The 121,896-nt window shown below is 34.4% G+C and overlaps 1 protein-coding gene across 1 annotated transcript; it reads right to left on the bottom strand.

The window, feature by feature from the left end:
- Nucleotides 1-213: 213 nt before the first annotated feature.
- On the bottom strand, nucleotides 214-107,186 carry LOC143230016 (uncharacterized). Its single transcript, XM_076462960.1, has 19 exons — nucleotides 106,893-107,186; nucleotides 70,562-72,796; nucleotides 53,255-53,324; nucleotides 52,007-52,047; nucleotides 49,471-49,498; nucleotides 47,554-47,616; nucleotides 45,191-45,285; nucleotides 41,432-41,669; nucleotides 36,653-36,814; nucleotides 34,508-35,335; nucleotides 30,257-30,385; nucleotides 29,892-29,960; nucleotides 29,001-29,144; nucleotides 26,340-26,402; nucleotides 24,516-24,608; nucleotides 18,562-18,707; nucleotides 13,638-13,780; nucleotides 9,079-9,320; nucleotides 214-6,725 (listed from the first exon to the last, which is right to left on the bottom strand). Exons 2-19 carry the CDS (start codon nucleotides 72,261-72,263, stop codon nucleotides 6,695-6,697), a joined length of 4,287 nt encoding a protein of 1,428 aa, XP_076319075.1. The 5' UTR covers nucleotides 72,264-72,796; nucleotides 106,893-107,186; the 3' UTR covers nucleotides 214-6,694.
- Between the last annotated feature and the right edge of the window lie 14,710 nt (nucleotides 107,187-121,896).

The following is a 121,896-nucleotide window of genomic DNA, read 5'->3' as shown; positions in this document are numbered from 1 at the left end:
GTAATAAATTTGTGGTTAACAAAAATCTTATTAATGTGAGAATCCTATAAATAATTGTTTATTTGATTCAAGATTTCAATTTGAAAATAAAATGTAACTTCTAATGAAAGGTAAGACAACTGAAAATGAAAATAAATGAAACAATAGACATTTCTTTCTCTTACATGTAATGCAAAATGATATTCACATTTTTATTAACCAAGAAATGTGGATTTGTACAGTTTATGAGCATATTTTCTTTAGAAGCTGAAACACTCACTTGACAAACACAACAAATAGTTGAGTAGAAATAAAACGTAACCGAATATTCAAAGTACAGTAATCTATTTCTTAAGCTATAAACTATAGAACAATTGTCATATAGGTTAGGAAATTGGTTTCAATATTTCACTGGGTTCACTCCTACAAATATATGAATATTTTTCACTTTAAAAAGAAAACTCGTATAGAATGGCACTTCACATCTTTACACAGAAAACAATTTACTCACGTATTCACGTGCTGCACGGTTAAAGAGGTCAAGCAGAATTTATGAGGAAGTGTGAAAGTTATGAATACTTCTCGTCATTTTTAGATAAATACTTTATATATATATATAAAGAACAATTTATAAAATGTAAATAAAACACGTGAATAAAAAGTTAGTTTCAACAATTACCTGAAACTAGAGTAATATTGGAAAAAATAAAACAAACGTACTTGCGTTTTTGTTTACTAACCCCTTCACACAAGTACATATACACATGAACTGATATTAACACACGGGGTGTCTAATCTTATATATTATAAGTAAAACATTTAGATATCATATAGTTTTTTATAATAAAAAAATTTTTGAAACTACTAACCCACAGTTTAAAATAAATAACAATAAGAAAAAACTAAACCATTTAGATGCAATGTAACTACGCCTCCAAATACAAATGATACAGATTCATACAATAAAACATCATGTATTTTTTTTTATCACAGAATTCACTTTAAAGTAGTCGTTACAATTAACGTAACGCTACACAGAAAACTGAATACATTATATGCTTGAATATATAAGTTATTCGATTACAGTGACGTTTTAGAGAGTCTAAGTATTACATCTTTATTGTCTAGGTCTTGACTAGATTATAGTTCAGCGTATTTTATCCCAAATCTATTCCTGTATAAAATGCTCTACTATCACTTCAGTGTATTCAACGTATATATATATATATATATATATACTCACACATTATATTAACTTATGTCGTACTTCTGAAACTAAGATATTTCACACTATCTCTCAGAGTTCCTTGACTTAATCCATTTGTTAGTCAAATATCCAAGCTTTACATGCCTTATGCCTTTTAAATACAGAAAGCGTAAAATTCTATATATATATTTTTTCTATTCTAATGAAAACATATCGAAATGGAAGCGCAAAGCGCTGCAGTGGAAGTAATCTTATTTCATCTTGTGCGAACTATATATAAAATCTGTAAGTTACAACTGCTGCCAGTCAGTGTTAGGTATAACGGTTCATATTTACATGTATATTGCGAACCGTGACGTTTGTCTGAGTGTTCATTTGTCTTCCGTTTGAAAAGCTGTGCGCGCAGACAAACCTCAACATTCGCTTTTGAAATGACGACAGAACAGGCATGAGTAACGTTGATGCTAAATTTTATTCGAAAGCAGGATATTCTACACTAAATTGTTAGGATTTAATAACGCTATTATTTACATTTCAAAACGTGACATTACTTCAAAAAATAAAATAAAAATGGATATTTATCGTATATTATTGTTCAGCGGCTTTTAGAATGACTAAGATATTCAACAAATTACCTTTCTTGGTGAACTGTATAAGTGTGTGTGTTTTTTTTTTATAGCAAAGCCACATCGGCCTATCTGCTAAGACCACCGAGGGGAATCGAACCCCTGATTTTAGTGTTGTACACCCTCAGACTTACCGCTGTACTAGCGGGGAACAACCGAATAAGTCGTTCGATTAATTGGTTTCTAGTCCTTGAAATAATTTAAATTGATAGATCATCTTAAACGTTTTTGTCGTTGGGGAGGGGAACTTTGGCTTGTTTGAGGTGTGTTATGGCCCGGCTTGGCCAAGCGTGTTAAGGCGTGCGACTCGTAATCTGAGGGTCGCGGGTTCGCATCCCCGTCGCGCCAAACATGCTCACCCTTTCAGCCGTAGAGGCATTATAATGTGACGGTCAATCCCACTATTCGTTGGTAAAAGAGTAGCCCAAGAGTTGGCGGTGGGTGGTAATGACTAGCTGCCTTCCCTCTAGTCTTACACTGCTAAATTAGGGACGGCTAGCACAGATAGCCCTCGAGTAGCTTTGTGCGAAATTCAAAACAAACAAACAAACAATTTGAGATGTGTTAAAATTAGTTAAATGACAGATCATAGCCACAAAATGGATTGTCGTCTCGAACAATTTCGGTAGGCTATTCGTATATGTTAAAATGAGGAGACCCTGTTCTCACTCCCAAACAGCATTATACGAAGGAACATTTTTATTACAGATTTATGGTTTAGTCCTCCGCTGATACAGCGATAACTATACGGATTTACAACGCTAAAATCCGGGGTTCGATTCACCTCGGTGGGCTCAGCAGATAGCCTGATGTTGCTTTGCTATAAGAAAACATACACACACACATACATTTCAGTTTTAAGTAAATTAAACTCTCAATTGCTTATTGACTCAATTTGTTGTTTTCCTGGAAGTTCAGAATTTTTTTCTTTGAAACAATTCATTGCCAAGTTGCATCTTTGTATTGTTACTTGGTTTCTAAGTCACCTTAAAAAGTTATAGCAATCGTAAAGAAGATTGCTTGTTTTTAATTTCGTGCAAGTAGCCCTCGTGTACTTTATACTGCGTTTGATTGAAACATAAGCGTAGTGCTCTATTCAGTCATCAGGGCCTGGCATGGCCAAGTGGGTTAAGACGTTCGACTCGTAATCCGATGGGCGCTGGTTCGAATCGCGGTCGCACCAAACATGCTCGCTCTTTCAGGCGTGGGGGCGTTATAATTTAATCCCACTATTCGTTGGTAAAAAAGTAGCCCAAGAGTTGGCGGTGGATGGTGATGACTAGTTGCCTTTCCTCTAGTCTTACACTGGTAAATTAGGGACGGCATTATTTATACCTGTTCTCCCGTTATTTCAAAAGTGAATGTTGAGTTTTGTCTGAGGGGACAGTTTTTCTTAAACTTGAGACAGACGAACGTTCACACAGACGCTATGATTCTCAATATATGTAAAGTGTTGAAAAACATATTCTCAGAATTCCTTCAAAGTTAAAGCAAATCAACATTAGAACTTTTATTTCATAAGACGTAGTTTTTCGGCATACAAGGAGACTGACTGTCTGACAATGAAAAGTGTGATAAGCAGAACAGGACATAATCATATATATATATCAAAACAAACAACAGCTGTACTCTCACTTTTTGCAAATGTTTTAGAAAACTAATAAATTTTTATGAATTAAAATTACCTCTTATTTCAGAGATTCTTCAAGTTTTCGTGTCAATAATGAAATTCTTTGTTTCTTCATACTTACTATTATAAATGTCAGTTGATATCAGGTAAACAAAGCAAATCCTTTTAATCCTAACTTATTCTTCTAAAAGTTAAATGAGTAATTAAAACTTATAGCTTTTAAAGAAGTTTCTAATTTGCAGTTGTGTCAAAAAGTTAATGAATGTCTGGGTAATTAACCTCACAACTTACACTGTATCTATGCAATTACACAATTCCAAGAGATAGCTTGAAGGTTCAATAACAGTATGGGTTATAACAACACACTATTTTAATACCAGTAATAACTTTAACTGAGAAAAGTTAAGCTGGCCTTAATATGTGAAGTAAATTGATAAAAAGCGGATATGTAAGCTTGATAAAATGGACTTTTGTGTTACCACGGTGACGAACATATTCATTTGTTATTGCCTTCGACTAATATATTAATTTATAATCACAAAAATTGCTTCGCATTATAATTTTAAGTTATAAATCTGTAACATTGCTTTACGGTATCAAAATGTTCACAATAGACTCTCAATTTATTTGTTAGAAATCCTCTTTAAAAACAGTGGTGCGAGGCTTAGCATTAAAAGCATAAGCGCCGTGAGGACCTCTTGAGTAAGTCATTCATGTCACAATTTCCCGACTCTAAAGTTAAGCCTTTGTGAGGAGTAACTATTTAATATTTGTGAGATTATCTTATATAGCAACAACGGACTGTAACAAACAGTTAGTAATTTTACAGCATTGATTTTTACTATAAGAATCATGGGCATACGAAATCTTGTGTGTCTGAGAAAATGCACTTGTACTTGGTTAAACAAAGATGAGGGCAAGACCAGTTACTCAGCGTTCGAGTACTCTTGCACACTTTTGGAGTTTCTCAGTGGTTCTGGGAGTTTATGTGAAAACTAACAAGAAACAAACCAAACATTATATTTCAAACATTGCTAGACCTTATAAAATATTTAATTTCTCGTGTAAATAAATGTTAAGAAATGTGATTTACTACTTATTTTTGAAACTTTATCTAAAATAGCCAAAGGAAGCTTTAAGGTATAAGTACTTACGTTATATAGTTATAAGAATTTTGTGTTTTTCTGATACAGTTGATTAAAGACTTTAAATAAACAAAACAGTTCGATGCATCCAAATTAGACAAATATGTAAAATAAATTACCCATATACATACCTTTCTCACGCCTTTTAAAAACATATTTATCTTAGGTTGAAAAATTGTGAAACCAGATAACTTTTAAAAGAATTTTTTTTAATGAGTTTCATAAATGAAACCTAACTATTATTTTAAAATATTAATCCATTGAAGTTACTTTGGATCAGCTAACACCACTCACGATAGTCAAAAACATCGAAGACAAAAACATTTCTGAAACTTCATATATGTTGCGTTTTCGAGAGATATACTTTTCTTGTATATTAAGTAATCAGTTGGCAATGTGAAATTAGAGTTTATTTTTGCGACATTTATAGATGGCGATGCAAGGATGTACTTGTGTTCGTTTCACGTGATTCTACGGATGTGTGTGGATACAAAGATACACCGCGCTGCATGAGGTTTATTTGCATTTTTTCAACTTACACTTATAGGTATGAGGTTTAAAGAAAAAAATGTCTTACTTAATGTTTAGTTGAGAGTTGTGAAAAGTTTTCAATGCGATTAATTATTATTCAGTTGGATAACATTTTTAACTATAAATTTGAGTCTCCCTAAAAAACAACAGACCTACTTCGTTCTATGCCTTTTTACAGTATTTTGGTTATAAAGCACTATTCCATTTTGTAGTAGAGAAAGGGGTGGAGAAATAGAAATGAGGAAGGTGAAAAAGTTTTGTAAATATTTAACGATTTTATATACATTTATAAATTGCAAACATATTAGATGCTTCAAACATAAGTGTGTATAAACAACCCTAATAAATACATCTAACAGTAATAGTGTTGTAGCATACACTACTTAACGTACTTTATGTTCAGTTTCTAACTATTTTTTATATTTCTTTATGCTAAAACTTTGAGAATTTTATACTTTTATTACCTGGAAAAGATTAAATCACTAATGGTAGACACAGTTTAAAACAATAACACAACACTAATTAATATATGTGGCGTAGTATGCAGAAAATGTTGAAAAGATAAAAACTTTAACTATTTTATAAAAAAAAACATTGTCTGTCAAATAATTATAGTTTTTAGAACAGATGGTAAATGTACGTCAACGAATGATCTATAAAAGATGCACGCTTCAGATTGCACTGAAAAATTAGGCTTTCAAATATGTTACCAGTTGTTGAGTAGTTAAATAACCTACCACACCTTTCTTTGTTAACACGGAGCAAGCTTTCCAGAAAGACATTGAAACACATTAGGTCACATTCGCTGCTACTATAAACGAAATTAACCGATAATTCCTTATATACATACATAAGACATGTATAATACAAGTGTATCACTTAAATACATAAAAATGATTATTTTACATCTTAAGCCTAACGCTTTATTTAATTGCTCTTCGCTACGGTGGATTATCAGTTGATCTGAACTACGTGTTATATGGTTTGCAGGCACAAACTTAGAGCGTAAAACTAACATTTTTCACACTTAGACAAACATACAGCAAGGTAAACTATTATGTTTGTGTAATAATACTAAGCCTGAAAATACCATACAATTCTATACAACTACAAACATAAGAAAGGCATCAGTTGTTACACTTTCTTACAATATTCTCCAGTAACGTTAACAATACTGTGGAGAATCGTTTGGTAACTCTGACGTGCTTGCCACGCAGCTGCCCTCTGCTGTTTTCAGCTGGCACAAAACAGGAGAAATATGTTTATAGTTTCTATGACAATAAAAAAAAGTTAATTTTCTGTGGTATTCAGTATCACAAATTGGCGCTGAAAAACAAACGCATTTTCGTTTTATCTTTTAATATAAAACAGCCTCAACACTCAGACCTTTTCCGCCATATTCTTTAAAATATAAAATACTAGCTCCAATAAAAATGAAGGATTAATATGCAGTGCACACGGAGAGAAATGTATCTCTTTAACAAACAAATTAGATTTCCTGTTATTGAGTTCACATTTTGCGAGAATATTGTCAGGTGTAATGGTTTCCATAGAGATGTAAATAATGCCCATATCTTCAAGATCTTATCCACTCGGCAGAATGCTGCCTAAAAAAACAAAACAGGTAAGTAAATACATATAAACAATTTAGTATCATAAACCTTTGTATACTAGTATTTACACTTAAGAGTAGAGATGCTCGAAGTTTATTTAGAAATTGTTACTGCAAAAGAAAATTAATCAAAAATTCAGCTAAGCCTCGTAAGGAAGAAATTTCAAGTTAAAAATCGCATCACGAGTAGCGTAAATATTTTTGAATCTTTCTCGCTATTACAGACACATACATAAAATAAGTTTGTAATTTTTTTGTCGTGAACTTGTTAAATTATGCTAGTCCTAGGTAAAAATGTTTTGTTTACAAAGCGGTTCATTCGGTTCGAAATTTATGATAAGATTAACCACAACACTCCCAGTGGAATGTGTTACAAAAACAAATATTCTTCTGCTAAAGTAGGCTAATGTATACATTTTTTGTTTTTTTTTCGATGTTCAATATAATGCTACAGAATGGTGTATTTGTTTGTGTTTACACAGTCGTATTGAAACCCATTTACATCGTTATAAGTTTAAACATATACCACTGAGCCACCAGGGGGCGATGTATAAAGACAGTTTGCATTTATACACGTATATTACTCTCACAATTTATATGACGAACACCTAGTAAATTGTATGTGTGTGTTTTGTAGCAAAGCCACATCAGGCTATTTGCTGTGTCCACCAAGGGGAAATCGGACCCCTTATTTTAGCGATGTAAATATGTAGATTTACCACTGCCCCACAGAGGGACTCTATCAAAGTGCGTGACAACATTTCCAGGATTGTTTTGTGTGTTTAAAAAAATGCTTTATTAATATATAACGTTCTCTGTTTTGTACAGCCAGACACAGTTCTATCTGCATTAGTCGTCCTTAATATAGCAGTGTAAGACTAGAGGAAAGGCAGCTAGTCATCACCACCCACCGCCAAGTCTTTGTCTAATCTTTTACCAACGAATAGTGGGATTGATTGAAACATTACAACGCCCCTACGTTAATTTAGCAGTGTAAGACTAGAGGAAAGGCAGCTAGTTATCACCATCCACCGACAAGTCTTTGGCTAACCTTTCACCAACGAATAGTGAGATTGATTGTACATTACAATGCCCCTACGGCTGAAAGGACGAGCATGTTTGGTGTGACGGGGATTTCAATCTGTGACCCTAAGATTACGTGTTAGAGTGGATAGCCAGATGTCACTGTAAAAGATATGAACTCAGAAGAATACATTGGCCTTTATAATAGAACCTAACTAAAGAGCGTTGATTACGGGATTTGTTTGCAATTAAGCACAAAGCTAAACAATGGGCTATCTGTGCTCTGCCCACAATTAAGAACAAAGCTACACAACGGGCTAACTGTGCTCTGCCCACAATTAAGCACAAAGCTACACACTGGGCTATCTGTGCTATGCCCACAATTAAGCACAAAGTTACACAATGTTCAGGTACTGAAAGCCGGTTTCTAGAGTTGGAAGTCCGCAGAGATACTGCTGTGCCAATGAGGGTGCTGACTAAAAGCGTAGATAGAAAGGACATTTAATTAAAAAAGAATTAAGTAGACAGTGTTGATACGTGTAGACACGTTAAGCAAGATAGAGTGATGGGTAAACAGAGGAACTAGGTAGACGAAGTAGCACAATTAATGGAATAAAACGACGTTAAATTTGGTTCATGTCCTATATTTCATGTGTTAACCTCTTCAAGTAAGTTCTGAAATGGACTGTATGTTTCAGCAGTGCCCACGGTTCGATTCCATATTTTCTTATTACGAAAGAAGTTGGGCTGTCCATTCGGCTCAGTTTTCAGTCTACTACATACTATTCTTTTTTAACAGATTAGAAGTCGAAATGAAGAAACGAAACTGGTTAGTAATTAGCACCTAGTAACATCTAAAATAACTAGTAATTATACTTAGATGGTCTAACCATGACAACGATTGATATAAATATGAAAATACCACTGTACAGTAAATGTTGGAGTAAATAAATAAAGACCGTAGGAAGGCGCGTATGGATAGATCAGTATACGAAGAGAAAACGAGTTGATAGTAAGAAAGTTAGGTAGAGAAAGAGCACTAGGACCGAGAACCTAAGAATGGTGTATATCAATGTAGGGTTAGGCAAGTTTACAAATATTAGAAAGTCTTGTAACTAAACAGATGCCAAAGTAAAAATATTATAGCAGACTGTTAACGATTTTGTAAGAATGTAAGATAATATACGAATAAAATTCTAGGTAGATTAAAAAAAAAATGTAAGTAGTATAAATAAGAAAACAAGGCTTAGCTTACAAAATTAGGGACTCGAACCTGGAGATGATATTATAAGCGTACATATTTGAAACTGCGATATAATACTCACAATGGCAGTGCGAAGTTTTGAAGAGCTTGTTTTACCGACGAAAACAGAGCTTTGTTGTCTTCACGGTAGGTGTCGCTACACAACGTCTGTAGCTTCAACAAGTACGTGTCGAAATTGTCCGGCGTTGGCTTCTCATTAAAGTTTGGGAGTCGTACATGATCCAGAAGAGAAATAAAATTGTTCTGGAGTGATTCATAATATCCAGACAGGTTAGTTGTCTTCTGAGATAGTTCATTGTTTTCCTCGTGAAAGAAAAATTGAGACAGAGTATTAACACAAATGCTTGAACATTTTATAATTTCTCGAAATAATTTTATATTTGAAATCCAGCTGATCAATCCGGCTATTTTTTTCTAATGATCTGGAGTTAATGACGTCACAGATTTATTCTATACTTTTTGTTTTTACTGAGTAAATAATGCCTCAGTTATTTATCACTTTTATTAAGTGTAAATATGAAATTACTGCTACTAATTTTGGACGAAAAACCAACATGGTTCAATAGTAAAACCAACAAATCATTTGTAATTTATATCACGAAAAGAATAAAGTTAAAGATATGAAAGAAATACATAAAGTAATGAACACATGATTTAGGGCCCAAAATTAGAATTAAGTGATCAGTATAAACTCTAACTAAAAAAATCACACCTTAAAATTAACGATAGCTAGAAACTAAGTTACAAGTAAAAGTAATAATAATCATAAAGTTAAGTATCAAGCTTTAAGACTTTTACAGATTCTATTGTTACTCATATCAGGTTCGGGCATGGCATGGCCTGGTGGTTAAGGCGCTCGACTCTCAATCTATAATGTTACGGTCAATCCCACTATTTGCCGGTTTTAAGAGTATTCTAAGCGTTGGCGGTGGGTGTTGTTGACTAACTGCCTTTTCTCGTAGTCTCTCTGTCACTGCTAAATTGGGGACAGGTGCTGCAGATAACTACCGTGTAGCTTTAAGCAAAATTAAAACCCTATCATGACAGTGTCAGCGAAAGTACCAAGTAATCTCTTCATTTCTTCTGTCTTTGTTGCAAAGATTTTTACGTAAGTAACTTCCCAATTCTGAAATCTAATTGGTTTAAATTTTTCGTTCAGTAATGGTTACTGGTTGAATTCTAAATTTGAAATATTTCGAACACTATCAACAACCTAGTTGAAAGCTGTGAGAAATTTGTAACATAATTCTTTTCTTCTTCTTCTGGTCGGATTTTTTTCCCCTAGATTTTGACAAACGATTATTTTCTAATTGTTTTCAAGATAATCTAATGTTCATTTCCAAAGTTTTCACTCTTTTCTTTCCTCTTCTGCAATACAACTACTTTCAATTTGTTCTTGTTGGCTTTCCAGTACCCGTTCGTTTTTAGTATACACTTTAAAAGTTTTCTGTGATTTTCTAGACGAATTTTAAACTACCTCCGTTTTTCTCTAAATTGCAAATTCCTGTATCTAATTTTTTCGTTTTAAATATTTTGTTTTCTGTTGTAGTTTCACTGGGATGCTTTCAATTTCCAACCGATGAAAGTGTAAAAGTTTTTGTAATTCTTTCTACAGATTACTTTGTTCATTTCTTACATGTTGTGCTTATATTGTTATTGTAAACGACTTTCGGTTTACTTAAGTTCTATGTTAAATTTTTTCATAATGGGTTTATTTCCAAACTTTCATCACATTTTACGTTACGTAACATGCACAAAAAATAATAAATGTACAACTCCTAAAACTTCTCTATGCGCACTTTTCTAAACTATAGTCATGTTTTGCCAGTTACTTGTTCTAATAATTTTTTTTTACCTTTTTGCTAAAGGTTCCATTATGGGCTTCAGTTTTGACTCAAATAATTCGAAGTTTCTATAACACATTTTTCTGTCTGTCTCTAGTTCAATTGCATCAGCGAAGTTATACTGAAAAGCCAACTGGTTTAAGCTAAATAACTTGTTTCCTTTTAGCAAATGTTTTATAGAAGTACATTGTATCAGATGGTCTCTTTTAGAATCACACACACACACACATACATGTTATATTTGATAGCTCAGTTCTGATTTTTTTTTAATTATGATAAATAACTTGATTTTTGTCATTTTGCTTCAAGTAATCGTAATTTTTTGTAACTACCATTTCTTGAGTAATTTAAATATTCCTTGAACTTTCTGTTTTTTCCTAAGAATTAATATTCTACGTAATGAGTTTTTGCTGCGAAATAAGTCTTTGGAAGATTAAAAGACACACGCACACACACACAGGCCCGGCATGGTCAGATAAGTTAAGGCGTTCGACTCGTATTCCGAGGGTCGCGGGTTCGAATCCCCGTCGCACTAACATGCTCGCCCTTTCAGCCGTGGGAGCGTTAAAATGTCACGATCAATCCCACTATTCGTTGGTAAAAGAGTAGCCCAAGAGTAGGCAGGGGTGGTGATGACTAACTGCCTTCCTTATGGTCTCGCACTGTAAAATTAGTGATGGCTAACGCAGATAGCCTACGTGTGGTTTTGCGCGAAATTCGAAAAAAACAAAACAGTAACACACACACACATATAATGCATGGATGAATTGAAAAATAAATATTAGGCCCTAAAGCTTCCAGTTTCTCTTGGACATTCCTTCCCAGGTGGCTCATTGTACAACGATTAAAGACAGGTTTCGATTCCACGATGGGCAGAATACAGACCATTATATAAGTTTTGTGCTGAACAACAAATAGACAAATGAATGTTCTTGAAGTCTCCACGAATGAAATTGCTGACACTCTTTGGAATTAATCTACTTTATTACGGAAATTTCAAGTTAAGATAATCCGACTATAACCAGTGTGTGAGTACACGTTCTATTATTTAGTTTGTTTGTTTGTTTTTTGAATTTCGCACAAAGCTACTCGAGGGCTATCTGTGCTAGCCGTCCCTAATTTAGCAGTGTAAGACTAGAGGGAAGTCAGCTAGTCATCACCACCAACCGCCAACTCTTGGCCTACTCTTTTACCAACGAATAGTGGGATTGACCGTCACATTGTAACGCCCCCACGGCTGAAAGGGCGAGCATGTTTGGCGCGGCCGGAATGCGAACCTGCGACCCTCAAATTACGAGTCGCACGCCTTAACACGCTTGGCCATGCCGGGCCTGCTATTATTTAAAGATGTCCTTATTACAATACTACATCATAACACCGCTACATGTTCATAGCATTAAAAAAAAAGTTGAAGTCTCTTTGTATTTGCATTAATATTACTATAATTGTTAATTAAAAATACACGTAATATATTTATTTATAACCTGATGTTAATGTTTAAAAATGAAATGCAAACAAAGAATTTCACCCTATTTTATTGTTCTAATTCACGTAGATATATATAAGGGGTCAAGTCAAGCGAGTCCTATGACCATCGAAATGAATAATAAATAAGTGACGCTCCGCTATTTGGTTTGTTTTTGGTTTTGGAATTTCGCACAAAGCGACTCGAGGGCTATCTGTGCTAGCCGTCCCTAATTTAGCAGTGTAAGACTAGAGGGAAGGCAGCTAGTCATCACCACCCACCGCCAACTCTTGGGCTACTCTTTTACCAACGAATAGTGGGATTGACCGTCACATTATACACCCACACGGCTGGGAGGGTGAGCATGTTTAGCGCGACGCGGGCGCGAACCCGCGAATTACGAGTCGCACGCCTTACGCGCTTGGCCATGCCAGGCCTATCCGCTATTTGGAACAATAGGTAAGTTATAAGTGTGACGACCAAATATCACTGTCCGGTTTGACAGTCACCGATTGAGTGCTGTCAATTAGATGCGTTTCCTCTGGTTTATCACTTCAAAATTGTGGTTGGCTCGCGTCGGAAGCTCTCGTGTAGTTTGCACGAAATCCGAAAACTCCAAGTAGACAAAGAAAGCAAAAAAACAAAAAACAGTTAAATACGTGATATACTCCAAATTATCATTACTTTTGGTTCTGGAAAGAAACGAATCATCTTCACTTTAACATTGTCTGAGAAAGTTGTGATTTTAAAACAATTATTCGCTTTTAAGACCGACTAAAACATTACAGTTGTATACTCGTTTTCTATTTATTTGTTTGTAGTTACGCACAATTCTACACAATGGGTTATCTGTACTATGCCAACCACGGGTATCGAAAACCAGTTTTTAGCGTTACAAGCCTTCAGATTTACTGTGGTGCCGCTAGTGGGAGCATCTTTGCGAAAAATGATCGAAATTTCAGTTCTTGTAAATCTGTAAACTTATAGCCTGACCCACCAAGGACAATACTAATACTATACAGAAAAACATTCTTGAATATGGACATTAGAGTATTTGTCAATCCATAAAAGAACTAGTAAAGAAGAACGTGTTTGATGTTATTGATTTATCATGTAAATTACCAGACAGTTGCTGTTTCAGTACGAACAGCGCCGCCGCTTTAACTGTTTCGGCTGGGTTTATCTTTGAAACAATAATTATTTGTACAATAACCAACGTTCAGTTTATATATTTCTTATGTAATTTGCGTTAAAGATTTAGTCATAACGTACTGTATACTATTTTTTGATCAATGTTCATAAGAAACGTACTTGTTCCGTAGTTCGAATCTGTTCTTCCATGAGGCTTATGTCTGTTCTAAGTTTTATCATTTCCGACTCGACTTTAGCGTTGTATCCTTGCATGCCTAGAATTTCTTCCTCCAAAGTCAAGATGTCTGAGCTGTTCTTGTTTCCTGGATGAAAAATTGTGAAGTAAAATAAAAAAAAAATTCCACATATTTTAAATTAACTCGATTTAAAGGACATTAGTGCGATGAAATTTAAAAACAAAATGGATTTCAATACTCACTTTACGTTGTCTTCTGTAAGATTCAGGTTTTACAAAGCTCATTGGATTTTAAACGCTAGCTTTATTGAAAACATAAATCAACTTTCGTTGTCGAATAGGAAAAGTAGGGTTAACAGATCAGAATGGATTCATAGAAATAATACTCTTGCGAATTAATTTAGTTACCAAAATTGCTGTAGGCGTATAATAAACGCCATTTGTTACGTCTTTCCTTTGTTTATGACGTCTACTGCGGGTAGCCACTGGAAAATTGGTGGCACAGCAAACCTTTTTCCTATGTTTGTAGGAAATGCACGAATTAAAAACACTCCAAAGATATGTTTCTAAATAATTCTAAAAGACTCGTTGGTATATAAGAGAATCACGAGCTTGATAGGTTGCATTTTTTTTTTTTTTTATAAAAGGTACAAAATAAAAATATTTTAGACTTAATTTTCTGAATTCATATCAGTTTGTAAAAAAGTAAAAGATAGCTAAAAATTAGAACAAGAAATAAAGGGTTAAATTTAATTGATACAAAATACTGTATTTTTGGAGTTTAATATCGAAAAAGTAAAATAGAAAAGAGGCAGAGTTGGAAAACAAAACAATGCTTTTCACACATATTTTGTTTTCTTCTGATGATACAAATAACAAATGAAGACTTTAACATTATAAAAAATGATTGATACTAGAGTTGTATTCTAATAGTTGTAAAATTTGAACTTGATTAAGAAGATCACTGTTAACTGCAGCATCATGCCTGTCTCTCTATTTGTTTGTTTAATCGAAAAGTTGTATAATAGGCTATGTGGGATGTGTCCACCACATGGGTCAAATCCAGATAGTTAACTTAATTAGCCTTCAGAATTACCTGGGAACTTCCTTATGGTTTATTTAAAATATCAAAAATTAATTTAATTATATTTTAGTTCTATGGTTTTACTGAACAACTGAAAAAACGTTGAAGAGGGTGTGAAAATTAACTAGGATAGCGAAAGGTTTGGTGTTGGACTTTCAAAAAATAGTTATAAACTACATAAAATGAAAACAAACAAAGAAACAGCCATCAGTGGAATATTAGAAAATTAGGCAGTCATTGAGTACATGGATGAACATAAATAGAAGAGAGAAACTTACTATATAGTTGAGATCAAACAGTGAAACCAATGAGACAATGTACAAAAAAATACTAGTGTCCTTTAACAAATTAGTCATCTTTATTTAGTGATGTGTTAGTTTTATATGGGAAAAACTTTCAAAAGATTTCACACAAAAACCTGTAAGATACACTGCTGGCCAAAAGCTTAAGGCCAATGAACATAAAAAAATATGCATTCTGCATTGTTAGCTTCAACCACTTATTTGAGTAGGGCTTCGAAAGATGAAAATAAGAAAAATAATATAAAAATGAAAAACTTTTTTAGCATTTAATACGAAAAGTGTGAATACTATGAAATTAGGCTAAATACTAGCTGGTCAAAAGTTTAAGACCATACTGAAACGAAGCGTTTATCGGAAAACACGTAACGAAATTTAGTCATTTGTGTTCAAGCATTAGCGTTGTCAACATCTTCCACTGGCATCTCCTGTGTTACATTGGATAAAAACATGGCAAAGGCTAAAAGGTTGATAGATTTTGAACGTGACAGAATTATCGAGCTGTAAAAGCAAGGTCTCTCTCAACATGCCATCGCTGGTGAGATTGGGCGTAGTAAAACTGCTGTTACAAATGTCTTAAAAGACCCTCAGGGATGCGGAACTAGAAGTTCAAGTGGTCGGCCCAAAAAAATTTCGCCGGCGTTGAGCAGGAATATTCGACAGGTTGTCTGGCAAGACACCAGCCGATCGTCGAACCAGATTAAGGCCCTTACGGACGCAGAATGCAGCTCAAGAACAATAATACGGTATCTACGAGAGAAAGGCTTTAAAAAACGTAAACGTCTTCAAAGGCCACGCCTCCTTCCACACCACGAAACAGCTCAGTTAAACTTTGCTGAGAAGCACCAAACATGTAGAAAAGTGGAAGAAGGTTTTGTTCTTTGATGAGAAAAATTTAACCTGGATGCTCCAGATGGCTTCCAATGTTACTGGCACGATAAGAGTATTCCACCAGAGACATACAGAGGCGTCAAACAGCAGCTGGCTACATTGGCATGTTGGAGAGAGAATCCTTATTGACTGAAGGCTTTTGCTTGTGTGGAAATGACTGGATCTTTCAGCAGGACAACGCTGCAATCCACAATGCTCGCAGGACAAAGGAATTTTTTATGGCGAATAACGTGATCCTTTTGGACCATCCAGCGTATTCACCCGAACTGAACCTCATTGAAAATGTTTGAGGGTGGAAGGCAAGGGACGTCTATAGAAATGGACGTCAATTCCAAACAGTGCATGATCTTCGTGAAGCCATCTTCACCGCTTGGAATAACATTCCAGACAGTCTTCTACAAACGCTTATATCAACCATGCAAAAGTGAATGTTTGCAGTTATTCGTAATGACGGCCGTGCAATTCACTACTGAGACCTCTTGTTGGGCATTTCCTACCCTGTTTAGGACTTCTTTTTGGTGTGGTCTTAAACTTTTGACCAGCTAATATTTAGGCTATTTTTATAGTGTTCACATTTTTCCTATTAAATGCTAAAAAAGGTTTTTATTTTTATTTTCCCTCTTTTTATTTTTATCTTTCAAAGCTCTACTCAAATAAGTGGTTGAGTCTAACAACGCAAAATGCATATTTTTTTCTTTATGTTCATTGGCCTTAAGATTGTGGCCAGCAGTGTATGAGAGTAATTCGTTGCTTATCCAGTCTAAACACGTGTAATAAGACTGATACTAGTCTAGCCAGTATAAATACGTGTAATAAGGCTGGCTAAATTAGCATCAGTTTTATTACACGTGTTTCGAAGGGTCGTTGTACTACATGCAAGTAATATTGCTATATAATCTTGGATTGGATAGGCAAGTACTAGTCATATTACACGTGTGTAGACTAGCCTATCCAATCCAAGAGTGTATAGCAATATTAATTACAAGTAGCACAACGATCCTTTGAATTTCTTTATATAAGGACGTCAACAAAACCCGAAAATATTTTTGTCTTCCTCTGCTTTATCCATTATTCTCTAATTAGTCTAGTAAACTAATATATATATAAATATCTATTTCAGCATATTCAATGTTTAAAGACATTAAGGGATGGTGAGAGCTTACCGAGATTCTACCTATAGTTATACGACAAAGCACAACAATGGTCATTAAATAACGTCAATGGTCACGAGTAAATCGTAACGTAAAAGAAATGTCATATGGTTGGTCACTTAATATGTCCATTTCAGTTGTATAGGAAAGTAAAAGGAACACAGTGAGACCTCTGTTGGTAGTTTGAAAAACAGCAGAGTGTGTCTAGAATTCCAAAACGACAGACAAACGTCCCAGGAACTCAACGGGCATACTTGGACGTTTTCACTAGGTATAAAGCAACAGTGGCAGCTAGAATTATGTCAGTGATAATCGGCGTTGAGTATTGGCAAGCCTTCTAAAGTACACTTAGTTTGTTTGTTTGTTTGTTTTTGAATTTCGCGCAAAGCTACTCGAGGGCTATCTGCGCTAGCCGTCTCTAATTTAGCAGTGTAAGACTAGAGGGAAGGCAGCTAGTCATCACTACCCACCGCCAACTCTTAGGCTACTCTTTTACCAATCAATAGTGGGATTGACCGTCACATTATAACACCCCCATGGCTGGGAGGGCGAGCATGTTTGGTGCGACCGGGATTTGAACCCGCGACCCTCGGATTACGAGTCGAACGCCTTAACACGCTTGGCCATGCCGGACCAGTACAATTAGTAACAAGTGGACTCGTTATCAGACCATTAATACATTTTACCTTTTGTCAGAACCTGAAAATCACAACTGTTCAAAAATCATACCCCCCGGTGGTTTAGAAGTAAGCCTCAATGTTTAAAATTAAGTTTTGATACCCGTGATGAGCAGAAAACAGATAGCGTTTGGTAGCTTTGCGCTTAACAACAAATAAATAAAAGAAAAATGTAAAGTAGATTGGCCTCACATTTCTAGCTAAATCAGTGTAGGAACCGAACAGCAAAACAACGTGCAAACATGTTTAATAAAGTCAGTTCTTGTGTCGAACGACCAATTATTATGTGCTCTTGTAATCCATCTTCAACAAAACACAGCCTCCACTGATGTTCTGATGGATCAAACAATAAACAAACGAATATCTTCGTGATGACAAGAAACCCACTTGAAGTAAAAATGTATTCTAAAGACGGCTAATATGGATATTAAAACTAATTAAAAGTAATTACAGAACAACGTCTCAACCTTATTAGGTTATATTCAGGTTAACGTGAATCGTATTGATTAATTTCTCTGATAATCTTGGAAGTAAAATTTGGGTACACCATGCCATTAATTTAGCAACATGTGCATCTTTAACTACTGCGAGACTAATCTATGTATTAGGTGTGTACAAATATTTTAGTCACTTGTCACATTCTTGTAGAATAAAATTACAATGGAATACCCAGTCAAATGTAATGCAACCTTTCTTTGTAATTATTGCTAACTATAGTAACAGATAAATTACATATAACTTTGGAGTTTCTAGCTTGTCTGATTTAATTACAACAATAAATCAATACAATATTTTACATGGATGACCTTTGATTGCTAATGAGAGCACATCATCAGCAGACAACTTGGTCTTCATCATAAGTGAAGAAGCTTTAGGACATCCGGAGATGCTACGGTGTGACAAGAAACTTCCGTTGGCGTGTCCACTTCCATCACATCCCGGAGTAGGACATCTGTTGGCAGATGTGAAAAGTAAAACAAACACAACAATATATTAAATGCGTTTCATTTCAACTATTAAGGAGAAGAGTTTAATCATTCTGATGTGATTCACTTTCAGTTAAAGTCAGTTCTCAATAAATTCTACCGAAATTTTCCTGTTAATAGGAAATCTAGTTCAAATTTCTTCATATCAGCAAGATATGGACATTACATGATATTTATCAAAATAGCTTTGAGACAATTTGAACATTGAATAACATTTTACTTCTGAATAAACCGTTCTTCTTACTGACTAGACAGCTTAATTATTTGCTCAGAAGTTTAGCACTCAATCATCCTTAGTTTAAACTAATAAACTATAGGAAAGGTAACTAGCAAAATAAACTGAGCATTAACTACTCATTGGCTACTCTCGTCTGACCGAACAGTTAGATTTGACCATCACCCTTAAAGTGCACCTACGGTCTCAAACTACTGTGAGCATGTTTTTTTTTTTTTTTAGCCAGTTTAAAGCAAACCATGAATCTTCTGATTCTCCGACCAAGCATTTACCATCGGCCACGCTTGATCCGTATTAGATGACATTGGATTTTATTTTACTCATCTGGACATGAAATATTATATCATAAACATTTTAAAAATATTAATAAAATTTTTTTAATATTCACCAAAACCTTTAAGATATGTATATACATATGATTTTGTTTTAATGATACATATGATTTTGTTTTACTTTACTGTTTAGTATTAATATTCTATGAGTATATATACACATAGAATATTGATACTGAACGGTCAAGTAAAATAAAACAAAATCAAAAGGAATCCTTCGAAAGCAGAAAACCCAAACCTCTGACTAATGACAAAAACAAGCTCAAACAAAAATATAAAACGCTGCACTAATCAAAGGGATTCCCAGGATGCAGGCTATAATGTGTGATATAAAATGCATCTCAGGTTTTGGAGGTGACTGCTGAAGTAGGACTTACATTGCGTCTATCAGTCTTAACTTAGTTCGCCAGTCCTACATGAAGAATAATTAAATTATAAAATAATCAAAGGAATAGAAATAGAAATTAGGAGAGTGAGATGTGGGAGCTGAAGTTCACAACGTCCCACGTCTATATCACCCTCCACTGCCTGCAGATAGTTGTTGTAAGGAGACTGCTATCCAAAGTAAAGAAAAAATAAGAAAAATAATAACAAAGAAAATAGGGTATTGCCACTTGGGGTCAAGTAAGTTAAATATACTTACCTCATTAAGACAGCATTCCATCCCTCATTATGGTTGTAAGATACTAATTAGTAGCCCAGTACACAAGTTATACTGGTATAAAGGGTCCCAACAAGTTATTTAAACTATCTAGTATAACTTCCAACTTATACCCATTAAGTTTACTGTAACTACCAATTTCCAGCCATTAAACAAGCCTACATTTGCGATGAGGCGTTCATCCGCATAAAGTAGCGCCAACTTGTTTAAATGACCTTATTAACAACTGAAAATAGTTATCAGAAACTTTCAGTAAAATTAATTAATCTGTACCTCTTAATATTTATTTAACACATTCTTATAATTATCACATAATATTTAAATAATTTTATTTAGAGTGTGTTTTATTAAATCCATCAAATATTAATTTTTGTATCAATATTTCAACATTAATAATAAAATATTGTAATTTATTACAAATTTTACAAAATCTGAAGTCGCGCCAAACATGCTCGCCCTTTCAGCCGTGGGGGCGTTATAATGTGACGATCAATCCCACTATTCGTTGGTAAAAGAGTAGCCCAAGAGTTGGCGGTGGGTGGTGATGACTAGCTGCCTTCCCTCTAGTCTTACACTGCTAGATTAGGGACGGCTAGCACAAAGAGCCCTGGAGTAGCTTTGTGCGAATTTCAAAAAACAAACAAACAAAATCTGAATAATTCTACTGGATAATTTCTAATTCTACTGGATAAATAAGTTTAATAATATTATTTATTTCACAATTATTTATACTAATTAAATCATCTATATATCTATAAGTTGAAACAGAAATATCTGGGTTTTCGTAATTTTCATTAAACCTATTTTCATAAAAATAAAGAAATAAATTTACAATACAAGTAGAATGGTTATCTCCCATTGGAACTCCTATTACCTGTTTAGAATTTTAGCTTGTTATTGAAAAATATATAATTATTATAAATGCAGAAAATTAACATATATTTTATGTTTTTGGATCTAAATTTTCTTTCTTCCAGTATTATGAAAGGATAACAGAACTGCTCCATTAATGAACCTATAATGAAAATTAAATCTTTTTATGGAATTGGGGTGTAGAGTGTGGCGAATTTAAATGTTTGAATATTCTAAGTTGTTCACAATTTCTTAGGTATTCTAAAATGGGTTTATTATTTTTATTAGAAATAGCATATAAAAAAGATAAACTAAAGGTAAATTTATATAATAATTTTATTTAGGACAAAGTTTTTATAAGCTTTAAAGAAATTATTAATTACTTTAGATGGATAATGAGTTTAATTGTTTGTGTGTTACTGATTTTTTATCATAATTAATGTATAAACCTTTTACAGATGAAACAAATATTACAGTTAGTTTTATCAATGGGAACTACAACATATCTTTCTTGTAATTATTGATTATTATTTTTAACTGACGAAACGATTAATCTATATGGTATTTCTTTAATTTTATAAGGGATAATTTGAATTTTATTTTTCAAGTACATGAAACTTCCATTTCAAAAATCTAGATGGATAACATGTAATATAGTTAAGTTTCAAAATATATTCATCAATATTGTTTTCAATAGATTTTAGAATATTTTGCTCATTACATTTTCTGGCTATTATGTATTTATATCCTTTCTTAAGTATTTCCAATAATAGTTTATATTTTATAATTTCCAAGTTACCAGTAATAATATGTTTATAAAAAATATCAATGAATAAACTGTTTTCACACACATAGGGCATATTATTAACTTTATCTACATTTAAAGTAGTTAAAAATTTTATAATTGTATAATAGTGGACCAACTGAAACTTTGTATTTATACTAATGATATACTTTAAGATTTTACAAAAGCTATATTATTTTTTATATACTGATAAATAATTTCAGAAATCTGCCAGTCATTGAATACTTTATGTTTAAATTATTTATCAAATATAAAGGTTTAATTTGCAGTTTTTCTTTCATTTTCTTCATAATTCATTGACTTTTAATCGATATTTTATAACATGTACAAGTAAATGCTTTGCATGATCGTTTCGAAAAAAAAAAAAAAATATTATATTAATTAATGCTCTAATTTTAGGAAGATTAAGCTGATTTTTCAAAACTAATTTATGTACACTAATATCGGAATAAACATTTTATCTAAATTATAACAAAATTTTGAAAAACCAACCCATTTTAATTTATTATTTTTTTACCACTGGTTTTCTTCCTTTTACGAAAAACTTATCTAGAAAGAAAACAATGACTTATAAAGTAATTATTACTTAAATTCAAAGCAGTAGAGTTATTTAAAAATGTAGAAGTTCTCTCGTTGAAATCTATTGGTATATTTATAAACAATCTTTAATGTTCCCCCTTGTACAACGGTAAGTCTACGAATTTATAACACTAATATCAGAGGTTTGATTTACCTCTGTAGACTCTGCAGATGGTACAACGGTAAGTCTACGAATTTATAACACTAATATCAGAGGTTTGATTTACCTCCGTAGATTCTGCAGATGGTACAACGGTAAGTCTACGAATTTATAACACTAATATCAGAGGTTTGATTTACCTCCGTAGACTCTGCAGATGGTACAACGGTAAGTCTACGAATTTATAACACTAATATCAAAGGTTTGATTTACCTCCGTAGACTCTGCAGATGGTACAACGGTAAGTCTACGAATTTATAACACTAATATCAGAGGTTTGATTTACCTCCGTAGATTCTGCAGATGGTACAACGGTAAGTCTACGAATTTATAACACTAATATCAGAGGTTTGATTTACCTCCGTAGATTCTGCAGATGGTACAACGGTAAGTCTACGAATTTATAACACTAATATCAGAGGTTTGATTTACCTCCGTAGAATATGCAGATAACCCGATGTGTCTTTTCTAAGAAAGGGTCAAATCTCTAATTCGTTAAATTGTTTTTAACTTGAGATATGCATATGTATACGTATACATAATGGATTTAAAGTTTGACCTACATATTACATTTAAAACAAATTAATATGTCAATTACATTTTTATTTTAAATAATGCGTTTGTTTAAGTAATAGGATGACAATGCTTAGAACAAGACACGTGATTTTATAACATTAGTAACAAATATAATGACTATAATCACCTTGCTAGGCTAAATTATTGTTTACATAACATGTATTTTGGTTAAAACAATGACACTCAGCTGCAGGAAGATAAAACAGTATGTTTATATTTGTATATATATAGTTTATTTATTAGAAGGGCCCGGCATAGCCAAGCGTGTTAAGGCGTGGGACTCGTAATCTGAGGGTCACGGGTTCGCATCCCAGTCGCGCCAAACATGCTCGCCCTTTCAGCCGTGGGGACGTTATAATGTAACGATCAATCCCACTATTCGTTGGTAAAATAGTAGCCCAAGAGTTGGCGGTGGGTGGTGATGACTAGCTGCCTTCCCTCTTGTCATACACTGCTAAATTAGGGACGGCTAGCACAGATAGCCCTCGAGTAGCTTTGTGCAAAATTCCAAAACAAACAAACAAAAATTTATTAGAAATAGTCGATGAATTTCATCTCCACATGGTGGGCCAATATTCTGGCAAGATTATTAATATTACTATGCCTGGTTTGTATAATCCCTCTTATGTTATCACGTCTGACTTAAGTTATATCATATTTGTATCCTTTGAATGAACTAAGCGAAGACAGTTCCGAAACAAACGTTTAATAGGTATATTTTTTATCATCTCGGTTTGGTTTGGTTTGAATTTCGCACAAAGCTACTCAAGGGCTATCTGTGCTAGCCGTCTCTAATTTAGCAGTGTAAGACTGGAAGGAAGGCAGCTAGTCATCACCACCCACCGCCATCTCTTGGGTTACTCTTTTACCAACGAATAGTGGGATTGACTGTAACTTTATAACGCACCCACGGCTGAAAGGATGAGTCTGTTTGTGTGACGGGGATTCGAACCTACGATCCTCGGATTACGAGTCGAGTGTCCTAACCACCTGGCCATGCTGGGCTAAATATCTCGGTGGTACTGTTATTTCTTATTACTTTATATCGGAAATATCGTTATGGTTACCAAAAAAGTGGTTATTTATATTCAATCGAGATATATTTAGTCTTTTTCTCTTCTGAGAAGTCAGTGTTGGCCTCGTGATAAAATTAAGATATTTATGATATACTTTTTGATGTTCAATGGAAAAGTAATAATAAAATTCGTGCGTTATATGATACGGACTGGGCGTGGCTATGTGGTAAGAGTGTCAGAATTGTAAGTCTTGTTATCGCAAAAATGCGCTTCGTACTTTGAGGTGAGTGCGTTATAAGAGTGATTGTCAGATATTACTTTTCAATCAAATAAGAGTAGCTCAAAATTGTTGGAGAATTCTGTTAATTACGTGCATTCTATCTGGTCAATGAGTTCACAGTTAGGGACGTGCATTCTATCTGGTCAATGAGTTCATAGTTAGAGACAGTTATGCAACATAGATAGTCCTTGTATACGTTTGTGTACCAGTTCAGATTTAAAAAATCGTGATTTTTTGTTTGTTTGTTTTCAAAAGGATTTTGAATGGAGTATACTTACCCTGATCCCTCTGTTTTTACAACCTTGCCATCAATAGAAAGCGCCTCCTGTCGGTGAAGCCTGTTCTTGTTAACCAAAGGGCACCCGGATACACTTGGAAAAATATCATAAAACATGAGTTTTACTTGAGCCTCTTAAGTAATTTCATTTTCTTCCAGAAGTCTTTTAGTTTCTAAATAACAAATTGTTCGTTATAATATATGTATTTAGTACACGTTAAGGGCTTTAACTTACAATATATATTCAATCACACAAGGTATATTATATATTACTTACGGCGTTAATGTTTGCAACTTAAATTATAAATTATAAATGGTACACAAAATGGCATTATAAATACACATTATAAATGGTACACAAAATGGCATTATAAATACACATTATAAATGGTACACAAAATGGTATTATAAATACACATTATAAATGGTACACAAAATGGTATTATAAATAAACATTATAAATGGTACACAAAATGGTATTATAAATAAACATTATAAATGGTACACAAAATGGTATTATAAATAAACATTATAAATGGTACACAAAATGGTATTATAAATAAACATTATAAATGGTACACAAAATGGTATTATAAATAAACATTATAAATGGTACACAAAATGGTATTATAAATAAACATTATAAATGGTACACAAAATGGTATTATAAATACACATTATAAATGGTACACAAAATGGTATTATAAATACACATTATAAATGGTACACAAAATGGTATTATAAATACACATTATAAATGGTACACAAAATGGTATTATAAATACACATTATAAATGGTAATCTGTATAATATATTAGATTTTTTGATGACAAGGTAGAACTAAAGTTTTTATTTCCAAGTGCCTAAAAATATAGAATTCCAAACGTAGCGCAGATAAACATACATCTATTAGAGTCTACTCAATATATGCATAACAGAAGAGAGGAAGCTTGCTAAATACTAGATACACAATTGGAAGAATGTGCTGATAGAGAGGAAGATATTAATTTTTCTTTGAAAAAATAAATATTATGAATGTTAATGGATAGATATAGAATTGGTAAGAATACCAAATTCTACAGAAATATGTTAAATGTTTAACTAGCCAATTTCAAAAATTGATTACGTGAACAAACTTAAGGGATCTTTAAATAGAGGGTTCAGACAGAATATTCATGACGAACAAAGGTGAAATGGACAGCAAACTAGGTAATTCAGAGTGACACTTGTAAGACAGTGGTTCTCAAATGTTTTCGTCCGGTGACCACTTCAGCGGGGCAAAAGACCGCGCGAAACACCTAACGCTCCTACCTCACCTATTTTGAACTCTCGAATGGCCATGGCTGTGGCTGTGGCGTATCAATGACTTGCATTCTACACCAGACTCCAAGCCTGGAGGACATTCGCGAACCACCTCTAGGCTTAGGACCGATGACACTTTGAGAACCACTTTCGTAAGAGAAAGTCTTTGAAGACTACTTCATAAAATAAGGTCTGGTAGAAAGGTGACGTTTCGAAAGTTTTCCATCTTTCGACTTGTAGAGATTACCGTTGCTGCCTTGTTTGTTGAACATTAATATTTGTAACAAAAAAGATAACAACTAATTATTTTAAGATATTTCATCATTCACATCAGTCAAAAACGATGAAATACCATCGTGAAAGAAAATATAAAAGAAAAGGAATTGATTTAAACGAATTTATTGAACTTTCAAATAAAACAAGACCAATGAGAAAGTAAAGAGAGTAGTGTCTAGGTGACATCTTAAAACAAGTTCAGGAAAAAGAACATAGAAAATATACAAATTAGTAAAAACATACATACCTGCGATGTGATTGGAACTTTCCAGTCACATGACCACCGCCATCGCAGCCTGGTATTGGACAACTAAACGTACATTAAGATACAGTTAGTGGATGCATACAGAGGAAGTACTAAAATGTTAATAATCACTTTGTCTACAATAAAAGTAAAACGTGAAACAGCAGTTTAAAAGTCATCGTGCTAATATTTTTAATTACAATATTTTAAGATTGTAACGGAAAACACACTGAAATACACTAATATTCGATAAAAAAACAAACGTGACAAAAGTGTAATAGAAATCTGACAAACAACCTATCTCATTCTTAATATAATGTGATGAAACTTTTCTACATGCAAGGATTTTTATAAAGTGTTACGTAATGAACAGACAGGAATACCAGAGACTCTGTTATTTGGACAAAGACAATATATATATATATAAACAAAAAAGCCCTTTATTGGTCTCACTTATGACTGGAAATAAGCATTTATTGTAATAATGACCATGTTTTGTAGTTGGATATCTTATGAATCTTTTATTCTGTGAAGGGGAGTATGTCATATTTACAATACTTGTTTATTATCAAGTATTTAACAGTCCAAATAAACCAACGTTTGAAGGAATGGAAAAAAAATTGTTGTGTTCAATTACATTTTCTAAATTTGGGTTATTTAATTATTCGATATAAAATGCGATGCTTTTGAATCTTTAAAGAATATTCTAGCAATAATGTTATAATAAAGAAACCCAGCAAACAAGAAAGGCCCACCTGCTACTGTTTCAGGCAATTAATTTTTCAGTTAATGTTTCAACCACATGATTTTTCTCTGATACCTACTAACAACGAGAAGAACTGAAATGTTAAACATGAGAGTACCTTACACACATTGGGATACGCGGCCAGTTACAGATCCTAGAGACTCGGGTATAGCCGTGTACCGAATATTTATTAACCACTGAAAGAAGGGAAAACAACAGCACCTACTGCCGAATGTGGCCGAAAGAACGTAACTTATAAAGCAGCGTCGCGTCTAAAACCACGGACGTTTCGATATTCAGTCCGAAATGTTAATCACTTGACTACAATTGACAAAGGACAGCATGAGAATAGCCTGTCTGTAAAATTACCAGGGGTACATTGTTTTTCTGAACTTTAGAGTGATGACCAATGGTTGTGGTAAATAAAAAAAGAAGTAATCATTAATAATTTTAATAGGGATTCCGCAAAATAGTATAATTAATTTGATTATAAATATTTACTTCGAAGCCTATAAGTAATTATAAAAATTAAGCACAGTTCAACTCGACGATTTCATCCTAAAATTCAACAGGTCTCTCACGAGCCAGTGGAGGACATTTTGTTGAAAGAAAAAAACTACCCAATCCCGTTTTATCCTTAATTCGAAATGAAATTTTTGGACCTTTTCAATGGCTAAAAAGAAAGCATTTCCTACAGTCTTTTAGCTGCTAAAAGTGACTTGAAGTGGTAAGGTGATTGAAATATATCAGTGCGTCGCAAACTTAATGACCTAGCACAAGAAACATGGAAGATTCCAAATGACACACAGATGTATTCTGGAACCTTTCAGAAGCACCTCGATAGATTTTATGTAGCAAGCTGAGTACATTATTATGTCCGTAGCTACTTTCAAAGCGTTCCTGTTTGCTTATCCTACTGCTGACTATAGTGATGCTTCGACCTTCCCTACCACCGAATAACAGATGAAATCGTTCATATCTCATTTGAAAGCTAAAGATAAAAAGTTGATAGCAGAAAAATAAAAGGTTGGCAGCTGTTTAATTAATAATGTTAAGAATGTAGCTTTATTGATATATACTGAATTTAATCCTAGTGGGTAGACCTTAATACTAGCAAGTATGGAGACTTGAGGATGCTGTATTTGATTTAAAGATTTATCAACTAATAAATGGAAACTTGTTTCGTAAAGATACGTCCAGAACCACCCTCTTTGGGAGTTTTCTAATTAAACTCACTTTTAACATTCAACATAAACATGTTCCCCGCTGGTACAGGGGTAAACCTACAGATTTACAACGCTAAAATCAGGGGTTTGACTATCCTCGGTGGATTCAGTAGATAGCCCGATGTGGCTTTGCTATAAGAAAACACACACAGCATAAATATAGCGTAAAGATACCCCTCAGTTTCTGATGTACTTGTTAAATTTTGCACACGTCTCTATAATGTGCACTCCAAAAGAGTTATGTTTTTATTCTAATGCGTTTCTTTGTAATATAATGTTCTTCAATACAATCGGATTCAAATCCCCGTTACACTAAACATGCTTGCCATTTCACCCGTTGGGGGTGTTATAATGTGACGGTCAATCCCACTATTATTTGGTAAAAGAGTAGCCCAAGAGTTGGCGGTGGGTGTTGATGATTAGCTGTCTTCCCTCTAGTCTTACACTGCAAAATTAGGACGGATAGCGCAGATAGCCCTCTTGTAGCTTTGCGCGAAATTGAAAACAAAAAACAATTGAATGTAATTGTGAGTTTTTGGAGTGAAAAGCGATAAGTCCATTGAAAAGAAAATAATCAACAACAAGGGAACACTTTATTGGAACTCATAAAAACAACTTTTCTTTGCTTCATGGCCAAAATACTAACTCATTACAATTCTTGCGTCTATTTAAAATTTACCATCGGAAACCTACCGAAGAGGTTCGGAATCGTTTTTGTCTTCTCTTAATCTTAAAATATTTTTGGGTTTATTTGCACGCGGACACCCGGACAAGCTGCGGTGTGAGGAATAGTTTCCTGTCAGATGACCTGATCCGTCACATCCGGGAGTAGGACATCTATCGGAGTAAATATTGCCAAAGATCAACAAATATCACAAGATAACTGATATAACAATTCCAGAATGTAACGTGATTTTTGAAGCAACAGATTTAAAACATGTACGCTTCAATAACGTTTATATTTTGATTAAAGCAGCAATAAACTTTTGTTATTGAATTTGTGCATCAAAACAGTTCACTAAAACCACAAGATGAATCTAAATGTAGCATAACATACTTGGTAATATTACGCAGTCTTACATTTTTATGCCTAAAACAATACACGCTAGAAGATTCACACCGTATATCATGATGGTAGAATGTTTTTATAGACGTACTTGATAATCTGCCTTTTCTCACGCACAAATCATAATAAGTTAACTGATTTTATTACCCATTTTTATTTTTATAAATGTATCAAACTAGCCGTACAGTACGGATAACAGGACCAGTTACAAATGTATCAAAGACGTTAACACCATCAGATTACACTTTTCACTCTAGCCGTGCAGTACGGATAACAGGACCAGTTACAAATGTATCAAAGACTTTAACACTATCAGATTACACTTTTCACACTAGCCGTACAGTACGGATAACAGGACCAGTTCTACATCCTTTCTATTCACTTGTGTTCAAGGTATAAAGCATATCAATATAACACGTTTATTATTGTACGTAATACATTACAAATAGCTCTAAAAACTATGCATTTTCGATGGCTTTGGTTTCCTTATCATAATAATAATAACTTAATTTTCTCACTTGACTTCTCGTTGTTGAAGTTGTACACGGTCAGCTTGAGGAGAGCTAGCCACACTAACGAGTTGAGAACTGGACAGTAAGAAATAAACACAAAACCATAAAGCGTTTATACAGTAAACCATTCAGTATATTAGTTTAAAGAAAATACTGCAGTACCTTAATTGTTGTACTCAAATATTTTATATGAAATATATTTTTTTATTTTAAAAAAGTCACCTGTTTTGTTTTTAGCTACCATTACTCATCCAAAGAAAACATGTGCTAATTGTTTATCACTTACTTCAATGGACTCATATTCCTTTAAACACTGTTGTTATAGAATATAAACAAGTAAACATTGATTCTTTCACTTTTGACTGTCGTACCTTCTATGCGTTAAAAAACTTCCAGACACGTGACCCATGCTGTCACACCCAGAAGTTTGACTCTGCACAAATTCTTTGTTTTCTCGACCTTTCAAAGATGTCTTCATCATCTTAAGGGGTGGCAAGTTGCTAGAAATGTGATAATTAGTTTGGAAAGTTATACACTAATGACACTAAGTTTGCCAAAAAACACAGGAACACTACGGCCAAGTTAATATTAAAGTAACTTGCAAAATTCATTTAACTCGAAATAATGGAGAGTATGACAGGATTAAATTTAACCTTTTACAATGATTAAGATAAGACTTTGATCTAGAAAAAAGATCATCCACATAATTGAGCTTATCCTAAAACAAGGGTTAAACTCTAACCTATCTGAATTGTAACACGATGCCTGTCTTATTATAAGGGGTTTATGGCACGATCACGTGGTTAGAGTGCTCTACTTGTAATCTGAGAGTCACAGGTTTGAATCCCCATCACACCAAACATGCTTGCAATGGGGGCGTTATAATCTTTATGTCAATTCCACTATTCGTTATTAAAAGAATAGTTCAAGAGTTGGCGGTAGGTAGTGATGACTAACTGCCGTCTTTCTAGTCTTTCGTTGCTAAACTAGGGACGGTTAGCACAGAGAGTGCTCGTATAGACTTTCGCGGAATTCCAAAAACAAACAAACAAACTTATTACAAAGATTACGTCAGTGAATCATGTCAATTTGAAAAAAAGGTATATTTCAAGCTTTTAAGCCTAACTTAACACATCATTGTACAACTAACGTATTGCTCTAACATGTCACAGGCATCCTAGTTAAAGGGTTAGTTTTTTGAATAACACACAACTCATTGGACGCACGTGGAAACTAGAGAAATCAGAGAAATAACACATCCTTGTCCCGCCTTTCTTTTTTTGAGATACAGACATACATACACAGACCCAGTTGCAGTACTCTCTTACCCATTCTGAGGGCGAGAGTAATAAACAATGGTTATTGACTTTACTGAATACGGAACAGTAACAACAGTTAATCCCACGGTGGCAACACGTAATGCTAAGCCCAACCTAACTTAATATATGGTATAGTCATCAATGCAGCATGTAGATAGTGGCACCTAGTTTCTGTAAAACTAACTAAAGTTATCCAGTTATACCCATGGCGCGTTCGATAAACTTTCCCTTATATATAAAGCTTCTGCCATAAATCATACATCAAGGGTATAAGTTCCAACATTATAACAAACTACTTGGTTTTCTATTAAAAAATCATTATTTAACTCAAGGAAAAATTCTTAAAAAAACATTAAAGCATTAACAGCGGCGTTGCCATCTGCCATTTGGTGTTGAAAGACTACTAACAATGTAATAATTTTAACCTCGGGTGTTTTCGAAATATGTTCGCGTACGTAAAATAATTACGTATTTAAAAGCGAAAAGCACAAAAGACCAGGTCGCTTTCCTATAAATTCACACCTATATCTGTCTACATAGGTATATATAAATGTTCGCTCCACGAACTAAAATATAAGAAGATTTTGGTTCTTGTACATGTGTTTCTGAAAATATTCCTAAGGATATACAAATGTTTTTAGTGGTTCATATATACATATATACTAGTATGTATATAGTCCATCAAAAATTACGGGGCGAGTATTATCAGCCCGTCATGGTTTGTTGGTCAGGGCGATCGACTCGTAATCTGAGGTTCGGGAATTCGAATCCCTGTCACACCAAACATGCTCGCCCTTTCAGCCGTGGGAACGTTATAAGGTCAATCCCACTATTCGTTGGCAAAAGTGTAGCCAAAGAGTTGGCGGTGGGTGGTGATGACTAGCTGCCTTCCCTCTAGTCTCACACTGTTAAATTAAAGATGACTGGCGCAGGTAGTTTTGCGCGAAGTTTAAAAACAAACAAACAAACAAACAAGCAAGTACTACCACTAGACCCCCCTCCATAGTATACCCTAACCTAACATTTCATAGCTGACGGAAGGAAATAGACAAAGAGATATAAAAATAAAGTGGAGGTAATCAAAAGTCGGCCAGTTCTTTTGCGAACCAATCAAAATTAAGATTATTCATAAGGTTTTACAGCACTTCCTTCCTTACGACCTACTTTCATCCACCTAACTAAAATCTTAATGGTCAGACAGTAATCTAACTATTCTGTATGGATAAATGCATTTTGGCTTTTATGACGCCTCGTATTTTGAGAAATCAAGCGTGAGTGCGTGGCACACACTGCTTTTTATGTAGGTTAGGTAACGAGTCGCGTGTATGTACACACACTGCTCTTTATGTAGGTTAGGTAACCAGTTCGCGTGTATGTACACACACTGCTCTTTATGTAGGTTAGGTAACCAGTTCGCGTGTATGTGCACACACTGCTCTTTATGTAGGTTAGGTAACCAGTTCGCGTGTATGTACATACACTGCTCTTTATGTAGGTTAGGTAACCAGTTCGCGTGTATGTACACGCACTGCTCTTTATGTAGGTTAGGTAACCAGTTCGCGTGTATGTACACACACTGCTCTTTATGTAGGTTAGGTAACCAGTTCGCGTGTATGTATAGCTGAGACTTAACTGGAACAGTTTGAAACTGTCAATAGACTTGGACAATAAAATTATAAAATCATTATTGTTTAAGAAGATAATTACATATATTTTCTCATTATAAAGTATTGTTAGTATACTTACAAGAAAAGCTGAGCTACGTCACATCAACCGTCAAGAAAATTGTGGATAAATATTCCCTTTATTATATGTATATATACACTGCTGGCCATAATCTTAAGGCCATTGAACATAAAGAAAAAATATGCATTTTGCGTTGTTAGATTAAACCACTTTTTTGAGTAAAGCTTCGAAAGATGAAAATAAGAACAGGTAAAATAAGAAAAAAAAACCTTTTTAGCGTTTAATAGGAAAAATGTGAACACTATGAAATTAGGCAAATACTAGCTGGTCAAAAGTTTAAGATCATACTGAAACGAAGCGTTAATCGGTAAACACAAAAGCAAGGTCTCTCTCAACGTGCTATCGCTGGTGAGACTGAGCGTAGTAAAACTGCTGTTGCAAATTTTTTAAAAGACTCTGAGGGATACGGAACTAGAATTTCAAGTGGTCGGACCAAAAAAATTTCGCCAGCGTTGAGCAGGAGGATTCGACAGGTTGTCTGGCAAGACACCAAGGGATCGTCGAACCAGATTAAGGCCCTTACGGACGCAGAATGCAGCTCAAGAACAATAAGACGGCATCTACGAGAGAAAGGCTTTAAAACCGTAAACGTCTTCAAAGGCCACGCCTCCTTCCGCACCATGAAACAGCTCGGTTAAGCTTTGCTGAGAAGCACCAAACATGGGTCCAGATGACTTCCAACGTTACTGGCACGATAAGGGTATCTCACCGGAGACATTTTCTACACGACACAGTGCAGGGGGTTCCATCATGATCTGCTTTCTCCTTCCATGGAACAATGGAGCTTCAGGCTATACAGAGGCGTCAAATATCAGTTGGCTACATTGGCATGTTGGAGAGAGAATCCTTATTGACTGAAGACCCTCGCTTGTATGGAAATGACTGGATCTATCAGCAGGACAACGCTGCAATCCACAATGCCTGCAGGAAAAAGGACTTTTTCATGACGAATAGCGCGATTCTTTTGGACCATCCAGCGTGTTCTCCCGAACTGAACCCCATTGAAAATGTTTGAGGGTGGATGGCAAGGGAAGTCTATAGAAATGGACGTCAAACAGTGCATGTTCTTCGTGAAGCTATTTTCACCACTTGGAATAACATTGCAGCCAGCCTTCTGCAGACGCTTATATCGACCATTCCAAAGCAAATGTTTGCAGTTATTCGCAATGACGGCCGTCAGACTCACTACTGAGACCTCTTGTTGGGCATTTCCTACCCTGTTTAGGACTTCTTTTTGGTATGATCTTAAACTTTTGACGAGCCAGTATTTAGTCTAATTTCATAGTGTTCACATTTTCCGTATTAAATACTAAAAACGTGTTGTTGTTTTATTTTCCCTTTTCTTATTTTCATCTTTCGAAGCTCTATTCAAATAAGTGGTTGAGTCTAACAACGCAAAATGCATATTTTTTCTTAAGATTTTGGCCAGCAGTGTGTGTATATATATATATACAATTATTTTCATCAGCAAATCGTCGAATAAATTTTAATACTTTAAAATTATGAATTTCTGAAAATATCGGAATTAAACGTAAGTTTATGAATCCCTGTCATCACCTGTCTGTGTCACATTCATGCTCAGCATGTCTGGTCAGGGACACTGGGAGGTCTGAATTAAACGAATTGTTGCTCATATAACTTGGAGACCGTAGAGGGCGCTGTGAGGAGTTGAGAGAAGTAGTGAGGGACTGGGAAGAAAATGTTCCATTTCCAATGGACGATCTGTCTGCTTGTGAACCCTCATCTTTGTTAATGGGAGGGGTAGAGAGTGAATGGGACTGCAAGTCTACGCTAGGAGAGCTCGGACTTGAAGTGATGGAAGCTTCTTGTCCGTGTGAAAATGGTTGAGCAAGGTTTGTCCAGAGCGGTGTTCTAGGAGACGACGAGCCATCTGGTTGTGTGCTTGATGACTGTCCAGTTCCATATGACGAGCGAGGACGAAGAATTGGTATACCTGGTGGCTGCAAAGGTATTAAGTGACCTCCACGATTCCTAACAGAACATGAGACCATAGATGACTGAGGGGCTAAGATGGCCCCAAGTTCTTCTCCTCTGCTAGTCTTCACTGCATGACCCCCACAGCTATGTGCAGCAGTTAAGTGAACTTTCTGCTCACTGTATTCGGAAGATGAGAAGGTGGGAAGTGAAAAGGCAGAATGATGATTGGGAGTATTTGCAGTGGACAAGGAGTGGGGCGAGGGTCTTGCAGCTGTCTGAGAAAAGGGAACATGTGGTGGAAACACTTTATTAGGCAATTCCGTTCTAGGACTAAAGTCTACTGGTTCTGTCTGCTCCATTGTTGAGGAATGGTGTGAATACATTGGGCGCTGAGGGACTAACAATGGTGCCTTTTGAGGCTGTACAGGAACAACGGCTGTTGATAAACTGCAGAGAAAAGTTAATATTGAATTTTGTAAAGGAACGTAGTTACACTCTGTTAATACAACACACGTTAGGATATGGTTATATGGATCTGGCTATTCTGAGAACAAAACTACTTCTTACGTAAAGTTGATTATTGGTTTGTGTCGACCAAAGTTACAGTTGCTTTATACTTAGCTAATAAACATAAAATGTTCATAAGTAACACATACAATCGGAAATACCAGATAATATATCACTTTCATTTGTACATGAGAAACGAAAATGGATATTTTCTGAAATTATTTAAACTTCATTTTAGTACAAGCGAACGTGGTAATCAGTGATGACGCGAACGTGGTAATTTTACTATGATTTTAGAACACAATATGAAACATTATATAATAGCATTTTATGAACACTCTTTTAACAAAAGAAATGTAATAATTTATATATGTATATTTGGTAATATTTAAAGACTATTCCATAAATAACAATAATATTGCTATGTCTACAGAAATTACAGCAGTGAAATATTCGTAGTATGTAATGGTTTTGGAATAGTCAATTTTAGCACAAATTTAAGATCGCTTAAAGCATTATAAAAATTATTTTGGAAAAATCCAAGGCTTTATGTAAAATCAATAACATCCTATTAGGAATATTTATAAATCACTACAAGACCCCTGGTAATATAAGAACCATAAAAATATAAAGAGTGGTGTTTCATATAAAGTAAAACAAACCTATGTGACACTAGGTGTGTGTGTGTTTTCTTATAACAAAGCCAAATCGGGCTATCCGCTGTGTCTACAGAGGGGAATCGAACCTCTGATTTTAGCGTTATAAATCCGTAGACTTACCGCTGTACCAACTGGAGACATACATAGTAGGTGTAAAGATATGTTGGCGGTTTTTAATGTTCTACCCAAAACACCAGAATTGGTAACAATTTTTTTTTATAAAATATTAAGTTCCAAATTCGTTGCTTTTATACAAATAAAAAATATCAAGTTATAGTTAGGTCTTTTTGAATTAAACATTTCTACCTTAATCTCAAATAACTCCACCGCTGGTACAGCGTTAAGTCTACAGATTTACTAACACTAAAATCAGGGGATCGATTTCCCTCAGTGGATTCAACAGAGAGCCCGATGTCGCTTTGCTATAAGAAAACACACCCGCCTTAAAGTAACAAAAACGTTTATTTATTGAAAGAACGGAAAATTTTAAAGTAGTGAAATATTCAAGTCCTTTGAAAATTGTACGAGAATATATCTCTTATTAGAATTAATATTCTGACTGGTCAAAACAATTTACAGAAAAAAAAGAAACAATTACTTTTGTTGCGACAGCGGTGAAGGTTGTGATGACATGGCCATCTCGTATGATTGTTGGACTGTGCCACGTGAAGGAGTAGAAGAAAGGTCCATCACTGTGTCTGGACATTTAGTAGACAAGTTTATGGCTCTGGGAATAGCATCGTCAAAATGATATTGAGCCCTGAAAATGTCCAAATATCTGAGCGAAAATATTAAAATCTCAGTAATTTTAAAGACAAATAAGAAACATATATGAGCAGGCAAATCCTTTGAACTCTCGAAAACATGGTAGTGACAGTCTTTAGTTTCATTTTCTATGTATATCGGCAAATAAATATTCCATGGCCATTATATAGTTGGTTAGGAAATATATAGAACATATAACCATGGCAACCATGAAGAAATTTCAGTTAAAAATTTTAATGTTGACATATTTGTATGAGGATTCGATACTTCACCAATCTGTACAATAACTATCAATAATCGAAGACTACAATTTATAATAATTAAAAAAATGATACGTCACATTGAATATATTCTTTTCTGGTGTAACCGAAAGAGGGAGTCCCAAAAACTCAAATTATTTTTTAATAATTACTTTCTTCCCAGAATTTTAGTTGTACAAGGTTTGAGGTTTAGGTTTCATTATATATTTTTCGAAACTGCCATCTTTCGATAACTTTGACAATGCTGACACCTGGTTGTAAAATGTAATTGTATTGAAACCACTTAAAATATACACATGAATAAAGGAAGTGTTACCATATTTACTTTTCACTACTTTTGCATTAGGTATATAACCTTTTGGTTTATAAATTTTAAAAAGTCCTAAATCCTTCTCTGGTGTAACTTAAACTACATAGGATTTATTTAATAGCTCTACAAAGTTAAGGCTGTGTAATTCATAACCAAGATACTTAGATAGCGATTTATTTATATTGTAATATGGAAGTTTTCTGTGGGCCTAGTGCAAAGACTAATATATCATCTGATCTTACATTACTGTAAGCCTCATCACTATAGAACGTTTCTATCGCAAATATAAATCTCCATTTACGTCATACGGTTTTCCAATATCATGTGATAAAAGAGTTAATAATTAACAGTAGATATTAACGTTAAATACAAACAACTAATTTCCGTCGCGAACTGCTTCACAATGTTTTAGGCTAAACTTCTAACTAAAAATAAAGGTCATGGATATTTAATTTCCGACCGAATCCTCTCGTGATTTGTTTCACAGCTTTCTAGTCTTAACGTTTAACCTAGAATAAAGATTTTAATGTAAAGTAAAAAAACCAACAACAAAAAACATTTGAAACTAACTAAAACTTTTTAGTGAATAGTGTAATATAAGAATTTTTCGAAATAATTATCTGGAGCTAGTTGCCAATGTATTACTTTGGAAAAAGGAACTAAAGTTTTTTGGGTGAGTATTACAATAACCGCTTCGAGAGAGCGCTAGTACCACATAACTATATGAAAAACACGGTTATTAACGGTTTATTTTCAATACATGAGATACTAAGAGCCGCTTCAGTAAAACAACAGGTAGAATGATTAAAAATTACTGCCTTCCATAATTTATGTGGAATACGTTTTGGTATTAAATACATTATAAAAATTGTGATTTCTAAAATGACATTCAACTATACTAACATTTACTGTACAGTAAGTATAGTTCCGAGTGCAAAGCTAAAGGGGTTTTAAAACGACTTCTGTTCAAATGTTTCTCAACCCCTCTAGAATGCAAATATGTATTTGTTGTCATTAGATATCTTCCAGTGAAACATAATTTAAGTAATAAAACCTCAAGGACATTTTCGGTTTAATTTTTAATGGAGAACAAACAGTACAATTCTGACGGATAATTTCACTTTATAATAATGGTGTTCCTCTGTTGTACTTGGAATTACTTCCTCCACCGTCGATTAGGCCATGGTTATGAAAACGTTAGAAGCTTCTGCCAAATTCGACAATTTAAACTTAATACCACAAACCTGGACACATTCTCTGCAGACGTTCTGACGTTTGTGGATATTGACATTCAAGGCCACTTTTACGCAGATCAAAAAACACTAAATTACATGGCCCGCACGGCTAGGTGGTTGAGGCACTTGACTTGGAATCCGAGGGTCGCGGGTTTCAATCCCCGTCACACCAAACATGCTTGACCTTTCAGCCGTGGAGGCGCTATATAATGTGACGGTCAATCCCACTATTCGTTGGTAAAAGAGTAGCCTAAAGTTGGCGGTGGGTGGTGATGACTAGCAGCCTTCCCTCTAGCCTTAAACTGCTAAATTAGGGACGGCTAGCGCAGGTAGCCCTCGTGTAGCTTTGCGCGAAATTAAAAAAATAAATAAAACTAAATTACACTGGAGTTGCGTAAGAATATTTTACTGGTGTAAATGGATTTCTTCAATAATCTTTCTTATAAAACAAGCTTTTTGTTTCTACCTCTGGCTTAGAGGATGTGTGCTTTTATCAGCTTTAAGTGCTTGTTTATCATGATATATTTCCATCTATTTTGCAGTGACTTTCTGGGTAACAACCTCAATTTCCTTCATTTTACAGAAGACGTCATTAATTCAGATTGGCTTGGAGTGTAGTTCTGGATCCCACTGTAGTCCCAGAAACTGTGACGTGGTGGTTTTCCAGTTGCACGAAGAATACAGAAGAGTTTCTTCTTCTAAATACTTGGTCCTTTTGTTCTACAATTGACTAACAGTCTCGCTATAAAATATTCTTTCCCATATGGAACAGTGACAAATTTCTCCAGACAAATGCATTACTTTAACACACCAATAACGATACTGTACTGTCCAATAGTAGATAATTAATCAATGAGGTAAATTATAGAGGAGCTTAACTTGTCGCCCATGGCGCAATGACTCATACTCTTGGCGACATTAGTGCATGTATCTCGTGCCCTGCTGCACACATTATAGTTACGTGGTCTAATAAACCAATTCATATATAAGTATATGGTCACACATCACAGTTTTGAGATGTAACTTAATCCACTTAATAAGAGAAAAAAATTTAAAAATGTGTTTAAAGTAAACCGCTAGAGATATTACACAGTTAAAAATTATCTTATTTATTCCATTTTCATAAAATGTGTCCAAGATATTATGAATACTTGTTTTGGAAATTAGTGTGTGCAGATTTGAGTAGCTTCCTACTGTAGTACATTTCTGTGTAGGAATATGCGTGATATACTTCCACTGCCAAGAGTAAATATACATCTCGAAGAAGCTTTTGCACTTGGGTAGGAAGAAATACATAAACTAGATGTCTAATTTATTCTTAAGTTACTCAAAACTACGTATTTCTTCTGACTTTCGTGAAAGACCAATGAAAGAAAGATTTGTTTGTTTGTTTTGAATTTCGCGCAAAGCTACTCGAGGGCTATCTGCACAATCCGTCCCTAATTTAGCAGTTTAAGGCTAGAGGGAAGGCAACTAGTCATCACCACCCACCGCCAACTCTTAGGCTACTCTTTTACCAACGAATAGTGGGATTGACCGTCACATTATAACGCCGAGACGGCTGAAAGGGCGAGCATGTTTGGTGCGACCGGGATTTGAACCCACAACCCTCGGATTGCGAGTCGAACGCCTTAACACACTTGGCCATGCCGGGCCGTGAAGGAAAGAAAAAAAAAATGTGTAGTGTTAGAAACTCTTCATACGGCTTCGAATTGTTAATTCAACTGAACATAAATGGACGTCATATTCTATGAATTGTTAATTCAACTGAACATAAATGGACGTCATATTCTATGAATTGTTAATTCAACTGAACATAAATGGACGTCATATTCTACGAATTGTTAATTCAACTGAACATAAATGGACGTCATATTCTATGAATTGTTAATTCAACTGAACATAAATGGACGTCATATTCTATGACCAAAGTTCTTATTTGCCTTCAAGGCTGCACTATGAGATGTGAGCTCGAAATGAAAAATATATTGTTTTTTCACTGGTTCTGGAAAGTTTGAGAAAAAACGTTAAAAAGTTAGTAAAACCCTTTTCACTTTCTTATGTGGGACACATAATTGTCCAGCAATGCGAGAGCACCGAACCAAAACTTGTACTAATGTTGAATACCAGTTTCTTTAGTGTTAGAAATTTTACGTCCACTTTATTCAGTAGCAATGCTGAAAAAAAAACACTCAGCGACTTCGAAGAAATAAAAACGTTTGTTTTTATTTTTAAATTTTATTGAAGAAAAAATTTTAAACTCAAACTTAAGTTAAAAATATACGTTTATATTAAACAATTTAAACGTTTCATAAAATATACGAGACTTTAAGACACTTGAGAAAATGCAAAACTGTACCTATCTAGAAAATATTTGAGATACGAACTCTTTTTCGTATATAGGGTTTATCACACCATTATTATGGAACCTTTCTAACTATTTATGAAGAAGAACGTATAATAGTATGTCATTTAGATATATCTACTTTTTCAAGTGCCGATAAGGTATTTCGTTAAATACTAGGACTCATTAGTCCGGCTTGAAAATGTCAAACACAATAGTGGTCAAGATGCCATTTATATTAGCAAACGTCAAGGAGAACGCCAATAATGTTTTTTAACATGTTCTAGTTCGGGATGCTAATTTGTTTTATCAATTGTATGCGATCACCAACAAATTGGAATTAGGTCAAGGATGAATAACATAATTCAGTTTAACCATTTAGCACCTTAAGTATTCTGTGACGTAAATATTCTATTGTCTAAGTACCTTGTTTGTTACACTCAATGTTCGAAATTATCATTACCTTAGGCCAGGCTGATGCTTTGGTATAATGTTGGGCTTATTGGCTTCTTCAGTGGTTGGTTTTGGCGCAATGGGTCTGTTATAATATACGTATTCCGTGGCCGATCTATTGTACTTTCCCACCTCATTTGTTAAACTTGCGCTCGGAGTAGAGATGGCCTGATATCCGGTGAACTTCTCGGGAATGTTCGGTTGTTTAATGTAGCACATTGGCCTCAACACGCTTTCATGTGCACCTGCTAATGGTAAACAATGTTTCAAATCAATCAGATTAAATAAAGATAGGAGGAATAGTAATAAACTACATTTAAAGTAGGCCTAATGAAGTAAAATTACTTAAAGGTTCACATATCAAAAACGATAATTAAATATATTTAAAGTAGGCTTAAAACAATGAAATTATTTGATTGTTTACACACTAAAAATCGTAATATTTGAATTAACTGTTTTAAAAAACAACAACAGAAACTACCACTTAAAATGACCCGACTGTGCAAAAGGTCAGGAACATCGATATTTTATCTTTAGTCCTCAGTAAATAACGGAGTTGAGTAAAACAGATTTAAACCGCACAGGTCAGTAATGAAAATAGGTTATTATCAGTTTCTTGGTAATTCAGAGAAGGATGTTAAACACAATTAAATTAGGTAAAACATATCTGGTAAATTCTGAATGGACACATTATTTAGAAGTAGCTTGTTCAATTGAGGAACCAACAGGTCTGCGATGATTTTATTGTATTGAAAGTTTTATATGTTCTACAGTGAATTCTGTGCGTTGAATCTGAAAATGATATCCATTTTTTTCCATTTTCGTTGAAATCGAATCACATTTTCTTATCTTTTAATTTTTGGCAACCACTAGCTATAAATTTCTCTAGACCAATCGCGACGTGAGAGTCTTATCGTTCGTTCTATAATCCACGTGAAACGCACCACTAGTATATAAACGGTTAGCAGGCTGCATGACGTCTTCTTTCTATTATTTTTTCGGTATTATTTATTCGTCGCCATGGCAACAAGAGGTTGCGTAAATGACCCAAACATATTATATTTATGGTGCATTTGTTGTAAGGAAATAAAGGCAAAACATTAAAGAATTATTCAAAAAAGAGCATTACGCGTGTTTTGTAATGAACCTTGTGGACCAACATATATCAATGGCTCCGCAAAACAAATTGCATCATTTGTATCGAAGAGTTGAGACGATGGATTAAAGATAAACAAAAGTTTTTGACATTTGAAATTCCAATGGTCTGGCGTGAGTCTAGAAACCACAGAGCTGACTGCTATTTTTTATCATGTAACGGACAATGTTATAATATTCGGGACAGAAAGAAAATTTCTTATTCGAACCTTCAATCTGCTACAAGACCTGTTGTTCATGGACCTGATGTACCTGTATCTATTACACTGGAAATTCTTGTTACAGGTTCATCTGATTCTGAATTTAATATTATCAGAAATGATGGTAGGGACTGTTATCAACCTGAAACATCCTGTGAACCACAACTTTTCACATAAGGGAAACTTAATGATTTCATGAGAAATTTGAGCCTTACAAAGGTTTCCTTAAGATTTCGGAATAAACAAAATAATAATTTGAATTAACTAAGACTTTTCTATTCTTCTCCATTTGTAAAAAAAAAAAATCATTACGTGTTAGGAAAAAAATGTTTATTCCTTTTGAAAATCTGCGTACTTGAATTATGGAAAATCCGTCATGAAAAACCAAAACAATTTTTATGAAGGTATAGTTTACAGAATTGTGTAATTACATAGAAGGTGGAAGTAAAAGCATATAACAGAACTAGAACATTTGTATATGTATTAAGTTGGTATCGAAAACATATTTACTTTATTTTATAATGTATAATAGTATATGTATTAAGTTGGTATCGAAAACATATTTACTTTATTTTATAATGTATAATAGTATATGTATTAAGTTGGTATCGAAAACATATTTACTTTATTTTATAATGTATAATAGTATATGTATTAAGTTGGTATCAGAGACATATTTACTTTATTTTATAATGTATAATAGTATATGTATTAAGTTGGTATCGAAAACATATTTACTTTATTTTATAATGTATAATAGTATATGTATTAAGTTGGTATCAGAGACATATTTACTTTATTTTATAATGTATAATAGTATATTTATTAAGTTGGTATCAGAGACATATCTACTTTATTTTATAATGTATAATAGTATATGTATTAAGTTGGTATCAGAGACATATCTACTTTATTTTATAATGTATAATAGTATATGTATTAAGTTGGTATCAGAGACATATCTACTTTATTTTATAATGTATAATAGTATATGTATTAAGTTGGTATCAGAGACATATCTACTTTATTTTATAATCTATAATAGTATATGTATTAAGTTGGTATCAGAGACATATTTACTTTATTTTATAATGTATAATAGTATATGTATTAAGTTGGTATCAGAGACATATCTACTTTATTTTATAATGTATAATAGTATATGTATTAAGTTGGTATCAGAGACATATCTACTTTATTTTATAATGTATAATAGTATATGTATTAAGTTGGTATCAGAGACATATCTACTTTATTTTATAATGTATAATAGTATATGTATTAAGTTGGTATCAGAGACATATCTACTTTATTTTATAATGTATAATAGTATATGTATTAAGTTGGTATCAGAGACATATCTACTTTATTTTATAATGTATAATAGTATATGTATTAAGTTGGTATCAGAGACATATCTACTTTATTTTATAATGTATAATAGTATATGTATTAAGTTGGTATCAGAGACATATCTACTTTATTTTATAATGTATAATAGTATATGTATTAAGTTGGTATCAGAGACAAATTTACTTTATTTTATAATGTATAATAGTATATGTATTAAGTTGGTATCAGAGACATATCTACTTTATTTCATAATGTGTAATAGTATATGTATTAAGTTGGTATCAGAGACATATCTACTTTATTTTATAATGTATAATAGTATATGTATTAAGTTGGTATCAGAGACAGATTTACTTTATTTTATAATGTATAATAGTATATGTATTAAGTTGGTATCAGAGACATATCTACTTTATTTTATAATGTATAATAGTATATGTATTAAATTGGTATCAGAGACAGATTTACTTTATTTTATAATGTATAATAGTATATGTATTAAGTTGGTATCAGAGACAGATTTACTTTATTTTATAATGTATAATAGTATATGTATTAAGTTGGTATCAGAGACATATCTACTTTATTTTATAATGTATAATAGTATATGTATTAAGTTGGTATCAGAGACATATCTACTTTATTTTATAATGTATAATAGTATATGTATTAAGTTGGTATCAGAGACATATCTACTTTATTTTATAATGTATAATTGTATATGTATTAAGTTGGTATCAGAGACATATCTACTTTATTTTATAATGTATAATAGTATATGTATTAAGTTGGTATCAGAGACATATTTACTTTATTTTATAATGTATAATAGTATATGTATTAAGTTGGTATCAGAGACATATCTACTTTATTTTATAATGTATAATAGTGGATATCGTAGCTTTCATTATTCTTTAGCCCTAATTCTTTTCACCCTTCCTCTGTTTACCTTGTGCAATGTGCATAAATCAGATTGTTGTATGAAATATATACACGTGTTCTTACACACACACACACATGGGCACACAAAGACAGATTATTTGTTAATGTATTATACATACCTTGGCTGTTCCTTTGTGACAACGGTTTCGTAGAAGTCACTTTTTGTTCTCTGTAAGAAAGTTTCTCTATTGCTGCGATTGGACAGCCGGATAGACTACGTCAAAAAAAAAAAAATCAAGTAACAATGTGAAGCCAAATCTAAAGATACATCTTGTGGATATTTCAGTTTAAAGAATAGCGAAACAAAATGCATGTGAGCTTTTACTTAACTGATTAGCGTTTTGTGTTTTTAAATATATTCAGCACAAATTATGGTATACCATAAAAAGACAAGCAAATGAAGTAAAACAACGTAAAACTCAGTTTAAAATAACTTCCAGTAGGTATGAACAGAATCTTTGGGTAGTTACTTACTTAGAGAAGCTTCGTAGGACAATTATAAAATGAATGCATTACGGCGCGAAATGTTAAAGTATTGATGTTTCTTCATTTGGGTATATCTCAGCTACTGAAAAATGTAAAGTTATGACGGGTTTGACAACTCGTTAAATACGATTAACACATTAAACTAACGTTCTATGAACGTTTGTTATTAAGTTGGTAATACACACGCGAGTAAATTATACACACAAAGGTGTCTCAAATATTTTTTATTCCAATCAAGTTTATTTATGTTTATATATATATATATGTTTGTTATGTAGCAAATTTGAGCCTCTGTTTTTCTAGATGCTAATAAAGTTATACACACTTAGTGTACCAATATAAGATTATTAAAGTTTTATATTCTATAAGGATATTGATTTTAAAGAAACCGATATGTAGCGTTAGGAGGTATTAAACTTACTGCTGGTTATAGTGTATAAGACATGCCTTTGCTAAACCCTTTCTGCTCAAGTTTTAGTTAATAATCACCCTTTTTAGGACGAATTCTTCAATACGACATAAAGAGTTGGGCATATCATTAACACAAAAAAGTTGGCGATTACTTCATTAGGACCATGATCTGAAAAATATCAGAACCTCCAGCCATCCTATAGGATGAACGTTTAAACTACAACTTAGACAAACCAATAATTCCCGTCTATCTTATATATAGACGGATCCTCAGTTGTCTTCTAAGGAATCATAACATCAAATTTTCCATGAACATTCGATGACTCGGAACCCCTTTTCTGGTACCAATAGGATTTAGAGACGACTTGTAAGGGTAACGAAGAAATGTTTATTGCCAGTTTAACACAATGAGAAATGTACCACATTAAGTCAAAGATTTGTTGTCATAAGATACTAGTAGTTTATCCAGACTGAGAAATATAAATATATATATAAGGTGTGAAACAAAGAAAATGTCTCATGTCTGTTACCCATTCAGACCGTCTCTAACCAATCGACTACATGAAAGCAAACAAACGTTTTCATTTTCCCGTAAAGGGGCGAACTTTCTGGGCTGTGAATAAACAACGGAAGCGAAACATTTCACTACCTCTATTGTTCTGGGCCTGGCATGGCCTAGCGCGTTAAGGCGTGCGCTTCGTAATCTGAGGGTCGCGGGTTCGCGCCCGAATCGCGCCAAACATGCTCGCCCTTCCAGCCGTGGGGGCGTTATAATGTTACGGTCAATCCCACTATTCGTTGGTAAAAGAGTAGCCCAAGAGTTGGCGGTGGGTGGTGATGACTAGCTGCCTTCCCTCTAGTCTTACACTGCTAAATTAGGGACGGCTAGCACAGATAGCCCTCGAGAAGCTTTGTGCGAAATTCAAAAACAAACAAACAAACTTTTGTTCTGTTCGTAAATACAGGGTTTGTTTGCTTTGTTAGGTTTAATGCAGAGCTAAGCGAAGGCTACCTGCACTGACCGTCTTTAATTTTGCAGTGACAGACTACGGGTAATGAAACGAGTCAACATCAATCATTGCTAACTCTTGACTTACTATCGTCAAAACATACAGTAGGATTTGACTGTCATTCGTATAACGCACCAAAATGCGGGAAAATGTTGTTGTTGTTTTTTTCGGTAAAGAAACGCACACCACGGAATTTCTTCTGTACAGTCTGGTACACTAACAACTTAGACATGCTTATTAATCCAATTAAAGCCAGTGTTTAAACAAAACAAGAATCTCTCGATCTCTCGCATGTTGTCGTACAAACTATGTTAAGATATACGTATTTTCACGTAAAATAGTTGAGAATTAGAATCGAATTATTCCTCGAAAAAGTCTTTAGATAAGAAATTCTCAATTTACAATTTAACAAAATTAATAAAAATTATTGACTTATATTATTACTCCTGTTCTTTAGTGAGCTTTTGTTCTATATTGTTGTCGCCTCTGATCTACGATTTACTATTTTGATATTACAGTTTAATTAATATAACAAAAGTGTAATTAAGTTTAAGCAACTGTTTTTGTTTACAAACCTACGATGAGAGTTTCTGTTACTGTTCACATGACCTCTACCGTTACATCCTGGTGTAGGGCACCTAGATAGAACGACACTAAATAATAGAACGTCATGTTTGCAGAAGGCTTAGCTGAATAAGAAAACATAGACCTTTAAAAAGTAAGTTACTGAATAAGAATGATAAACCGATTTAATAAAATAAATAGATTTATAAAATGTTAGAGTAATTTTTGCTTCACATATGTATTCCTTATTATCAAAATTACCAGTTCTTAAATACACATTTTTTGAAATAAATAGTTTAAACCTTCATGAGAGAAAAACATTTCTTTAATTTTTCAAGCGATTCTTTCTCGATGAATTTTTATTTATTGCGATAAAACTAAACTAAACAATAAAAGTATGTCGCTGAAAACCGTTACTGGTTGGAAAACAAAGTTATTATTCACAAATAAACTATGCCTTCCAGCGTGGGTTACATTGAAATCTGTCACGTGAGCTATTATGCTTGTTTCGAGCGTACGTGTCCATACGTATGATTTACAGGTGACTAAATGGGTTGTCAGTTTCATCCACTATAAATAAACACATGTCGCAATTCTAAGTTTACTTATTTCTCATACATCTTAATTTAAAACAAAATATCATCATGCGTTTTCAACAGTGATGCCACGCACTATTAATTTGGTTTGGTTTGTTTTGAATTAAGCACATAACTATACAATTGGCTATCTGTGCTCTGCCAACTACGGGTATCGAAACCTGGATTTTTGCGGTTTGAGTCCGTGGGCATATCGCTATGCCACTTGGGGGATGTACTATTAATATCAGTAACTTCATAAATACTGTGACATCGTTTCGCACAAAGCTACGTGATGAGCTATGTTCATCATTGATATCGAATCTTGAATCTTAGCGTTATGACTGTGTTGTTGTGAAGTGCTATCTGATGGATTATTACTGTTATAAATGTTATTATCATTGTATTGATATAAATATCAAGTATGTTAAGGAATTTGACAAGTATAGTTAATTAAACTTTGCGTCTTTGTGCCAATGAGTTTCGCGAACTCATTGAAATCACATACATTATTTAATAAGCATACTGAGTAAAAAAGTTATGTTTTCGTAAACCAATAGACATATATTATCTTAATTATATCTAATAGGGCTTTAATAAAATAATGTTTCTATTAATGTAATGATAGGTTTTCTTCTCCTGGAGCATTTTGGGGTAATTAAAATGACTGTAAATTTTCAACAAAATATTATTTTTGTTCTTTTTGTGGTAATTTCTTTGGTATACCTTAGGCGTAACATATATCGTCTTAAATACGGGACTTTCTCCATAAACAGCTGTTTTGTAAAACTCCCTGTTAAATATAACAGTAGGGACAGTTATGTCTACGATATCTGGAGTGTGTGTGATTTAAAAACATTAAAAGGTTTTCAAGAGAATAAACGTTCCCATCGGTTGTTGAGTGGATACCTTACGAAACAAGCACATAAACACGTGAATCTGGAAAACTAAAATAGGTTTAGTTTCCATTGAAAACTGTGATTTAAATAAAAGTAATAGAGGTAAAACTAAGGCGATTTTCGTTAAGATAAATCATTAAATTTATCATATATTTATGGAAACAATTACATATTAATGACTACTTATTCGGCTTTAGATTTGGCACAGCATAATTAACATAATAATTAACATAATAACAGGTGAAACAACAATGAAAAAACAAACTTCGAGTTAATGTCACGTGAATAACAAGTAGCTACAACCACGTAAACAATATCAAGTTTCTTACAAACATATAAATGGATGTCAGCTTTTACGAACCAAACGAACCTAATTTTGTTTTTTATAATGAACTACATGCTCAAGTATTTATAATTTCGGATTGGAGTCTGACAGTGATATCTAGGTACTTACTTGAGTATCGTCTCATGCATGGCCATGACTGGTAATACAGAAAAGGAAAATGTTAGCGTAATTACATTTGATAACAAATAAAGATTAAAAGTGGTTTAATAGATCAAAGTGATCGCACAGAATCGATATTTATGAACATACATTAAGTCAATTTCTCGAGTATTATAATAACTAAAGCTACACCACATCAATAAGGTTTTTAAAGCGGAAGTGTTGTTATATATTTAAGTCAACAAATCGAATTTGTACCTTCTTATGGTGGCTGTTTTGAAGTTACCGTTAATTCTAAAAACGTTCTTTTCAAGAAAGACAGTTTACGATTGTGAATACAAAATATTGAGTTTTTTGTTATATCTGACTCTTTGTTAGTAAGGAAAAGTGATTGAAAAACATGAGACATTTTTCTTAGTCACAGAAAGTAAAAACCAATAAAATAATTTATGTCGATAAATATGTTAAATCCACTATTCCTTGTTGCAAAGGTGTCATTAATAATAATAATCCACATATTGCGCTACAAACCTTTAAGCCTATAATAGAAAGGTTAGAGAAGGTAATGAGATAAAGCGGTTATTTAATCAGTTATGAGGTTATGAGGTAATCAGTTATGAGGTGAATCAGACTCATTTGTGTGTTGTCATTATTCACGTGACCTGTCAGACTGATTCGAATCTGACTGTTCAAAGAGCGACTTCAGTTGTTTTGCTTTTCAACAATTTTGATCTTGGCGAACATTTTTTATTTTTTTATTGTCAAAAAGTACATATTTTAGGAAGTATCTCTTTCTTGGTTTCAAACAATGAGGAATTATAGACAGCAAAATATGTCGTGTATATATATTAAAAAAAAAATCAAGTTCAATAATTGTTATTAACGTGCTATTGCTTTACGATAAGTGTTTACCCTACAACAGTAACATGTATTTCGACTACACTGTGCATTATTGGTCCGCAGTAGCACCCACATTGTTTTGCGTTGTTGTCACAAAAAATGCGCCTCTTGCGCATAATGCATGGCTTTTCCGATCCTTGCCAGAAGTGGTCAATAGACGCAAATGCTAAATGTATTATTTATTGTGAACTGCAGTTGTTATGTGTTAAATTTGAGCAATCTTACCCCATCTTGGGCGTTAGTTTCATAAGACCTTATTGGTGAACCGGCCCTCATTCAAAAGTATATATTTTTTAATGTCTAAAAATTATTGTTTTTACTAAAAATTACTTAAATTCAAACATGATTTACTTTAAAACTTTCTGCTTTTGCATAAAATTTCATCATGATTGGTAAAAAACACATTAAAATCCAAGATGGCCTTCTTACCCAACTTTCTTGTACTTGAATACGACAAAATAATAGATAACAGCCAGTCTGTTACATTTGTTCACAGAATTGTTCAGTAGTTGTTCTTTGGAAGGTTTTTGAAATGAGAGATTTTGAGTGGTCGAACGATGGATTCTAAAGGGTTCTACGATTGCTTATGTTTTTGGGACTATTTTCAAGGTGTTCTCTATCTAGATTTCTCGTTCATTTGTAACCGTATTTTGTTTTATTGTTATTATAAAGAAACCTTCAGTTAGTTGCTTTTTTAACAAGTAAAACAGCTTAACAGAAATATTTTGGATGTACACTGTTTAGTCCTCATAATATGAAATATAATTATAAATAAAAATTGATACTTGCAATAATCGTGACTTAAAATAGTATTGTCATACGGGAACTTAGTTTTACTAGAGTCCTCATTTGTTTATTTGTTCGCAATTAAGCACAAAGTTACACAGTGGGCCATCGAAAACCGATTTCTAGAGTTGTAAGTCCGCAGACGTGCCGCCGCATCACTGGGGGTGGGTCACTAGAGGCACACTGAGAAATAAAAATGTTACTCAAAAGAGATTAGGCGTTGCACAAAGTGTTTCGAAAAAAATGTCACAGAGGGCGCTCAGTATGCTTGCATCGCTCTGAAACTGAGCAGTACACGAAGCTATTAGAAACATTATCTCTTGTACACAGTATTAATTCATCCTATTAATAGTATTTAATACATATTTTATTGAAAACCCTATTCTTGTATGCGACTTGTGAGTACATATCCATTCTAATATTCGTTTGAAACACCCTGTACCATGTTTTAAAACTATGTGGCTCTCAATGTATCTCTGGTGAAATTTAGTTTCCCTACCTTAACAGATTTTTTAAGACGTAATCGTCTTAAATATTGGATCTCTTTATACTAACGATGAATTTAAAGCACATGTTTTAAACCCTAGAGCGTTGAAAGTTTTATATTAAGTATTACATCAGGCAACGCGAACTCACACTGTATCTCTCACTGCCTTTTCTTTTGTTGTTTCTATATTTAGCTTAAGGATACACTTGATATAATTTTCGTATCGCATATGTTTTAAAATAACTGAAAATTGCTATTTACGAAGTGAAGTAAACGCCTAGGATTCGAAGTTAAATGCCACTGTTTATGTTATTTAACTCCTAACTCGTCAAACAGACGAAAGTTCTGAAAACTCTTATGTAAACCACTTACTTTCTTGGGTGATCCTGTCTTTCCTTGGACATCCAGATAAACTAGAACAGTATTTAAAGTATTACAGTTACATTTCATTTGTTCTTTTTAACAACATTCATTGATTTGGAATTATCATTCTAAGATAAGCCAAAACTAATGCAAATCCATTATGTTTCTGTAGAAAGACAGTCGTGTAAAAACAGTAGAAAAACCTAATGCGAAGAGCTAATATTATACTTGTTATGAAGAAAATGGACATAAATAGCGGAAGTACATGTGACATTTCAAAAAAGAAGAAACTTTGTAATAATTACAAGAAGCTGAAGATATTTCTACTAATCACGAATGAGTGTAAGCAAATTGTATTTTTTTATACGCTTCACAAAATGTTTTATTTTCTTCTGCAGGAAATTAATTTGACGAAGAAAAGAAATGATATAACAGCCACGTTCAAGTTGACCCAGTTCTGAGTTGTATTATCAGTTCTGAGTTGTTATGATCAGTTCTGAGTTGTTATGATCAGTTCTGAGTTGTATGATCAGTTCTGAGTTGTTATGATCAGTTCTGAGTTGTGTGATCAGTTCTGAGTTGTGTGATCAGTTCTGAGTTGTGTGATCAGTTCTGAGTTGTGTGATCAGTTCTGAGTTGTTATGATCAGTTCTGAGTTGTATGATCAGTTCTGAGTTGTTATGATCACTTCTGAGTTGTATGATCTGTTTGAGTTGTATGATCAGTTCTGAGTTGTATGATCAGTTCTGAGTTGTTGTGATCAGTTCTGAGTTGTTGTGATAAGTTCTGAGTTGTATGATCAACTACAAACATTTTCAATTTCATTCATCTGTAAGTTATAAACCTAATTAAACCACATTAGTTCTTTCATTACTATAACCTGAAGTAATGCATAACTTATCTCTAATATTTTTTATTATGTTACGAATAAAAACTCATTTAAAACACAAAGCGAAGCTGGCAGACGAACTGCCTGAACGTACATGTTATAAAATACTGGAGAAAAGGTTTACTAGAATTGTATTTCTATTTTCTGGAATACTTAGTTTTGTACCAATATATTTTGAGGGGCTATTTCACGACCAATGGATTGACATTTTGTACAACTGGTGGAAAAATAAATTATTTTCTTTAAAGGTTTACGTACTCGAAGCTTTCGAGAATCAATAAGTTTCCACTCGCCTCTCTCGTTCTGTTATGGTTGATAAGTTTTGTTGTTGTTGTTAGTGTGCGAAAATCAACAGAATATAGTCCTACCTGCGATGGTGAGAATAGAGTCCTGTCACGTGTCCTGTTCCATTACAACCAGGGGTAGGGCACTTGCTCTCTGGAAAATCATATAGAATATATAGAGAAATAAGTAAATATTCCATTATGAAAACAAACCTTGTCAGTTTGATTGAAATACTAGATTTTTTATCAATCAGTTTTAATCAAAACATTTTCAAAAAGAATTAATTTGAAGTTTCTATTTCAGTTTAAATTTGTATTAAATCTTCAAAAGCTCACAATATTGTCTTTTTGAAACCTATCTTTTCAGTTAAAACAAAACGGACAAACATCTACGGACCTTAGGCTACTGAATTGTTTGTTTGTTTGTTTCGCACAAAGCTACTCAAGGGCTATCTGTGCTAGCCGTCCCTAATTTAGCAGTGTAAGACTAGAGGGAAGGCAGCTAGTCATCACTACCCACTGCCAACTCTTGGGCTACTCTTTTACCAACGAATAGTGGGATTGATCGTCACATTATAACGCCCCCACGGCTGAAAGGGCGAGCATGTTTGGCGCGACCGGGATGCTAACCCGCGACCCTCAGATTACGAGTCGCACGTCTTAACACGCTTGGCCATGCCGGGCCATTAGACGACTGAAAAACAAATTAAATTTTATGTGAAGATGAGTCCACATCTTTTGTTAATTTCCAAAATAGAAATCCATAATTTGACGTGTGAGAATTATTTATCGAAGTCCATTAAAATTAAGAAAATATTTTGATTTCGCGCCACAGTCAATTTCACAAAATAGAACAGAAAAACGCAGGTAGCTGAATTAATGGTTTGTAACCGGTCTTTGATTTTCATGAAACAGAACAAAATAGAACTTTCAGGAAATGAGTTTCTAATTATCCCCGAACTAGAATGACTCGGTAGTCATAATATTTTAGATACATACGTGGTTCACAGCAACACCATTACCGTATGTCTCCTTCCAAGCGCCGACAACTAGGAAATTAACTGATCAAATGTGATTTGAAATGACAACAGCTTTCGGATTTAAAACAAAAGATTTGAAATTTTACAAGCGTTATCAAAAAGTTGATTAGAAGGGAATGTTTGCGTAAGCGAACGAATAGCTTTACAAAATTAATAATAATTTCTACATATAAATGTTTAGATACGTATGCATCTACGCTCGCACTGGCGTGCGCAGCTCATGTTATCAGAAGACAAAGCGGCTTCACGTTCCCTTCCGTTGCTGTTAGTTTCGGAAAGTTGTTTTACAGCTATAACTAACTTTCCTGTATGAGACGATAACAAGATAAACGTGTTTGTCATACAGCCTTATCTCTGTAGAATGACACCACTGAACAAACTCGATACTGTATACTGCTAATGAGAAACGATGTTCTATAGTAATGTAAAAAAATATATATATATATATATATAACAAGGTAAGACACAAAGAAAGTCAAATATTTAATTTGTTTTATCGCATTAACATCCATTCTTCTATTAACTACGGAAACAGTATTGTCATTAAAATGCTGTTAGTAACAGCCATGCTGACGTCAATTGTTGCTGACTGGTGAAACGTTTTAAATTAAAGTTGGCTTCGCGTGGACCTTCAAGTCTCTGACTTAGCTGCTTAGCTGTATGTTAAATGAGGTGGCTTTCGGGTTAAAAAGTACGATATAATAATGAAAATACTGCTAAAACGTAATATTTCGATCTTTGAAGAAGAAATACACGTATTCAAGTGCAATAAAATAAATATTTTCCATATAGTTTGGTATATTCATAAACCAAATTGACTTCACAAGTTTATAACTGAGTTAATGCTATGGTATTTTTCTCGAAATGGGGCCGAAGTCCACCTGGAGGGATCACCTCAATTACTCTTACCACTTAATAGTAAGATATTGTTTGTCAGTAAGTCAGTACACACTAAAGTGACCTCACGTAAGAGATGCTTAACGTTGCAATTCGTACTGCCGTGACGTCAGTAAAACTTGAGTATGCACCCTGCAGGCAGAACACCGCATATGAACTTCAAATGTATGAAAAAATTTTGTATTATTTTCTCTTGCAATAGAACACTTTTGGGAAATAGTATTCATGGCAAAGCTACTAGGCTATGTGCTGCCATTTTGAGTTACAGACTACAGCGTAGGTAAGCAGTCAACTGAGTTTTACCATTCACTCTGAGAGATTAACTCCCACTCCTATAACACACTGGGGAATATTTAGTGTTTTGACAAGAATTCGAACCTATTTAACCATTACTAAAAACCCAAGTACTACCATAGGGACAACCTACGCCCTATTATATCCTTTAGAATGGAAATCTAGATAATTTAAAGAAGTATTTGGCTATTTTCCAATTAACCAGAGAAGTTATCTGGCGATATTGATCGTTTTCAGCCAAGTAGGTTGTTTATTATTAATATGGACTTGCTTCTACAGTTCTTATCTTTGCTATTACATACTTCGTGTATGTAATATAGATTGGCCTTATTAAGTCAGGAAGTGCTTTTGTTTACCTTTGATGCGTTCAGTTCGTTAATATTTCATTAGAATATACTAATTTGTTTTTAATTCGTAATATGATATAATAAGAAGTTTGTATAATTCTCCTGTACTAGAGAAGATGAAGTAATTATTTCAGGTTATTAAAAATATAGTTTATAATTACACACCCCAAACAAATGATTTAACCTATGTTGTAAAGTCTGTCCTGGTAAAATAACGTATATCAATATTCTGGTATACAGCTACAGAATGATCGTGCTTGATAGAAACAGTCATATAATATCTAAATATTAGATATTACCGTTAGGAGCAAAATTATTTAGTTTTTTACGTTTCACACAACTTAGTTTTGATAACGTAGCTTCTCGAAACTGGAACTTCTAAAACTCCTAACGGGCAACCATTAATAACTTCAGAATATCATTTTGTAACAATGGGACCCTGTAAGATTCTACAACAGTCTGCGAACAACTCACAAGGTAGAATCAAAACCAAAACTAACATATTTCAACACTATTTCTCCTTACCTCTTATTACTTAAATTGTTTAAGTGCGTGTGTGTGTTTTCAGCCACATCGGACTATCTGATGGGTTCATCGAGGGGAATCGAACCCCTGATTTTAACGTTATGAATCCATAGACTTACCGTTGTACCAGAGGGGAAAATTAAATTGTTTAAAGGAATACTTGAAAAGTTCTTATATATACTGCTGGCCAAAATCTTAAGGTCAATAAACATAAAGAAAAAATTTGCATTTTGCGTTGTTAGACTCAACCACTTATTTGAGTAGAGCTTCGAAAGATGAAAATAAGAAAAGGGAAAATAAAACAACAACACGTTTTTAGTATTTAATACGGAAAATGTGAACACTATGAAATTAGACTAAATACTAGCTAGTCAAAAGTTTAAGATCATACCAAAAAGAAGTCCTAAACAGGGTAGAAAATGCTCAATAAGAGGTCTCAGTAGTGAATTGCACGGCTGTCATTGCAAATAGCTGTAAACATTTGCTTTGGCATGGTCGATATAAGTGTTTGCAGAAGGCTGGCTGCAATGTTATTCCAAGTGGTGAAAATGGCTTCACGAAGATCATGCATTGTTTGGAATTGACGTCCATTTCTATAGACTTCCTTTGCTATCCACCCCCAAACATTTTCAATGGAGTTCAATTCGGGCGAACACGCTTGATGGTCCAAAAGAATCACGTTATTCGCCATGAAAAAGTCCTTTGTCCTGCGGGCATTGTGGATTGCAGCGTTGTCCTGCTTAAAGATCCAGTCATTTCCATAGAAGCGAGGGCCTTCAGTCAATAAGGATGTTCTCTCTAACATGCCAATGTGACCAGCTACTGTTTGACGCCCCTGTATAGCCTGAAGGTCCATTGTTCCATGGAAGGAGAAAGCACTCCAGATCATGATGGAACCTTCTCCGTTGTGTCATGCAGAAAATGTCTCCGGTGGGATACCCTTATCGTGCCAGTAACATTGGAAACCATCTGGAGCATCCAGGTTAAATTTTTCTCATCAAAGAACAAAACATTCTTCCAATTTTCTATATGTATGGTGCTTCTCAGCAAAGTTTAACTGAGCTGTTTCGTGGTGTGGAAGGAAGCGTGGCCTTTGAAGACGTTTACGTTTTTTAAAGCCTTTCTCTCGTAGATACCGTCTTATTGTTCTTGAGCTGCATTCTGCGTCCGTAAGGGCTTTAATCTGGTTCGACGATCGGCTGGTGTCTTGCCAGACAACTCGTCGAATCCTCCTGCTCAACGCCAACGAAATTTTCTTAAGCCGACCATTTGAAATTCTCGTTCCGTATCCCTCAGGGTCTTTTAAGACATTTGTAACATCAGTTCTTCTACACCCAATCTCACCAGCGATGACACGTTGAGAGAGACCTTGCTTTTGCAGCTCGACAATTCTGCCTCGTTCAAACTCTGTCAACTTTTTAGCCTTTGCCATGTTTTTACCCAATGTAACACAGGAGATGTCAGTGGAAGATGTTGACAACGCTAATGCTTGAACACAAATGACTAAATTTCGTTACGTGTTTACCGATTAACGCTTCGTTTCAGCATGGTCTTAAACTTTTGACCAGCTAGTATTTAGGTTAATTTCATAGTGTTCACATTTTCCCTATTAAATGCTAAAAAAGGTTTTTTTTTATTTTCCCTTTTCTTATTTTCATTTTTCGAAGCTCTACTCAAATAAGTGGTTGAGTCTAACAACGCAAAATGCATATTTTTTCTTTATATTCATTGACCTTAAGATTTTGGCCAGCAGTGTATATATATATATATATAAAGTTTGCCCCTGAAAAAAGTTCCCCTTTCGAGAGCGCTACCTACGTGTTTTTCGGACATCATGAATGTTTAGAAGGCATTTAACTAACGAACCTGTGCGGAAATCTATTGGCTAGTGGTCTTTCAAAGTGTTAAATGACTTGATTGCCAATTTCTTAACGTGTTAACCAGTATACGTATTGAATACTTCAACGTATTCACCATTAAAGCACTTACTTGTCAATATTTCACCGTGTATACCTTATAATAAGCACTTAACATCTGATGTTTTAATTAATTTATCAACAGCCATAGTTGCACAATATTTTAAGCAGTTAAATGACATACTAATTAATATCTTAACGTGTTAACGAGTTTGACTGTTACAGGCAGAAACTGCTGAAAACTTAATTTTTTTAGTAGCCTGAGGTGTTAACGAACATTTTTTTCAATAGCTTGAGGTGTTAACGAACATGGCTATCAATAGCTTGAGGTTTCAAAGAACATGGCTACCAATAGCTTGAGGTTTTATAGAACTGGCTATCAATACTTTTAACTGTTAAATAAATTCGTCGTCTACATCTTGTTCCACATAATTTATAAAAGCTCTTATCTATTAGTCCCTTAACGTATTGAAGAGCTAGATTACCCAATCCTTAAGCTAATTATACCTCGTATGGTAGTTTATCCACCTGTTTGATGCTATAATGGTTGTTTTAACTGCTTGGGTACCAAAACTTCAAAATGTTAAAAGAGATTGGTTGTCAGTTCCTTAACCCGATGAACACTTTAACATAAATAATACACCTATACATTACTTTGAAATACTACACTATAAAAATAATTCTGGTATCCTAGACTCTTAAAAAGCAGTAATTACAGACATGTCTATAGCTCTCGACAAAATAAATATCACAGTTTAATTGCACAAGCCAATCCCTGTAAAAGCGCATTCTCTGTAAAGCAACAATGCTTACTGAAAAAAACAACATTTTAACAAGTGGCGCAAAGTGGCAAAATGATAAAAGTTTACTGTTTGCATGTACTATTATTTATATAACTCCCTATAAACAGGTATAACCAATTCCGTAACTCCCTATAAACAGGTACAGCCAATTCCACAACTCCCTATAAACAGGTACAGCCAATTCCATAAATCCCTATAAACAGGTACAGCCAATTCCATAACTCCCTATAAACAGGTACAGCCAATTCCATAACTCCCTATAAACAGGTATAGCCAATTCCGTAACTCCCTATAAACAGGTACAGCCAATTACATAACTCCATATAAACAGGTACAGCCAATTCCGTAACTCCCTATAAACAGGTACAGCCAATTCCGTAACTCCTTCCGTAACTAACCCTATAAAGAGGATACAGCCAATTCCGTAACTCCCTATAAACAGGTACAGCCAATTCCATAACTCCCTATAAACAGGTACAGCCAATTCCGTAACTCCCTATAAACAGATACAGCCAATTCCGTAACTCCCTATAAAGAGATACAGCCAATTCCGTAACTCCCTATAAAGAGATACAGCCAATTCCGTAACTCCCTATAAACAGGTACAGCCAATTCCATAACTCCTTATAAACAGGTACAGCCAATTCCGTAACTCCCTATAAACAGATACAGCCAATTCCGTAACTCCCTATAAACAGATACAGCCAATTCCGTAACTCCGTATAAACAGGTACAGGCAAAACATATCAACTGTAATAGTAATTACTGGTATTTCATTCAGAGATTTCCTTTTCCTTGTAAGTAAAAGTACGATACTTATGTGTTCCTTTGTTTGTTTAGAATTAAGCACAAAATTTGTATAATTCTCCTGTACGTAAATTACGTGAGATTTTTTTACATACTGCATAAAACCAGGGTTTAATAAATATTTATTTTATAATTGGGGTAGTTGGTGTTTAATAAGATATGTATCATTAAGCATAGATTTTAAAAGTATACGTAGGTTAGTATTTTAAGAAATCAACGGTGTGGCACTGGCCACTTGAAACAAACAGTTACTTGTTTATTATTATTGTTTCTAGCAATAGCTCTCCAGCATGCACTTATAACGTTAAAATCTGTGATTCAATTCACGCGTGTTAACAAATGTGTGGCTTTGCCATAAAAATAAATAACGGCCCGGCATGGCCAGGTGGTTAAGGCGCTCGACTCGTAATCTGAGGGTCACGGGTTCGAATCTCTATCACACCAAACATACTCGCCCTTTCAGCCGTGGGGGCGTTATTATATGACAGTCAACCCCCACTATTCGATGTTAAAAGAGTAGTCCAAGAGTTGGCGGTGGGTGGTGATGACATGCGCGAAATTCAAAAACAAACAAATAATAAACCGTCAATACGTAAATTTAAGAAGCGTACAGAAACACTTACACACAATAAAAAACAAAACAACTTAAGTGTCTAGTGTTTGATGTAGAAACAACGAGGAGAAAGTGTTAACCTATCTACATTTTCTTTGCTCGAATAAAAATTTAATATTCCTGATTAATGTTCATAAGTACTTTAACAAAAACCAGATTAGCAAACTTAATATTTACCCCTTTTTATTCAACTTGAGTGAGTATAATTCACTCAATTATACCGATCATGTTAACAGACCTTGTATATGTCAAAATGATAAGTGACATATAGTGGTATAAGAAAACTACTTAATATTTGTGTTAAAACGTGTGCCTGATTTCATGTGTGGTGTTAACGTGAGATAACTGAGAATAAGCAGGTACAAAAGCTGATTCTCATGCTCAGTTTTAAGATAGGTACTGAGGTTAATTAGATGTATTAGTTTGAAAATCACTTTATTTAAGACAGGTACTGAGGTTAATTAGATGTATTAGTTTGAAAATCACTTTATTTAAGACAGGTATTGAGGTTAATTAGATGCATTAGTTTGAAAATCACTTTATTTAAGACAGGTACTGAGGTTAATTAGATGCATTAGTTTGAAAATCACTACTTAAGATAGATATTGAGGTTAATTAGATGTATTAGTTTGAAAATCACTTTATTTAAGACAGGTATTGAGGTTAATTAGATACATTAGTTTGAAAATCACTTTATTTAAGATAGGTATTGAGGTTAATTAGATGTATTAGGTTGAAAATCACTTTATTTAAGATAGGTACTGAGGTTAATTAGATGTATTAGTTTGAAAATCACTTTATTTAAGACAGGTATTGAGGTTAATTAGATGCATTAGTTTGAAAATCACTTTATTTAAGATAGGTATTGAGGTTAATTAGATGCATTAGTTTGAAAATCACTATTTAAGATAAATATTGAGGTTAATTAGATGTATTAGGTTGAAAATCACTTTATTTAAGATAGGTATTGAGGTTAATTAGATGTATTAGGTTGAAAATCACTTTATTTAAGATAGGTATTGAGGTTAATTAGATGTATTAGGTTGAAAATCACTTTATTTAAGATAGGTATTGAGGTTAATTAGATGAATTAGTTAGAAATTTTATTTTATTTATTCGATTACATCTGATTCTAATGTTAGCTGTAAAATTCATCGTATGATATCACTTAGAATGAACCTTCAGAAATTACTAATAGTAGCTTACAGAATTTAGGCCCTCTAATGAATTTCAGATGAATGAAGTAACTTAACACTTGTATTGTTTTAACTTTTGACACTTATACTATGTTATAACTTGACATTTGTGTTAATTCTTGGCACTTATACTGTGTATTAACAACTGGCATTTGTATTGTGTGTTATCACTTGACACTCGTGTCGCGTTAACTGAATAATACTGAAACGAGTCATATTTATGTTGCTTAAAATAATAAGTAGAGATGAATTTATGAAGTGTGTAGTTATGGTAACCGTATTTAAACTAACTACATGATTCATAACTACTTTCGTTATTCAGGTGGGTTTGCTTCTGCTTCTGTGCAAATGTCCACTGTTTTTCTTTTAAATATTGTAGTAGAAAAATAGTTGTTTCTGATGACCCGTGAGTACGGTACCAAAGTTGAGGTCATTTATAAAAGAGCAAAGGTAAAATATACATTCTCATTCAATCTATTATTAATATTTAAGTCCAAGATTGATCATGTACAAAGTACAAGGACGGTGGCAGTATAAATATAAATTCCATGCGTGCTTTACATATAGAAGTTCGGAATTATTAGTTGATTTTTCCCCCTGTCTTTGTTCCCTTATCATGTAAAATCTATAATATTCACAAGGACGACCCTTGATTTATTATTTTATACCTAGGTCGTTATAAAGGTGACTGAGAGATTTTATCTTTCGCTAATTCAAAGCTTAAACCTTATTATTTTGTTGAAAGTACCACACACTAGCCACCTGGAATAAGGTGACAGGTACCCAGCATGAGACAATGTGACTTGAAAACTTAGTATTAGGTAACAGTTACCCAGCATGAGGCAATGTAACTTAAAAACTTAGTGTTAGGTAACAGTTACCCAGCATAAGACAATGTAACTTAAAAATTAGTATTAGGTAACAGTTACCCAGCATGAGACAATGTAACTTGAAAACATAGTATTAGATAACAGTTACCCAGCATGAGACAATGTAACTTGAAAACTTGGTATTAGTTAACAGTTACCCAGCATTAGCAATGTAAGTTGAAAAGTTAGTATTAGGTGACAGTTACCCAGCATTAGCAATATTACTTGAAAACATAGTATTAGATGACAGTTACCCAGCATCAGCTAATGTACCTTGAAAGTTTAGAGCAACACATATAGATACATCTGTTGAAATAGAAATGAAATTATAGGATTTCATGAAAAAAACACTTCTAATCATTGTTTGTACTATAGAAAAAAAACAATTAAACGAATGGAATAATTACAGAACTATTTGTAACCATCATATCTCTATTTGTAACCGTCATATCTCTATTTGTAACCGTCATATCTCTATTTGTAATCGTCATATCTCTATTTGTAACCATCATATTTCTATTTGTAATCGTCATATCTCTATTTGTAATCGTCATATCTCTATTTGTAACCGTCATATCTCTATTTGTAATCGTTATATCTCTATTTGTAACCATCATATCTCTATTTGTAACCATCATATCTCTATTTGTAATCGTCATATCTCTATTTGTAACCGTCATATCTCTATTTGTAATCGTTATATCTCTACTTGTAACCATCATATCTCTATTTATAACCATCATATCTCTATTTGTAATCGTCATATCTCTATTTGTAATCGTTATATCTCTATTTGTAACCATCATATCTCTATTTGTAACCATCATATCTCTATTTGTAACCGTCATATCTCTATTTATAACAATCATATCTCTATTTGTAATCGTCATATCTCTATTTGTAACCGTCATATCTCTATTTGTAAGCATCATATCTCTATCATTGACGTGATAGTAGCCTACAACCAAATGATTAATTTGGTTATTTTTTATTTCCATATATTATTATCTAGGCTACTAATTCAAACAGTTATTGTCTGAATCAAAACACTTTCATTGTTTAGTTATATTTGTTCTACGGCAATTAGCCACTCACCATCGTTCAGGCGAGGATAGCCATGAGCACTCAGTTCTCCAAATAGGTTAAAAGAGATTTTAATAATTATAATAGTATATATTACTTAACAAGACAACTTATATTCTAGGATTTTAACATACTTTTATAAATTTCATATAATTTGTTAAGTTTTAAATGGTCGATAAAACTTCAATTCTTGTAAAATTTTGATATACTTTCAAATAATGTTTATGTATTTTCTCCCATTATCAGTAAACAAGCTTAGTTTCAACAATACTTTCTGTTTAAGTTGTACAAAAAAAGAACTTGTATTTCATCTTTGAAAATAAAGTTAAATAAAGCTGTGTCGTTGAGAAATTAACACTTCTGAGTGGTGAATATCAGTTATGTCGTATCGTTATATGTGACTCGGTTTTTGTTCATCCTGTTTGTGACTTCACATGCGACTTGTAATCACCTTTTATGACGTAAACTCACCTTCAACGGTTACAGTATATTATTATGAATCACAATAAACTGTTACTGGAAGGTTTTGGTTCATCCTGTTTATAGAACTATGTAAAACTTGTACTACATTTGTAACATACACTCACTTTAAAATATAGAAGTATCCCAAATATATATTTTAACTAGAGATGTTGAACCTATTGAGTTTTTATATATTTTAACTAGAGATGTTGAACCTATTGAGTTTTTATATATTTAAACTAGAGATGTTGAACCTATTGAGGTTTTATATATTTTAACTAGAGATGTTGAACCTATTGAGTTTTTATATATTTTAACTAGAGATGTTGAACCTATTGAGTTTTTATATATTTTAACTAGAGATGTTGAACCTATTGAGTTTTTATATATTTTAACTAGAGATGTTGAACCTATTGAGTTTTTAATAGCAATTTCCTCATATCTCGATACTTCATTCACATATAACAATACTTCATTGTTTTATTTACATACAGAACACATTATGATCGATGTAACAATAATAATTGGGTTTATTGTTCATGAAATAAAGGAGGAATATATGTTCGTAAGTAGTTTTTAAACTAAACGTTTATCATTCAGTATATCTATATAAAAATTTGTAGTTTAAAGGTTTTATTAAGGGGAGTCTACGTCGTTAATTTGTGCGCAATAAGGTATTAGAAGTTACAGAGGTACTGAGACAGTCAGCTTTTATTCAGGTTAATATTATTAGACAGATGGAGCTGTTACAGAAGCAAAAACTATTTGCTACAGGAGTCTTTCATAGTTGTATCTGACCTCATACATGAATTTTAATGCAACTTGTAACGTAATTAGCAAGTAAATTCAAACTGATACAAACCTATTTCACAAACGTACAACTGTGCTAAAATTCCACAAAATTCTGTTGTTGTTTTTGAAACTAAAAATAATAATAAGTACAAAGAAAAACCCAAGAATTTTGTAAAATGTTGAGGTATTATCTTAAAAAACATTCGGTTCGGGGAACGTTAGGAAAACATCTGAATTGTGGTGTAATACATAACGCAAAGGATCTATAGTATTACCAAAGGATCTATAGTATTACCATTTCTCAGCATTAACTTTCACATAACGTAACATTTTAGTCAGATAAACATAGAACGTAAGCAACTTCTCAAAGCGTTACATCACTTATTTAATCCTAAACAAAGAACATGAAAAATAAACGTAAGGTTAATATTGCATACGTTTCAGATCTTAGAAAAACAAATACATTTTATCACATGTTAAGGAGTGCGTTACACCTGTTCTGAAGAGCACAAAACGTATTTAACCTTTACCTTTACACCCCTTTTCCAGGAGCATCCACAATAGCTTAAACCCATAAAGCGACTCTCCAGTGTTAGAGGAAATCATTGCGAGCTGACAGCAGGAGATATTCGTGACCTTCTTAATGAGTGGTTAACCAGAATTAGAACTCTGATGCAGAAGGCTACCCTGTAACCTTTACACTAGCCTGCCAAACCAAATACGTGGCCATAAAAACAACCAGCTATGACGTTTCCAATTTTCATATCCAACTGCGTTCCTTCCATTGGTTGAGCATTTCAAGTGTTAATTTGTTATAATCCAATTAACAAACCCGCTCTCCTCATTAGTGTTCGTAGGAAGCTCTCGCCTTTGTACAACCAGAATATTATTGTAACTTACTGATGTACGTGGTGCTTAATTACTTAGTAACTTCATTAACGTTGAGGTACACCAATCAATGTTTAAATGAAAACATCTTTACAACAGTAATGAACAATGCAACAACCTAATGAATTTCTGCTGAATATTTCACGGGGTACGGAATGTGTCACATAAACACTAATTTATTTCATTTTTTTGTACACTATAAAAACTTTCTTGTATATACGTTATTTTCATCACAGATGGTCCTAACTCTTTCCATTGAGATCTACAATAAACTTTCTCAATTTTGAGATTTCGAGTCATCGTTTCTATGTCATCACTAAAGTTTTACTAAAATTCAGAAGGATAAGTCCTGAAGAAAAAGGTTAGATTGGGTTGAATGATTTTAATGATCTTTCGAGTAGACACGTAACATACCAAATACTTTCACTGAAATGAGGTACAAAACAAAGTCCTGATTATAAAACTAAATAATATACCAAATACTTTCACTGAAATGAGGTACTAAACAAAGTCCTGACTATAACACTACGTAACATACCAAATACTTTCACTAAAATGAGGTACTAAACAAAGTCCTGATTATACCACTATATAACATACTAAATAGATTCACTGATTATATGTCCTGATTATAATACCATACAACATACCAAATTCTTTCACTGAAATGAGGTACTAAACAAAGTCCTGACTATAACACCACGTAACATACCAAATACTTTCACTAAAATGAGGTACTAAACAAAGTCCTGATTATAACACCAAATAATATACCAAATACTTTCACTGAAATGAGGTACTAAACAAACTCCTGATTATAACACAACGTTACATAAAATGCTTTCACTGAAATGAGGTACCAAACAAAGTCCTGACTATAACACTACGTAACATACCAAATACTTTCACTAAAATGAGGTACTAAACAAAGTCCTGATTATACCACTATATAACATACTAAATAGATTCACTGATTATATGTCCTGATTATAATACCATACAACATACCAAATTCTTTCACTGAAATGAGGTACTAAACAAAGTCCTGACTATAACACCACGTAACATACCAAATACTTTCACTAAAATGAGGTACTAAACAAAGTCCTGATTATAACACCAAATAATATACCAAATACTTTCACTGAAATGAGGTACTAAACAAAGTCCTGATTATAACACTATATATCATACCAAATACTTTCACTGAAATGAGGTACTAAACAAACTCCTGATTATAACACAACGTTACATAAAATGCTTTCACTGAAATGAGGTACTAAACAAAGTCCTGATCATAGCAGTATATTACATATCAAATACTTTCACTGAAATGAGGTGCTAAACAAAGTCCTGATTATACCACTATATAACATACTAAATAGATTCACTGATTATATGTCCTGATTATAATACCATACAACATACCAAATTCTTTCACTGAAATTAGGTACTAAACAAAGTCCTGATTATAAAACCACATAACATACCAAATACTTTCACTAAAATGAGGTATTATACAAAATCTTGATTATAACACCACATAACATATCAAATGCTTTCACTGAAATGAGGTACTAAACAAAGACCTGATTATAACACCACGTAACATACCAAATACTTTCACTGAAATGAGGTACTAAAGAAACTCCTGATCATAAAACCACATAACATACAAAATACTTTCACTAAAATGAGGTACTAAACAAAGTCCTAATTATAACACCACGTATCATATCAAACACTTTCACTGAAATGAGGTACTAAACAAAATCATGTTTATAATCATACATTGTCGCTTGTTTAAAGTATTTGCTTTATCTTCTATTGAAAACCTAACGTTGCATCCACACTTTACCATAGATTCAACAAACGTGGTCTGAGTGTATAACAGTAAATATAAAGGATCATTTCTCTGTCTAAAAGACATAATTCATCTGAACTTATTGAAGTGCCTATTTAATACTTTTTTGAAATAAAATATCTTTTTTCTTATAACATACCAACAATATATCGAAATGCGATGACAAAATAACAACAGAAATGCAGGAAAACATTCTCGCAAAGAGAAGTGTGCAGAGAAAATAACTTAAGAATAGTAAAAAGTCTAGAGGAATCACCCACAGAAATACATACTCGTAAATACAGGGGAATTACCTGAAAATAGACACAAGTGCAGGAGAAACAGAAAGCGCTCTTGAAAAACTTCACAAAGATGTGTTCTATGAAGAAACAGTGTATTATTGATTATACACAGTGTGTTTGTGTGCATAAGTTTTTGTTTGTTTGTTTGTTTTAGAATTCCGCACAAAGCTACTCGAGGGCTATCTGTGCTAGCCGTCCCTAATTTAACAGTGTAAGACTAGAGGGTAGGCAGCTAGTCATCACCACCTACCGCCAACTCTTGGGCTACTCTTTTACCAACGAATAGTGGGATTGACTGTCACATTATACACCCCCACGGCTGGGAGGGCGAGCATGTTTAGCGCGACGCGGGCGCGAACCCGCGACCCTCAGATTACGAGTCGCACGCCTTACGCGCTTGGCCATGCCAGGCCGTGTGCATAAGTAATTCATGTTTACACTTCTTTGTTTTCTAGCTACTGAACGCTAACGACCTTACCAAATAATTACTTCAATGTAAAGTAAGCGAGATTCGTATATGGTGCACACAATGTAACTCAACAGTTCTTAGGGCTAACGTTATATGACAAATATAATGGAACTCAACAATCCTTAGGGCTATGAACTGATATGCATGTATTTCATACAGCATCGTTTAATTTTCTGAGAAAGAACTCCGTTAAGTTCGATATCAAAATAACAAGTGTAAACTGTGAGCTGCTGTTAGAAATTATTTTAATTGTTTTTTAAGAGTTTATCATAATCTGCTGTTGCCATGGTGAATTTCAGGTTTCGAGTCACCTGTATCTGATTTACTTGAGAGCATAAACATATTTAACGGTTTGATTATGGACACTACACGCGATTAGAAAAATACTGTCTTAATTTTCACTTTCAGATGGCTGGTTATTCTAAAGGCTAACCAAATCAAGTTATATCATGATTTTAAACTATATTTTCAAGCTGAGGAAGATTAATTAAACATGACTATAATGTGCAGTTACTGAGATAAATAACGACATGAAAAACCAAACAAAATGTTAAATATTCCTTTGTATGTTTACTGATGCCCAATCATATTAATAAGTCAAGCAGTGAATCATATTAACAAGTCAAGCAGTGAATCATATTAACAAGTCAAGCAGTGAATCATATTAACAAATCAAGCAGTGAATCATATTAACAAGTCAAGCAGTGAATCATATTAACGAGTCAAGCAGTGAATCATATTAATAAGTCAAGCAGTGAATCATATTAACAAGTCAAGCAGTGAATCATATTAACAAGTCAAGCAGTGCATTCTTGTTACATATATATATATTGTAGCATTAAATGGAAAGAAAAACAGAAAGATGAAAATGGATTACACGGATAGAAGTGTATTGAGGTGGTGAATCCCAAGGATAGAAGTGTATTGAGGTGGTGGATCCCAAGGATAGAAGTGTATTGAGGTGGTGGATCCCAAGGATAGAAGTGTATTAAGGTGGTGGATCCCAAGGATAGAAGTGTACTGAGGTGGTGGATCCCAAGGATAGAAGTGTATTAAGGTGGTGGATCCCAAGAATAGAAGTGTATTGAGGTGGTGGATCCCAAGGATAGAAGTGTATTGAGGTGGTGGATCCCAAGAATAGAAGTGTATTGAGGTGGTGGATCCCAAGGATAGAAGTGTATTAAGGTGGTGGATCCCAAGGATAGAAGTGTACTGAGGTGGTGGATCCCAAGGATAGAAGTGTATTAAGGTGGTGGATCCCAAGAATAGAAGTGTATTGAGGTGGTGGATCCCAAGGATAGAAGTGTATTAAGGTGGTGGATCCCAAGGATAGAAATGTATTGAGGTGGTGGATCCCAAGGATAGAAGTGTATTGAGGTGGTGGATCCCAAGGACAAAAGTGTACTGTGGTGGTGGATCCCAAGGATAGAAGTGTATTAAGGTGGTGGCAAATACTTAAGTAAATGTGGTTCCTACTTACACTATGCTCAAGTCATGTGAAATTCTTTCAGATTTATCTAAACTCTTTGATTTAGTCGTTGTTAAGAGCAGAGCTGTAATATACACTGGGCTCTCCGTGCTCTGCCCACGACAGGGTATCGATTCCCGATTTGTTGCGCCACAAGCCTGCAGACTTACTGATGAGCCACTGGGGATTTATTTCAACTCTTATTAAACAAATAGTATGTTTATGGAAAGTTATTGTTAAATCAGTTTATTTTTTTCTGATAGAATCCGGTTCAGTTCAACGTTGATTTTATTAAATGGTATGACTAAAAACGTTATTGTTGTATCAGTATATTTTTTCTGACAGAACTATAAATATTCAAATAAATTAACGAGTAGAACAATTAACCATCAGCCAAATGTATCCAATAAAGATGATCTCTTTCTGTGAGTTGTCGTTAAGCTCAAGGGCTTAGAATTATTAGCGTTTGATATCCGCGATTGGCACAGCACAGATAGCTCACTGTGTCGCTTTGCGTTATAAACAAACATTAAACAAACGAAGAACTAATGCTAAAATAAATTTAAAAATAATTACAATAAATATTATATGTGAGTTTAAGCACCTTTTTGAGGCGCAGTATAAGAACATTACCCGGCTAACTTATGCTTTAAAAGACTTCGGTGTAAAGTGTGATAAAACATTCACTGAACACAAAATATTTAAAAATAGTTAAATAGGCATTGTATTGAAATTACCTGTTTTTACCGAGTTAAGTTAAGCGTACTATTTTATTACCTTTAAAATATTCGTCAGTGAATTTCACATCAGTTTCCGTTGGTGGCTTTTCTGAATTGCTGCAGATTGAAAGAGGCGTGCAGGGGGCGCTAGAAAAGGTTGTGCTTGGTCTTGAGGTGAGAGGAGACTGAGGGTCATCACCCTCATCTATAACGAAAGGATTCTCGTCATCCGATAAAGGGAGTAAATGGTCGTCCACTATAGATAACTTCTCACATGACGTATTCAGTGTTGACTCTAGAAACGTATAACACTTGTTCTGCTTTAAATCTTTACCAATCTCATGCCTGATGGTCGGAGTAAGAACTGGAGTGTTGAACGACGTGTAATAATCTGTGGGGGATTTTGACCTCATCAACTGAGATGCCGAAACGTAAATACATGATTCTTCATCAGTAGGGCTGGTATTCGTTTGATCAGTAGCGTAAATGTTGGTTGCATATGGAGATGAATGTGACAGTGCTGGATTTAAGGGATCGTGTTGGGGAAATGGGAAGGAGGTGGATCCTTGAAGGACATTGGACGATGTCATATAGTTATTAGACGATGATGAGTGGCATATGTCATTTTTAATACAAGCAGTATATATTGAAGCGTACGGAGAATCTTGGGAAGAGCAGTCGTTTGAAGAGGGCAAAAGTGGCCCCGAAGATGGCGCACTAACAGTTTTCAAGGGAGAGGAATGGAAAGGCATGTGACTGTGGTTGGAGTTATCGTCCTCTGTTGTTAATATATCAGAATTTTTCATTAGATTTTTTTGAAAATTTGGACATCTCGGGCTTAATTTATCTGGTTGTAACAAAGGTTTTCCCAAAAGAGGTTTGTTATGACTATCTGGTTGTCTAATATGGTCTGACATATGGTCAGTTGCTAGAAAATATTTAGATGACATTACATGAGACAAACGTCTTTCAATATTTTCAGAATGGGCGTGTTGTACATTATCAAAGGTACGATGTGAGGACATGGTTTCTTGGTTTTTAATTACTAAACCTTTATCAAAGTTTTCTGCTGTTTCTTTCCTCAGGTCATTCGTTAAAACTTCCTCTTTAAAAGAGTTTGGAATTGACTGTATGGTTGCACATTTTTCTTCAATTTTTAGTAGATTTTCCACATCGTAAGCATCTATTGATTCAGTTTGAGTACTATGTTCAACATCAGGTTCAACGTCTTCATCACTGAAAGCTTTAATTCCATTTCTAAACGTTGAAATGGATTCCATATCAGCGAGTTGGGTATTTTTATTATCATCAGGTTCTGGTTGGATTGCTTCTTGTTTATTTCCAAAATCAGGATAAAAAAGCACTGGTGACTGTATTGGAGACCTGTCACTGCTACTGCAGGAAGAGGCACTCAGAGTCACAACCTCTTTCCAAGAGCTCGAACGTGTCAAACATTTTATTTGCGCCACTTCATCATCTTTCTTTTCAAACAGATTTTCGAACATCAGGTTTTCGTCCGTTATTCCAAAACAAGTTCCCTTTTCAGATTCTTCTAGATTTCCAGAGAGACTTCTTAAAGCAGCTTCTGCTTCTAGAATCCTTTCTGTGTCTGCGTCGATGTTCTGTTGGTCACCGGTTTCTTCGATAGCCATTGATGATGCTTTACCACTTTCTTGGTTATCTGAATCCTTTTCATCATCACGTTTCAGTGATTTTACTGAAACTTCAAGAAATTCTTTAATTTTTTTATCACCTTCCATTTGAACAAAGTGCTACGTTTTGATTAGTTTCATATTTGGATAAAACTGTTGTTCTTCTCGATTAACTTTGTTTTTTCAAAAAAAATATTTACGTTTCCTTCATGTTGGCTTTCTTGTGGGTTTTCTTTTAAGTCAGAAGGATTCTCACTTTTTATTCTTATTTCTCGATTAAAGCATTTAGGATTTGTGACATGACCTTAAATCTCGTTTGAACTTTAACACGTGTCAAGAGATTATGTATTATTTTAACCCTTTCATTTCTGCAGTCTGCTTTATTACGTTTATAACAGTTTCTCTCCAAGCTTGACCGGCATTTGATTTGTTCATTTTTATGGAGAAACCTTTTCTTCGCTATGTAATATTTAGGTCTTTTTTTTTCCTTCTTCAAAGTTCTTTAAAGTTTGATAGGTCTTTAGAACCTCAGAGTGGTGATTTGTTTTAGACACTCTGATATCGAGGTGTGGTTATTAATACTTTAAAGCTGTTCTTTAACAGATATTGTCGTTCTAGTACTGGAAACGAAAACTGTGGATCTGAAAAAGTTAAACAATGACACGTTAATAATTTTGAATTAATATAACTTTTTCAAATCACATTTTAAGAAGTGATTAAAAAAAACTTTACAATTCGAAAATATCCTGCAAGAGAGTCAGTGGAAATAGATATAAATAAGCATTATAAAGAATTATTTTATTTTGTTATATCATACAAAGTTTTTATCAAGGAATTTTCTTTTTATTACTGTAATTATATATTTATATATGAAAGAGCATACTATTAAGTATTCAGGTAAGATAAGATGGGAAACATAAAAAGAGAAATAAACATTTAATGACAAGAGTATGCAATTTCTTGAGAAAAGAGTGTTGTGTAATATATTATAATATATTGTCTCCACTGGTACAAAGTCTACGGATATAAAACGCTAAACCAGGGGTTCGATTCCTATCGGAGGACTCGGGAGATATCTCGATGTGGCTTTCTATAAGAAACACACACACATACTATATTAATTACGAATGTTTTCTTAGAAAGGCTTCGTTCTGTACACATTTGTTCTGTAGGTTTAGGTATATTTATAAATTTATTACACACAATAAAACAACAGTTTTAAATAATACAATATATTTTAAATACAAAGTTGCTCTTCTAACGAGTACGTGTGTTTTCTTACAGGAAAGTCATATGGGGCTATCTGCTGAGTCCACAGAAGGGAATCGAACTCATGATTTTAGCGTTGGAAGTCCGTAAACTTACCGTTGGACTAGCGGGGAAACTTCTAATCATCTAATAATACTTTTGGTATTTGTAAAAGTTATTTTATTGGAAAACGCGGGTCTTTATAACGACTGAAAGAAAAATTATGTTCTTTTTTTTCATATTTTTATATTTTGTGTTAATACAACACTGTTTTAAACCGCGTAGAATCTCTTACAAGAGTCGTCCCTTCAAAAGTATTGCAACATTCGTGCGAGGTAGTTTTAACATTGGTATAAACGTTTTCTTTTTTGATATCTTAGGAAATATTAAGTACAGCATGTTCGTATTACAATACAAAACTCAAGCATTAAGAAGAGCTTTAAAGATAATCTGTTAAACGTCAAAAGAAAACTAAAGATATAGATATTATTTACTTTCTTCACAAGTAGCCTCCAACAGCTTATTCTTTAGGCTTAAAATTGCTAAAAATCCAGTTTCGATACCCGCAGTGTACAAGTACAGATAGTTTGTTTGTTTGTTTTGGAATTTCGCACAAAGCTACTCGAGGGCTATCTGTGCTAGCGGTCCCTAATTTAGCAGTGTAAGACTAGAGGGAAGGCAATTAGTCATCAACACCCACCGCCAACTCTTGGGCTACTCTTTTACCAACGAATAGTGGGATTGACCGTCACATTATACGCCCCCACGGCTGGGAGGGCGAGCATGTTTAGCGCGACGCGGACGCGAACCCGCGACCCTCGGATTACATGGCCTTACGCGCTTGGCCATGCCAGGCCAGTACAGATAGCCCATGATGTATTTAACAACAAAGAGACAAGCAAAAAAAAAACCTGACCAGGTGGTTAAGGCGCTAAAATCGTAACCCAAGGGTCACAGGTTCGAATCCCCGTTGTACCAAACGTGCTCGCTCTTTCATCTGTAGGGGCGTTATAATGTGACGGTCAATCCCACTATTCGTTGGTAAAAAGAGCAGCCCAAAAGTTGGCGGTAGGTGGTGATGACTAGCTGCCTTCTGCAAAATTAGGGACGGCTAGCGCAGATAGCCCTTGAGTAGCTTTGCGCGAAATTCAAAACAAACCAAACCTCACCACGCGTAATATAAGATTGTTTCACTTTATCCACCAGATTTTGTTTTCAGTAACGTTTGTTTGCTCATTAAAGTTCGAAAGAGACCATTCATTTTGTTTCAATAATTCTAAAATAGGGTTATTCAACAAATACAAAATATGTCTAATGACTTATTTGCTATTGCATACTAGCATATTAAGAAATCTCTACACTACACTACATAGTGATGAAAATCTTTATATAAAAACATTAGTGTGTTAATTTAAACAAACTTCCAAACTTTGGTTCAGACGGAACCAGGTGCGGGGATGGCCTGTTGGCTGAAACACTCAGCTCGCAATTTCTGGGTCGTGGGCTTGAATCGCTCCACTAAACATGCTCCGGGGGAGGGGAGGATGTTATAATGTAATTATTAATTCTGGTAGGTCGAGCATTGTTGATGTACACTATATGCCGTTTAGAATTAGGTATGGACAATGCAGATATTTTTTGAAGATCTTTGTGCGAAAAACAAACAAAAAACATTTCTTGGGTAAGGTCTAGTGGCAACTTTAGTTTATTAATTTTATATTTTATTATTTGGACATTTCCAAATGGAAAATGTTTCTTAAATTTACGGGTGAATTCTTTCTTAAACGTATCTTTAAACAACTTAAAACATATGTGAGAAAAATTTTAAATACCCACTCGAAAAATTATAGAAGATTTACGATAGAACTCACGTTGAATAAATGTAAAGTCACGCTTTATTTACATTAAATGTACTTTCATTAACAAATATTGAAGTTGACGTAATATGTGAAAATCTAAAAATACAGTTTGCCCGCCGATTTGTAACTTTTATAACTAGTTGTTTTTACTGTGCATATTTAGAAGCGACACCTACTGAAAAAGAAGTTTATTCCTACGCATTCTCGAGTATACAGGAAAGCACCTTAAGAGCGTTTAAAACGCCAGTCCAAGTAAGGTCGTAGTTGAATTTCGACGAAAATTATAGTTTTAGTAGCATATGGCTTATTTCTGATTTGAAAGCTTCCACTGACACCATAATGATTTACCAGACAGCCACGAGATGGTGCCACAGTATTTGGAAAATTTATTTGTACGGGATTTTTCTAAAGAGCGTCATCCTGAATTATATAAGAATTGTGTTAGTTGTACTTTAAATTGAATAATGTAATTTAAATATCTAGATATTTTTCATGATAATTGTAGATATATTATTATTTATAACAGTGGAAGTATACTATTGTAAATATTATTTAAAAATAAATATAAATATGAATTATCACCAGCACTATAACTTAAGATTGGTTTAAATTATTTAATTATTATTTTATTAATATTACTTTTGAATTTATTTCCCTCAAGCCGATGTTTTTATAAGTCATTGTTTATACGTTTTTTTAAAATTCAAAAACAGATTAAACTGTGTCTCTTTAGTCACCGAATAATGGTATTAATAGATACACAAGAAATGTAAATCAGTGGTATTATCATACATAGAATTGGTTGAAAATGTAGGGCGAATCTCTTTCGCAGTTTCATGTACCTTTGTGACCCCATAAAGTGTATGAACCTAAACAATCTAATAGGATTTTTGCTCACATGTGTATAATACACAAAATATCAAAATGTGGAGAAAAGTTAAACAAACAACCATAACACAAAGTTAATAATAAATTTTTATAGGTACAAAAACTATCTGTAAATTAAACAATTATCACACAAAGTTTACACAGATCTTTACTACTATAGAAATGTTTATACACATAATTTAAATTTCTACATAAGTGCAACACGAAGTATCCTAAACAACATAATTAAGAAACACACCAGACCCTTTCCTCGATATTTCGATATATAGTTTTAACTTGTTTTAGTTGTAATTAACAACCAGCTAAATTTTTATTACACAAGGAACACAAACACGCGAAGAGAAGGTTTGCAAAACACACCACTAGGGATGATAAGCAAAACAAAGTTCGCTTTCCAGTGAAAATTCTTGATAAAATACCCGAATGAACAGCATAATGAACCTAACATGTTTAGGAGGAATAGATGCTGCTATTAAAAGACAGTAAACTGAAAGGTTCACTACAAGTTCTAATAATGTAGTATACCTCCGCCCTTTTAAAATAGATATTCAATTATTGTAGTATACCTCCATCCTCTTAAAGTAGATGTTCCAATAATGTAGTATACCTCAGCCATTTTAAAATTGATGTTCCAATAATGTAGTATACCTCCGCCCTCTTAAAATAGATGTTCAATTATTGTAGTATACTTCCGCCCTCTTAAAATATATGTTCCAATATAAAGTCATAAGAAACAAGTTTGACATGCGTATCTCGTGTTAATTCTCAAAATTCTTGTTTTAGTTACAATTTCATCTTTTATGAGAAGTTTGGGAATAAAAGTTAAAAACTGACAAATGGTTTATCCCCGTCGCTTTGTGAGCCTTTATTAACAGATATCTAATTTGTGTGTGTGTGTTTTTTTTTTCTCACAGCAAAGCCACATCGAACTATCTGCTGAGCCCACCGAGGGGAAATCAAACCCCTGATTTTTAGCGTTGTAAATCCGTAAACAGATAAGTATTTTATTAAGAAACATGATATACTACAAGCATATTGAACTAGTTTTAAAGTTATGGTAAAAAGATGGCGAAGCATTAGAAACCACTAGATTAATATTTGCGACAAAAATCACAAACCAGAGACCTTCTGTTGAACATTATCTTTAATTTATACATTTAAAATTTCATACTTGAGATGTGTTAAAACATGGAAATCCAGGTTTATCCGTCTGTCCCAAATCACTACCAAATGGGCATTTTGTTAATTGCCATAACTCGTCAGAAATGTAAGACATGTAACTAAAGGTTTGAATGTTCCTTCAAAAATGTAAGATACACAACTAAAGGTTTCAATGTACCTTTAGAAATGCAAGGTACACAACTAAAGGTTTTAATGTACCTTCAGAAATCTAAGGTACATAGCTAAAGGTTTGAATGTATCTTCGTAAATGTAAGATACGTTTTAGCTCGATGTTGCCTCAATGCACGTGTTGCAGGTGTAAAAATCACTTCCTAGGAAAGTTGACTAAGCAAAAGGCTAAAATGGGTACCATAAATCAAACAATAGGATGGAGAAAGTTGGACATAAAGTTTGTTTGATGCCAGAGGAGAGAAAAGTACCACAGTCAGTGCACAACATCTGCATCATATAATGCTGGAGAATATAAAATTATAGGTTCCATCTTCACTAGATGTGTTAGAAATATTCACGAAACTGATGACACCTCCACTGCTGCAAGGTGCAATACCTCCACTGCTGCAAGGTGCAACAGTTTCATGTCAATCTCTGCTGGCTAACAATCATTTTGAAGCAAGGAAGTGACTCCAAACATGCAATAGGTGTGGTGGAAAGCCAAATCAAACAAAACGTACCGATGGAAACTCTCATGGCTTGAACTGAACAAAATCTGAGTTATGTTGTGTGGGCTTCATGAAACTGAAAGACACAGACGTCAACCACATACAACTTGACTTGATTTTGAACATATGCTGGTCTGTTCAAAGTTACTGCAAACTATTAATGCATTGTACAACACTTTAGGTTTACTTTTCAATTTTCTGTTGTAATATATTGTACTAATGATAAGTTAACCATACGTTTGATATTACTCACAGTTTCTGTAATTACAGCCTCTTATATTTACTATTGTGACTACCCTAACATTTGCACGGTTATTATTTGTATTGAAAACGGTTTTAAATAAAACGTCGACAGAGAAAGGAAAGAGGCCCATGGGACCAGTATTTTCAATACCTTCACCCCATAAAGTATGAGCTTTGACCTTAATATTAATCTTCGTTCACGAACTCAAAACCTTTTTTCAACACACTTTGGAAAATTTCGATTTTGAAAGGAATTTTGTTATTATTACATTTAACTCTGAATATTTAACCAATTAAAATTATTATTACCTCTGAATTATAATTTCTTATTTGAAATATATTATTTTTATTTTATCATTCATATATAAACAGGTTTTTATAAAAAAAAAACCAAGCCAAAACAAAAATAAATAGAAAAATAAAAAACGCTACATATAATGTGGGATATAAAATGTACCCTAGGATTTGGAGGTGACTGCCTAAGAAGGACCCACATTGCGGTGGGGATACATTGTCTATCAGTCTTAACCTCTATTTGCTAGTCTCACATAAATAAAAATGAAGTAAAAGAATAAAAAGAGAAATAATAGATATAGGAATAGAAATTAGGAGAGTGAGATGTGGGAGCTCAAGCCCATGGCGTCCTACATCTATATCATCCTTCACTGTCTACAGAAAGTTGTCGGTAGGCAAGAGCTTTCCAAAGTAAAGAAGAAGAAAATTAATTGAAAAATAAAAATACGAATAAGAAAAATAAGATTCTGCCATTTGGGAATAAGTAAGTTAAATAAACCTACCTCTTGAAATTAGCATTCTATTATATTGAAAGGCACCAACTGGTAGCTCAGTAAACGAATTATACTGGTATGAAGAGTCCCATCCAGTTATCTAAATTAACTAATATAACTCTCAACTACCACGCATTAAGTCTTCTGTAAGTATCATACTCTAAACAAGTTTTTATATGCAGTAAGGTGTACGTGTATGTCTTACACGTATTATTATTATATTTTTACCTTAAGTTTGTACCCTCCCGCGGAGACAGCGTTAACTCTATGGATTTACTACGCTAAAATCAGAGTTGGTAAGGTTGGTGAGGATAAGAAGGGAAAACTTTGAGTATAATAAGGTTATATACAAGTCACGACACTATTCTTACACTTGTGTTATGAAGTTTGGAGATAGTCCCACCGTACGTAGCGTTACAACAATAGGCATATCTTGGATAACAAAGACAAACATTTAGGCTTACACAAACTCGAGCAGTCGTCAAATTTATATATGATGACGAGATGCCCACTTTTCAGAAATTAAAAGTCTGGAGGCGGCTTAAACGGTTAATAAGGAAAACTTCTTATAAGTGTAAAACTATTCGACAAGATTATATTATAACCTCGTACGAGTAGTATACGTAGACACATGGATATACATAGAGTATGAAACAAAGAGTTCACATGGCCGGGGATTGTTTAACAACTTAGAACAGGTATCTTGGTATCCCCTGGACATTGGTTTTGCAAATGGCTACTTTATTCGATTAAGATAACCAATTTATTTCGCGTTTCTTGAAGTTTAGTTTTTTGTTTAAAATTATAGTGTTTTGTAGAGTTGTACTGGTAGTAAACATGGGAGGGATTTTTATTATGTTCGATAAATCTGGTTTCTTACTTTTTCCAGATTTCCCTGATCCATAATTCTGGATAGTTATTGCACATTATTTTCTAAACAACGTGTGGTTCTATATAAGTTTATTTAGTAATGATTTTAGTTCAGGGTTGAGAGTTTGGGATGAATTTGAAGTCAACAGGAACTTTATGTGTAATGGGCAAGTTTTCTCCAACTGTTCATTATTTTTGAGTTCATGTCAGCGATGAATGGTAAACTAAAGTGTACTGTTGTGTTGTTGTTTGGTGTATTAATGTCAGTTTTGTTTGTGAGCTGAATTTGAGGATCTGGTGGTTCTATGGGAGATTTTCGACAATGTTTAGTTGGTGTGAGATACTTTATAGATGCTTGACCTTAGTTTAAAATACCAATTAATTCTTAATAAGGAAAAATCCGCTAGCTCCGATGTTATAATGGTCCAGCATAACCAGGTGGTTAAGGCACTCCACTCGTAATCTGAGGGTCGCAGGTTTGCATTCCTGTCGCACCAAACATACTTGCCCTTTCAGCCGTGGGAGCATTATAACCTGACGATTAATCCGACTATTCATCGGTAAAAGAGTAGCTCAAGAGTTGGCGGTGGGTGGTGATGACTAAGTGCTTTCCCTCTAGTCTTACACTGCTAAATTAGGGACGGCTAGGGCAGATAGCCCTCGTGTAGCTTTGTGCGAAATTCAAACCATTTCGTATTAAGGAAGCTCGCTAACTTCTAAGTATATCATATATATATCTAGTGTAAGTTGAGGAAAGTCTTGAAGCTGTGTATACAGGTTTTTTTAATATATTGATTGTTTATTAAGCTAAATGGATGGCATTTCCAGGAGTGTAGACACCTGTGTGAGTAATTTTTCGACAAAGGTATCTTGATTGAACAAAACATCCCTTCCCTAAACCAACACCCAAGGGTACTAAGATGCCTTTACTAAGCTGTTAAGCAATCTCAGATACTGTGAACTCTCTGTTCCCGGCATGGCCAAGCGTGTTAAGGCGTACGACTCGTAATCCGAAGGTCGTGGGTTTGCATCCCCATCGCGCCAAACATGCTCGCCCTTTCAGCCGTGGGGCGTTGTAATGTGACGGTCAATCCCACTATTATTTGATAAAAGAGTAGCCCAAGAGTTGGCGGTGGGTGGTGATGACTAACTGCCTTCCCTCTAGTCTTGCACTGCTAAATTAGGAACGGCTAGCGCAGATAACCCTCGAGTCGCTTTGTGCGAGATTAAAAAAACAAAACAAAACTCTCTGTTCCATGTTGTATATATATATTCATCTGTAAACAAATTGTACCTGATGATAAAATAATACCATGAAAACGTTCTACACTTGCAATAGTTTTCTTCATTGCCTGTTGAAGTCATGTCCAAACTTTTGTATTCTCATTTTGTTAGGACATATACTCAAATTTAAAGTAGTAACAAATAATAACTAATACTCGTATCTGTTTTTAACTTTTATGTTCAGTTTCTACTTCCTTCACTTCGCATGTGACTTACAAATAGATGTTAAACTAATGGAATGGAGTATCTTCATCACCTTCTGAGTCACACTCCAACATAAACCAATTTTGTTAAGATACATTTTAATATTAGCAACTAATACTAGGTTTAACTGTATATTATATAAGAGTAATATTGTTTTGCTTTCAGCCTGGATTTAGTTCAATAATTCAACGCACGCAGATACCATTCTTCTTTAGGTGTAATCCCCTCAATGATACACTGGTATGTCTGCGAATTCACACCGCTACAAATTGGGTTTCGATCCCTGTGATGGGCAGAGCACAGATAGTCTATTGTGTAGCTTTGTGCTTAATTCTAAACAATTGGTTTGTTTGTTTTGGAATTTCGCACAAAGCTACTCGAGGGCTATCTGTGTTAGCCGTCTCTAATTTAGCAGTGTATGACAAGAGGGAAGGCATCTAGTCATCACCACCCACTGCCAACTCTTGGGCTACTCTTTCACCAACGAATAGTGGGATTGACCGTAACATTATAACGCCCCCACGGCTGGGAGGGCGAGCATGTTTGGCGCGACCGGGATTCGAACCCGCGACCCTCAGATTACGAGTCGCACGCCTTAACACGCTTGGCCATGCCGGGCCAATTCTAAACAAACAAACGTTAGATGCAAATTTAATTTTATATGTTATTATTATATTAACAACAGAAATAGATACAGATATACGAAATGCTCATAGTAAATATGATGTTTGTGGTGGTTCTTGGCGAATTCTTTATTAATCGACAATGCAACGCTGTTAGAACAGACTTGTGCCTTTACGAATATGATATAGCCGTTTCCGAGAGACGGTATTCACACAGCGAGATGGTTGAACAGTGATAATTAAAACACACGACGTTTAAAAAAAAAAGCAATCTCCAAACCCATGAAACCAAAGTGAAGTGGCATCCCTAAAATGAAAGTTACGGTCACGAAGGAGAACCCCTTGACCCCACCAAAAACAACATTACACTGAAGCTTAACATATCTCCTGTTTTCTTTAATAATATAATAAATAAGGATAGGAAACTGACAAAAACTTGGAAACTAAAGGTTCACTGTACTTTGAAATTAACAATGTCTTTATATCAGGAAAATGAACCAAGAAATTAGGATTGGAGTAATCACGTGCCTGTCACGTGTTCTAATACAACAACAGAGGACTTATTCCTTTGCTCTACTGAAACGAAGTTTTGAAAGCCAGTGTCTACATACAGTGTGTGTGTGTCGGGCGGAGGGTAAGCCGTAGAAATGTTATCTGCATATGTGGTTTAAAATTGAATAACTGTACATAACTGCCCTTTCCAGAGAAAGCTGAATTCTTACAATGGAAATTATGGTACCTGGAACTATTGTATAATCGTAGCCATAAATATGGAGATAAATACAACCGAGGGGAATAGTTATATATACATATATATTGACAGATTGGTGAAAAATTCGACGGGAAAATATTAAATTAGAAAGATAAGTTTACAGAAATGATCAAGTTTAAATTTATGATTACCTCATGAAATAATATATGATAATACAATCAAATGAAAAGAAGTGTTCCAATAATACTCAGTTCTTGTCTGTCCTGAAAATGCGCCGCGCGTATCTTATTATTAAAGTAGCATGTGCGCGCACTACATTTCTAGCCCCCCCCCCAGTGGTACATTGGTGTTATCTGCAGATTTAAAATGCTAGAAACCGGGTTTTGATAGCCGTAATGGGCAGAGCATAAATGGCGCTTTGTGCCTAATAACGTTAACAAATGACTAAACGCTTATCAAAAACATCATAAGCTTATTTATTGATAGTATTAAATACAGTAAAGTTTTTGCCTTAATGAAACGAAAAACAAAACAAAAATATACGCAAGTTATAGTGTTAATTTATCACTTTATCGAATATAGGCCGTATCTAATAAAGGTTTAATAATAGGCTTAAGACAAATGAACTTATATTTCGGTGTCTGCTATGAGAATTATCTTCTATTATTCTAGAAATTCTGTATTTAAAGGTGTGTTCTTGCAATAAAGATACTTATTTAACTGCACATGTTTCGCAGGCGTCTTCTAGTTCTAAATACTTACTCAGGACGTATTTTATTTTTACTCACACTTAAGAGATATCCAGGTGGGCCCCAGAACGTGACACAATAAAAAATTATTTTTACTATAAAATTATCTATAAATTAAAGTCCTGAAGTTTTGTTTTTTAACAGCCGAAACGTCCCCACGACTGAAATGGCAAGCATGTTTTTGGTCCGACCGGGATTCGAACTCGCGACCCTAGGATTATGAGTCCAGTGCCTCATCCACCTGGCCGTGCGGGGCCTGTAGTATAATTAAGGACTATGGATCCCCAACAACAAATAAAAGGATTGACATTGGCAAGTATGTATATATTTACAGAATCGTATACATTTCTATATTAATTGAAATTTTTAGAAAACAATGTTTGCTGCTCAAATAAAATATTTATAACTGTTCATGTTAACTTCAATAGCTATTAAGATAAGACTGTTACCGCTATTCTTTAACCTGTTCAGTGCCGTAGACGAGATAACTCGTCCAAGCCGATGGGTAACATAGTGCCACGGACGAGTTAATTCGTTTTCAATAATACATAACTTCAACGCTAGATGTCAGCACCATACTTGAATTTGGCCTACTTACAAATTGTTTCACTTTCGATCCAAAATGGCGTCACGAAAATGTTACAAAATAAAAAAGCATTAGAGTTGTATTGTAACAGCTGAAATACTTGGCAGTCAACAGGTTAATTATTGCCTATAATTTCCCTTAGTCGGTCATCTTGCAAATAAACTTAGTCTCTACACTCTCATCTGTAGAATCACCACCCAGAATCCTCTTCTCCTTCATCTGTATAATTTCTGGGAATAATTTTACTTACTGAACTCCTAACTATGCAATCCTTACCAATAACCTTGTTTACTAGTTTATACTTTTCACCGTAAACAAACAACTGAACAGAAGAGGTTTTAGTTTACCCTAAAACTCGCGTCTTTTTTTAAATAAAGACATCCACTAGTGCTGGGATAAGAGCGGATTTTTAAATACATTGGCAAGTTTCGAAACTCATCTTCTGAAAGCTTGAACTTCCCAGAGGAATAATTGAACTTGGAATATCGAGTGTATAAATTCATGATGCTTAGAAACTAAATAATATCAAAAATGTAATTAAAGCCCAATAACTCTCCATTTTCTCTGGCGTTCTTCATTTAGAAGTGATAAAAGTACAAAGAGTAGAGAGAAAATTACGAATGGCATTATAAACTTTTCCACTTGTCACATAAGAAGTGGTAATAAGTCTCTCACGAGTATTTTCACACAGCATATACTTCCTATGTGCCATTTAATGAAATCGTTTTCTTCTGTCAATAAATGGAAACATCTGGGAAAGTACTTTCACCTTAGAGGCATTAGACTTGTAGTTATCTAATGTAATATCACAAACTAGAAAAAATATAATTTTGGATATGTGGTGCAAAACGTCTGTAAGTGTAATTCCAGTCACAACCTAAAAATGTTATTAAGAAGCGAATGTCGTTTTGTTGAATAATCTCTCCTTAACATTTGCTATTTTCTCAACATTTTAACATTTATTAGAGAGAAGAAGAAGGGCCCGGCATGTCCAAGTGTGTTAAGGCGTTCGACTCGTAATCCGAAGGTCGCGGGTTCGAATCCCGGTCGCTCCAAACATGCTCGCCCTCACAGCCGTGGGGACGTTATAATGTTACGGTCAATCGCACTATTCGTTGGTAAAAGAGTGGCCCAAGAGTTGGCGGTGGGGGTGGTGATGACTAGCTGCCTTCCCTCTAGTGTTACACTCCTAAATTAGGGACCGCTAGCACAGATAGCCCTCGAGTAGCTTTGCGCGAAATTCAAAAACAAACAAAAGAAAGAGAAAGCAAAATGGTCGTTTTTAGTACAAACACTGAGTTAATGATCAGAAGTATCAGGTACAGCTGTGTAAGATATTAGGCTGGATTTTATCTTGAACGTAAACTACCTCATCCTCATCTTTATCAATAACACAACTGCAAAATAATATTAACAAACCGCACACCTAAAGACTCAATATCTTTCTTTTCATACAACTATAGAATTCAAATTTAGAAAGCTAGAAACACAGTGTACTTCATAACATTATGGCTCTGAGTATTTAAAGTTAGATCACTTTGTCATGTTTCAAAAGTAAGCACTCATAAATACACCAGTTTATTTACTACTTCAGTTTTTTCCACTTTAGGAGACAACATAATTCCTCTATTAATTTCAAGCATATCGCAATGGTGGTTAAAGAACAATCAATCAAATGAGATAATATTTCTTTTTTGATTCAGTAATGCTTGCTAACCCTAAAGAACTGCATAACAATCAACAATCGTTTTTATGATTCATAACACAAAAGAACTGAAAAAAACAGCTCAGAATCGTTCTTATGATTTAGTAACGTAACCATAAATAACTGCTTAATAACCGATAATTGCTGTTATGATTCAGCAATACTAACCCTAAAGAACTGCTTAACAACTGACAATCGTTCTTATGATTCAGTAATTCTAACTCTAAAGAACTGCTTAATAACAGACAATCGTTCTTATGATTCAGTAACCCCAGCCTTAAATAACTGCTTAACAACAGATAATCGTTCTTATGGTTCAGTAATCCCAACCTTAAAGAACTACTTAATAACAGACAATCGTTTTATGATTCAGTAATTCTAACTCTAAAGAACTGCTTAATAACAGACAATCGTTCTTATGATTCAGTAATTCTAACTCTAAAGAACTGCTTAATAACAGACAATCGTTCTTATGATTCAGTAATTCTAACTCTAAAGAATAACAGACAATCGTTCTTATGATTCAGTAATTCTAACTCTAAAGAACTGCTTAATAACAGACAATCGTTCTTATGATTCAGTAATTCTAACTCTAAAGAACTGCTTAATAACAGACAATCGTTCTTATGATTCAGTAATTCTAACTCTAAAGAACTGCTTAATAACAGACAATCGTTCTTATGATTGAATGATGCTAATCCTATAAGAAAAGATTTACAATACTCGAATAATAAACAAGAAGTATCAATGAAGTCATTGGTAGTTACATTTCACATTTGTAATTTATCTTTATCTCGACCCACCAATGACGTAAAAATACTTGAGGATGGCAAATTGTTTAGTGAACTTAAAACATTTCGTAAGTGGAAGTATTGCAGAGAGAATTTTAAGCCTGCGAACTTGTCTTATTGATGACATAAGAATAAATAACCTATTTCAGTTCTTATTTAACGTCCAGCACCTGTTATACTGTTAGGTATACGACCCTTATTACATGTGAAATTAATTCCGTGGTTCAGAATGTTACAACATTTTATATGAAGAAACTCACCACTTTATTGATATTTGTTTCTAAAGTTTTAAATTCATTGATATATTTTGAACATCATTTGGATAATTTGTTTGTTTTGAATTTTGCGCAAAGCTACACAAGGGCTATCTGCGCCAGTCGTTCCTAATTGAGCAATGCAAGACATATAGTCACTACCTCCCACCGCCAACTCTTCGGCTACCTTTTTACCAACGAATAGTAGGAATGACCATTACATTATAACGCCCCACGGATGAAAGCGCGAGCATGTTTGGTGCAACCGGGATTCGAACCCGCGACCCTCAGATTACGAGTCGAACTTCCTAACCGCATGGCTATGCCGGGCCTATATCATTTGGAACCATTACTGGAAGATCAATGTAAGATACCCTTAGTAGTAACAATTGTTTTTACTCAAGACTTTACAAATTAATATAGAACTTTATAGCCGTAGTTAAGTTAAAATACATTGTTATTCTTATCATTTTTTTACTTGAATTGGTTACTTTTAGTGCTATTTTCTCTAAAATATAACATTAATAAGACTATCGCGAACATAGGACCTCTTTACAATGAATTTAACAGGTTTACGAACTAGAAAGGTACAACCATTCCTTTTGAGAATGTGATATGTATAATCATTCAACAAATAATTATATTTTTTTTGTCGGTATACCTACAGTATTTCTTCTCTTAAACAGCACCTACTTAAGTAGGAAACGGATTATTCAGAAATTTTGTTTCCATTGTTTCCATACATTCCTTGTAGGTGCATAGTACTTGTACTCATGGCAAATCTTTTAAGACTAACTGCCTTGTCATAACTTTAAACTATTGACAGCGAATCAGCATCAACTTACTACTCACCATCTACGCTAAAGAACTGATTATCACTCTTATAACGCACTCACAGTTTGAAGTGCTGGAAATATCTCGTGATATGACACGGATTCTAACTCAGTTCACCATCTCTAAAATCTAGAACTCCACCATAAGGCCACCTCGCGCTTGTGTGTATAAACTGTAATAAACACTCTTATGGATACTGTCCGAATTTATCAACACGAACAACAAACATACTCACAAGTAGAAACAAAAATAAAGCAAATTGTGTCTTTCTGAAAATTACAACGCTGCATTTAATAAGTGGGAAATGAGCATATCATTATTGACTTTATCCTAGAACAGAACAATCATTATTGATTTTATTAAAGAGAAGTGCAATCATTGTCGACTTTGACACAAAGAAGTGCACTCCCTCATTCACAAGCTAGGATTCTTTCGAACTGTGTATCGTAGGTTAAAGTCTTTATAAAATATATTGGGCTACACTCTTATTATTTACCCATTACAAACAGAAAGTTTTAGGAACAACATTTTAAACAAAAAGATGCTTGACAACCTATCTAATGGAATCAGTCTCATTCATTCTGTAGTTAACAGATACTGAATCTACCATAGAAACTAACTGATTCACTATGGTGCTGATCTGAGCAACCTCATCCCTTCAATACTTTATACTAAATCTACCATAGAAACTAACTGATTCACTATGGTTCTTATCTGACAAATCTCATCCCTTCTGTACTTGATACTAAATCTACCATAGAAACTTACTGATTCACTATGGTTCTTATCTGACAAACTTCATCCCTTCTGTACTTGATACTAAATCTATCATAGAAATTAACTGATTCACTATGGTTCTTAACTGACAAACTTCATCCCTTCTGTACTTGATACTAAATCTACCATAGAAACTAACTGATTCACTATGGTTCTTATCTGACAAATCTCATCCCTTCTGTACTTGATACTAAATCTACCATAGAAACTAACTGATTCACTATGGTTCTTATCAGACAAACTTCATCCCTTCTGTACCTGATACTAAATCTACCATAGAAACTAACTGATTCACTATGGTTTTTATCTGACAAATCTCATCCCTTCTGTACTTGATACTAAATCTACCATAGAAACTAACTGATTCACTATGGTTCTTAACTGACAAACTTCATCCCTTCTGTACTTGATACTAAATCTACCATAGAAACTAACTGATTCACTATGGTTCTTATCTGACAAACTTCATCCCTTCTATACTTGATACTAAATTTGCCATAGAAACTAACTGATTCATTATAATTGTTATCTGCTCAACCTCATCCTTTCTTTGGTTAACTCATACTGAATCTATTATAGAAACTAACTAAATCATTATGGTTCTCATCTGACCAATCTCATCCCTTCTATAGTTAACTGGAACAATCTGGAACAATCTTTTACCTTCTATCGTTAAGGTGCGGCATGACCAGGTGTTTAAGGCGCTCGACTCGTAATTCGATGGTCGCAGGTTCGAATCTCCGTCACATCAAATGAGCTCGCCCTTTCAGCCTTGGGGGCGTTATAATGTAACGGTCAATCCCACTATTTGTTGTAAAAATAGAAGATCAAGAGTTGGCAGTGGGTGGTGATGACTAGCTGCCTTCCCACGAGTCTTACACTACTAAATTAAGAATGGCTAGCGCAGATAGTCTGGTATAGCTTTTCGCGAAATTCAAAATAAACAAGCAAACAGAATCTGTCTCCCCTTGTGTTGCGATGGCTATCTTTTATACTCATTGGGCGAGATTCTCGAAAAAGTCAGTTGGTAGTAATACTGGCAATCATTAATATTTTACATACATGGTACATTGTTGATTCTTACGCTCGAGAATCTTCTACAAATTTAGAGAACAGGCGGGAATTTAGCAATACACATTTAACAATACAAGTTACATAATTTTTAAATATATATTAAACTGAAACAAACACATGTATTAAAATAAATATATAACAGTAAATCCGTTACACCTTCCTCGTTAGAAAATTGCAAGTTGGCGTTAGACAATTTTTAACTAATATATATATATATATATATACACTGTTGTCCAAAATCTTGAGGCCAATAAACATAAAGAAAAAATATGTATTTTGAGTTCTTAGACTCAACCATTTATTTGAGTAGAACTTCGAAAGGTGAAACTAAGAAAAGGAAAAATAAAAAGCTTTTTAGCATTTAATAGGGAAAATGTGAACACTATGAAATTATCCTAAATACTAGCTAGTCAAAAGTTTAAGACCATACTGAAACGAAGCGTTAATCGGTAAACACGTAACGAAATTTAGTGATTTGTGTTTAAGCATTAGCGTGTAACATCTCCCACTGACATCTCCTGTGTAACATCGGGTAAAAACATGGCAAAGGGTAAAAAACTGACAAAGTTTGAATGTGGCAGAATTGTCGAGTTGCAAAAGCAAGATCTCTCTCAACGTGCCATTGCTGGTGAGATTGGGCGTAGTAAAACTGCTGTTGCAAATTTCTTAAAAGACTCTGAGAGATAAGGATCTAGAATTTCAAGTGGTCGGCCCATGAAAATTTCGCCGGCGTTGAGCAGGAGGATTTGACAGGATGTCCGACAAGACACCAGCCGATCGTCAAACCAGATTAAGGCCCTTACGGACACAGAATGCAACTCATGAACAATAAGACGTCACCTACGAGAGAAAGGCTTTAAAAACCGTAAACGTCTTCAAAGGCCACGCCACGAAAAAGCTCGGTTAAACGATGCTGAGAAGCACTAAATATGGAACGTAGAAACGTGGATGAAGGTTTTGTTCTATGATGAGAAAAAATTGAACCTGGAAGGTCCCGATGGCTTCCAACGTTACTGGCACGATAAATATATCCTACCGGAGACATTTTTTTACATGACACAGTGGAGGAGGTTCCATCATGATCTGGGGTGCTTTTTCCTTTCATGGAACAATGGAGCTTCAGGTTATACAAGAGTGTCAAACAGCAGCTGGCTACATTGGCATGTTGGAGAGAGAATCCTTATTGACTGAAGGCCCTCGCTTGTGTGGAAATGGCTGGATCTTTCAACAGGACTACGCTGCAATCCACAATGCCCGCAGGACAAAGGAATTTTTCGTGGCGAATAACGTGATTCTTTTGAACCATCCAATGTGTTGGCCCGAACCTAATCCCTTTGAAAATGTTTGGGGGTGGATGGCAAGGGAAGTCTATAGAAATGGACGTCAATTCCAAATAGAGCATGATCTTCGTAAAACTATCTTCACCACTTGGAATAACATTCCAGCTAGCCTTCTACAAACGCTTATATCGACCATGCCAAAGTGAATGTTTGCAGTTATTCGCAATGACAGCCGTGCAATTCACTAATGAGACCTCTTATTGAGCATTTTCTACCCTGTTTAGGACTTCTTTTTGGTATGATCTTAAACTTTTGACTAGCTAGTATTTAGGCTAATTTTATAGTGTTCACATTTTCCGTAGTAAATACTAAAAACGTGTTGTTGTTTTATTTTCCCTTTTCTTATTTTCATCTTTCGAAGCTCTACTCAAAGAAGTGGTTGAGTCTAACAACGCAAAATGCATATTCTTTCTTTATGTTCATTGACCTTAAGATTTAGGCCAGCATTGTACGTACATTGATAACAATAGGTTAAACATAACACATTGTCAAAGAATTATACAATTTCAAGCATTATGGCAGTGATAACACAATCAAAACGAATATCCTAATGATCATAAAAGTGCATAGAACAGATGCTATCAAACCCTACGATATGGATTGTCTTCATACCATACTCTTGTAGTGCTAAACTCCAATTTAAAAACCACGTGTTCACAAATCATGTGATTGAAAAACGTCAGTGGGTTTTGATCAGTGTAAATGATAATAGGTTGTTGAGGTGCTGATACATACCTATTGAAATATCCTGATACATACCTATTGAAATATTCTAAAACTAACACTGAAGCCAAATTTTGTTTTTACATGAATGAATTGTTTCTTTTTCAAGTTAAATTAAAAACAAACAAAGAAACAGCGTGCTCATTATCTGTGTCATCTGATTGTAATAGAATGGTGTCAGTGTACTAATAGCTGGCATCAATAGTTAATACAAAAGACTTATCAAAGTCAAGTGCCATCAATACAAGGTAAGTGCACAATAAAGATCTGACATTACCATAAGCAGACTGGTGTGTTTTACACCACTTGAACTTCTGATTTTGCTTCAATACATTTGTTTATGGTACAGTGATGTCAAAATATTTTTAAAGATTACTGTAATAACTAGCGATTCTCAAAAATCTCATCACATCTTTCTTGTTTGTAGGAATTAGAAAATCCACAATGCAATTAACTTTGACTTTAAATGGAGAAACTTGACTGTGACCTACTAGATGTCCCTAAGTAAACAACTTTGGATTCACAAAAGTCGCTTTTTTGACAAACTCATTGTGAGATTGGCTTTCTTAAGCCTCTCAAAAACACCACAATACACACAAGTGTTATTTCTAGGTGTTACTGTAAATTAAAATATGACCAAGATAAATTCCAACATCTGACAGATTGTTTAGACGTTGATTCATCATTTTCTGATAAGTTGCCTGAAAATTTTTCATCCTAAACATCATTACACTGTACTGGTATAATCCATCAGAAGTAACAAAAGCAGATGTTTATTTTGTCACTAAGATGTTTTGTGGTATTAAGCACAAAGCTACACAATGGGCTATCTGTGCTCTGCCCACCACGGGTATCTAAACCTGGTTTTTAGCGTTGTAAGTCCGCAGACCTACCACTGTGCCACTGGGGGCAGTGACTTACAAGAACAGCCCAGTATTCTTTAGCAGATCACATTTTGTGATACATCTGGGTTTTCCAATTTTATCAATACAATCCTCCATTCTTGGAATGGGATAGAAATGTATATTTATCAAAACATTTACTTTACGAAAGTCTGAACAGAATCTAACTGAACCATAAGATTTAGGAACCAGTACACAAGGTGAAGACCAATCACTTTTACTGGGTTCTATAACACCATCTTCCAGAATATAAGATATTTCTTTACGCATTTCATCAGCCTTGATGAGGCTCACAAAATAGAGACGTTGTTTCACAGTAGAAGCACCATCTATACTTAAATAATGAATAATAATATTGGTGACTAAGAACGTTCAATCAGTAAACTAACAGTTTGACCTTCCTCCTCAGAGAGGAAAGTGATCGAGTTTTAAATCAGGATTAGCCAGAATGTCAGTATTACTCAGTTTGACGTTCCTCCTCAGAGAGGAAAGTGATCGGGTTTTAAATCAGGATTAGCCAGAATGTCAGTAATATTCAGTTTGACGTTCTTTTCAGAGAGGAAAGTGATCGAATTTTAAACCAGAATTAGCCAGAATGTCAGTGTTATTCAGTTTGACGTTGCTTTCATCTCCAATATTTTCAAACTTACGAGTGTCTGAGTCAAAGAGACTGTCATCAGTATCAGGAGAACACTGAATGGTCACAGTGTTTTCAGAAGCATATCAAATATGATAGGGCTTCAACATATTAAAATGACACAACCGGGTAGTCTTTTGACAACAAAGTGTCTTTGCAACATAACTTAACCCATTGACTTTCCGAATAACCTCATGGGTGCATGGTACCTTGCTTTGAGCGGATGTCCCATAGTGGGTAACAATACTAATACCATATCACCAGGACAAAACTTGAATTCTTCAGCTTTGTTTTCATGAAAGTTTCTTATTCTAGCTCAGGATAACTTCAAATTTTCTGGAACTAATTCACAAACGTCACTTGGAGGTCTGAACAGAAACTTGAAAATATAATCTAGTAAGTGCACTTCTTTAATGTCACCTCTCAACCATTCTTTTTTCACCAACTTCAAATGACCACACAGTAAATAACCAAACACCAACTCGAACAGGCTAAATCGTAACGACTCCTTAACTGACTCATAAACAGTAAATAATAATAAATGATCTCCTTCATCCCAACCCTTCTCATTATCGAAACAGTAAGTCAGCATAATATTTTTCAAGTTGAATGAAATTTCTCAAGAACACCTTATGATTCGTTTTGGGATGCACTAGATTTAATCTATTTAGCATCAAGTTAGTAAACAACCTGTTGAAACAACACAGAGATGAAATGTGATCCCTAATCAGATTGAATTTCTTTGGGCAAGCTGATAAAAGTAAAGAAATTAATCAAAGTCTTCGAAATTTTATTGGCTGAAATGTTTCTTAGGGAGATAGCTTCAGGGTATTGAGTAGATTCACACAAAATAGTCAACTAATAATGGTTTCCTGATCTAGTTTTTGGTAAAGGCCCAACACAGTCAATAATCACACGACTAAAGGGTTCTTTAAAAGCCGGGATAGATTTCAAATGAACAAGAGGAATTTTTCTCGTTAGGTTTTCCGACCAATTGACAGGTATTATAAGTTTTACAAAACTGAGGAATATCTTGCCTGATCTTGTCACACGTCTTATTGACACCTGTAAGTGAGGGTGACACCTCATGAACAACTTTCAATATTTCAGAATGATATACTTTCGGAACAAGAATTTGATAAATTACAGTCCAGTTCTCTGAAGCTGGTACATTTGATGGTCTTCATTTTCTCGTGAATATATCATTTCTGGAAAAAGTAATCATATGGAACTTCCTCCAGATCATTCTCTGGGAATGCATATTTAAATAGTAAAGAAATTTTTGTACCCCTTTCTTGCTCAGCAGTCAGTTTACTTCGAGCAGATAGAACTTCACCAGAGTAACCAGATCTCTCACGTTCATCATTGTCACTCACCAATGAATTACCAGTAGGACCATTGCTCACAAGATACTCGTTGGATCTTAAAATGTCTGAGACAAATCTATAATATCCTCCTCTGAATACATGTTTGTCATTTGTGTTTGGCTTAATTTCCTATCCTGAGCTCGAGTCACAGCACATGTGTGAAACATGTTTGGATTCTCCTTAACAACAATATCATCTTTAGATGAAACAATGATTAGCTCACTAACCATCTTGGGTCGGCAAACAACTTTTCCCTAGCAAATAGTTTTTCAATAACAATGTTACACCTTTAATTGGCAGAGTAGGTCTTACTCCAACTATAAACTAAGTCTGGTGTTAAATAAGTGTTACGAAGAGAAATATTAACAAAGCCCCACTCGATTCCTTGGGCAATAATAGACTCACTGGTGGCCAAACCTCCAACTCAAAGGCAGCATACCTTCTAACAACAATGAGTTAGTCCTCAAAGTATCACGTAAAATAGGTGGAATTAGCAGTGTCATTGTCACAGAAACAAAAGATCTTAATTCTTCCTTAACTACATCAAATCAACATCATTGAATGATCTGGTGCATATGTGAACACGAATGCACCGAGTGCTGCCCTCTTTTCCTTTTCATTATTCAAAGACTAACAATCAGACATGACATAACTAGTTGTTGACAGAAATGGTAGACGAAGCCTTAACGATTTTGATGAAGTTTTATTCTGGCTGTCAGATGATTTTGAACTAGATGAGCTGAATTTTTTAGAAAAATCTTCAACTTTATTGGACTAAACAGGTACAGGTTTTTGCTGAGATGGCAGTCATATCTTGCTATAAAAATTGGTTTTAAGTGTTAAAGTGTCATTTTGCGTTGATCGATCAGAGTTTACTCCAATTTCCATTTCATTAAGCCTAATTTCTTTCTCTGCTTCGATATTGGCTCGTTTGGCCTATAAAAGTTTACTTTCTCTTTCCGCTTTGATATGAGATTGTTACTTTTATGTTTCGATAGGAGCTTGTTCGGTCTCGAGACATTTATTTTTGCCTTTTAGCTTCAATACGGGCTTTCTCTCTCTCAGTTTTGAAGCGGGCTTGTTCAAGCTCGGTTTGATTGAGTTTTAACTGGATTTCTAACTTATTTTATCACTCAATTATAATTGGCCAGTGGAGACACATCATTGATTAGTAATTAAATAATAAGTCTATCAGTGAATTTTGTCTCATTGATATTTTTTAAATTTCTAATTCTAAGATTTTGGCAATTTCAAGCAATTGTTGGCACTGATACATATAATTAGATTATGATTTGAATTTAGAGTGAATATTGTCTTTGGATCAGATTTCGTACACGAGCCTTCAGTTAATTATGTTATGTATTATAATTTATCCCGGACGAGTCTTCGATTTATTATGTTACGTATTACGATTTAAAATAGCTGGACATTTTAATTTTAATTTAGAAGTTAATTTAATATCGGTATGTACCAAATTTATGATATTTGCCAGCAAAATTGACACATTATTTTCTTTCTTAACACAAATATATTTTAATATAAAAAACAACAATTTAATTTATTATACTGATCATCACAAATAGTTATTACAAATAATGGTTTATATACAATAGTTTTACAGACTTGCAAACAATACTGAGTCTTTCATCTGGTCTGGAACTGAATATTTTATCGACGGTTCACGGAGAGTAATTTAATTTTATGTTGATGGACAGGTACACCTATCTTGATCATTTAGCTAGCTAGCTCTATTCTTGGCTGGCCTCACACGGTTTATAAGCTCACTTTTTATTGAGGAAGATATCTAATGCCCTCGTAGAAATACTAACGTCCGAAGTTTATTTACTGAAGTTGAACGGTTTGTAATGTTCGAGATATATAAACATTTCTAATCAAATATTTGTAATTTTTCAATTAGTAAGCGTTTAACATAATTACAGCTACCGAGGTTTATTGTATAAGGACTGCAGCGAACTAACAATATTAAAATTGTCTCACCGCGTGTTGCGATGGCTACCTTTCATATTCATTAGGCGAGATTCTCGGAAAGTCAGCTGACAGTAATAATGTATGTATTTTACATACATCGTACATTGTTGATTCTTACGCTCCCGAATCTTCTACAAATTTAGAGAACAGACGGGACTTTCGCAATACCCATTTAACAATATACGTTACATGCACTTATAAATACATATTAAACTGAAACAAGCTCAGATATTGAAATAAATGTACAATAGTAAATTCGTTACACCAGTCTAACCCCTTCTGTCGTTCTCTGATATTAAATCTACCAGAGTAAGTAACTAATTTCCTATGGTTTTAATCTGACCAATCTTACCCCTTATTTCGTTAACTTTTACAAAAGAAACCATAATAACAAACTAATTCAGTATGAAAACCAATTTTGGAATGATCTGTGATTCTTCAGGTTATTAAGCAGATGATCTTTTGAAGAGAAAGACTAGAAAGATAAGGATTCCATTTAACACCAACCACTGTAGGGTCACTTCCACCAACAAAAAGTGAAATTGACTTTCACATTATAACGACTATACAGCTGAAAAGGCGAGTATGTCAGGGGTCGGGATTCAAACCCACGACTCGGAGACTGTGAGATGAGCGCCTTAATCACCAAGCCATGTAAGGTCTAATACTGTATGATGATATCACTTTGATGCTTTGTGAGAAAGATGTATCGTTCTGATGTTTTATAAAGATATTTTATGTTGTTGCTGTATGAGTTTATGTTGTCCGTAATCTCGGTAGCAAAAAAAAAAATAACATTGTATTTGAGCATCAACGTGAAAGACGTTTATTTAATGCAACATTCTGTTTACATTGATGTACAACGTGTGTGTCAACCGTAGAGTTAGCAGAAGTTCTTAATATTACTTACCAGACTTAGTAAAGTGTTCTTTACTAAACGACCTGACTGAAACAAGTCATTTATTTTTTTGTGCCGTGTTTATGGAGTGTTTCGGATTTTTTAAAGCCTCTTCTGTTTTGTTTTTGTGCTCTTAAAATGAAAAAAATGACACAGAAAATAATGTATATATATAGAGGAAAAATCAAAGAAGCTTTCTTTATTATTAAACAATGTGGTATTAGCCATTATTCAGGTGTAAAATTGTACTCGTTTAAATTTTCCTCTACCCAACAGACGAGTTTGACTTGCTCTTATTCCTAGGCCTAATATTGTAATTACGCTGCCCAGTGGAACGTATAACGGTTTTTTGTATCCTTACCCTATTGTATCTGCGTGATAGTGCCACCTAAGCCTATCAAAACCTAGTATGCGTTTCAAAAACTAAAATAATTTTTTTTTTAAATTCTTGTTCTGTCCGTAGGCAAAAGTTAAATTTTCACGTTACAAATTGATCTGTTAATTTATTCTACGAATCAACAGTTGAATAACAGTTACAAACATTCACCAGAGTGCTGTACAGCTGTGTTTGAGAGCAAAGTCACACAGCGATAATTGCTGTATCCACTACTGTGAATCGAAACCTGGATTTTAGTTTTATAAGAGAACAAATTCCTCACCACGTGATCCATAAAAAGGTAACCATTGAAAACCTTTGTGATGAAATAAATATTCACAAAATAACATTATAACGCTACTAAAGTATTCAAAGCTTATATGTTTACCATAGTATACCAATAACATAGACACGTTCATACGTGTGTGAGTAACATTATTAAAAATAAAAAAATATATATCTTGAAGTTTAAAATAGAAACACAAATTTTAGAAAATTTTCCCGTTCGATTTCTTTCCATAATATAACTTTTGTAAACTAGTCTTGTATATGGGATCAATCTAGTCCCTCGAAATCTTTTGAACAATGAGAACAAATAATTTTGTTCTTAAAATCTTTCTTGGAAGAACTCTTAAAAAGGTTTACGTCGAAATACTAGAAGTAACGTGGAAATTGGCAAGAGAGAAACTCGAAGTCCTTCTGGTGTAAAACTGGACTCCCCTTACACAAAATACCTCTTAAAAAACTCAAGGGACCACCGTTTGTTTGAGGTTTACTAATAAACTACATCTGACCAGCTGCGTCCCTCGTTCGTAGGTAGCTAGAAGTTTGCCAGAAAAAATAACCCAAAAAACCTACATATTCTCGTATTGTCTTTATCCCAAGTAACTTCATATTCTCGTATTGTCTTTATCCCAAGTAACTTCTCTTTGCGATAATAGACAATCAGTCACACATAAGAGATTCCTAGAGTTTTGTTTGAGTTTTATTTCAACGTTATTGAGTTCATTGTCAAGACGACATATAATATGATAGTAATGCTGCGAAAGAAGCACATTTTTCTATAGTGACCAAGAAATAAAAATGGTTACTACCTCCGTATAAAACTAAGAGCAGATAAGTTGCGTACATAGTGAGAACGAACTGCTGAATATTTACGAATAAAACAAAAGGATTATTAGTCATGTTTATATGCATAGAAAAGGTACCTTATTGAGCCATGGTTTTCAAGAGTCTTATCATCTGGTCTTGTCCAGGGAGGTATGGAAGACAGAAAGATGATCTGATGAAATATATTATAAAATAAGGTCTAAAAGAAAAACATCAGTTGTTACGTTACGATTTGGTTTCAGCCATTAGACTCAACTGCTGTCTTAATAAGGAACGATTTTTATTACTACCTCATATCCTTATTTGGTATGGAGGTTCATTGGTTCCATGGGGAAATACATACGTATTACCACTTTTTTTGCATTTTGAGTTTTTTTACAGGCGTTTTTTGCACGTTTTACCACTACTCTGCCCCCTCCTGTAAATGGGTCTTCACCAGATTTGGCATGAAGGGTCAAGGGGGGAAATAGAAGGAAACTTGTGGTTTTACATTTTGAGTTTTGCAGTTTTCTTCTTCTGAAAGGTCATAGGTCTCTACCTTTACAAAAAGAGACTCTATATATGCAAAAACGGGTCGTTTGGGTTGAGAAACTATTTTACATAGAAGAGCGAACAACGTTTCGAACTTCTTCGGTCATCGTCAGGTTCACAAAGAAAGAGGTAACTGACCGGAAGCTGACCACATGTTTGGAAAGGGTTGTGTAATTGAGTGTCGGAATGTAGAGGGCGGTATTAGATGTTTGAATATATAATTTCGGTCAGTTACCTCTTTCTTTGTGAACCTGACGATGACCAAAGAAGGTCGAAACGTTGTTCGCTCTTCTATGTAAAATATTTTCTCAACCCAAAAGAGCCGTTTTTGCATATATACTTCTCTACAAGTGGGTTTTCTCGACATCACTGAAAAAGAGACTGTTCTTACGAGGTGTTCCCCGTTCAGTTAGCAGTATGTTTATTAATCCACAACAGTAAAATCCAGAATTCGATTACGCGTCCTTGACACAGCGCTGATAGCCCCATTTTGTAACGTTGTGCTAAAAAGCAACAACAACATGCTCAAGATAGACCTACATTCCTTTGTGTACAGATAATCTGCTGCCATCTTTTGAAGTAAACATCAACTATGACGGTAAATATAAATGTTTAACGTTTTGAATAAAGGAAATCTTTGTCATTGAGAGAATTCTGTCAGTATTCACCATCGTTAAATGTGCCATAGAAAAGCATTTTTTGAGCCTGAATATTTTCGGAAAGAACCTGGTTATTGTCGTGTTTAATTTCGTATCGACAGAGCCCACTTGTGTATCTCGTCCAACGAGAGCCCCATGTTACAACCTCTACTTGCCCCATGCTAGTACAGCGGTATGTCTTCGGAAAACGAAAACACAACACACACATAACCTCTACAACAAAGATTGCAGGTCTGTACTGCTACCTTGGCTCTTAAATTGACCTATTTAATGAAGGTAACTCACAGTTTATTTCACTTTAAACTTTAACCTGTTAATCAGTTGTAAAGAGTGTCATGAGAATGTTTATTGTGAACAACCCCAGCTTACATTCCTACATTATAGAATGACATCACATGTAATTAATGTTTCGTGTGACTTACACCTTTATCAATACATCGTCTCGTCTTTACTGTGTTTTTTGGCGCGTTAAAATACGTTAATCCATTATGAGAAAAAGTAATATAGCTTTATTGTGGTGTGGAAGTTTAACACATGGAAGTTGTTAATATTTGTAAAAAAACATTACAATGTGACTACGTTTCTGGCGTCCTAATGGCACAATGGTATATCTTAAGACTAACAACGCTAGATGCCAGTTTTAGATATCCATGATGCGCAGTCCACAGACAGCTCTTTGTGTTCATAATGCATCATTTATTACTCGATTCCTGGAGCCACTCAGTGGTCTATCTGAAGATATATATAGTGCTAGAAACAGGTTTTCGATGTGGCATAGATTAGGTATATCTCACTATGTGGTTTCGTGTTTAAAAATATAAACAGACAAAGAAAAGAAAGCTTAAACATAACAGCGAAATTCTGCATAGTTATTTACAATATTTTACTTTAGGAAGACGTGCAATTCTTGTAGAAAGGTTTTAGATGACGTCAGTGAATCTTCTATGGCAGATTCAGTACTGTAAAATTATTATTGCAAGTAAGTCGGATGAAGAGTGAACAGTCAGTATGTTATTGGACAAGATTGTTGTGAATTTCTTTTTTGCTTCTTTGTTTGGTGTTGGTTGAATCAACTCTTCGACATCCGTGCTGATTCCTTCATGACTTCTGACGGAATTACTCAGCATGTAACGTATTACATCATCTTAAAATCGAACATCATCATGTTAAAAATACTGGCTTAGTCCATCTCGAAAGAAGGCAGAAAATATTGTAGAAACCGAGTCTGATTAGCGAAGCGTGTCAAGAATCGAAGCTAACAATTAATTAATAATAGACAGTTGTGGAGGTACAGTGGAGATTTCCCCTATTTTAATTAATAATAGACAGTTGTGGAGGTGCAGTGGAGATTTAGCAATCCCTATTTTAATTAATAATAGACAGTTGTGGAGGTACAGTGGAGATTTTCCCTATTTTATAACACTGTAAACTAATTTGATTTCTTGTTATAAAGTCCAATGCTAGGTCTAGTTGAGACATTAGTAACTGTATTTCAGAATAAAAATAAAATATTGTGTGTACAAAAAACACATGAAACTAATTTCACACTTAAAGGTTATATAAAACGCATGAAGCTACTTTCACATTTAAAGGTAATATAAAACACACGAAGCCACATTCACACTTAAATGTTATATAAAATACATGAAACTAACTTCACACTTAAAGGTTATATAAAACGCATGAAGCTACTTTCACATTTAAAGGTAATATAAAACACACGAAGTCACATTCACACTTAAATGTTATATAAAATACATGAAACTAACTTCACACTCAAAGGTTATATAAAACATATGAAGCTACCTTCACATTTAAAGGTAATATATGAATTATTATGAATTACTAAACTTTCAGTTTGAATGATTAGATGCCTCGTATAAAACGTCATTTGGTTTAAGTACCGATGTGTGAAATTAAAAAACAACAACAACAACGACTGTTTTAAAACACAATTTTCCATTTAATCATTGTGCAGGATATTATAATGTTTTAGCAATACTGTGTTCAACCAGGTTTTACTTTACTGATGTGAAAGAACACAAATTAAATCTACGTTCTATAAAGTTTTATACAACTAAATAAACTATACTGATAATCCTAGAAAGTGCATGGACATTTCAGTCAGTCGTAGTAAACAGTACGTTAATATGTTTTCATATTACGTGGGTAACAGTCTGTATAATCTGCCTTAATGTATCCAAAGTGGCTTTAAAAGTATAGAGAATGGTCCATTACATGGAATAGACATGTTGTTTTTTATATGAGTGAGTCTGCTAATAATAAAGTTTCCAAAAAACAGCAATGAATTGAGACAAGTACTATTTCATTTGGATTTGTATATACTGTACTGTACGTGTTAGGACAGGAGAATATTCTGTTATTATTTCCACTTAATGGGCCTAATACTTCCACACCATTACAGAATATATGTTTGTTTGTTTGTTTTGAATTTCGCACAAAGCTACTCGAAGGCTATCTGCGCTAGCCGTCCCTAATTTAGCAGTATAAGACTAGAGTCATCACTACCCACCGCCAATTCTTGGGCTGCTCTTTTACCAACGAATAGTGGGATTAACAGTCACATTATCATGCCCCCCACAGCTGGAATGGAGAGTGTGTTTGGTGCGACCGGGAGTTGAACCCGCGACCCTCGGATTACGAATCGAACGCCTTAATCCACCTGGCCATGCCGGGTCTAGAGAATGTAAACTTCAACAATATGGTAATTATTCACTGATTCATATTGAGAAATGAATGAGCTAGGGCGAGAATACTCATAATTCTTTAGAATTCCCACATGTAGTTGTGCCAAGGACGTGTCATAAGGGTTCTGGTTGAATGAACGTACTGATAAAACTTAGGGTCTGAAATAACTATCATGGTACCTCATGCAGTGTCTTAATTATGTGGAAAGAAGCTACATATGATACCAGCATGTGTTAACAGAAATCAATTTAACAACAATCTACAAAGGAATCCTGATAGAAACAGTGTTTAACACTATATATTTAGTTTTGTTGTCATGTCACGGCCCAAAAAGCGTTGACAACTTTTACGTGATGCTGGTTGAACTCTCTGACAAATTACTGCAGACATGAAGTGCACTACCACTGTCAGGTTCACCCTAAATCGTGAGACTGAAACAGGTATATTTGAAAACAGGAAAGGAATAGACAGAACACCTAAACTCAATGATACTGATGTCGAGTATCTTCGTTTGTGCAGCATTCAGGACAGAAGGAAAACTGGTTTGAACACTAGCCGTCCCTAATTTAACAGTTTATGACTAGAGAGACGACAACTAGTTATCATCACTCACTGCTAACTCTTGGGCTACTCTTTCACCAACGAATAGTGGATTGACCGTAACATTATAACGCACGCATGGATGAAAGAGTGAGCATGTTTGGTGTGACGAGGATTCGAACTCGCGTGCCTTAACCACCTGGCCATGCCAGGTCGAAGGAAAACTGCCACTGATCTCAAACATAAGATTGTTTGTTTGTTTGTTTTTGAATTTCGCACAAAGCTACTCGAGGGCTATCTGTGCTAGCCGTCCCTAATTTAGCAGTGTAAGACTAGAGGGAAGGCAGTTAGTCATCACCACCCACCGCCAACTGTTGGGCTACTCTTTTACCAACGAATAGTGGGATTGACCGTCACATTATAACGCCCCCACGGCTGAAAGGGCTAGCATGTTTGGCGCGACCGAGATGCGAACCCGCGACATTTAGGTTACGAGTCGCACGCCTTAGCACGCTTGGCCATGCCGAGCCCAAACATAAGATAAACAATCACATATCAAATGATAGAAAAGTGTCCATATCTACAGTATGAAGAAGACAACGAAAATGGAATATTTGTTGCGTAGCAGTTAAAATAAAACTTCACTTCGATCTCCAAATATTTGAAAAAACTGAAATTTGCTAAAAAAAAACAAACCCACAAAATCTAAACTGTTGGTGATTGGAAAATGGTGTTATGGTTTGGTTTTTGGAATTACGCACAAAGCTACTCGAGGGCTATCTGTGCTAGCCGTCCCTAATTTAGCAGTGTAAGACTAGAGGGAAGGCAACTAGTCATCACCACCCACCGCCAACACTTGTGCTACTCTTTTACTACCGAAAAGTGGGATTGGCCGTCACATTATAACGCCCCCACGGCTGGGAGGGCGAGCATGTTTGGCGCGACTCGGGCGCGAACCCGCGACCCTCAGATTACGAAGCGCACGCCTTAACGCGCTAGGCCATGCCAGGCCTTGGTGTTATGGAGGAATGAGACCAAGTTTGAAATCTTTGATCCAAATCATAGGTTGTTCGTCCAACTGATAAAAAGGTAAAAGATACCCATCTCAATGCATAGCACCTGCCACGAAGCATGGGAGATAGAGTGGGATGGCTTGAGAGTGTTCTGCTGCAGAGACATTTGGAAAATAGATGGAATAATGGGCGAAAATACAGTAGATACTGATTCGTCATGGTATACCCGGTACTTTGTGAAGTATTAGTTGAAGATTCTATTAGCAAGAAGATAATAACCCCAAACACTCATCTAACCTGTACAGAAATTAATTAGCTAAGAAAGAAGTTGTGTGAGTAATCCAAATGATCCAATGCCCCCCACAGAGCTCCGATCTCAACCCAATTGATCAGATCAGAATTTGATGGATTAAAAACTTGACAAATCAAAATTTTGTTGCAAAGAAACTTAATGGAAGTGTATTACAAAAACTCTTGGAGTAAAATCCCAAAGGACACTTTGGTTAGTATGTTGCAACAATGCCTGATACACTGTCTACAGTTATTAAAACAAAAAGAGGACACATACAATACTAACTGGTACCTGAACTCAGTCACTTCCACTGAGCTTCTGTCGTACTAAACATGAAGATTAATAATATTTTGATGTTTTATATGTTATTTACTTTCCACTGTTCTCTGGAAGTAGCACGAAATCTAAATTTTGACTAACGTTTATACACAGTACTATATTTCATTATAATATACTAAGAAATTAATGCATAGTACTTGTTACATGTCCCCAGTGGGACAGCGATATGTCTACAGACTAACTAACACCGCTAGAAACCGGGTTTCGATACCCGTGATGGGCAGAGCCCATTGCGTAGTTCAGAGCCTAACTATTAAAGACAAACAAAATTACTTTGAACTAAGGTAACGCCAAGAAAATGTTTAACAAATTAAATGTGTTACTGTTATGTCACAAACGAACCTGTAAAACGAATTTCACTCACTTATCACGTGAGAATTTTGGAATCACTATGTACCAGTGTTTGAACTTCTATCCAGATTTAAGAGTGATTGTTATAATATTTAGATAACTAGTTCAATTTCAACATCCTCAGTACAGATGCAACTATCGACACAATAATTTTCTCAACGCGTATTTGTGCTTGAAATGATTGGATAGAATATTTTACAAAACAAGTTTGGAAAAGCTAAGCAATCGGGAGAAAAACCTGAAAAAAGTTACTTATATCCTGCAAAAACACAATCGTGGACTTAAACGTTTCTAGAAAGGGAAAATATAGTTTCAATTGCAACATCAGAAGAGTTACTTGACTTAGCTATTCAATCAACGTGACTAATGGCTTTAAATAATTCATGCTACTAAAATATTTGCAATTCGCATCCGTTCCCTTTAAAAATAAATTGTGCATTTTCTTCTGTCTTGGAAAGTAGAGATAAGCTTATGTCTTGTGACATATCTTTTTATTGAGTGCTGTTGAGCACGAAACTACACAGTGCGTTATTTTTACTCTGCCCACTACTGGTATCGAAACCCGAATTTTTGGTGTTATAAACCCTCATACAATAGTAGGAACACTTTAAATAAGCCATTTAACAGGCCTAATACATGTCTTATAACAAGTACAATTGTTATAATTATATGTCAGTTTAAAAAGTACATTGTAACGATTGTTGCTGTGCTTTTTGTATCCTAGCCGGTCTGAAGATTTCTGGATTGAACGAAATGCTTTTTCGGCAATGGATATGGCAAATTGGGTGTGGTTGGAATACTATTATTATACATTCTTCTAATTGAGTGTGGTTGGAATACTATTATTATACATTCTTCTAATTGAGTGTAGTTGGAATACTATTATTATACATTCTTCTAATTGAGTGTGGTTGGAATACTATTATTATACATTCTTCTAATTGAGTGTGGTTGGAATACTATTAGTATACATTCTTCTAATTGAGTGTGGTTGGAATACTATTATTATACTTTCTTCTAATTGCGTGTGGTTGGAATACTATTATTATACATTCTTCTAATTGAGTGTGGTTGGATAATAATGTAATAGGCCTAATACTAATGTCTTGTGCAATAAAAACAGTTCGATTAATAAAAAAAAAACATAGCAGAAAAGACCACACGACGTGGAAAAATAATGAAATAATTGAAGAAACGTATTGAAAATAAGTTAAAAACACACATGTATTACAAGAACTTTATACCAATTCGCAAAGTTTCTGGCAAAAGTGTTGCAAATTAATATAATTTTTTTGTAATGGACGTAAATTTATACTTATTTTGAACACTTAAAAATCACAGCATTTCGAGGATTAGTGTTGATTCATGTTCATACCAATAAATAATAAAATAATATTTTTCGATGCGTGTTTATTTCATATTTCACTGAAAATATTTCAATTTACAGGACATTTTTTATTAATCAGCTTTAAATATCCACGCTTTAAAACGTTTTCCACTTTAATTCAACTTAATTGTTATAAAAACAACAACTAAGTTGTTTGTTGACAAAGGGAAACAAAACGGTGGTACAATAACTTCGATATTACGATTAGACAGAATGGGACAAACGACTATATGTTATCACTTACCTTTCCAAAATTCAGAAATCAATAACTCCAACAGAATAACCAGTTCTTGTTGGTTTTTAAAGATATGCACACTCGCAGGGAGCCAATACGACATGTGAGAATCGTTAACGATTATTGGACTAAGTTTGCAATAGCAGCTGTGAGGTATATAATCATTGTTGGTTTTTTTTTGTCTTCAATAATACAACGCTGTCTGTGACAAAGAGGCGTGGTTGCTTATTGCCGTCTGATGTCATGGTTACCATAGCAGCCCTTACCTGCTAGTCCCTTGGTACGTGTAATCCTTTCTGAATCTTCCGCCTACCAAGGAGAGATAAAGAGACGACAGAAAATGTTACCATATTAATTACAAATAATTGGAGGTTATTTTTACAGTAACAACAATCAATAATAAACCAAAGGCTGTAGAATTTACTCGTACGGTTACTGGTAACGAATCTATTCATAGCTTTTACACTTTATACCTAAACAGCTTTGGTATTATCATAAAAAATCAAACAGCATTTTAACTGTTCTGTTGACAGGCGCTTAGGAAACATGTAGTGCCGTTGTCTGTGCGGTATTACGGAAGGGTGGAATATGTAAACACAGGATTGATTAGGCTACAGTAAAATCAGTTTTGTTTGTTTGTTCTTTAGAAAAGCCACATTTGGTTGCATGCTGCATCTACCAGAGGAGATCGAATGTCGGATTTTAGCACTGTAAGTTCTTACGTATTATAAATTACTTCGGACAGGTCTCCGATTTATTTAGTTATGTATGTTAGTATTACTACTCCAAATTTTATCGGAAATTTTAATTTTGATTTATAATTTAATTAAATGTTAATATGTATCAATTTTTTTATATATTTGCCAACAAATTTGATATACAGAATTTTCTGTCGTAACACAAATATATTTTAGTATACAAACAGCAATACAATTAATACTAACGGCTGTTACGAATATTTATTACAAATATTCGTCTATATACAAGAGTTTTACAAACTTAAAAACTGTATTGAGGCTTCTATTTGGTCAAAAACTAAATATTTTATCAAAGATCCAAGGCCAGGACGAGCAAATTAATTCTGAGTTGAAATTGTTACACCTCGCCTGAGCTAACGCTGTCTTTTCTTGGCTGGCCTTACACCGGTTAAATGCTCATTCCTTACTGAGGAAGATATTTAATATCCTCGTTGAAATAATAATGTCCGATGTACTTCACTGAGGTGAAACAGCTTGTAATGTTCGAAATCGATAAACATACCTGGTCAAATTTTGTAGTTTTCCGATTAATAAACGTTAATCACAATTATAGCTTTCGAGGCCTATAGCGTATTGACTGTAGCTGACAAATAATAACCGTTCCTCAGCGCATCGGTTTTACGTACGAATCACGTTAGATTCTTGAGGTTTCAACAATGTTCGAAACAAGACTAGTGTTTTCGTAAAACAGTTATTGTTGATTTTGATTTTGAAGAAAAACGCTAAATCCGTTACAAATTCTGTAAACTTACTATTGTTATATCTGAGACAAATCTAAATTTATTACTTGTTATTTTGTTCCAAAGATTTCGAAGAAATTTGTTTTTTGTTTGTTTGTTTGTTTGTTTGTTTTCAGAATTTCGCACAAAGCTACTCGAGAGCTATCTGTGCTAGCCATCCCTAATTTAGCAGTGTAAGACTAGAGGGAAGGCAGCTAGTCATCACCACCCACCGCAAACTCTTGGGCTACTCTTTTATCAACGAATAGTGGGATTGATCGTAACATTATAACGCCCCCACGGCTGGGAGGGCGAGCATGTTTAGCGCGACCCTCAGATTACGAAGCGCACGCCTTAACGCGCTAGGCCATGCCAGGCCCTTCATTTATATACTTGCCCTCAGCTCTCATAAATAAAAGTCGTCTCATTCAAAAATGTAAATTCTTACATTGAGTTAGTATAGTTGTAAATGTAGTTGTAACTTTGCATATTAGATGGTATTTATGCAATCAACAACAACTGTTGTTGTTTGTTCTCAAGGGCATAGCTACAGAATTCATCATCTGTGATGTTGGTATCACAACGAAGTATTTAGGCCCGGCATAGCCAAGCGTGTTAAGGCGTGCGACTCGTAATCTGAGGGTCGCGGGTTCGCATCCCCGTCGCGCCAAACATGATCGCCCTTTCACCCGTGGGCGCTTTATAATGTGTTGGCCAATCCCACTATTCGTTGGTAAAAGAATATCTCAATAGTTGGCGGTGGGTGGTGATGACTAGCTACCTTACACAACTAAATTAGGGACGACTAGCACAGATAGCCCTCGAATAGCTTTGTGCGAAATTCAAAAAACAAACAAACAAACGAAGTATTTATCGTGAGAAGCCTACAGAATTACCGAAGCGCCACCTGTGACGGCTATTTGTTATCAAAAATAGTCCTAATTCACATTTGACCACTAATGTTATACAAACTGATAAAAACACCAAGATATAAAATCTAAATAAATGAAAAATGTAAAAAAATACACAATTAATTCCCGAAACAGTGCAGTTACCTGATAAGTTTGCTCTTTTAGAACTGAGTGGTATTAGTTACAAAACACGTAATAAGCACAGTAGTAATTACTACTTTGACAAATATATTTTCGAACATAGACTCCAGGAAGTCAATTTAGAAACTTGCCTATCTTCCCTGAACAGCATGCAATATGTGACTATCGACTCCCAAATTTTCTATATATTAACTTTGCATTAGCCTAAGGATTTTTTGAAATGAATTAAAAAAAATAAATAAAATTATCACAACAAGAAAAATATTTTACTAAAAATTCCGCGCAAAGCTTCTCGAGGGCGATCTGCGCAAGACATCTCACAATTCGAGAGGATATATGAAAGGAATGATGGTTAGTTGACACCACCCAACACAAACTCTGTCAACACTTGAAACGTCCAGCAAACTCAATGGGCAGATTCGAATTCCAGACTCATAGTTTACAATATTGAGTGCTTTATTCACCAAATCTTAACAAGAACGTAACACTTAAGCACTAACCAAGAGCTCTACAAATCTCAAATGTGTCAATTTCAGAAGACAATCTATAGACGATTAAGTTGGTTGTTGAACTACCTGCTGTGCCCACATTGATGAATCAAACATCAGATTCTAACGTTGTAAATCCGTATACTTATCGCTATCCAACCGTGAGACAAATGGTTAAGCAAACGTAGTTAACATTCTTAGAGACCCAAACGTTTCACTCTAATAAAACTCATGACGAAATTAGATAACGTACTAAGTGAGTGGCAAAATGAACACTACACATATATGACAAGCTTTTACAACAGTATTATCGTTGATTGTGAATAATAAACATGGTTTTATTTTTATTTATATTATTTATTTGATAAATATTCTAAATATTTTGTTCCAAAACGCGTTCTGCAGTTTGGGGTGGTGTGTGTGGTGAAAAGAGTTCATCAAATCCAATTGTTTAATCAGACACAAATAGTACAAAAGTCGACGGAAGGTGTCGTTTAGTTATTTAAAATTAGGGTAAACTACATGTCTTTATGCAGGAATATGTGTGCTAGGATTCTGACGGTCATGAAGAATGTGTGACATACTTGTGCAATCAAACCGAAACGGCGTGATTCAAAAGAACGTGATGGAGGTGTAACACATTTGTGCAATCAAACCGAAACGGAGTAGTTCTCCTTTGACATTAGTTGTGCTGTCTTGAACATGTTTTACTCTCTTAACAGTGATAAATGGGTTTTGAAAGTCGACAGCATGATTTTAGGGTATTATTGATTACATATCAGAGCCAGGGTTGTCGTGCGGGGCTGTGGTACGGAGGGTCTACGGTCCTCATTATATTGCTGCAAAATCGTTCCTACTATTCGGTTAGAGTAGTTCAAGATTTGTCTACCATTAAGGATTAGGGACAACTAGTTCATTATATAACTGTAGTAATGGACGGATAGTGCAGACAACCATTATACAACTTTAGCTAGGGACGTCTACTGCAGACAACCGTTATATAACTGTAGTCACGGACGGCTAGTGCAGACAATCATTATACAACTTTAGTCACGGACGGCTAGTGCAGACAACCATTATACAACTTTAGTCACGGACGGCTAGTGCAGACAATCATTATACAACTTTAGTCACGGACGGCTAGTGCAGACAATCATTATACAACTTTAGTCACGGACGGCTAGTGCAGACAACCATTATACAACTTTAGTCACGGACGACTAGTGCAGACAATCATTATACAACTTTAGTCACGGACGGCTAGTGCAGACAACCATTATACAACTTTTGTCAGGGACGGCTAGTGCAGACAACCATTATACAACTTTTGTTCGGGACAGCTAGTGCAGATAACCATTGTGCAACTTTTGTTAGGGACAGCTAGTGCAGACGACCATTGTGAAACTTTTGTTAGGGACAGCTAGTGCAGACGACCATTATGCAACTTTTGTTAGGGACAGCTAGTGCAGGCGACCATTATGCAACTTTTGTTAGGGACAGCTAGTGCAGACGACCATTGTGAAACTTTTGTTAGGGACAGCTAGTGCAGGCGACCATTATGCAACTTTTGTTAGGGACAGCTAGTGCAGACGACCATTATGCAACTTTTGTTCGGGACAGCTAGTGCAGACGACCATTGTGAAACTTTTTTCGAAATAATTGTGTTGAAAAATGCAAATTCAATGAAAACTGAAACTCACGGTACTCTAGGTTGAGCCACACTTGGATTTATATTTCTCACTTGGTTATCAACAGTTGGTGTTTCAATATTAATATTTTCACTTACATTTTTTTCTCTTCTAAAAATGAGCAAAAATTCTATTGGTCCTAGCAGTTAGCTAGCTTATTTTAACGGAAGCGCTATAATATCACTGAACATATTAATATATCTTTCTCTCCTCTGGATTCAAACTTAAGGTCCCCGCTGGAACAGTGGCAAGTCTTCGGATTTACAACGCTGAAATCAGTGGTTCTATTCCCCTCGGTGGATACAGCAGATAGTCTGATGTGGCTTTATTAAAAAAAACAACACATTCAAACATGATAGTTCAATGGGACGAGTTGTGTACTCGTTTATAAACGTTCAGTGAGATGTAAACCTTCATGACACACTAAAACTGATGATGCGTATCAGATGAAACACACAGTAGAAACGACTCAAGACGTAGAACAAATAATGGAAAAAACAACGTGCTCCAAACTAGTAAAACATGTGCCTATAGATGCACATACAGTAAAGTGCGTATAACGACTAACAAATGTTTGTTTGTTAGTCTGTCTGTTTTGAATTTCATGCAAAGCTACAGGAGAGCTATCTGCGCTAGCTGTCCCTAATTTAGCAGTGTAAGACTAGTGAAGGCAGTTCGTCATCACCACTCACCGACAGCTCTTGGGCTACTCTTTTACCGACAAAAGGGGATTGACCGTCACAATATAACGCCCCTACAGCGACCCTAACAACTTGGTCATGCTGGGCCCAAACAGATTTTATTCGCAGTAAAGTTAATAATTGTTTCAGCGATCTATAATTTGTTAAATATGTAACTTTACAATATACAGCATAATAATATAATATATATATATATTTAAAACACATTCACTCTGTGGTTCAGTGGTGATTCTGAGGGTTTATGAGGCTAAAAATAGGAGGATTTCAATAGCAGCAGGATGCAGAGCACTGATAACTAACTGTGTAGTTTTGAAGCTATAAAACAAAAATGAGTTGCTATTTTTAATATAGTTTTGAATAATTAAAAAGATGTAAGGGCGTTCATTCCGCATTACATTTCAATATCATAGAATAGTTAGTTATTGTTCATGGTATATAGATTGCAACTGAATTTGTGATAAAGTTGTAATAACTTTTACAATAACGTAATTTATATCAGAAAGTTTTACTAATAACAGAGGCCTACGAATTTGAACTTCATAAAAGTTGTTTTGGCTTTAATAAATGATCTTCCTTAATTCAAATTATTATTTCATTTATTATTTTTTATTATCATGTGTATTATTTCTGGGTTATAGGACGATCGATAATACTCTCACGTCGCAATTGGTCTAGAGAAATCTATAGCAGTGGCTGTAAATATTTTAAGCATAACAAATGTGGTTTGTTTTGTTTTGAACTTCGCGCAAAGCTACACGAGGGCTATCTGCGCTAGCCGTCCCTAATTTAACAGTGTAAGACTAGAGGGAAGGCTGCTAGTCATTAACATCCACCGCCAACTCTTGGGCTACTCTTTTACCAATAAATAGTGGGATTGACTGTCACATTATAACGCCCACACGGCTGAAAGGGCGAGCATGTTTGGTGTGACGGGGTAACAAATGTGACCCGATTTCAATGAAAATAATTTGCTCGTGTAATGCTACATATGACACATTTGTGAACCACTGTACGTGATGGAGAAAAATGGATACCATTTTCGGATTCAGCGTACAGATATTATTAACTTGTCAAGCTTTCAAGGCAGTAAAATCATCGCAGGCCAGTGTTACTATCAACGGAAACATAATGTTCTGTTAATAAGAAAATACGATAAAGTAGAATTAAAGTTAAAAACAGGCCAGTGTTACTATCAACGGAAACATAATGTTCTGTTAATAAGAAAATACGATAAAGTAGAATTAAAGTTAAAAACAGGCCAGTGTTACTATCAACGGAAACATAATGTTCTGTTAATAAGAAAATACGATAAAGTAGAATTAAAGTTAAAAACAGGCCAGTGTTATTCTCAACGGAAATATTATGTTCTGTTAATAAGAAAATACGATAAAGTAGAATTAAAGTTAAAAACAGGCCAGTGTTATTCTCAACGGAAACATAATGCTCTGTTAATAAGAAAATACGATAAAGTAGAATTAAAGTTAAAAACAGGCCAGTATTATTCTCAACGGAAACATAATGTTCTGTTAATAAGAAAATACGATAAAGTAGAATTAAAGTTAAAAACAGGCCAGTGTTATTCTCAACGGAAACATAATGTTCTGTTAATAAGAAAATACGATAAAGTAGAATTAAAGTTAAAAACAACAACCAACTGTATAGCAAGCTTACATCAGAATTTTGTTTATTTCTGTCATACGGTCGAGCATGGTCAAGTGGTTATGACGCTCGACTCTCATTGTGAGGGTTCACGCGTTCGAATCCTTGTAACACCAAACATGCTCGTCCTTTCAGCCGTGGGGGGCTTGGTAATGTGACAATAAATATCACTGCCGGTACGTAATTCCAAAACTTATAACATGAGCAGAATAAAGAAGCCCGAAGTTAATGTAATCGACATCAGTATATATAAAAGTCATTCTCTCTTGGTAACACTATATTTGTTGGTAACGTTGAAATTGACTTTGTGGTCACTCTCAAGTGGTGATCTCGCGTTCAAATTACAGTCAAATGGGAATTTTTCCTACCGTTTTAAATTATTAGTTCATCATGTTCAAAACAAAATCATACAATATTAAGAAAACCAAGCTAGCATTATAGTTGCAATTATAATTTAAATGTATAAAAGTATGCTTTAAAAATATTATGTATTATAGTGATTATAGCACTCGACTATCATCGGGAAGCCTCGCGTTAAATTCGCAGTTGAGTCGGAATTTTGTGCTATTTTTAATATTTATTTTTGAAATATGTGTAACCATATTTGCAACAAGCTTTCTGAATATTCGAGAGAATATGAATATGATTAAATATCAAACATGGGATGATATTATAATCACATGTAAACATCCTTGTTTTCTGTGTCAAATACAACTTGAAGATCTTATAAACCTATTAAACGGCGCTATAATAAATTAGTATTTATGTTTTTCAACTTAGATAAGACTGTTAAAAATATATTAAACAATTTTATAAGCCTTTTCAAGCTTGGCATGGCCAGGTGGTTAAGGCACTCGACTCGCAAGGGTCGCTGGTTTTAATCCACGTCGCCCCAAATATGCTTGCCCTTTCAGCCGTGGGGGCGTTATAATGTTACACTCAATCCCACTATTCTTTGGTAAAAGAGTAGCCCAAGAGTTGGCGGTGGGTGGTGATGACTAACTGCCTTCCCTCTGGTCTTACTCTGCTAAATTAGGGACGCTTAGCACAGATAGCCCTCGAGTAGCTTTGTGCGAAATTAAAAAACAAACAAACAAACAATACATAACTGATGCTCAGTACTACATATTATGCACGTTAATGAAAAATCGTGCCAGCTCATCACCACCTATTAATAATATATCACCACATGTTAATAATATTTCGTGGTGTTCCATCACAACTTGTTATTAATAAATAAATTTGTCACACACATTAGTAATATAGCACAGTGGCTCATCACCATGGACTGATAATATCTTAGCTTATCAGACTTATTAATGACATATAATTCTAACCCATCATCACCTATCACACAAATCATCACAAAAATTTATCACCACATGTTAATATGTCCCTATAACTCATCATCAGCTATTGATAATATCTTGTCTTATCACCTGAAGATGATAATATGTTGGCGTGAGTTATCGGTACTTATTAATATGTCAGTTTATCAAACATTTTAGTAATATATCTTGGTGTCTCATTTTTACCAATTAATAATATATAAGTTGATCACCTCATGTTAACAATATTTCGCAATGGCTCATCATCTCTAATATCTCAGCTCTTCATCCATATTTGTGGTATTTGTTTGTTTGTTTGTTTCTGAAATTCACACAAAGCTACTCGAGGGCTATCTGTGCTAGCCATCCCTAATGTAGCAGTGTGAGACTAGAGGAAAGGCAGCTAGTCATCACCACCCACCGCCAACTTTTGGGCTACTTTTTACCAACGAATAGTGGGATTGAATGTCACATTATAACGCCACCACGGCTGAAAGGGCGGAGCATGTTTGGAGCGACGGGGATGCGAACCCGCGATCCTTAGATTACGACTCGCACGCCTTAACACGCTTGGCCATACCGGGGCCAATGTTTGTGGTATATTGTGGTGGTTCATCACGACCTATTAATGATATTTCAGCTCTTCATCCATATTTGTGGTATATTGTGGTGGTTCATCACAATCTATTAATAATATTTCAACTCTTCATCCATATTTGTGGTATATTGTGGTGGTTCATCACGACCTATTAATAATATTTCAGCTCTTCATCCATATTTGTGGTATATTGTGGTGGCTCATCACGACCTATTAATAATATTTCAGCTCTTCATCCATATTTGTGGTATATTGTGGTGGTTCATCACGACCTATTAATGATATTTCAGCTCTTCATCCATATTTGTGGTATATTGTGGTGGTTCATCACGACCTATGAATAATATTTCAGCTCTTCATCCATATTTGTGGTATATTGTGGTGGTTCATCACGACCTATTAATAATATTTCAGCTCTACATCCATATTTGTGGTATATTGTGGTGGCTCATCACGACCTATTAATAATATTTCAGCCGTGGGGGCGTTATAATGTTACACTCAATCCCACTATTCTTATGTAAAAGAGTAGCCCAAGAGTTGGCGGTGGGTGGTGATGACTAACTGCCTTCCCTTTGGTCTTACTGTGCTAAATTAGAGCCTGCTAGCGCAGATAGTGCTCGAGTAGCTTTGCGCGAAATTCAAAATAAACCAATAAGCATTTCCTTTCACCTCTAGCAACACAGTGAATAAATTGCAGTGTCAAACATTTAGCCACGTAGAAATATTTATTGGACAACCAATTCTTTCACATGGTTTAGCGTATAATACATTATGAATAAGATCTGACCATAACGTAAAAATGTCCATGAATGTAAATTATAATTAAGAACTACTTGCAGAAGATGACAAAATGTGAACAATAAATGTTGCTTTCATGAAATACTAATAAAAATAATACACATTATTTGTATATACGTATTAATTATATAATGTAATTAATTTTCAAAAAAGAAGGCAACGCTAGGTGTTTAGGACGCCAGACACTTGATGTAAGGATTTCCAGTCCGAATTCCCGTCATACCAAACATGCATGCCTATTCAGCCATGGGGACGCTATAATATGACGGTAAATCCCACTATTCTTGGGTAAAAGAGTAGCCCAAGAGTTGGCGGTGGCTGGTGATGACTAGCTTCCTTCCTTTAATCTTACCCTGCTAAATTAGGGACGGTTAGCGCACATAGTTTTCGTGTAATTTTGCGCGAAATTCAAAAACAGACAAACGTAAAACATTTTTTTTCAGATTTAATTTTTATAAGAACCAATAACCATCATTTAATTGGTATTCAACTATTAACTCAATACACACTACGAATAGATAAAATTTTATAAACAAATGAATTTACTATGAATCGCAAAATATCTTACAAAGAGTTTTTATTCTGTTAGCGTTTCGAATTTAAGCTCCTACTGAAAACATAAATTCGAAGCGTTGAGGAAATTAAAACCTTTTGTAAGAATTTCTGGAGTTGGCGGTTGTTTTCTTCGTTCATGATTATGTATTCCGTGTGTTTGTAATAACAAAGCCACTTAGCTGATGTGTCCAATGAGGGGAAGCGAACTTCTCATCTTATCATAATAAATTCGAAGACTTACCACAACCCCACCGAGACTCATTATATATACTATACTGCAGCAAGCATTACGTAATTAAAAAATAAAAGTGTCTTTTGATATTTTTGAAGCATTTAAATAATATCAAGACCCCGGCATGGTCAGGTGGTTAGGGCGCTCGACTCGTAATACGAAGGTCGCAGGTTCGAATCCCCATCCCACTAAACATACTCGCCCTTTCAGCCATGGGGGCAATACAATGTTACGGTCAATCCCATTATTTGTTGGTAAAAGAGTAGCCCAAGAGTTGGCGGTGGGTGGTGATGACTAACTGCCTTCCCTCTAGTCTTACACTGCTAAATTAGGGACGGCTGGCGAAGATAGCCAAACAAATAATATCAGTGGTGCATTTTGTTGTGTTTAAATTAAGTTTATTATAGTGTATGGGTTATTAGTTTATAGTATAACAAAATATATGAAGCTTTATACGATACTGTGGGGGTTTAAGTGACTAAAGTTAATTTGTTTGTGTTGTTTTTCGTAATAAATAATTTTCAGAGACTGACTATCGTTGTTACAAAAAAGTATATTTGTTCGGTTTGATGAATTTTTCCAAGGGGTGCCTCTTTTGTTTAACAAGGATAGGATAGAAAATCTGGATTTTGGTGTATTTGGAAACTTTGAAGTTTTGGAAATAAGCCATAGTAGGAGCGGTTCTTTAAGGAGGCCACTCAGTATATTTGGTGTATTTTATAGTTGTTGGAAATGAGCCAAAATAATGACACTTTTGTAAGACTGGAGGATGGATGTGCTGGTGGAACATTTAGTATTTTTGTTGCCTTCTGATGATCTTTCTTCTTGTGGGTAAGGATTTTAAGACATTGGTTATTCTTGTATTTTCAGGATATTTCTGATAATACTCGATTTTAGCACCTAACTTTTATAACACCCCTAGAAAGTACCGTTGTTAGAATGTTTATTTATCTTTTAAAATCTTTTTTTCAGAACATTCAATGAGGATTATTTTCAACAGCACAATTATTCAGGTTTTAATACATGATGTCTTATTGCAAGTCAAATATGCGGGTCCAGTAACACATTATCCAAAAATTGTAGAATATTTTAGTTAATACATTTATATATCAACTCTGAAGCTTAAGTTCATAATCTCAAGTATGATTTTTTAAAAATATTTATCCACTTAAACTAATTCACCTTTTATTCAGTGTATATGTGTTTTTCTTATAGCAAAGCAACTTTGGACTATCCTATGAGTCCACCAAGGGTAATCGAATCACTGATTTTAGCGTTGTAAATCCGTAGACTTACCGCTGGACCAGCAGGGGGAGGGTCTTTTATTCAGCAAGAATTGTTGAATGTCGAATTATATATTTCAATAGCCTAAGATTTCGTTCTGTTTGATTGTCAAAAGCATTTTTAGTACTAATAAAGTGTAACTTTTTTTTTTTTTTACCTACAATAGTACATAAAGATGATAGTGTTTGTTTTTCGATATTTAAAACATCTGGTGAAATTTTTATTATGATTTAAAGTTTACTTACATGCTTTCTGTTAAATAGCTAAACTTCTCTTCATGAACTATAAGAAATATTTTCCATACGATATCTATTTTAGAGCAAAAAAAAAAGCAAACATTTATGGAATAATTTAAAATCGGCTCCGATATTTGTTGAAGCGTATTTCTTGAAACTGTGAATCATGTTAGCGCGTAGTCGTGAAGTGGAAGTCGAGTTTTTTTTTATGACTTGGGGTATCAGCATCGCATCACTGCGTAAGCTAGTAATCAAACCCGTGGTTTACTGTTTTCAGAACATTATCTAAAGCTTGACTTATGTGCTTCAACAGACTTCTTATTTTGTTTGGTTTTTTCTCTCAAAGAATTTCGGGTTAATCTAAATTTAATGAGTTACGTTTACCAAGATTCCTGGTTTCGTAGGATTATTATAAAATAAAATAAAAAATCGTCAGTGCGGTTAGCGCACATGTTGAAAGAAGTTTAAAATAATCGGGTTGATCACTGTTGCTGGGTTAAGTGAGCTACAATTGGCATCATGGAAACTAAAAAAAAATACCACAAAAAACAAGAGATAACAATAGTGAGAAAGGTACTAACTTGACCCAAGATGGAATAAACACACGGAAAACAGTTTATCACTAAAAATAACATATTCATAAGAACAATAATTAGTGTTATTTCTGTAAATAATTCCCGTATGTGAGAAACATTAAATATCAAGTTTGTTTGTTTGTTTGTTTTTAATTTCGCGCAAATCTGCTCGAGGGCTAGGTACACGAGCCGTCCCTAATTTAGCAGTGTAAGACTAGAGGGAAGGCAGCTAGTCATCACCACCCACCGCCAATTCTTGAGCTACTCTTTTACCAACGAATAGTGGGATTGACCGTTACCTATAACGCGCCCACGGCTGAAAGGGCGAGCATGTTTAGTGTGACAGGGATTCGAACCCGCGATCCTCGGATTACAAGTCGAGCGCCTTAACCACCTGGCCATGCCGGGCCATAAATATTAAGACTCGATCGTAGCATACTGCATTAAGAACACTTTAGAGATTTATGCTTTCAGACCAGTGACGTACATTTTAAACACATGTAATTACACACCAGAAACAAGATATTCGATCCGAATATAGGATCAATCCAAGAAGTATCTTAAAGCTAGAACATTGAATGAAACTTCTTCGAAGTTTAATTAATTCTATTTTTGTTTTGTTTTCAACGAGCAAATGCTTAGCTTCTAAACATAATGTTATTAGATCCTTATAAACCCTTATCCGTTTAACTCGTCTTTACAAATTCCAGTTTAAATAATTTTATGAAAAATTCACGAATTCTCATTTATTCTTGTTTCACTGTCTAACTGTATCAATGAAACGTATTTTGTGGGTTATTATAGAAAAGATTGCATTTATGAGCCACTGTAGCTGGTTATTACCTGTTGGTAATAAGTCACCTTGCTCAGCTTCCAAGAGGTGTGTAATATATTTGAATGGTTAATTGTTATTGACTTACTACTGATTTTATAAACGACATTCAACTGTGGTTCAACGCGTCTTCACTAACACGCAAATCTACGAATATTCTTCAAATGTTCTGTTTCCACAGTAAACCTTGAATTCATTTATAACTCGACCAGTGCTCTAGGAATTTAACCCCTAGCAGCAGAACAATATTTCTGCGGACTTACAATACTAGAAACCGGGCTTCGATACCTCTGTGGGCAGAGCACAGATAGCCCTTTGTGTAGCTTTGTGCTAAACTTCAAACATACAAATAATCCGCGAACTTGAATATCGGTTGTGAAATCACGTATGAGGGGTTATCGTTAAATGTAAATTCTATGCTTTATTAACTGAGCAATGTTCATTGGTTCCATGAGATATTGTATTTCAAGTCGTGCGAATCTCCTTCGATATAACGTTAAAACAGCGTTACTTACAAGGTCATACAATATATCAATAAAAAGACTATATCGTGAGACAGCGGTGAGTATTTGGATTTATAACGCTACAATTCCCCTCGGCGGATACAGCAGATAGTTCGATGCGGCTTTATTACAAAAAAAACCAAAAACACACACCCACAGTATATAGAAACACCATGATATTCAATATAACTAGCGCTTTTATATTACGTAGGATAACAATATTTTATTAGTTTCAATATCCAAAATGTTATTCGGATTGTTCAGTATATTTTCCACTTTTAATAGATTTTCTAACCATTATAGAAAACTAGGCTTAAACTTAGCCCTGACCTTTATCCACAAGTACAGAAATCTTTTCTTAAAATTAGCTCTTAAGAAGAAAAAAAAACACGTTAGTACAAAATAAAAAAAAACCGGAAGGAGGAAACATAATTACATTTTCAATATAATAGCTCAACTCAACTAAAACGCTGCCACGAAAACAACCACCGCTGATCAATAAACACCCGTTATTATTAGAACATTATTTGAAAGAATAATTGTGGATGCATTATTAATCAGCTCAGTTAAACTTGACAATATAAATGTCATACGTAGAGATTGGTCAGTCAGTTATTCTTTGATAGATTGTTTAGGCAGAGCATTCATGATGAAACTTTGGTTAATCAGTTTATTTTAGGGCAAAGCTGAATGATAGATAATCTGGGCTCTGGCCATTGTGAGGATGCAACTCCAAATTTTAGCTTTGGAAGTCAGTAGTGCTACTGCTTATCCACCAAACTTACGCGTGTATAAATACTCAAAAGTGATGAAGAAATGTAAGTTATTACTTCTGATATTCAAAAGCCCCATTAAATGTACGATTATGTCAAAATTAATATTGTATTTGTGTTATGATGAAAATCGATTCTTTTATTTATTGAAAATCCTGATAATTACATTAACAGTTTAGATGAAATTAAAAGTACTATAAATAAATAAAGCACTTAAGAAAGCTTCTGAGT

This window comes from Tachypleus tridentatus, chromosome 10 (assembly GCF_004210375.1).
Source record: "Tachypleus tridentatus isolate NWPU-2018 chromosome 10, ASM421037v1, whole genome shotgun sequence".
In the NCBI taxonomy this organism is placed as follows: Eukaryota; Metazoa; Arthropoda; class Merostomata; order Xiphosura; family Limulidae; genus Tachypleus; species Tachypleus tridentatus.
The sequence above is the reverse complement of the archived record's forward strand: the minus strand, read 5'-3'. Positions and strand labels throughout refer to the sequence as shown.

Bases quoted from the DNA above. Each gene is read 5' to 3' on its own strand.
- LOC143230016 (XM_076462960.1), bottom strand. From the start codon at position 72,263: ATGGAAGGTGATAAAAAAATTAAAGAATTTCTTGAAGTTTCAGTAAAA. The intron at 52,048-53,254 runs GTAGGACTATAT...ATACTGTTCTAG, and splicing joins CTCTATTCTCACCATCGCAG to TTTATCTGGATGTCCAAGGA. The intron at 30,386-34,507 runs GTGATGACAGGG...TCACATTTCTAG, and splicing joins CATGAATGTGACACAGACAG to CAACTTGCCACCCCTTAAGA.